Raw genomic sequence first — 123141 nt, 5'->3', positions numbered from 1 at the left:
GACAGCCATGTACAACTTACAATTATTCCATTCCATACACCAAATATAGTTGACCTATTGCAAATGGTAATTGAAAAACAGACCAAAACACAAAAACTTAACATTGACCAATGAACCATGAAAATGAGGTCAAGGTCAGATAATACCTGCTAGACATACATGTACACCTTACAATCATTCCAAACACCAAACATAGTTGACCTATTGCTTATACATGTAGTACTTGAAAAACAGATCAAAACACAAAAATGTAACATTGACTAATAAACCATGAAAATGAGGTCAAGGTAAGATGATACCTACTAGGCAGACCTATACACCCTCAATCATTCCAAACACCAAATATAGTTGACCGTTTTGCTAATACAACTTGTAAAACAGACCAAAACACAAAAACTTAATATTGACCACTGAACAATGAAAATAAGGCCATGGTCAGGTAAAACCTGCCAGGCTGACATGTACCCCTTACAATCATTCCATATACCACATATAGCTGACCTAATGCTTATAGTATCTGAGAAACGGACCTAATCACGTAACTTTAACCTTGATCACTGATCCATGAAATAAGGTCTAGATCAGGTGAACCCTGTCTGACAGACATGCAGACGTTACAAGGAACCAATATACCATATATAGTTATCCTATTATTCATAATATAAAGTGAGAAATTCACATGACAAAAAGAAAAAATCAAGTCGCTGAACCATGAAAATGAGGTCACGGGCAATGGACATATGACAGACGGAAACTTCGTAACATGTGGTATCTGCATACAAGGTATGAAGCACTAGGTCTTCTACCTTCCGATTCAGAAGTTCTGAAATATAAAGCTTTTTCCACCGGATAGTAATCCCTATGCCTCGCATACTGTGGCAAAAATAACATTTAAAAATTAGATTAAAAACACTTATTGCAGGTAGTACAGGAGTTGCATTAGGTCCTCTTGTGCTTAAAACAAAACCCCCATGGATATTTTGAATAAGTTTGCCAGTATGATAAACCATCTCAAAAGAACTTTCCAGATTATCAAAACTTTCCTCAAGCTAAAATGTTCAGTTTTGGTGTACAAAACTGTTTTGAATGAAACTATTACAACTTATAAGGGTATACACATATTCCATATACATAATTTGTCTTTTGTCCCAAGTTTTCATTTCTTAACTGGATTTCTATGACTACTGGATACAATGAAATATGTTTTGAAAAAATATAAAGAAAACTTGAGAAAAGTATAATCTCAATATTGTTAAAACAAGATCTGTTCTGTGACATCCAAAATAACAGCAGGATAAATTCACTTAGATTTGAATTATACAGTAGTATCCTAGTTCATTAATCCAAGTCTTAAACAAGCCAAAGCTACTGAAAGGACAATCTAATTAAAATAAAGATCTCTGACTTCGTTATACCATGGAAGTAAAATCAATATAATACTTCCATCTATATTTTAATTATATTGCCGAATGGATTCACTATTAGGCATACAAGTACTTAGAAATAACTTTTGCTGTCTGAAACCAATTGACAAATTTTTACTAAACTGTTACTTGGTCTGAATGAGCCTTACAGTATTTACTTGATTGAAAAACACACAAACTTGTTGATAAGTTTGTGTTTTTTGTTTACGCCAATCAATCAACATGGCTAAAAAAAAATATGGGGAAATGCAAGTTATTGTCAAATGTCTTGAAACCATAATAGATAAAAATCTGACAAGGATGAACATGAACAAAATATCAAGATCTGTCTTTTCCCGTATTCCTAAAAAAATCAGATGGCTTATGACTTCTTAGAGGAGTTATCGCCCTTAGATGACGGAACAAATTTAGGTATCTTTTTTTTTTGGCGTTCTTTGCGATAAGATTGAAAACTATAAAAAGTAAACAGATCAGCAAATTAAGACCTACAAATAACATAACCGATCTAATAAAAAGTTTTGCCATTTTTTGCATTTGAGAATTTTTTTCATTAAAATTGTATTTGAGAGAAACTGCAAACTGAACAAAGAGGATCCGCAAACTAAGATCTACAAATAAATCAATTGAACCTAAATTTCAAATGAACTCATTATAGGAGTAATTGCCCTTCAGAAAGATTTTACCTCTGTGAGCATCATACTACTGAAAAATATCACAAAACCTTAAGTCACAAAACCTATGGTTTCACAGCTATGACCGTACAGATCTTTAAGATCACCGAAGCTTAGTTGAGAAGATCTATGAAGTTTCTCCAGCGTCCACATGCACATTTGTAGGGACGTCTGCTGCAGCGACATATTTAATGTGCATCTAATTGATCGTCATGAAGAACACTTGATAAATATTTCGCGGTTCCGTGGCTTCAGTTATGTTTTTAAGCTTCATTAATAATATAAAGTTTAACGTCCGAGTTCATGTCTCATTTACTAAGTTACCTTCATTCACATAATGGATGTTAGAATGCATCAAGGGATGTCGAGGATAATAAAAAAAAAAGTAGGTCACTCTGTTCTATATTTTACGCTTCACTTGTTTGTATGTTTTACGTCAAGATTTCTGATACAACTATAAACGTTGATCCAACAATGTATCAAAGGAAGCCTGTATCAGTAGTCTCCCACATAAAAAATATATCACTCTACCCTTATTTTAAACTACATTGATATATTAAAGTTTGATGTTAAATTTCAAATCTCGGATACTAAATGACATCAACGCAATAAGCTTGAACACCTCTTGGTGTTCATCAAGAAATCATCCTCTAAGAAAAGTATGCATCTCAATAACATATGGTTTTAAAATCAACTTTGTAGGACAGGGAGTCTAAAAATCAAGTTATTGAACTTTTGATATTTACGTGTACTCTCTATATAAATGCATTTGTATTCCTATTAATAGGATATTTAATTTGTGTAACTCGGAAAATCACATGTATAAGTTTTTCGATATCCATACACAGTTCCATATGTTTTAGTCGCATACACATTTGAGATATCTATATAAAGGTGAACATTTCATTTTTGTTGCATTTAAGGAGCTTTGCTGCTTTAACCGTTATGGTTCAAGTCTGTTACTATACTGTTATAGAAGTCTCAGTTAAAGCTCAATGAATTGGTTTGAGAAAAACAATACAGATCTATGTATGTTTTTAAGTGGGAAAACAATGTGGCTTAGACCTTCTTGGTTCGCGTGCCCCGTATATTCTTGTCTCTAAACGTTTATTTTTGAGTGTATCAATATATATTTCAATCTATACCTTCATGCGCAAGTGTTTGGACGAAGAATAAAGGAGGAAGATAGAAAGAAGGTTATAACAACAAAAATATGTGTAAAAACAAAAGGGTACACAACACCAAAAACAATCTGTTTTGATAAGACTGCCATTGCCTACAGAACTCAATTAAGTTATCGTTGCACCTGTTATATGGAGGTATGATATCTGGCAATGGAAGAACTTCGACGGTCTGGGCCATTGACAACATGGACAATAGAGTGATAATGTGTTAACCTTTTGTACATTAAACACATCATTTAAGTGGTAAACCTATACGGGTTAAAGGGTTGCGTAAACTGGGTACAATGCCTCACATTTAATAACAATTAAAGATACCATCTGTAACCCAACAATAGACAAAGTATCAAATTATTAACCGTAACTTTGTTTAACTGATAGTCACTAATTGATTAGTTCAATGTTTGGTGTTTGAAAATTTTGACAAATGTTCAGTTGTTTCAGTTCCAAGGTAAGAAATTTACTTAACTGTCCTCAAAAAATTAACATTTGCTTAGTTTGGACATCTTTCTTAATCTGAAACAACATTTTTGTGAGATATTCCGGTATAAACAAGTCAGACGTTTAGATTATACGATTTGGCTGCTTATACACGCACTATATTGTTTACATTTAAGGATAAAGTGCAATTCAGCAATATGCCAGAATAGATAATTATACTCTGTAGGAATATTGTTATTTGCCAGCTCCCAGGACCTCTTACAAAGATTTCGGTGACTACCGTCTTCAAACAGATCTATATATAGGTGTGCATTTAGTGATCGTTTTGATTACAGCTATAAAAGGTATATTCCGTATATTGTTACTAAATTGCTTACATTACATCATGCAAAGCAGCTAAAATGAGAGAGATTAGAACTTCCCAGTACTTGAGAGAGAATAGAAACAAGGTATCAAAGATAATATGTATTTGAGAACTAGCAGTAGGGCATGGATATATCCCATTGTCTTATTTCACTTTTCACCTTTTATCCTTGCATGATTGTGTCTTGTGCAGCTTTATGGTATTCCATCATTCATCTGCATATTCTTTTCGCTCATGCTGCCTATAGCCAAAGGCACCAAAAACTATATATACTGTTACAACAATGAAAGAGACACCTATTTCATTCCTAAACAGAAAATTTCCGCAAATCTTTGACATTATTAAACATTTATATGGAATTGAAAATATGTATACTTTACCAAACTCGAATCATTATTTACTGAAATGTCTAGCTTTATATATTCTGATGTTTACAGGCAATAGAAGTTACAGATTCAATATCAAGTCGTGTAACATTGGGGGACAATCCCATCTACATAGAAAGTGTATCAGATGAAAGCGTAGACGATGTAACATCACTGTTGTCCGAATGTCTGTTGAAGAGGAAATATAAAAGGTAAATATAAACAAACCCGAATATAAATGATAAGCATTTTTATAGAAAACGTTGATATGTATACTTTTTAAAACTTTATCACAGACGCTTGGGAGCACGGATTCCATTATCTATATTACAGATTTGTCAATAAAGTTGTATTATTTCAGTCCATTTTACTTTATCTAATGTGTTTTTTGCTATTACTAACACACTTTTATTTAAAGCAAACCAATTCTAATAGTGATTAAGACACACAAATGACATAAACATGACAAATAAATGTGAACAGTAAATTGGTATTTCTAGTATCCTAGCTCTTCAGGTCTGGTTTTATAAAGGATGAAACTGTTATAATTTCAATTGGTGTTGGCGGATTCAGAAGCCTAGGCTTGTTAAGTTTTAAACGTTTGTAAACTTATTAAAACTATTTTCTACAATATTGAAATTTAATAATATTCTTGGTCACGGTTATATCACAACAAAGAAAGAAATGACATGCATCATCAATTTAATTTTTACATCTAATTCAGATTCGTTCTTAGAAAAATGTTTCTCTTTCCCTATTTCAATAGATATATGGTCACTGATTCTGTATTTTATAAGCAATCTTTGAATCACAAAATTTGAAAGATTAAGATAATACTGAATTTTAGATTGATCTGTTTTTATTGATTTGTATAATATTTCTGTTATTTTCCTGTAGATTTTTTTTGTCAATCTTATTACACATCTTTTTAGAATAGTTATCAGTTACTTTTTTTAGTATTTTTAATTATTTAACATTATAACAAGGGTCAATACCTATATCTAAAAGACAAATGCGTTGGATAAATAAAAAAAAAGCGTACGGATGCCTTCTTGATCTTATATCTTACAAAAGGTGAAGGCAATTTCTTTATATATAAATGGTTAATATTTTCAAAATGTTACCTAGCAAGATATTTCATAGTTTTCATCGCAATATATTTTGATATTACATTGGGAGCAGCCGGTTTAAATGTCCTGACCCTCCGATCCCCCATTCTTATTTTCATACTGAAAGTAGAGTGTATGTCCATAGCGCATGAAAACAGAGTCTTTATCGTTTCTAATTGATTCTGAAGGACATATTGGAAAATACAATTATACTTGGTTGCACCTAAATCGGAAACAAATACCAAAACGCCCTTAGTGATGATTATTTGGGTTAACTTGAGATATCTCAAATTTATAATACAACTAACGCATAGTGAAAAGCAATCATTTGTTCATAAATACAAAATTACACTTAATTAAAACTAGGGAAACTGAAATCATGAAGTTACTAATGATATGTGCGTTATTCATTTTGTTCATTTTTAGTCTTATATAAGAAACCCTCTTTAAAGTACAGCATAAGCCAAACTGGTAGCAAATTGTTCTAAAAAAAAATCATTTAAAAATGCAAGAACGAATCAGAATAAGACCCATGCGGAGAGCTCGCTTATCTAACCATTGTAGACACATTACACATTTCTTATTGTCTGGACGTTTAAAATTTATTTATGTTTGGTCTACATTCTATAGAAAACAGACATAATTTATTATTCAAAGGTGTCGTTTAAATTTTCAATATCGTAAAATTGTCATTCGTTTAAAAAGAGAGCTTGATATCATATGAAATGAATTGCATTTACAACTTTTGTATATGAATTAAGTCATTTGTGAAGTACATGCGCAAACAAACAACAAAATCGATCAACATTTTAAATCAAACATTTTTTGGCCAGCAACGCTTGAGTGACAGGTGGATTATTTCTATGCTGGAAACTTCATGTAAAATACCAATGAATTAAATTAAAGGATTTATGTTGTACCCCAAGGTAAATCTTATAAGTATACTTATTCTACAGTTAAATTTGAAAATAAATATACTATAACTCAACGGATCGTAGTTATTTAGTCGAACCACTTTGGTAAGTTCAGAATGTTTGTAAGAATATTGAGTAGACGGATTTTTGGGTCAGGTGAGTTTTATTTTTTAATGCAAATGCAGATATCTGGAAAATACGTTTTACCATGATGTTATTGTGTACATCGTGCTCAGCAACACGTTATCATGGAAACATTACAAGGGATAATATATTTATGTTTATAAGTTTTTAAGATTAAATTAAATCTTGCGTATTTACTTGAGTAGTTAGAGTTAGAACTAGATAATACTAATGATTTTATATACAAAACTTGAACGAACTTTGCTTGTGAAAGAAAATAATCGCTTGTTTTCTCTCGAAGTTCGCATTCGAGAATAATTAGATAACTCAAAAGAAGCCTTATATACGTTGTTTTATATTGAAAGATTTTTTATATACATGTATTGAATTTAATCCGTGCTTATATAGATTAGACAGTAGCTAGTTGTTTCGTAGGAGTCCTCTAAATATTTATGTTGCCAGGAAATTCAAACATTACTAATGAAAATGACAGTAAAACACAAGTAAATTACAATATTATTTACAAACAAATCAATGTAGTTCTGACGGATATTTAATGTCTATGAAAGTTTTTATCAGCTCATCTAACTGAAAATTATTGAAAACTGTTGAACCTTTATAATCATGCCAAAGAATTAGGGGGAAATCAATAAGTAATCGATAAGAAACAAACACGTAAAGCGCATTTACAAAATTAAAAGTTCAATACTCCTAGTTCTTTATCGGATTAATTGATTGTGAAAAAAACAAATTGAAGGATCTACAGCTTTTCAATACAAATCTGTAATCTCGAAATATACTTTGGACAATCTGTGGTCTCGTCAGCATAATTAAAACATATTCTCTCCGTGATAAAAAGAAGGTAGTTATATTTTTATTGCTATGTTAAAAAAAACGAAAAAAAAAACATGGAAAGAGTTTATAAGACAAAGTCATATATGTTCAAACATTTAAACTTTACACTTGAAGTAATTAGAATGTCTCTGGGAATGGTATATTCAATATAGCATGTCCCAGAATGACTGTAATAAGTCAGGAGGTATTTATTTTATTATTTTTGGTGGGGTTTGAATGTTAGATTCTTACTTCAAAGCAAACATTCGTTAAATATCGTCAAATATCGTTTAGAACGAAAGAAAAGACAAATTTTACATTTAATTCTCATTAATATATAATGGCCAGAGATAATTCTTACAACAGTATAGCCATTTTAGTTGAATAAGAAGAATTGTGGATTTTCTTCACAAATATAATGGCTAGAGATAATTCTTATAACATTTTAGTTGTATTAGAAAGGTGGATTTTTCTTTCGTCCAGAGAAAGAGGAAAATATTTTTGACGTTATTTTCAAAAGTTTTTTTTTCAGAACATCTACAATGTCATCTCAACGATCGTCAGTGCGTCCTCCAAAGCCTAAAATGCCATGGGGAACAATTCTTAAGCCAGAATTTGGCATGGGACACCAGAAAATGACAGACTATGAAATAGAACAAACTGTTGACAGACTTTATAAAATAAAAGAATACAAGGAAAGATACTATGAACGAACAGGAAAAAAGATGTCTGATGATGAAATATCAGAAATGGTTTGTATAAAGCACTTGTTAAAATCCATAGTATATATGTCTTTCTAATGACCAAGTGACACTACAAGCTCCTTATCAGTCCAGTTAGTCCACTCTTTATTCCCCATATGTATATATATATATATATCTTGGGCAAAATCAGTTAGTTTTGGTTCTTTTAGATTGCTGAATGAAATATTTTCATAATGAGGCGCAGATTTTGTAAAAAAATATTGTATTTAAGGATATCCTGAAATATTTCAGGACCTCCATAATACGATTCAGTATATCCATTATTCATTGAGGACCAACCAACATATTTCAGGACCTCCACCATTCGATATCAGGATATGATTATCTTCAAATCAACTTCATAATATCCTAAAATCGATATCAGGCTATCCTTAAATCGAATTATGGAGGTCCTGAAATATTTCAGGATCTCCATAAATACCATGATTTTTACTAAATCCGCGCCTCAAAGTTTCAAGCAACTTTTTTTGTTTGTACAGCGGACCCTATGAAACTTTATCTATTTTCATGGTTCATCTAGTTTTAGCGTTTTGAACATAGGTATCTGGTATGATTATTGACATGTTTATAATTATTAGTCCTTCAATAATATTCATACGCACGAAATACATTATAACGAGTCTATGCATTGTTAATTGTTTCTTTCGGACTTTTTGTAATTTGAATACTGTACGTTAGTATGTTATAAATTAAATATGAGAATTTGGGTCAAATCGGGGGACATGAATTTGACAGCGGTGTAAAATAGTATTTTTTTTCAGGACTTCTATACGGAACAAATAATTAGTTCAGAAATAAGCCTTCCGTGAACATTGATTGATTGATATAATTGTTCTATGCTTAACACACAAGGTCAAATATTTCATGCATATTCTGGACGAGAGCAATAAATCCTTGAGTTAGGATCTATAAAGTTGAGGCAAATGGTACAGCAGGTCTCTGAGAAAATTTGGTCAAAGTGGGGTGAACTGAATAGTGAATTCATACACCACCAGAAAAGAGGATACGTTGATTCCCATGGAAAGAAACAATTGCATGTGGTTGGCTACGGACCATTCTCAGAGTTGTTTATATGGTTTTAAAACAAGCAGAGGGCATTGCACTCTCCCTACACGAGAGATCAGGTATACTGAGTGTACCAACTAAGACTGGACATGGCTGCGAATTTATTCATCTTGCAAAACTCGAAAATCGATTACTACCGCACAGGAGAATTATGGAGACCGTATTTCGTTGTCCCAGTCAACACTTGAGTTCATAAAAAAAATCCAAAGTAGTTATAAATGTTCATATCTTTATGAACATCAGGTAAAAATATTATTTATTGCAAAAACCTCTTCTCTAATAAATCATTGAGTTCTCATCTTTCATGTGAGTTGTAATTTTAGAACAACAAGGATTTATAACAAAGTAACTTACAAATCTGTTCTTATCTTTTTCAGCTAGGAAGAATGACGAAAGTAAACAAAGAGAAAATAGTTGACAGTGACCGACGTGTTCATTCATCAATATATAAAGATATGGGAATTGTTTCCTCATATGCTTGGAAAGGATATAATTGATAACTGCCAGATTTAGTATTCAACAATCGTGATCTTCCCATATAATTATCTTAAAATGATTGAAATTCATCAACTGAAAAGACAGAAAAAAAAGATTCAATGCAAAGGACATTATATCAGTGAAACATTTTTATTTATTTTGATCAATATATGATTGATAAAATAAATAATTCCAAATGTACACATTAAAATTAAAAGTAATCACAGAATCTAATAAAAATGTTACATCAGCTTTTATCAATATTTGCTGATTTTCTTTTCTATTAAAAACACACTGAATAATATTTATTTTCTCCATAGATGGCAAGGTGTGAAATTGGAAGTAAAGTGCTTAATTACAAAAATATCAACTTTTTGCTGGTTGATATTCAGGAATAGTTTTAAAATATATCATGTTAGAACATTGCACAAGTGTTTGGTACAGCAACAAGTGATGGTGACACACTTATTACTTGGGGTGGTATTTATTATGAAGTTATCAGACATGATGTTTTGTGGTTACTGGTCCTTTTTTTTATTTCAACAATATTCTTCTAAGTATTTTCAAATACCATTAATGTGATTTAAAAAAAGTTTCCTTGGAATTATTACCCACATTTATAATGCATTCTATTAAATGATCGATTTCAGACAACAGCATGATATAAACAATATAGCACATTGGTACCATGGTATTATTAGCATGACCAGGCCCTAAGGAGAACAAAGAAGAAAAGAGACAACCTTATAAAATATCTACTCATCTTCTGAAAGAAGAGCTCAAAACAGAAAAAAAACTCATTTTGTTTTAGTCTTTAGGATCATAAAAGTGCAAAAATATGTCAATTGGTACAAAAAAATGACATAATTATGCATCTTCTTATTTTACAACTATAATAAACATAAACAAAATATTACAGTAACAAAAAATTCAGAGGCAGATTTAGGTGGGGGTTGGTGAGCAGCCCCCCTAATGGAGCTACGTAGACCTTTTACAAGTCCCACCCCTAATGTTGCCTTGTTGGTGGGCCACCCCTTCTTCAAAATCCTGGATCCACATCTGAAATTGTCTGTTATACACCCAGCACTATTTAATAAGTAAGTCACTTGAAACACAGTGTAATAAAACTTAGGGCAGGATACATATAAAAATCGATGAGAAAATTTGAGCTGGGCTTTTGGAGCCAGACGAGCTGAAAGGAGTATACTATGCATAAAGTCTGGGAGAGCATGATTTATTCATTAGTTGTAATTGGCTTTGAACTATCTTTCAGAAACTGCGAGTACTCTTATTTTGGTGCTTTGTGTCTATTGTTTTTATGTTAGTTGTCTTCGTACCAATCTTTTGAGTAAAGCCAATTGCTACAGATTTTTACAGTTTGTTCTTATGTGTGCTGTTACACCACTGTCCCAGGTTAGGGGGAGGGTTGAGTGCTCACAAACATGTTTAACCCCTCCACATTCTTTATGTGCCTGTCCCAAGTCAGGAGCCTGTAGTTCAGTGGTTTGTCTTATTTGTTTGGTTTTAAATTAGGCCATTAGTTTTCTTGTCTAATAGTCTCACATTTTTCATGTCAGAGCCTTTTATAGCCAACCATACGGTATGGGTTTTTCTCATTGTTAAAGGCCCTACAATTGCTTACATCCACTTCATTTGAACTCTGTTGAATAGTTGTCTCATTGGCTATCATACCACATCTCCTTATTTTCATATATAATTTTGTCATGAAGAAATTTACTAATCCCAGTTACTATAACATTATAAAAGAAGTGATATATGGTGGATGATCTTGAGACAATCAAATGAAATTTTATTGCTGTTCTTCATCTAGACAGCTGTTGATGGGTCTTCAATAATGAACTTTGTAACTTTGAGATGAAGAACAGCAATAAAAGAGCTGTTCCTTTGATATTTGTGTGTTTTTTGCTGTACATGTACTGATTTGTCATGGATTGATACCCCATATCCTTTGTTTTTTCTATTTTACCTTATATTAGTCCTGCAGTTAACTTGTATTAACAAGGGTGCAGATGTTAAAATATCTGCTTAACAGATTATGACTGAATTTTATATTAAGGGCATATGACACAGAAGAGATCTGACTTTGTTTGTTTGATACATTTGCCATATTGAACAAACTTGAAAAAAAAAACCCAATAAGCCTTTACAAGTGAAGTGGATAAAAGTGATGAAATATCATTTGTACATAATGTTAGGTTTCTGAAGATGGACCTAAAAGCAAAGTAATTACATACAAACAGACAGAAAAATGTTTATCTTTGAAATAGTCACATTTGTAGTGGACATTCAGCAAACAAGTTTAACCCCACCACATTGTGTATGTGCCTGTCCCAAGTAATGAGCCTGTAATTCAGTGGTTGTCGTTAGTGCTGTATATATTTTTTTTTTTTCGTTTCTTTTTTTGTACATAAATAAGGCTGTTACTTTTCTCGTTTGAATTGTTTTACATTAGTAATTCCTAGGTCTTTTATAGCTTACTATGAGATAGGAGTTTTGCTCATTGTTGAAGGTTGTATGGTGACCTATAGTTGTTATCTACTTCTTCATTTGGTCTGGTCGAGAGTTGTCTCATTGGCATTTATACAACATCTTCTAATTTTTATATTCAACCATGTAACTGTCAGAGATAAAAATGTATAGGAAAGTCCAGACAGGCACACAAGGCAGACAGACATGTCAGTGTCATTCTCAATGCTGTAATATATTTACAGCTATGTTATGTTCAAATGGCGGAGTAGTTTGGAGGCAATAAAACAATATTTTTGAAAAATTTATGAGAGATGATGGTAATATTTAATACAGTCATGGCAAAGTGAGTAAATAAATGAATAAACATTAACGACCTATGCTGTAAAAGTATATAAAAATACAATAAACTATCACATTTCTCCTCCTTGTGTACAACATCTATATTGACAACTACAGTGCTAAAGTTTAATTGTTGCAGCATCATAACGATTGCAGATAAATGTCAATGTCATTTTTCACTTGGGTAAATATTTCTTCTTTACTCATTCCTTCTTTAATAAAATCTGAAATAGATATAATAATGTTTTCAGCAACAAAGTGACATAGTGCTATTATATACATTTTTAATGCATAATTTTAGAATGGGTATCAAAATTTGCTGTTTTGATCTGAAAAAAATTAATGAAAGTTAGTACACTTTGAGTCAAAAATCATTTTGAAAGCTTTATATTATGCTTACATCACTAGTTTCAAATGATTTTAACCAATATTTTGAGCCCAAAGTTAAAATGACAGATTGGACTATATGTAATTAATAGACTACTTAGATATAAGGGGAGAATACTCTAATGATACTAAGGGTTCGATAACATTTAAATCTGCTTTATCTCCCTTTGAATCAAGTTTGAAATAAAAACAACCTGGATTTATTATATAATTTCTATCATTGATCATTTATAAACTTGTAAAGGCACACAGTACAGCTGAATCATATCATTTTGATAGAAACAAGACTGATATATCATAATCATGATAAATTATTCTACAAAAGTTTATAGTTAACCAAACAAAGGATAAACAAGTTGGTCCAGACAAACAGACTGATTGCTACAGTTTGGGGATGTATAACTATATTAAACTCACTAATATCAACTCTTTCAGTTATTTCACCGTAATTCTGTATATGATGAGGCCAAACAACTTTGTCAAAATAACCTGGAACATCTGGAGGGTTATAATATCTTGTTCTGCAACAAGAAAAAATGTGTTTTCTCCCAAATACAGACTACTTGTGCTCGATTTTCATAAGAACATACACACAAAAGTATATGATGCAAGTGCAAAACTTAATCAGGGTGCAAGGAAGTGTGTCAACTGATTTTTACCGTAAAATTGGTCGTCCAATCCTTCCCTTAAATTACCCTTCATAGTAAAAAGTGGACCACTAGTACTGACAAGAACATTCATAATATAAAATGTTTGCGCCAATAGACTCAGTAATACCAGAAAAATATGTCATAATTTGTCAAATATTTTTACATATCATCTATAGCTACTGATGAACAGACCAGATCCCAAAAGTAAAACTTGATGTATAGAGCTTGAAAATTAGGCCACACCATATACAAGAGGGACATATACTCTTTAAAATAAATTTGCATTAACCTGAACACATGAATTTAAAATAGTGATCAAGACAATATGTTGACCTTCAGATATAAATCAGTTTTTTGCTTGAATTGATTTTTGGGTTGTAGTCACATTAATGTATACCCAACATCTCAGAATGATATATACTAGTTGCTGCAAAAAATCTAGTTACCAATATTGTTGACCTCAAATTCAGAGTTATACTATTACAGAATATTTAATCTGCTTGATAGATTAATATACGTGATCTGAAATCACTGATGGAAAGATTGGAAGAATTGTGTGTATAATTCTAATCATATTTAACTCTTCCATATAAGTGGTGGTGGACAAGAACAACTTGCTACAGCACTATTGCATTTTTGTTAGTTACATTACTGCAGATTTTTTAGAACGATAAGCAATTGTTCAGTGGATAAAATAGCTTAATAGAGGTCATTGTGGGTGGGTTGATATTTGCATAATTACTTCTTTTAAATAGCAACTTAAGCACCAGTCTTTGTAAGAATTAGGTTATTAAGAAGAATATCAAAACATGGCCATAAAAAACCCACCGACCTAACCATCTTATTTTGAAGTTACCCTCATCCTGACTTACAAATGGTAGTCTTTTCGTTTCTGCATGTCTAGTAATTAGAGAAAGTTCTAGATAATTTTTGGTTCGAATGATAGCAAATTACAGAGTTAGCTGCCCTTAACTGTTAATTTCTAATGCATTTCATCCAAATTATATTTTGATTTACCAGAACAGGAAAAGGAAACAAATGTTATATTCATGGACCATTATACATTTTGAACATAAATTAATGTAACTTGAGCAGGTTTTTATCTGTCATGTTTTCACCACTGCCTGATTCTTAGGCAGAGTGGCACTTAATATTTATATTTTTTGAAACAGAAGAAATTACTGAATAAAAATTATTATCATTGTAGTTTCTTAGTAAACCTGGGACAAATGGATAAAGAGACTTGAAACTAACTGCTTTTTATATTTCCCAAAATTTACCTGTAAACATGGTAAATGGTTGTTTTTTTTTCTTGGGGAGGGGGGGGGGTGTGCTATTTCTATGTTTAAACATGTATACTTATGTTCTCACTCCTAAGGATAGTCTTTGGCATATTGAATTTATTGATTTTGATCAATAATATATGATACTAAAGATGCATGGTTGAGGGGTGGCAAAAGGTAATTTGCACATTAATATACTTATATATAGTTTTTATTATAGTGTCCAAAGAAGAAGAATTTTAATTTTTGAGGCAAATTCTTTTAATATTTTAATTTTGGAAGGTTCACTAATTTTCAAAATCTTATTACATAATGGAAAGAAACAGGAATGTTCGGTGGATTTTTACTGAATTTGATTTCATGTTTACCAGAAGCAGGTTTTTCAAGAAGAAAAATTTAAGACATTTATCTTATTTTTGTAAAAATGAGGGTAAATATTTCATTGAAAAAATACATTTCCTGTACAAGAATATACATATACCTTCACATTTATGTATAAATGTATCAATTCCACATGAAGACAGAGACCACCTAATAACACTGACCTATATAGATCAAACATCTATCTGAAACTAATGAGGTCAACATTGTTTTTATTGGCTTGCCATGTTATGTATAAACTCGACAGTTATGTAATTTGGTCAATTATGATTGGCATTGAAGAGGAGGGGTCTATATAAAATTCCAATCATTGCCCCACCTTTGTCAATCATACTGATATTGTATTAATACTCTTACTTAATTAGAAAGACAAGACTAGCCAGTAATTTGAAAAAAGTAATGACTATTACTCTTGAATAAATGCCCTAAATTTTAAGATGTTAGCAAATGTTTTACAGTTCATTTGTGCATATGTACACAGACATGAGAACAATTGAGAACTATATGCCAGTGTGTTTAGATTTAGTTACTGATTTATTAGCTAATCTGTCTACTTTCTGTTTGGAAGTGCCTTAGGAAAGAATTGGATCAATAGTTCCAATCTTTCCAAAAATGAGATCAGTGTCTTCGGACAATGCTTTTAACGTCTATTTTTCATACAAATTTTGGTTAAACCTGGGGAATGGGGGATATCATAAAAGACTTATTTTCGAAGCTAGCATTGTATCTGCCAGCAATGTAAAATCTAATTCTATGCTTGGGGAAAAAGTACAATATTTTGTACAAAGCAATTCTTTTTTTACTTAAAACATTGCAATCCTGCTTTAACTACAAAATACTACTTACAATCTTCTTTGTCGACATGTTTCTTCTGATGTAACAAGAAAATATCTTTTATCAAACAATTCATTTAATGGCCTAAAATAAAAGAAATATATAAATAATAAACCTTATAATGACTACTGTGCTGGACAATATTATGTTTAACCATTTTCTAGTGATGAACAAAGATTTTTCAGCAGAAATGATCAAATGTTATTATATCAGCACAGATGTTGCAATTTCATATTAAATAACTATCAACAATTTGTACATTTTCCCATCGATTCTTTTTTTTTTTTCAAAAGTAATTATTGCATTTATTATGGTTGTTTTTTCATTATTCAAAGAATTCAGACACAAAAAAATTGTGTAAAGTTCGTAAACATAATATGAACAACCATATCTGGTACATATACTCCCTTTGATTCTACTAATATTTTTTTTAGATCACAGTCAGGACACGATACTCGAAAATATCAGGAAATGAAATATAACTTTGCAGCAATGTCACAATTTATCTGTGTCAATTTATCAATAAAATGCATGCATTGTCTTTCATACAACTGTAAGACTTATCTAAAATTATAAATATTTGAGAAAAAAAGATGAACTGTGCTTTAAGGTAGATTGTCTTAATTAAAATCCATAGAATTTTTTAATAATTTGTCAAAATGTAGTTTATGTCATGCTTTTTTCAAGAAATATAATAAAAAGTATGGATCACCAGGCTTTTTATCACGCTACAGGTTGTGCAAAATTGTCAGATTTTGTATAGATCATGCATGGAAAACCCAATTTTGTGTGATAAAAAGAAAACTACACCATAGAATTTGAAGATAAATAAATGTGGATAGTGTCCACATGTGGACACAGATGATGCCCCCGCTTGTATATCATATAGTTATAAAGGGACATAACTGAAGAACAGTAAAAGTGAGGCTACCCAAATTTGAACTTGATCTGAGTTTTGTGTGTAAGTCTCATAACATTTGGTTGAGGCTAACTTAAGTAGAGAACAGAAACTAAAAATTCAGCAATTTTTCTATTTATAAAGGGGCATAACTCAATAATGGTTAAAGTGACACTACCCAAATTCAAATTGATCTGTGTTTTATCAGTGGAAGTCAAAATTAAACATTGCATTGTATAAAGCATTCATTGTAGTTGATTCAACTTTAATCATGGACAAAGGAAGTTAACTCCAATTTTAAAAATAACTTGATATTTAGAAGAAAATAAAAATTTTGCAATTTTTTCCATTTATAAAGGGGCATAACTCTAGAACAGTTAAAGTGATGCCACCAAAATTCATACTTGATCTGTGTTTTGTGGTAATAAGCATTGTGTATAAGTTTCATAACATTTGATTGAGGCAAACTTAAGTTAAAGGATGGAAACTAAAAATTTTGCAATTTTCCATTTATAAAGGGGCATAACTCTAGAACAGTTAAAGTGACGCCACCAAAATTCAAACTTGATCTGTGTTTTGTGGTAATAAGCATTGTGTATAAGTTTCATAACATTTAGTTGAGGCAAACTCAAGTTAGAGAACGGAAACCAATTTTGGGACGTACGGACGGACGTACAGACGGACAAGGGTAAAACTTAATGCCCCCACCGCTACGGCGGGGGCATAAATATGAGAAGATAGCTCTAATAATATTCTTTCAGATAAGAAAAAGAAATCAAAGCCTTAAAGGCTGTAAAAGCAATTGCTGCCATGTTAATGTTTTGGGGACTTTTTCATCCACATATATATAAGAATTAAACCTGACAGGAGTGTTGTCTAGTGAGAAGTAAGAAGGTTTTAACTTTATATCAATAAAAGACTTTAGCAGAAAGTCATTTTTGATATGTTTTATATTTCACAAGGAGACAACACGTTTACCAGGCGAAAATTGGGGTCAAATTTACATGTGCTGAAACATATAACTCAAAAAGAAATTATCCCCTGGTAGTGTTTGTAACTGGACAATAATTTCCTTTATTGATTTAATTTTAACAATTATCATAATTAATTTAAATTTAACCATTCAATTAAAACATTTCAACTTTCCAGACGCAAATGTTGAAAAACGCGAAAGAAATAAAATATCTTACAAGAGATAAACATGTAAAAAATAAATATATATTTCAGCTTACTAAAAATATTTTCATAATGTTACTTTGTCTTCATTTCTTAAAACTAAGTCCCAAGCATTATTGCTCAGTTGATATGTGTCATCCTCATGCGGTACGAGATAACTATAATTCTCATGCAATCCCGAAAAGGGGGTCATCACAGACAAACATGACATTAAATCGTCATTATACGAACAAGAACAAACAGCTCTTCGTTGCTTTGATATTTATCAATTTTCAGGAAACATTGCGAAAAATTATCTTCAATATTTCGAAAACATGTGAAATAAAATTGCAAACACGGTGGACAGTCGAGTGTCAACACACGTAGTAGACTCGTCCACTGGAAAGAAGAGGATAATGGTTTCATCATTTGTCATGCATACCCAGTTTTGATTATGATATCCAAAAGGACGTACTTTTTTTCAATCTATGAAACTAGAAAATTCCAAATTGTTCTGGACTTGGCATCTATCACGTTTTGACGGGTCCATTTCATTAGTAAGGTGATCGATAAATCTTACGGAGTTATGACAAAAAAGGAAAACGAACTTATTGTTATGTGTTTTTAACAAGGGTGTCGTTCCACTAAATTTTGCGCAAACAAATCAACAAAATAGGTCAGTTAAGTTTGTCTATTTTTAGATTACAGGTAATCATTTGACACTACGTATAACCTGTGTAGTGATTTTGATTTTACGATAAATTTATGAATGAACTATAATTTTATGAATGAACAAGAGCACCTGGCCTCTTTCTTAGAGAAACACCAATTAAACATATAAAACCATTTTAATAAGAGATAATTCAGTAAAATTTTCAATACTAAATCAACAACTGAAATGATTCGATATTTTGTTGAAACATCGTACGAAAGGAGAACGGAATCGCAGGTATAAAAATGCACTTTTTTTCACTCGACCTTCTATGTTTTTTGATAGTCAAACGGTTGTCCCCCTAAATACAAAAATACATCTACAAGAACATATGCTGAAACCTCTTAAATCCACTAACGTTTTTCAAAAGTTTCAAGCTATGTATTGCATTAGAAAACATGCATAGGTGTTTAAGAATGACAGATCAGGAGCCTGTTTAACAAAATACTATGGCTTGAAATGGGCGGAGTCTCTGATTTGCGTCACAAAGATGGCCATACGCGATGGCATAAAAGCAATTGCTTTAAAAATGGGGTCACCGGACTCGTTTTTTTGCTACATAATAAAATAGGTAAATTCACAACACATTCTATTATAAAAGTTACTTTATCTGAGTTATGTCCCCTTATATCTGAGTTATCTACCCTTATGTGGAAAAGTGGGAAAAAGTAATTCAAACAAAAATATTCTGTTTTTTGTAAAATACAGCCCTAAATATGATAAAACACATAATTTTCTAAATCAACATGACAAGTCTTACACATGAATTACAAACTACTCTTGAAATTTGCACATTTCATTCAAGATCTAGACCGATTGCAATCTGCTATTTCAAAATCCAAGATGGAGGAAGACATCCCAGCTACCTTAACAGCAATGTAGACAGTTTATCAATCTTAACTTCATCAAATAATAAAGATAAAAAAAATTTTAACTTCATCAAATATATTTACCCATAATTAAATATAGTGAAACCTTCTACCAGTAATATAGATGTTTTATCTTGAACTTCTTTCATCCATTTTTCTTTCCATTTTTTTACATCTTTGACCATAGAATCCATGTCTAATGAAGAAAACACTGAAATAAAAAAAACATGCATTCAATTTCTTTTATAATTAGTTATGTCAGTGGTTACTTTTACCTGGTACATATGAGTACTTTACCCTTAAGTTAAGAAATGGTTTGGGGTTTGTTTTATGTAAAAGATTTTGAGATGACTATTCCCAAAAGCAGTACTATCCAGAATGTTTTAAAGGACTTTAAAAGCAGAATATTTTGAGGTAGATTTATACTGAAGTTAAACCAAAGGAAAATAAAATAAAATCCAATTTAAGCTGCTAACATATTATTTACAAGGATGCCATGTAAAGTTTTTCTTTGCTTTCAAGATAGAGAAGTATTAGTAAAACTTCAACATCTTTGGTTAGTTCATACACTGTGAAAGGGAACTTTACATGGATTTTTGTGTCATTTGATTGCTGTCACATTGTTGCATACCCCCCCCCCCCCCCCTGTCTCCTCTTATTCATATTATCTAAATATCAGTGTAAGCTTTCAACTGTGGTATCAATTATTATGAATACAGATTACTTACCTTCCCAATTATGGTGTTGGACTTCTGGTACCCAAGTTAAACGTTCATCACCAGGAGGCTAAAAAACAAAGAAACTGACCATCTTGAATGTTTCACCATGGGAAAACAATTTCAATAAAACATTACAGATTTAAAATTTTGTTTTGTTGTCCTTTTGGTCCCCTAAATCATTAAATTCTTATATATCATGTCGCTATCTGTTAATGATTCTTCGACAGTACATTTATTTTTTTAGTTAGTTTTTCCTGCAATTCACATGCATACCCATTTTCATTCTCAATTTTATTAATAATTGTCATTCTCTCTGGACCATAATGCAAAGTATTTTTTATAAAATTATTGTGTCTGACTGAGAAAGCCATGCCTAAGAGAAATACCAACCCAACAGTCTATCTGTTTCTCTTAAAATATCCCTCAGACTCCATCTATAGAATTTACTTACAGGTAAATGTTTAACAAGGGGAACTGCGAGCTTTTACTCACAAATGATACCCCTGTTATAAATTAATAAGTATTCCATGAACATCAGTTGATGAGCAATGGATGTGAAAACTCATCACAAGGTAAACATGCAAACACGAAGCATTGATTCAAAGTTTCAGAAAGTTCTAAATTGTAGTTCCTGGGATAAGTATGACAAAAATTTCATGGGATAGATGGACTGACAGATGTAAACCAGTATTCCAACCATCCTTCATGGATATAATAAATATATGTTATATTCTCAGGGTACATGTCACATAGGCATTAATATTATGATTCTTACATGGAAATAGCTGTCTTGACATATATGAGATGAACCTGGCAGTGATTTCTGTAAACAGGATGTTAATGAAGTTTTTCCACTGTTAGATGGTCTGAAACATACCACAAAATGAATATCAGATTTCAAACGAAAAATGAATTTCACCTTAAAGGGATACTCATAACGAAAATGTTTAAAAATAGCAATACAAAGTTATAGAGTATTTAAATAAATTTAATAAAATCTGCAAGTATACAATAAGTATATATCATGAATACTGTTACACTATTATTCCACAATTTGCTTAATTATCTGAAAACTCAATAATGATTAGCTGAATGCAGCCCATTTTACATGAATATAAAAAAAATAATACCCAAACAGATGATTAAAAGACTTTTGATTTTACTGTGTCTATATTGGGCATGCATTTTTTTGAATATATATAATCAAAGCATCTTCGGTGCTGCAATTCAGCCATTTTTTAGCTATGGCAGGTAGATAGACATTTTTTCTGATCTCTTTTTTAATAAAAAGAAAGAAAAAAAACCAAGGGACAATCTAATATCATAAAAAAAAACACAAGGATTGAATGTAGCACTTCATCATTTTCATTATTATTTCACTAAAAAATTACCAGTGTTATTTTTCTTTTTTTAAACAAAGGTATGCAATTTTTCTACCTGATCTTATGATTATTTATTGATTTTTAATAAAATTTATGACACTGAAGATAAATGGTTTTATATTTCTATAATCTTACTCAAAAAATTGTTTTCAATTGCCCAAAGATCATACAAATTGTTTTGTTATTTCAATTTTTAGAAGGTATTCTGACTTCTAATATCTTCTTTTTATTCAATCAAAATAATGTTTGCATGATTGGAAATAGAAATCTTCAAAGAAAGGTGTAGTATATTTTTATTGAAGATTGACTTAATAATTTCAGAAAAGAGGCATTGAAAATGCACTTTGTCAACAACACAAACTGTTATAACAGAGATATGTCTTGCCTATTTGTTATTTTGATAATGCAAATGTTGAAATTAAAATAGCAATACTTTAACATGTAAGTTATGCAAATATTCAAAGTCAATGAACCATGACTGAAGGTACAGGGCTAAACAATCTCCATGGAAATGAGATGTGCCAATGCTAATACAACTGCATACCAAATACCATTGACTTTTCATAAGTCGTTCCCATTAAACAAACATTAACTTGTAAACTATGTAAAAGTCAATGAACCATAATTAGGGGGTGGGGTTATATAATCTCCATGGAAATGAAACTTGCAAATGCCATTACATTTGCATACAAAATATCATTGACTTAACATTAGTGGTTCATCTTAAACGGACCTAATCACAAACTAATACATATGTAAACTAAGCAAAAGTTTCAAAGTCAATAGACCATGACTGAGGGGGTGGGGCCAAATATTCTCCATGGAAATAAGATGTGCTAATGCTTATACAACTGCATACCAATTAACATTGGCCTACCACTAACGGCCACCCTTAAACTGACCTAATCACAAACTAATACATGAAAACTAAGCAAAAGTTTCAAAGTCAATAAACCATGACTGAGGAGGCGGGCCTAATAATCTCCATGGAAATGAGATATGCCAATGCTTATACAACTGCATACCAAATATCATTGATCTACCACTAGTGGTTCCCCATAAACTGACCTAATCACAAACTAATACATGTAAACTAAGCAAAGTTTAGAAGTCAATAGACCATGACTGAGGGGGCAGGGCCAAATAATCTGCATGGTAATGAGATGTGCCAATGCTAATACAACTGCATACCAAATATCATTGACCTACCACTAGTGGTTCACCATAAACTAGACCTAATCACAAACTAATATATTGTTGATGCCGCCGACGCCTGAAACAGCATACCTTTTGTTTGCTTTTTGACTCTGTCAAGGCGAGACAAAAAATTAAATAACTAATTTTTATTTAAATTGGTGTTCATTCTTCATTGAGAAAATAATTTCCTGTATTCAAATATACATGTGCATATACCTTACATTGTTTAATAGCAATATAATGCATGGAGAATAACCAAATAAATTTTATTGCAGAAAATCTCCGGGTTAGAGTTTTGCAATTTTGTTTATTGTTTCAAGCTAATTAGTGATAATTGTAACTTAAAATAACCTAAATTATTGACTAATATCAGATGATCATAACACTGATTTTACAAGTAAAATAGACCCTGCTTGCATTTTTTCATACATATTTTGTTTTTTGATTTTCTTTGCAAAAAATGCATCTTTTTTATCATTAATGATTCATCTCTGACAGATAATTTACTGAATAATTTTATGTCGTGTAGATCAAAAGTGGTTATAGGTGTACTATTGAGGTCAATATTATACACCTTCGCCTCGAGCAATGGTTGGTATCTCAGGGACAACAAAATTGCTATTACCCTTATAACCAGTCATTAAGCGTTTTATTATACCGAGTAAAACAACTTTCTAAAAAGGTCTACATACACCACCTGGAGAAAAAAAAAACAAAATAGTCACACAAACAGTCAGCAGATGAACCATCAGGTTTTTTTGTCCGTGTGGTATTTGTGAATATTTTATTCACTGTAATCAAGACCAGGAATCCTTATGTAAAAATTCCCGTGCATGAAATAAACGCTTGCTAAAATATATTACCGTACACCAAAGTAATCACAGATTGTGAAGAGGACGACAGACCCATACCATACATTTGTTATGTTTTAGTTCTTCAAATATGTAACGTAGATTTCTTTTTCTTTTTAACTGCTCTGGTAAGTAAAATAATAATTTGAGATTACGACGACAGACACATACAGATTATACTGTTTACGATATTTCAGAGCTTAATGTGCCAAGTGCACAAATCAAAGCAAAATAGTCAATGACATCATTGTTGTCCAATGAAAAATTAGTAAGAAAAAGTCCGGGAAATATGTTGATAAAACTATTGACCAGAGTAATAGTCTTTGAAACTATTGACTGGCAAATAGTCTGTGGAATGAAATAGCACAAATATTTTATTCTTTTCTATAAAGAAAAAACATACTGAGGTATAATAATATTGTGTATTCAATTATGTAATACAAGAGATATCAACTGTGGCATTAGGGTGGAGGGGATTCCAATTAAGACCTTTGAGTGAAATTATTTGTAAACAATGACAGTTGTCAATCTTATTTGCCTAAGAAAAGAATTGGAATAATAGTATTTTAAAAAAGTGTGGGAATCAACTTTGATATCAATACACATCTTGTACCACATGTTATTCAATTACTTACACAAGTCTTTGATCCTGATAAAATACTTTCATAATTCTCATCAACTACTCAAATTTGATATATTACTTTTTCTCATTACTTAATAAATAGTAATCTATTAAAAATTTTGATTTACAAAGGAACTACATGCAAGTGTATAACTAAAATAAAGGAGCTATTTGACCAATCTTCTCTTCATTTAAGGGCAAATAACATGTCAAAAGTTGGCAATAGTTAATTAAAATGGTGTATAAAGTTTCTGCAAGTCATAAAAACACATAAGTAGTTTCATCTTCTGACATCAGACTCGGACTTCTCTTGAACTGAATTTTAATGTGCGTATTGTTATGCGTTTACTTTTCTACATTGGCTAGAGGTATAGGGGGAGGGTTGAGATCTCATAAACATGTTTAACCCCGCCGCATTTTTGCGCCTGTCCCAAGTCAGGAGCCTCTAGCCTTTGTCAGTCTTGTATTATTTTTAATTTTAGTTTCTTGTGTACAATTTGGAGTTTAGTATGGCGTTCATTATCACTGAACTAGTATATATATTTGTTTAGGGGCCAGCTGAAGGACGCCTCCGGGTGCGGGAATTTCTCGCTGCATTGAAAACCTGTTGGTGACCTTCTGCTGTTGTCTGTTCTATGGTCGGGTTGTTGTCTCTTTGACACATTCCCCATTTCCATTCTCAATTTTATCATGATATGCCTTCAACTTCTAATTCTGCACCAGCTCCAAATCCAGAGTGATCACATAGATCCAGCATGGCTGAATCAATAAAATGCTTCGCTGAGCGCAGCCTGATACGACCGCATTGGTCGAACCCTGAACAGTTGGGGCAAATTTGGACACAATATTCAAGCTTGATACTATCTGAATTTGGATTCTGATCAAATTTTTTACATAATATAGGTTTCTGACACAAAATAAATGTGGTCAAAGATCTTACAAATCTAATGCGCAATACTGTGCAATTGAAGATTTCTTCTTGAAACTTTTCAAAAATTTGAAATTTTGAAAATTTTGAAAAAAAAATATGAACCCTTTTAAAAAAAATTGGAAACCCCCCTTCCCTCCAAACTTTTTGAATCCCCCTTTTAGCATTAACCATCAAACTCAATTGCAGTCTTTCCTTTGTAGTATGGAACCTTGTAGTACAATTTTAGAGAGATCCATACACTTAATCACAAGTTACTGTCTGGAAACTAGAAAAATGCTTTTTTTTAACCATAAAAGCCCATTTAAATACATCATAAAAGTATTAACATAGAAAATGACATCATAGTCATAGCTAAATTTTAAAAACCTTCATCAGCAACTTTTAATAGTAATATCTAAAAATAAAATTCCTTCATCAGCATTTAAATGTAACTTCTAAAAATAAATTGACAGCTAGGACTTTGCAACCATAAAAACCCATTTAAATACATCATAATCATGCCTAAAATTAAAACACTTTCATCAGAAACATTAAAAAGTAATATCTAAAAATAAAATTCCTTCACATACATAATCATGGCTAAAATAAAATAATTTTTAAAATAGAAAATGACATCATAGTCACGGCTAAAATTAATAAATGTGGATAGTGTCCACATGTGGACACAGATGATACCCCCGCTTGCATATCATGTAGTTATAAAGGGACATAACTAAAGAACGGTAAAAGTGACACTACCCAAATTTGAACTTGATCTGAGTTTTGTGGTAATAAGCATTGTGTGTAAGTCTCATAACATTTAGTTGAGGCTAACTTAAGTAGAGAACAGAAACTAAAAATTCAGCAATTTTTTCTATTTGTAAACACGCATAACTCTAGAATGGTTGTGTATAAGTTTTATAACATTTGGTTGAGACAAACTAAAGTTAGAGAACGGAAACGAAAAATTCAGCAATTTTTATGTTTATAAATTGACATAACTCATGAATGCCACCAAATTTCGTACTTAATCTGTATTATGTAGTAATAAGCATTGTGTATAAGTTTCATAACATTTGGTTGAGGCAAACTAAAGTTAGAAAACGGAAACAAAAAATTTGTACTTGATCTTAGTTTTGTGGTAATGAATATTGTGTATAGGTTTCATAATGTTTGGTTGGGGCAAAATTAAGTTACAGAATGGAAACTAAAAATGTTGCTATCTTTCATTTTATAAAGGGGCATAACTCAATAATGGTTAAAGTGACACTACCCAAATTCAACTTGATCTGTGTTTTATCAGTGGAAGTCAAAATTAAACATTGCATTGTATAAAGCATTGATTGTTGTTGATTCAACTTTAATCATGGACAAAGGAAGATAACTCCAATTTTGAAAATTATTGATATTTAGAAGAAAATGAAAATTTTGCAATTTTTCCATTTATAAAGGGGCATAACTCTAGAACCATTAAAGTGACGCCACCAATATTCAAACTTGATCTGTGTTTTGTGGTAATAAGCATTGTGTATAAGTTTCATAACATTTGGTTGAGGCAAACTTAAGTTAGAGAATGGAAACTAAACATTTTGCAATTTTTCCATTTATAAAGGGGCATAACTCTAGAGCGGTTAAAGTGACGCCACCAAAATTCAAACTTGATCTGTGTTTTGTGGTAATAAGCATTGTGTATAAGTTTCATAACATTTGGTTGAGGCAAACTCAAGTTAGAGAACGGAAACCAATTTTGGGATGCATGGATGGCCGTACGTACAGCGGACAAGGGTAAAACGTAATGCCCCCAACGCTACGACGGGTGCATAAAAATCCTTCATCAGCAACTTTTAATAGTAATATCTAAAATTAAATTCCTTCATCAGCATTTAAATGTAACTTCTTAAAATAAATTGACAGCTAGGACTTTGCAACCATAAAAACCCATTTAAATACATCATAAAAGTATTAAAATAGAAAATGACATCATAATCATGCCTAAAATTAAAAAGCCTCCATCAGCAACATTAAATAGTTATATCTAAAAATAAAATTCCTTCACATACATAATCATGGCTATAATTAAATTACCTTTATTAAACATTTTTAAAATAGTAACTTCTAAAAATAAATTGACAGCTAATCACCTAAAGATTATACATTTCTTTATAAATAATTTACAAGCAGTGTAAGGGAGGTAATTTGACAATATGTGTTTGAATTACCTCCCTTACACTGCTTTAAAATTATGTTTTGTACTTAAGTAATTGTCCATTAACCTGGAAACCCTTGTTTTTCCCCTTTTTTGCCCCTATGTCCTAAACAGTTTGAGCCATAACCTCCAAAGCAAATTTTTACCATCCCTTTGTGATATGGTAACTTGTGGTATAATTGCAGAGAGATCCATACACCATTTCACAAGTTATTTACTGGAAACTAGAAAAATGCTTATTTGGGCCCCATTTTGGCCCCTAATTCCTAAACTGTTAGGACCATAACCCCCAAAATCAATCTCAACCTTCCTTTTGTGGTCATAAACCTTATGGTAAAATCTCATAGAATATAAAAAAGAAGATGTGGTATGATTGCCAATGAGACAACTCTCCACAAGAGTCCAAATGACACAGAAATTAACAACTATAGGTCACTGTACGGCCTTCAACAATGAGCAAAGCCCATACCGCACAGTCAGCTATAACAACTATAGGTCACTGTACGGCCTTCAACAATGAGCAAAGCCCATACCGCACAGTCAGCTATAAAAGACCCCAAAATGACAATGTAAAACATTTCAAACCAGAAAACTAACGGCCTATTTATGTACAAACAAGAGGCTGTCAGAGAGACAGCAAACTGGATTTTCCTGCAGAGGTTGAACCCTGAACAGTTTGGGCAAGTATGGACACTACATTTAAACTTAAAACAGCTCTGAATTTGGATTGTGATTGAATTTTTGACACATCATAGGTTTGTGACACAAAATGAATGTAATCAAAGAACTGATATATTTGAAATTGGACATTTAAATACCTATTATGGTCCAATATCCAAAATCTAAGTACATATATTAGAATCAGCATATCAAAGAACCCCAAGAATTCAATTTTTGATGAAATCAGACAAAAGTTTAATCTAGGACCCTTTGGACCTCAATGTGGACCAATTTGATAAAGGAGCCCACAATCCAAAATCTCTCAATACATGGTTAGATTCAGCATTTCAAAGAACCCCATAAATTCAATTTTTGTTGAATCAAACAAAGTTTAATTTTGGACCCTGATTTGGATCAACTTGAAAACTGGGCCTAAAAATCTAATATTTAAATAGAGTTTAGATTCAGCATTTGAAAGAACCCTATATATATATTTAATTTATGTTGAAATGAAACACAGGTTAATTTTATCAATAATATTTTCTGTGCAAATGGAAATAACTCAAACTGGATAAATAGTTCACTAAAATAAGATATGATGCAATTTTTCAAATTATAATCAATAATATAATAACAACAACCAGTGATGACTAAGTTCTCTAAAATTAGATATGATTTAACACATAAACATTGTTAGAATCAGCATATCAAAGAACCAAAGAATTCAATATTTGATGAAATTAAACAAAAGTTTAATTTAGGACCCTTTGGACCTCAATGTGGTATTATCTTATTAATAATGAAAAGCTCAACCGGTAACAAGTTCCTAAACAGGAGGGGGTGGGGTGACCCAAGGGGACTCACCTTATATTTCATTTGATTTGTTTTATTGTCCCATACAAGAATATATATGGTTTCGGGGTGGGGATCATGACCATTTACAAGTTTTCAAAAAGAATGGGGGTGGGGGTTACCCCAGGAGACTTTCCCTCAATTTCATTTGATTTGTTTTATTGTCCCATTCAAGAATATATATGGTTTAGGGGTGCAGATCTCGACCGTTTACCAGTTATCAAAAAGAAGGGGGGTGGGGTTACCCCCATGGACTTTCCCTATATTTCATTTGATTTGTTTTATTGTCCCATACAAGAATATATATGGATTAGGGGTGGGGATCGCGACCGTTTACAAGTTCTCAAACAGGAGGGGGTGGGGTGACCCAAGGGGACTCGCCTTTTATTTCATTTGATTTGTTTTATTGTCCCATACAAGAATATATATGGTTCTGGGGTGGGGATCTTGACTGTTTACAAGTTTTCAAAAAAAGGGGGGTGGGGGTGACCCCTCCTGGACTTCCCCTATATTTCATTTGATTTGTTTTATTGTCCCATACAAGAATATATATGGTTTAGGGGTAAGGATCTCGACCGTTTACAAGTTCTCAAACAGGAGGGGGGTAGGGGTGACCCAAGGGGACTCGCCTTATATTTCATTTGATTTGTTTTATTGTCCCATACAAGAAAATATATGGTTTAGGGGTGGGGATCTTGACCGTTAACAAGTTTTCAAAAAAAAAAGGGGGTGGGGGTTTCCCCAGGGGACTTCCCCTCAATTTCATTTGATTTGTTTTATTGTCCCATTCAAGAATATATATGATTTAGGGGTGAGGATCTCGATCGTTTACAAGTTATCAAAAAGAAGGGGGGTGGGGGTTATCCCCATGGACTTCTTCCATATTTCATTTGATTTGATTTATTGTTCCATACAAGAATATATATGGTTTCAGGGTGGGAATCTTGACCGTTTACAAGTTATCAAAACTAGAGGCTCTAAAGAGCCTGTGTCGCTCACCTTGGGCTATGTGCATATTAAACAAAGGACACAGATGGATTCATGACAAAATTGTGTTTTGGTGATGGTGATGTGTTTGTAGATCTTACTTTACTGAACATTCTTGCTGCTTACAATTATCTCTATCTATAATGAACTTGGCCCAGTAGTAACAGTGGAAAATATTTTGAAAAAATTTACAAAATTTATGAAAATTGTAAAAAATTGACTATAAAGGGCAATAACTCCTTAAGGGGTCAATTGACAATTTTGGTCATGTTGACTTATTTGTAGATCTTACTTTGCTGTACATTATTGCTGTTTACAGTTTATCTCTATCTATAATAATATTCAAGATAATAACCAAAAACGGCAAAATGTCCCAAAAATTACCAATTCAGGGGCAGCAACCCAACAACGGGTTGTCAGATTCATCTGAAAATTTCAGGGGAGATAGTTCTTGACCTGATAAACAATTATACCCCAAAGTCAGATTTGCTCTAAATGCTTTGGTTTCAGAGATATAAGCCAAAATCTACATTTTACCCCTATGTTCTATTTTTAGCCATGGCGGCCATCTTGGTTGGTTGGTCTGGTCACCGGACACATTTTTCAAACTAGATACCCCAATGATGATTGTGGCCAAGTTTGGTCAAATTTACGCCCAGTAGTTTCAGAGGAGAAAATTTTTGTAAAAGTTTACGTACGACGGACGCCAAGTGATGAGAAAAGCTCACTTGGCCCTTTGGGCCAGGTGAGCTAAAAAAGGGGGGTAGGGGTTACCCCAATGGACTTCCCCTATATTTCATTTGACTAGTTTTATTGTCCCATACAAGAATATATATGGTTTAGGGTAGGGGATCTTGACCGTTTACAAGTTCTTAAACAGAAAGAAGGTGGGGATGACCCCAGGGGACTTGACTTTTATTTCATTTGATTTGTTTTATTGTAACATACAAGAATATATATGGTTTCAGGGTGGGGATCTTGACTGTTTACAAGTTTTCCAAAAAAAAAGGGGTGGGGGTTACCACCGTGGACTTTCGTTAAATTTCATTTGATTTGTTTTATTGTCCCATACAAGAATATATATGGTTTAGGGGTGGGGATCTCAACCATTTACAAGTTTTAAAAAAGAAGGGGTTGGGATTTACCCTCAGTGGACTTCATCTATATTTCATTTGATTTGATATATTGTCCCATACAAGAATATATATGGTTTCTGGTTGGGAATCTTGACGTTTACAAGCTATCAAAAAGAAGGGGGTGGGGGTTACCCCAATGGACTTCCCCTATATAACATTTGAGTTGTTTTATTGTCCCATACAAGAATATACCGTATAGCGGGTTATTTTCGCGGGTGTAAAATTTCGCGATTTAGGGGCAACAAAGTATACGAAAAATTTTGGCGGATTCTTTAATCCTTATTAAATATTTTGGCGGATACTGAAATGGTTGCAGTTAAAAAGTTGTAGAAATTGACAAGAGATCGAGATAAGATAAATAATAGTTTATTTAAGTGTCACATATTGATCTATAATAAAAAAATATCTATTGTTATGGTTAAATGATTGTTTTACCTGCATCACGTCTTTATATTTATTGATTATATTTTGATACAGTTAATCAATAGAATACCAGTACTTAGATATTTGTCATAGGTGTACAAACCTCTGGTAAATGTTACGGTTGATTAGTTACGAAATTGACGGACCTTTGATGTACTAATTAGATCATAAAATGATCATGAGTGACTTGCGACTCTTATATAATTTGACAATAATTAATAAGGATAAAATACCTGACAGAGTACCTTACACTCTAATATTATTAATTATTTTATTATGCAACCAATTAACTAATTAACACCAGACAGCCTGGGAACAATGGCCTTTCGCATTTATGTTGGTTAAATTAACATAAACCATTATTGATTCGACGAACGGGAAAAATAGATAGTCTATAAAACGCTTTAGCTATTAGAAAGTACCGAACGTATGCATAAATTTTCGCGGAATTTAATTATGCGATTTCCCCTTACCCGCCAAAATAAGCGAAAATAAACACCCCTCGAAAATAACCCGCTATACGGTATATGGTTTAGGGGTGAGGGATCTTAACCGTTTACAAGTTCTTAAACAGGAAAAAGGTGGGGTGACCCCAGGGGACTCAACTTTTATTTCATTTGATTTGTTTTATTGTAATATACAAGAAGAAAAATGGTTTCAGGGTGGGGATCTTGACTGTTTACAAGTTTTCAAAAAGAAGGGGGTGGGGTTTACCCTTGTGGACTTCCCCTAAATTTTATTTGATTTGTTTTATTGTCAAATACAAGAATAAATATGGTTTAGGGGTGGGGGTTACCACAATGGACTTCCCCTATATTTCATTTGATTTCTTTTATTGTCCCATTCAAAAATATATATGGTTTAGGGGTGGGGATCTCGACCGTTTACAAGTTCTCAAACAGTCACGCTGGGGTGACCCCAGGGGACTCACCTTTTATTTCATTTGATTTGTAACATACAAGAAAATATATGGTTTCAGGGTGGGAAGCTTGCACATTTACAAGTTTTCAAAACAAATGGCTCTCAAGAGCCTGAATCGCTCACCTGTATTTCAGAGGAGAAGATTTTTAAATGTTGGCAAACTTGATGAACAAATTGTGTAAAATTGTCTTTAAAGGGCAATAACTCCTTAAGGGGTCAATTGACAATTTTGGTCATATTAACTTTTTTGTAGATCTTACTTTGCTGAACATTATTGCTGCTTACAGTTTATATATATCTATAATAATATTCTAAATAATAACAAAAAACTGCAAAATTTTGTTAAAACTACCAATTCGGTGGCAGCAACCCAACAATGGGTTGTTCGATTCGTCTGATAATTTCAGGGCCGATAGATCTTGACCAATTTAACAATTTTACCCCATGTCACATTTGCTCTAAAAGATTTAGTTTTTGAGATATAAGCCAAAAACTGCATTTGACCCTTATGTTCTATTTTTAGCCATGGCAGCCATGTTTGTCGATGGATACAAACTAAGATTTTTAAATGTTAGCAAACTTGATGAACAAATTGTGTAAAATTGTCTTTAAAGGGCAATAACTCCTTAAGGGGTCAATTGACAATTATGGTCATATTAACTTTTTTGTAGATCTTACTTTGCTGAACATTATTGCTGCTTACAGTTTATATATATCTATAATAATATTCAAAATAATAACAAAAAACTGCAAAATTTTGTTAAAACTACCAATTCGGTGGCAGCAACCCAACAATGGGTTGTTCGATTCATCTGAAAATTTCAGGGCCGATAGATCTTGACAAATTAAACAATTTTATCCCATGTCAGATTTGCTCTAAAAGATTTAGTTTTTGAGATATAAGGCAAAAACTGCATTTGACCCTTATGTTCTATTTTTAGCCATGGCAGCCATGTTTGTCGATGGATACAAACTTCGGATACAATTTATAAACTAGATACCCTAAGGAACATTTAGTTAAAGTTTGAAGGTATTTGGCCCAGTAGTTTCAGAGAAGATTTTTGAAATAGTTTACGACGACAGACGACAGACGACGACGGACGCCAAGTGATGGCATAAGCTCACATGGGGCCCTTTGGGCCCCGGTGAGCTAAAATAGGAGGGTAGCTGTGAACCCAAGGACTATCCCAATATTTCATTTGATTTGTTTTATTGTCCCATACAAGAATATATATGGTTTAGGAGTAGGGATCTCAACCGTTTACAAGATAAAAGCACATTATCAAATTGAAGGGGAGGGGTAAGAATATATATGATTAACAGACACTTAATTATCTACAAAATGTCTAATAATGAACAGTAAATTCCAAACTTCATTTATACAGTAATACTAGTAAGTTTCAAACTGTATATATACAGTCCTACAGATCTTATCAGAAAACAGAAAATTTTCAAATAAATCTGTCACTCCAATGATTATCATATGCTAAAATATTTCCAAGATCTAATTAATAATGAAAATAAATCATTATCATATGCTGAAATATTTATAATATCTAATTGAACAGAACTATGGTTGTTTAACATAGTACTCTAACATAATTAATAATGTAATAATCTTCAAAATGTCTAATGATATAGCTTATAATTATTACCACTTAGGAAATAGATAATTTTCAAATAAATCTGTCACTCCAATTTTTATTCTGAGATAAGACAAATCATAACATAATAACAACAGTAAAATACTTAAAAATTCTTCTTTTGGATATTAAAAATGGTGATAACTCACAAAGGAGATATACTAAAATCTTGAAAATTAATAGAGACCTTCATTAAGTCCCAGGAAACAACATATTTAAATTTGAAAAAAAATTGTTAAAGCGTTTTCATGTTATTGTGCTGACACTGTTTGGCAGCCGCCAAACCGCCCAGCCGCCCGCCGTATATCACCATTTTAATAACCGATATTTCCTTCGAAAATCCGGTTAAAAATGAACGAAAAACAAATAAGTAACACATAAACAAACGACAACCACTGAATTACAGGCTCCTGACTGGGGACAGGCACATACATACAGAATGTGGCCGGGTCAAACATGTTAGCATGATCCCATCCCTCCCCCTAACCTGGGACAGTGGTGTAACAGTACAAAATAAGAACGAACTATAAAAATTCGTAAGGGTTCCATGGAACCCAGTGTCTCGCTTACTTTTGCTGTTAATTGCAGGCTCAACAAAAATGAGGAAAAAAATCAATAAAAATATTCCTTTAGATACTATCTTTTGATTGTAAGAAGCTTCTGTCAAAGTTTGGTATAAGTCCAGGATAGTTTATGAATCTAATAAATGTTTTAAAAACTTTAACTGCAGACTGTGTTTAATGTTAACTGGAAGAAAAACTAAGTCCATTTATAAATAAAATACGGATAAACAGGTACAAAATTTGAACAAAATTTCCTTCTAGATACTAGCTTTTGATCATAAACAAGCTTCTGTTCAAGTTTGGTACAAATCCAGGATAGTTTAAGAAAGTTATTAAAATTTCAGAGTGAATGTATTGTTTCCTGGCAGAAAAACTAAGTCCATTTATAAGTAAAATACGGAAAAAATGAAATTTTTTTTTTAACAAATTTACTTCTGGATACTATCTTATGATCATAAACCAGCTTCTGTCCAAGTTTGGTACAAATCCAGGATAGTTTAAGAAATTTATTAAAATTTTAAAAACTTTAACCACAGAGTGAATGTAATGTTTCCTGGCAGAAAAACTAAGTCCATTTACAAGTAAAATACGGAAAAACAGGAATTGCATTTTTACAAAATTTACTTCTGGATACTATCTTATGATCATAAACAAGCTTCTGTCCAAGTTTGGTAGAAATCCAGGATAGTTTAAGAAAGTTATTAAAATTTCAAAAACTTAAAAAATAACCACAGAGTGAATATTAGTGGACGCCGCCGACACCGACAGAATGTAGGATCGCTATGTCTCATTTTTTCGACTAAAGTCGAAGGCTCGACAAAAATCAGTTGAAAGAGGCTTAACTCATCAGATGGATAAAAATACAAATACTACAAATACAAGTGGAAGAAATTTTCTTTTTAATTTCTTAAATCTGCTTGAGAAAAAAAACCTGAATTGATACCTATTTACTGGAACTTTTGTCTTCTTTCTGTTGATGCATACATTGTATTTTAGTTTAAAATTGTTTTTTTTAATTTTGACATTTTTATCAAAAGTGCCAAATACATGTACATTTGTGTATATATTGACCATGTCCAAAATATCTAGATTTATGATGCACATATTTTACAAATGCGATTTTCCATATATTATTTGAATTTTAACTGTCTCAGAATTCCAGAGATGTTGGAGTATATATATACATTACAGCAACCCAATAATACAATAAAACCAAACAATAACACTCAAAATATTGTAATCTCTAAACCATTTTGAATATTTTCTTTGTTACCGTCTTCAAAATTTACCAAAGCCCAATGGCTGAGGCCAGTGAAAATGTTGTTGGTTCAGGGAAATTTCCCTGAAAGAGGCCTCATAATATATATAAATTTAAATAACTTTTAAGAAAGACTGATTTTTCGGGCTTGTAAGTCAAAAAGGTTTTTGTGAAGTGAGTTTAAAAGGTTAATTTGTGTTGTTAGCTTACTTCCCTCATTATTTTTACCCAACAACTTGTATGTCATTTTTTTCATACACATTTTAAAATCTTAATCAAATCTTGTTCAACTTACCCTGAGATGCCAATAATAAAAACATTTTTCAGCTTCATTCCATTTTCAAGACCTGCAAAAAAAATCATGATACAATAAGTTTAATCTACATGTATAAAGTCTTGATCATGAGTGAAGTAAAAAAAAATACATGCTTACCTATCATCTATATACTTAGCATTACAGACACGTTATGTAATTAATTCCCAAAAGACACTACTTGCAGTAATTCTAATCATATCCATAATTGATCAATGGTCTTTTTATATCTGTATTGTCTAACTTAGTAAAACAGGTCCTTCTACAATGTACTTATCAGGCCTCTACAATAACTTTTTTTTCAACTTGTCCAATAGGACAAGTACATACCAAAACTTACTTGTCCGAATGGAATTGTAACTTAAAAAAAAAATTCTTAATATTACCCTTTTTTGCATTTTAAGATGATTCAATGAACAAAATGAATTAAAACAACAGAACAGAATTTGATTTATATCTCTTGATATCCTTTTCAAAAATATATGAGTCGAGAACAACTGAATCTAGTCATGTCACAGGATTTAGGTTCTAGTGTTCATTAATGCTGAAGTCTCATTAGACTCTGCACAAGAGGCACAGTCTGGTAGGCCTATCAGTCTAGTACACTCATTTGGTTTGTATCCTGGTCTTTTATATTGATAAAATATTGATTATTTGATTAATACCTTACTTCAATCAGCTTTGTTTTAATATATTAAAATGTTTTTTCAAACACAATCAAGTATTGTTTTGTCTTCATATGATCAAATATGATTTTATGAATTTTATGGTCAATAATTTCTTCATCTTTATTTTTAAAATATTTTTGTTGAATAAAATTTATCATACTTATTATAAAGCAATGGAATAAGGTAGGGAAATGAGGTACTGGTTTGTCTCACAGGGACTCAGTTAGCAGATTATTATTTTGTTTATCAATGTTTTTCAAATCTGTTTTTCGTATTTCCTATCTATTTGTATTAAAATTACTTTATTAACGTTTTAAATGTTGGCATCAATATTGCTTTGTTTTCTAGCAATTTGCAGTTAACTTTCCAAATTTTTCAGTATACGGATATGGATAGTAAACTGCACATTGCTAGAAAACAAAGAAATATTGATACCAATGTTAAACGTTAATAAAGAAAAAAAAGATTTGAAAAACATTGATAAACAATATTTAATCTGCAAACGGAGTCCCTGTGGTTTGTCTTGGTCCCGAAATGTCTCCTAGGGTGCCAAACTGTCTATTAAACATGGAGGGTTGTTTCCTTATGATCGGTAATACTGGTTTATAAAGTATCTGACAAAGAACCAGTTTTAGATTATGGATCGCAAGTAAACATGTCAAATTAACATTTTTTTTTATCTTCTTTTCATGTTTTTTGTTTATTACTTTGATCATCAAAGTTGGATTTAATTTATTTTCTACAGAATGATTTTACTTGTCACGTTGGACAAGCTTGATATGGCTTTTACTTGTCCAACCTTTTTTTCCTCTGGTACTGGACAATCGGACAAGCATTAATGTTGAGCCCTGCTTATCAGAGTTAACTTTAACCACAAAATAAGTATCTTTTGCATTAATGTCTGCATCCATTTGGTGCCTACATACATGTAGCTATTTTTGTAAGGCCATTAGGCATCAATCTATTATTTTATGTGTGTGTGTTTGGGGGGGGGGGGGGAGAGAAAGGGTATTACTTTTATTTTAATCAATCATTTTATACTAAACTTCTTGAAAATATAAATCAAAAGAGAAGAAAAAATATTATAGTTTGTTTCTATTGAAAATCAGCATATATATATATACAGTCAGGGGTAATACTTATACAAGTCATTTTTTAAATCTTGTAAATTTGTAAGATTTTTATCTTATTTTCCAGGTTTGAATAATCTCACCTTAATTTTCTCCAAAAATTTACTTATACAAGTAATTTTTTTTTACAAACCCTTGAATTCTCAAGTTTGGGGAGGTCAAAACATGCCTTTACAATACAGTTAGATATACATTTCTAGACATATACACATGTATGTTAAAATGTTTAGACACCAATCTCAAGTTGTTTTATGAATGAGAAACAACGGTTGACCCGATTTCAAGTGGCATAAACAATGTCATCAAACAATTGGTTCTTGGTGTGATGTAATATCATTCATGTAAGCATTGTGACATATGAAATTTACAGGAAAGTGCATGAATTCAAAAGTCATCTATAGGGCTTGATAAGGCCCAAGGACACAGTTATCGTCCTTTGGTTTTCGTTGTCTACGAATATAGTCCCTAGTATACAGTGTATAACTTGCATTTTTTTTTGATACACTTTCCCAATTTATTTCTTGATATTTTATGCATGAAATATTAAGTAAGGGGATGAAATTACATGTTAAAAAAATTTGGGTGCTGAATCTTTATGTTAAGTAGTGATTTGGTCCAGTTAAAAAAGGTCAAAAATTAGAATGTCTGAAGCTGTCAAACTGAATTTTAGCCCCCCTTAACACAGAATTGTCAATATTTTGAGTTAGAGCTGGTAGAAGTTTCTATAATTTTGATATTATTTGTATCAATAGTAGTACACTACACTGTAAAAATCTTTTTGAGATAGAGCAGGTGCGATTTTTTTAATTTGAATTTATTGTCTAAAAGAAATGCACTACGAAATAACTGTGTTCTCGGGCCATAAGCAGGTTGGGCTCAAGTCAGGAAAACTGGGGTATTCCTTGTTTTCAGGGAACACCCCAGTTTTCTGGTGTTAAAAAACCCCAGTAAACACGGACTTCTTTTTTCCTCGTCAATTTATGGTATGAAATCTACAAAAGCGCACCTTCTACATGTGATAACAATGTTATATGATAGCAAGTGTTTTTATAAGTTCAAAAATCAAGCTAATTTCAAGTCTTATTTGATGCTCAACTCACAACAAAACAATTCCTTTGTTCACCAATTCATACCTTGATCATCAATTATGAGAAGACAAAAAGATAAGTTAATCACTTAGGCATTTAAATTCAATGAATAGAAAATTTCAATAGAAGTGAACATAATTCAGTTATGATCAGTTACACCTGGAGCATGCAGCTTGATCAACTGATTCCTAAACAAAAGATTTGTATGTTTTTGAGTTCTAGAAAAAACAAGGCTTCACTTATTCATGTTTTGTTGTTCCTGAGATACTTCAAGTATTAACAAATACTACTGATACAGTTAAAACATGCGCTTTTGTAAATTTCATGCCATGAATTGAAATAGAAAAAGGAAGTCCCTGTAAACTGGGATGGTCCCTGAAAACAGGGAATACCCCACTTTTCCTGACTTGAGCCCAACCTGATAAGGGTTTCTCAACTTTCTGGCTGCTGCCAAAACCAATATTCATTCAGGACACAGAATCCCCAAAACACCTGTCTCATATCAAGAATTAGTATGAAGTGAATACCCTGACATTTGCTTCTTACTACAGGTAATTTCATCTGTTTCATCTGTTGTGTTTTCCACCCATTCAACATCAGTTGTCTCCCCTTCCTTGCACTGTACATTTTCTGTCTTCGTGTTTAATCTTTCAAGGAATGCATTTAACAATTGTTTATTAAGATGGTCAGTTTGAGTTATTTTGCGTTCAACTGCACAATTCTGCGAACTGTCGTTGTCATTTGAGGCCAAATTCTCATTTAATTCATTCTCATTTTCTATTTTCTTATTTTCATCGTCCATATTTAATTTTCTAGAATAAGTTTATATTGAACAAAACGAAACTTACAACAAGATATATATTTCTTATTTTCATTAAGTTTAAGCAGATCGTACAATATGAAATTTAGATACAGGTAAATTATTGATGTTGTAATTTTTTACTCACCTTAGAAATGATCAAAACGAAAGTTAAATGTTAAATTCTCTTTTTACAATGAAATTGCACAACAACTGTCAATAACCAAATTTTAAGGCCTGCTTTAGTTGAGCCAGATTCCTTGCACTTACAACTGATATAAACGTTTAAAACAAGGTACAACATCATAATTACATAACCAAAATTCATATTCATAATATTTACAGTATAATTAATCTTCAAATATATCTAACACAAGTGAACATGATACATATCTCATTATCTGTATATTTTGGGTATGATGAGACAACCGAAGACAACTTTCACATTTTCCTATATTCCCAATACCACAATGCTTATGTTCTTACTTCACAGTAAGAGTCGATTGTTCAACAATCTGATTAAAATATAGAATCTAATCATTATAGTTTCACTTTATTCAAAGATCTCACGCTTTCTGATGTTTCGACCTAGTTCAAATAATTATGACGTCTAGGAAGGCTATTTTAAATTTTTGCTGTCAATGTGGGATCAAAAAAAGTCAAAATCGAAAAATACACACAGCAGACGGCATGATTATCTGGACTAGTTTCGACCATGAATCTGTTGAGTTCTGCTGTATGTTTTTTCAGCCACACACTAGTTTGGACTTGGTCGTTTTGATCCAATAATTATTTTTGTTAATATCTGTTTCCAATCATTATATGAAATGAAAGGTAAGTATAATTATATATGAATAGACTTTTTTAATAAAGATAGACATGAAGCAGTGTTAGCAGAATGTTACAACAGGCAGAGCCAGGTAATACATTGCCAACCCTGCATATAGTTTTACCCATGCATCCTTCCTTCTATCCCCATAGGGTAAATGGTTTGTCCGGCTAACTCCTCCTGCAGTCAGTCATGGGTACTACTTGTACAAGTTATTTTTATTTCCTCGAAGAAGTAAATAATAATATACTTATATAAGTAAATTTGTTATATACATGATATATATTCATATTTTATTTTAAGGTTTAAATAATCTCCTCTTAAATATCTCAAAAAATTTACTTGTGTAAGTAATTTCCCTAAAATTCTCAAGATTTGGGATGTAAAAACATGCCTTAAACAATTTTTCTCTGGTTGGCTCATAATTTTTTATTAGAGTTCAACGTTTCATCTCATTAATTCAACAAAGAAACTAATTGCCCCTTGGAGGCTTGTAAATGAGCAGTGTTTTGAAGATAACAGACAAATGAGATTTTCATTGTCCATGAAATTACACTTAAATGATTAGTAAAGACATCTGCAAAGGATAGACAATTAAAAATTCTATTAGAGCAAAGAAGTCCTGAGAAATTCAAGAAAAGAAGATAAAAAGACTTTTTTACTTGTACAAGTAAAAATTACAAATTGTGACTTGGATGGAAAGTTGTCTCATTGGCACTCATACCACATCTTCTTATATCTATCTACTTGTATAAGTATCTTACACATTTACTTCTATAAGTATATTAATATTTACTGCTTCAAGTAAATAAAAATAACTTGTACAAGTAGTACCCCTGACTGGCAGTTAATACATTGTAAGCAAAAATGGCTAAATTTTATCATTGGTACAAGGACATCATTCGTAAATATAAATCAACATGCAGACATCTTATAAGTTCAGGTATTTCACATCCTATTTTATGGTAATATTCTATACAAAGCACAAAAATATCGTCATTCACCTCAAAAGCTAACCAAACCTTTAAACAGACTTATTCAGAAGGGATATAGTTACGATACTGTCAGGTCATTAAAGACAGCGTATTTTGGAATTAATATTGAATCACCCATAGGGTCTTTGCATCGGAAAAATAAACACATTTATTCTAAAACCAGTTGTTGGCATGGTACGGGTTATGTTCTTCTCATATATTTTATGACGGTATGATACTTAACCCCTAACAAGAGGGATTGTGCTTGATTTTCATATGATGAGGACATAATCTTTCAATCAGTTTAATTGAGGTCTGAAGCTGGCATGTCAGTAACTGCTAGTAGTCCTGTGTTAATTTATGTATCATTGTCATTTTGCTTAGTTTCTTCTGTTACCTATTATGACATTGGACTCAGACTTCTTTTAAACTGAGTTTTACTGTGCGTATTGCTGTGTGTTTGTTTATTCTACATTGGCTAGAGGTATATGGGGAGGGTTGAGATCTCACAAAACATGTTTAACCCTGCCGCATTTTTGCGCCTGTCTCAAGTCGGGAGCCTTTGGCCTTTGTTAGTCTTGTATGTTTTTTAAATTTTAGTTCTATTATATGTTTCGGAGTTAAGTGTGACGTCCATTTTCACTGAACTAGTACACATTTTTGTTTAGGGGCCAGCTGAAGCCTGCCTCCGAGTGCGGGATTTTCTCGCTGTGTTGAAGACCCATTGGTGGCCTTGGGCTGTTTTCTGCTCTTCAGTCGGGTTGTTGTCTCTTTGACATATTCCCCATTTCCATTCTCAATTTTATCTTAATGAAGGGTGTTAGTACATATATTCTAAAGGTGTGCATTTGATCAGGATTTTGATTTAATTTCCAAAAATGATGGGTTTTTGAATTTGAACTTTTGTCATTGTTTAGTAGTATAAAGAACATAAAGTACATGGTTTTTCTGGTTTAATCTTCCTATGGTATCAAGCTAGAACTTTAATATATTGTTGGGTGTTAGTACATATACACTAAAAGGTGTGCACACAGTCAGTTTTGGTGAAATTAGACCTACAGGGTACATGGTTTGTCCAGATTCAAGCTAGAATCTTTTTTATGGTAAAAAAACAAACACAACCATCTCAAGTTTTCTTTCAAAATACATGTAGTTGTTACTAAACCAGCTAGGGCATCATCTTTGTTTAGTTTAAAATTCTTTATTGTTGCTTGTTCCCTTTGTAAAAAAAAGAATGATTTAAAAGTACCTGATATGTGTTGCAAAAAATCAAGGGGCACATTTCAAACTGCTTTAATATAATACAGGTAACTGTTTGACTTGCTGTCAAGTGCATATATTAAATTACAAATAATATATATGGGAATGAATTTAGATATATGCAAGTTTTTATTTTCAGATATCTGTAAATATAAATAAATTTCTAGTTGAAAGAATGCCAAAGAAATTTAAAGGAGAAAACTCAAAGGCTGCTGTGGCAAAAGCAAGAAAGCAAGAACAGAGGGAAACTGATAATGCTAGAAAAGAAAAGGAAAAAGAAGACGAATATTGGAGAGATGATGATAAACATGTTGCCAAAAAGCAACAAAGAAAGGTGGGACTTTCACCTCATCTATTGAAATGATATAAAAATATGAATAAAACAAGGGAGGTAAAAATCAATGAGGCAGCAACAAAGAAAAGTGGGAATAACTTTTAATGTTAAAATGATATGAAAATATTGAGGGAGAAATAGAGTTAAAAAACAAGTGGCAACTACATTTGTAAGAATGATGGGAATCACTCTATCAGTTGAAAGGATACAAAAATATAAAAGAAAAAAAATGGAGGTAAAATAGCATTGAGGCAGCAAATCAATATCCAATGTCATAAAAATGAATAGTATGCATAAGTGATTACAGATATTGGAAAGCTAAAGGTCATTTTCTTTTGACAGTATTATGTTGTTAAGTAAAAGAAGCACCATGAATTAGATTTTCATTATGTCTGCATGATCGTGATTACACAAAAAAAATTTCTGATGGTTAAATCTATTTTTCTTATAGGAAGACAAAGAGAAGAAAAGAGTAGAACAATTGGAAAAGAAGAAAGAATTACAGAAACTTCATGATGAAGAAATGGAATCAATAAAAGTAAAAAAGCCAGCTACAGTAGACAAAATGACTAGAACACAGATTGCTGAAAATATAGAAAAAGAAAGAATAGCAACTGCAGGTAATGTTCATTCTATGGGATTGAATATGTAAATAATACTATATAAAAGGTACATATTCAAGGGGGTACAGAACACCTATGGGAGTTAACTCTTTTAAAATATCAGCCGAAGGTTTTAATCAATATTAGTAAAGAGAAATCAAGCTTCAAAATTAGTGTTTGTTAAACTGCTATATATCAAATGGAATTATTCCTGTAAATTGTGTGGTTCAAATTTCTAGAAATTTTGATATTTTTGGCAACAAGTCGAAGTAAATATTTAAAAAAAAAATATGAAAATCAAACGAGCCAAATCTATTTTAGTCAAAGTGTTAGGTACCCCCTTAAGGAGAAAAATGAATGATGAAATGAGTGGTTTTCAAATTATCTGTTGACAAGGATCTATTAGGATTTCCAGACTGAAACTTGCTTCCCAAATTCTGGGTCTGCAATATACATTTTATATAGACTGCACTTTGAATTCCCACAAATTATTTTACCAGTGGCTAATATTCTATGGAATCTACAAGTGTTAACTTGATAATATATTTTTGTCCCTTGCGCAAGGCGATGCTGTGGACATAGAAATACTGGTCAGACATCCGTCCATGTGTAAATGCTAATGGGAATGGCATTGTAAGTGCTCTCAAGTGTACATTTTTTCCCTGATTTTTATGAAATGTATATCAAAGGTCTATATCAGCAATGTCTAGGACATTAGCAATCTGATGTCTGCATTATTATCACAAAACACAGATCAAGTTTGAATTTTGGTGGCGTCAATATAACAGTTCTAGAGTAATGCCCCTTTACAAATTGAAAAGTTGCTGAATTTTTGTTTCCGTCCTCTAACTTTAGTTTGCCTCAACCAAATGTTATGAAACTTATACACAATGCTTATTACCACAAAATACAGATCAATTTGAATTTTGGTGGTGTCACTTTAACAGTTCAAGAGTAATGCCCGTTTACAAATGGAAAAATTGCTGAATTTTTTGTTTCCGTTCTCTAACTTAAGTTTGCCTCAACCAAATGTTATGAAACTTATACACAATGCTTATTACCACAAACTACAGATCAAGTTTGAATTTTGGTGGTGTCACTTTTACTGTTCTAGAGTTATGTCCCTTTATAACTTTATATAATATGCAAGCAGGTGCATCATCTGTGTCCCATGGACACATTCCCCATTTATTTATTCCAACATAGTCGGTAATAGTTTTGAATTGTCCCCTATTGATCTGATGATGCTACACTATGGAGTTCTCCCTGATCTGTTCTCCGATTGGATGAAAATGTCATCGTTGATGTTCAAACATACATTTGATTATTATTTTGTGATGTACAGCAGGTGACAGTTTTAGATATAGATATCTGAAATAAAAACTATCTTATAACAATGGTACATTTAATGTATTATTAATAAATAAATTTTAACTACAACAAAAAACATTTACTAGTGAAAAATTTCAATTTTCAATACAAACAATACAAGAATGCATTCATCCATGCTGTATTTTTCATGGGGTTTTAAAGAACATAAACATCCAGACTATTCAAAAAGATATAGGCATGCTAAATGAAAATAGACTCATCTATGGACGCAAAATCTCGCATCTTTGAGATGAAATGAAGGCACTGAAATGGTCATTATCTAATGCAAAATTATTTCCAAACTTGCATGTTTTCAATTCACTGCCATCATGTGCTTTAATTAATTAGTCCCCTACCGATGAAGTCGAAGGTGACTTTAGGTTAACACTCCATCCGTCTGTCTGTCTGTCTGTCTGTCCATCTGTCAGTCCGGCAAATCAGTTTTCCAGACATTTTTTCTTCGTGCTTGAAGATATTGATTTGATATTTGGTTTATTGATTTATCATGACAAGTTACAGGTCAAGTTCAATTTTCACGATTTTAGCTTTTCTCTTTGTTCAGTTAAAGCCCTTTCCCTAGAATTAAATTTTTGATGAAATACTTATTAATAAGTAGATTTCTGTACAAAGGCAAATAACTCATTTTTTAAAAGACAAAATGACATTTTGGATTTTTTTCCTTTTCTTTGGTAAATTGTTTGAAGAATTTAGTGGTAGGTTTGTTTGTCATTCTTGAAGATATTGATTTGATAATTATTATATAGTTTTATCATAACAAGTTACAGATCAAGTTGGAATTTTGTTCCAGTCTGATAATTTTGTGCGGAGTTATGATCTTTGGACATAGAAAATTCACTTAAATAATCAGTTTTCAACAGATTTTTTCATCATGCTTGAAGATTTTGACTTGATATTTTTATGTAGTTTACACCTTGACAAGTTATAGATCAAGTTAGAATTTTGTTCCATTACAATGAATTTGTAACCAGTAGGGGACTATGTATTGCCATGCAATACTCACAGAATGCTTGTCTTACATGTCAATTAAAACTGTACATGTACTGGTAAATCTTGGTTTTATATCAGGTTAGGTTTCCCTTCTCCCTTCAGCGTCCTTCTGTTATAGGCACCAAAAGGGTATGCGTCTTTAATTGTTAAATTTATGTTTGTATAGTTTTGACTGACATTTCTTCCCTGTTGAGTAAAATCGTTTTTATACGACCGCAAAAAAATTTTGCGGTCGTATATTTGTATGACGCTGGCATCGTTGTCATTGTCGTCCGAAGACACATTGGTTTTTGCACTCTAACTTTAGTTTAAGTGAATGGATCTCTATGAAATTTTACCATAAGGTTCAATACCACAAAAGGAAGGTTGGGATTGATTTTGGGGGTTATGGTACCAACAGTTAAGGAATAAGGTGCCAAAAAGGGGCCAAAAGTAAGCATTTTTGTAACTTCCGGACATAACTTGTGTGTTAGTGTATGGATCTCTCTGACATTGTACCACAAGGTTCCATATCACAAAGGGAATGCTGGGATTGATTTTGGGGGTAATTGCCTCAAAATTTTAGGAATAGCCAAAAAAGGGGCAAAAAACAAGCATTTTTCTAGTTTCATGACAATAACTTGTGTGTAAGTGTATGGATCTTTCTGAAATTGTACTACAAGGTTCCATATCACAAAGGAAAAGCTGAAATTGAGTTTGGGGGTAATTGCCCAAAACGTTTAGGAATTAGGGGCCAAAAAGGGGCCAAAAATAAGCATTTTTCTAGTTTCCAGACAATACATGTAACTTGTGTTTAAGTGTATGGATCTCTCTGAAATTGTACTGCAAGGTACCATACCACAAAGGGAAGGCTGGGATTGATTTTGGGGGTAATTGCCTCAAAATTTTAGGAATAAGGGGCCAAAAAGGGGAAAAAAACAAGCATTTTTCTAGTTTCAGGACAATAACTTGTGTGTAAGTGTATGGATCTTTATGAAATTTTACTATAAGGTTCCATATCACAAAGTGAAAGCTGGGTTTGAGTTTGGGGGTAATTGCCCTTTACCTTTAGGATTTTGGGGCCAAAAAGGGGCAAAAAAAACAAGCATTTTTATACGACCGCAAAAAAATTTTTGTGGTCGTATATTGGTATGACGTTGGTGTCGTCGTCGTCGTTGTCTGGCGTCGTCGTCGTCGTCCGAAGACGCATTAGTTTTCGCACTCTAACTTTAGTTTAAGTGAATGGATCTCTATGAAATTTTACCATAAGGTTCAATACCACAAAAGGAAGGTGGGGATTGATTTTGGGGGTTATGGTACCAACAGTTAAGGAATTAGGGGCCAAAAAGGGGCCAAAAATAAGCATTTTCTAGATTCCAGACAATAACTGTGGAACGGTGTATGGATCTCTCTGAAATTATACTACAAGTTTCCAAACCACAAAGGGATGGTTAGGATTTGCTTTGGGGGGTTATTGCTCAAACCGTTTAAGAATAAGGGGCAAAAAAGGAGGAAAAACAAGGTTGTCCTCATTAATGGACAAATACTTTAGTACAAAACATAATTTAAAGCAGTGTAAGGGAGATAAATCAAATACACCATTGAAATTATCTCCCTTACACTGCTTTTAAATTATGTATAAAGTAATGGTTAATGAACAATTAAGATAATTTAAAACAGTGTAAGGGAGGTAATCCAAATACAATGTTTTGGTAACTTCCCTTACACTGCTTTTAAATTATGTTTAAAGAAATGCATATTTATAAAGGACGACCAGTATGGCGCATTAGATTTGTAAAATCTTTGACCACATTTATTTATTTGTTATGCCGAATCTAACCGTGTATTTAGATTTTTAATTTTGGGTCCAGTTTTCAAATTGGTCTACATTAAGGTCCAAAGGGTCCAAAATTAAACTTTGTTTGATTTTAACAAAAATTGAATATATGGGGTTCTTTGATATGCTGAATCTAAACATGTATTTAGATTTTTGATTTTTGGCCCAGTTTTCAAGTTGGTCCAAATTGAGGTCCAGAATTAAACTTTGTTTGATTTCAACAAAAATTGAATATATGGGGTTCTTTGATATGTTGCATCTAACCATGTATTTAGATTTTTTATTTGTGGACCCCGCTATCAAATTGGTTCATGTTGAGGTCAAAAGGGTCCAAAATTAAACTTTGTTTGATTTCATCAAAAATTGAATTATTGGGGTTCTTTGATATGCCAAATCTAACCGTGTATTTAGATTTTTAATTTTGGGTCCCGTTTTTTAAATTGGTCTACATTAAGGTCCAAAGGGTCCAAAATTAAACTTAGTTTGATTTTAACAAACATTGAATTCTTGGGGTTCTTTGATATGCTGAATCTAAACATGTGTTTAGATTTTTGATTATGGGCCTAGTTTTCAAGTTGGTCCAAGTTGGGGTCCAAAATTAAACTTTGTTTGATTTCAACAAAAATTGAATATATGGGGTTCTTTGATATGCTGAATCTAAACATGTATTTAGATTTTAGATTTTTGGCCCAGTTTTCAAGTTGGTCCAAATTGGGGTCCAAAATTAAACTTTGTTTGATTTCAACAAAAATTGAATATATGGGGTTCTTTGATATGCTGAATCTTACCATGTATTTAGATTTTTTATTTGTGGGCCTGCTATCAAATTGGTTCATATTGAGGTCAAAAGGGTCCAAAATTAAACTTTGTTTGATTTCATCAAAAATTGAATTATTGGGGTTCTTTGATATGCCAAATCTAACCGTGTATTTAGATTTTTAATTTTGGGTCCCGTTTTTATACGAATGCAAAAAAATTTTTGTGGTCGTATATTGGTATGACGTTGGCATCGTCATCGTCGTCGTCGTCTGGCGTCGTCCAAAGACACATTGGTTTTCGCACTCTAACTTTAGTTTAAGTGAATTGATCTCTATGAAATTTTACCACAAGGTTCAATACCACAAAAGGAAGGTTGGGATTGATTTTGGGGGTTATGGTACCAACAGTAAAGGAATTAGGGGCCAAAAAGGGGCCAAAAATAAGCATTTTTGTAACTTCCAGACATAACTTGTGTGTTAGTGTATGGATCTCTCTGACATTGTACCACAAGGTTCCATATCACAAAAGGAATGCTGGGATTGATTTTGGGGGTAATTGCCTCAAAAATTTAGGAATTAGGGGCCAAAAAAGGGGCAAAAAACAAGCATTTTTCTAGTTTCATGACAATAACTTGTGTGTAAGTGTATGGATCTTTCTGAAATTGTACTACAAGGTTCCATATCACAAAGGGAAAGCTGGAATTGAGTTTGGGGGTAATTGCCGAAACGTTTAGGAATTGGGGGCCAAAAAGGGGCCAAAAATAAGCATTTTTCTAGTTTCCAGACAATAACTTGTGTTCAAGTGTATGGATCTCTCTGAAATTGTACTACAAGGTACCATACCACAAAGGGAAGGCTGGGATTGATGATGAGGGTAATTGCCTCAATATTTTAGGAATTAGGGGCAAAAAAGGGGCAAAAAACAAGCATTTTTCTAGTTTCAGGACAATAACTTGTGTGTAAGTGTATGGATCTTTCTGAAATTGTACTACAAGGTTCCATATCTCAAAAGGAAAGCTGGGTTTGAGTTTGGGGGTAATTGCCCTAAACGTTTAGGAATTTGGGGCCAAAAAGGGGCCAAAAAACACATTTTTCTAGTTTCCAGACAATAACTTGTGTTCAAGTGTATGGATCTCTCTGAAATTGTACTGCAAGGTACCATACCACAAAGGGAAGGCTGGGATTGAGTTTGGGGGTGATGAATCATAAGGGGGTTCAAAAAATTTGGGGGGGAATTTTTTTTATTTCCTTTTATTTTTTCTTTTTTTCCTTTTTTTTCTTTTAAAATTTTCCATTTTAAGTTGGTTATTTCTGATTTATATTTAAAAGCAAATAATAATGATATGGTAGGAGATACACACCAAACAGGAAGTGTAAATTATTATATAATAAGTATTGTGCAATAGCAAGAAATTTTCAATTGCACAGTATTGCACAATAACAAGAAATCTTCAATTGCACAGTATTGCACAATAGCAAGAAATCTTCAATTGCACAGTATTGCGCAATAGCAAGAAATATCCAATAGCACAATATTGCGCAATAGCAAGAAATTGTCAATTGTACAGTATTGCGCAATAGCAAGAAATATTTAATTGCACAGTATTGTGCAAAAGAAGATACTTCGTATAAATTGCTTATTTCTTGACCAATTTCAATGGGGTTTTATTCATGAATTCTTGGGGTTCTTTAATATGCTGAATCTAACCGTGTATTTAGTTTTTATACGACCGCAAAAAAATTTTTGTGGTCGTATATTGGTATGACGTTGGCGTCGTCGTCGGCGTCGTCCGGCGTCGTCGTCCGAAGACGCATTAGTTTTCGCACTCTAACTTTAGTTTAAGTGTATCGATCTTTTTGAAATTTGACCATAAGGTTAAATACCACAAAAGGAAGGTTGGGATTGATTTTGGGGGTTATGGTACCAACAGTTAAGGGATTAGGGGCCAAAAAGGGGCCAAAAATAAGCATTTTCTAGTTTCCAGACAATAACTGTGGAACGGTGTATGGATCTCTCTGAAATTATACTACAAGTTTCCATACCACAAAGGGATGGTTAGGATTTGCTTTGGGGGGTTATGGCTCAAACCGTTTAGGAATTAGGGGCAAAAAAGGGGGAAAAACAAGGTTGTCTTGGTTAATGGACAAATACTTTAGTACAAAACATAATTTAAAGCAGTGTAAGGGAGATAAATCAAATACATCATTGAAATTATCTCCCTTACACTGCTTTTAAATTATGTATAAAGTAATGGTTAATGAACAATAAAGATAATTTAAAACAGTGTAAGGGAGGTAATCCAAATACAACGTTTTGGTTACTTCCCTTACACTGCTTTTAAATTATGTATAAAGAAATGCATATTTATAAAGGAAGACCAGTAAAAATATCTGCAAATGTTGCATCTTTTTTTTTTACCAAAAAATCCATATGAAAGATTTGACACTACATTTTTATACGACCGCAAAAATTAAAAATTTTTTGGTCGTATATTGGTATGACGTTGGCGTCGTCGTCGTCGTCGTCGTCGTCGTCGTCGTCGTCGTCGTCGTCGTCGTCGTCCGGCGTCGTCCGGCGTCGTCCGAAGACACATTGGTTTTCGCACTCTAACTTTAGTTTAAGTGAATGGATCTCCATGAAATTCCACCATAAGGTTCAATACCACAAAAGGAAGGTTGGGATTGATTTTGGGGGTTATGGTACCAACAGTTAAGGAATTAGGGGCCAAAAAGGGGCCAAAAATAAGCATTTTTGTAACTTTCAGACAATAACTTGTGTGTAAGTGTATGGATCTCTCTGACATTGTACCACAAGGTTCCATATCACAAAGGGAAGGCTGTAATTGATTTTGGGGGTAATTGCCTCAAAATTTTAGGAATTAGGGGCCCAAAAAGGGGCAAAAAACAAGCATTTTTCTAGTTTCATGACAATAACTTGTGTGTAAGTGTTTGGATATTTCTGAAATTGTACTACAAGGTTCCATATCACAAAGGGAAAGCTGGAATTGAGTTTGGGGGTAATTGCCCGAAACGTTTAGGAATTGGGGGCCAAAAAGGGGCCAAAAATAAGCATTTTTCTAGTTTCCAGACAATAACTTGTGTTCAAGTGTATGGATCTCTCTGAAATTGTACTGCAAGGTACCATACCACAAAGGGAAGGCTGGGATTGAGTTTGGGGGTGATGAATCATAAGGGGGTTCAAAAAATTTGGGGGGGGGATTTTTTTTTTTTTTTTTTTTCTTTTTTTCCTTTTTTTTTTCTTTTAAAATTTTCCATTTTAAGTTGGTTATTTCTGATTTATATTTAAAAGCAAATAATAATGATATGGTAGGAGATACACACCAAACAGGATGTGTAAATTATTATATAATAAGTATTGTGCAATGGCAAGAAATTTTCAATTGCACAGTATTGCACAATAGCAAGAAATCTTCAATTTAACAGTATTGCGCAATAGCAAGAAATATCCAATAGCACAATATTGCGCAATAGCAAGAAATTGTCAATTGTACAGTATTGCGCAATAGCAAGAAATATTCAATTGCACAGTATTGTGCAAAAGAAGATACTTCGTATAAATTGCTTATTTCTTGATCAATTTCAATGGGGTTTTATTCTTGAATTCTTGGGGTTCTTTAATATGCTGAATCTAACAGTGTATTAAGTTTTTGGATTTTGGGCCCCGTTTTTGAATTGGTCCACATTGAGGTCCAAAGGGTCCAAAATTAAACTTTGTTTGATTTCATCAAAAATTGAATTATTGGGGTTCTCTGATATGCCGAATCTAACCATGTATTTAGATTTTTAATTTTGGGTCCCGTTTTTTAAATTTGTCTACATTAAGGTCCAAAGGGTCCAAAATTAAACTTAGTTTGATTTTAACAAAAATTGAATTCTTAGGGTTCTTTGATATGCTGAATCTAACCATGTATTTAGATTTTTGATTTATATGGGCCCAGTTTTCAAGTTGGTCCAAGTTGGGGTCCAAAATTAAACTTTGTTTGATTTCAACAAAAATTGAATATATGGGGTTCTTTGATATGCTGAATCTAAACATGTATTTAGATTTTAGATTTTTGGCCCAGTTTTCAAGATGGTCCAAATTGGGGTCCAAAATTAAACTTTGTTTGATTTCAACAAAAATTGAATATATGGGGTTCTTTGATATGCTGAATCTTACCATGTATTTAGATTTTTTATTTGTGGGCCCGCTATCAAATTGGTTCATATTGAGGTCAAAAGGGTCCAAAATTAAACTTTGTTTGATTTCATCAAAAATTGAATTATTGGGGTTCTTTGATATGCCAAATCTAACTGTGTTTTTAGATTTTTAATTTAGGGTCCCGTTTTTTAAATTTGTCTACATTAAGGTCCAAAGGGTCCAAAATTAAACTTAGTTTGATTTTAACAAAAATTGAATTCTTCGGGTACTTTGATATGCTGAATCTAAACATGTGTTTAGATTTTTGATTATGGGACCAGTTTTCAAGTTTGTCCAAGTTGGGGTCCAAAATTAAACTTTGTTTGATTTCAACAAAAATTGAATATATGGGGTTCTTTGATATGCTGAATCTAACCATGTATTTTGATTTTGGACAGTGGACCATAATAGGTAAATTAAAAAAATTGAAGTTCTTAGACCACATTCTGTGTCAGAAACCTATGCTGTGTCAAATATTTAATCACAATCCAAATTCAGAGCTGTATCAAGCTTGAATGTTGTGTTCATACTTGCCCCAACTGTTCAGGGTTCGACCTCTGCGGTCGTATCAAGCTGCGCCCAGCGAAGCATTTTATTAATTCTATTATAAAATAGATTAAGTTAGCACTATGGTAAATTTAAATGGGTAATTATGGTTGCCAACTCCATTGGAAATTTGAATTGAGATTATGACCATATCTTGAGGGAAAGAATTTTTTTGGGGAAAAAAAAGGGGAGGGGGATAAAAAGAAATTGTGGGGGGTCAATTTTTTCTCATTTCAGATTTCAGAAATTAAAAAGAATTATTCTTCAAATATTTTTTTTTTTTCAAATTTCAAATATTGAAAAATTTCAAGAAGTAATCTTTAATTGCACAGTATGGCGCATTAGATTTGTAAAATCTTTGATCACATTTATTTATTTGTTATGCCGAATCTAACAGTGTATTTAGATTTTTAATTTTGGGTCCAGTTTTCAAATTGGTCTACATTAAGGTCCAAAGGGTCCAAAATTAAACTTTGTTTGATTTTAGCAAAAATTGAATATATGAGGTTCTTTGATATGCTGAATCTAAACATGTATTTAGATTTTTGATTTTTGGCCCAGTTTTCAAGTTGGTCCAAATTGGGGTCCAAAATTAAACTTTGTTTGATTTCAACAAAAATTGAATATATGGGGTTCTTTGATATGCTGAATCTAACCATGTATTTAGATTTTTTATTTGTGGACCCCGTTATCAAATTGGTTCATATTGAGGTCAAAAGGGTCCAAAATTAAACTTTGTTTGATTTCATCTAAAATTGAATTATTGGGGTTCTTTGAAAATTCCAAATCTAACCGTGTATTTAGATTTTTAATTTTGGGTCCTGTTTTTTAAATTGGTCTACATTAAGGTCCAAAGGGTCCAAAATTAAACTTAGTTTGATTTTAACAAAAATTGAATTCTTGGGGTTCTTTGATATGCTGAATCTAAACATGTGTTTAGATTTTTGATTATGGGCCCAGTTTTCAAGTTGGTCCAAGATAGGGTCCAGTATTTAAACTTTGTTTGATTTCAACAAAAATTGAATATATGGGGTTCTTTGATATGCTGAATCTAAACATGTATTTATATTTTTGATTATGGGCCCAGTTTTCAAGTTGGTCCAAATTGGGGTCCAAAATTAAACTTTGTTTGATTTCAACAAAAATTGAATATATGAGGTTCTTTGATATGCTGAATCTAACCATGTATTTAGATTTTTTATTTGTGGGCCCCGCTATCAAATTGGTTCATATTGAGGTCAAAAGGGTCCAAAATTAAACTTTGTTTGATTTCATCAAAAATTGAATTATTGGGGTTCTTCGATATGCCAAATCTAACTGTGTTTTTAGATTTTTAATTTGGGTCCCGTTTTTTAAATTGGTCTTCATTGAGGTCTAAAGGGTCCAAAATTAAACTTAGTTTGATTTTAAGAAAAATTGAATTCTTGGGGTTCTTTGATATGCTGAATCTAAACATGTGTTTAGATTTTTGATTATGGTCCCAGTTTTCAAGTTGGTCCAAGTTGGGGTCCAAAATTAAACTTTATTTGATTTTAACAAAAATTGAATATATGGGGTTCTTTGATATGCTGAATCTAACCATGTATTTTGATTTTGGTCATTGGACCATAATAGGTAAATTAAAAAGAATCAAGTTCTTAGACCACATTCTTTCTGTGTCAGAAACCTATGCTGTGTCAAATATTTAATAACAATCCAAATTCAGAGCTGTATCAAGCTTGAATGTTGTGTCCATACTTGCCCCAACTGTTCAGGGTTCGACCTCTGCGGTCGTATCAAGCTGCGCCCCAGCGAAGCATTTTATTGATTATGGCCCCAGTTTTCAAGTTGGTCCAAGTTGGGGTCCAAAATTAAACTTTGTTTGATTTCAACAAAAATTGAATATATGGGGTTCTTTGATATGCTGAATCTAAACATGTATTTAGATTTTAGATTTTTGGCCCAGTTTTAAAGTTTGTACAAATTGGGGTCCAAAATTAAACTTCGTTTGATTTCAACAAAAATTGAATATATGGGGTTCTTTGATATGCTGAATCTTACCATGTATTTAGATTTTTTATTTGTGGGCCCGCTATCAAATTGGTTCATATTGAGGTCAAAAGGGTCCAAAATTAAACTTTGTTTGATTTCATCAAAAATTGAATTATTGGGGTTCTTTGATATGCCAAATCTAACCGTGTATATAGATTTTTAATTTTGGGTCCCGTTTTTTAAATTGGTCTACATTAAGGTCCAAAGGGTCCAAAATTAAACTTAGTTTGATTTTAACAAAAATCGAATTTAAGGGGTTCTTTGATATGCTGAATCTAAACATGTGTTTAGATTTTTGATTATGGGACCAGTTTTCAAGTTGTTCAAAGTTGGGGTCCAAAATTAAACTTTGTTTGATTTCAACAAAAATTGAATATATGGGGTTCTTTGATATGCTGAATCTAAACATGTATTTAGATTTTAGATTTTTGGCCCAGTTTTCAAGTTGGTCCAAATTGGGGTCCAAAATTAAACTTTGTTTGATTTCAACAAAAATTGAATATATGGGGTTTCTTTGATATGCTGAATCTTACCATGTATTTAGATTTTTTATTTGTGGGCCTGCTATGAAATTGGTTCATATTGAGGTCAAAAGGGTCCAAAATTAAACTTTGTTTGATTTCATCAAAAATTGAATCATTGGGGTTCTTTGATATGCCAAATCTAACCATGTTTTTAGATTTTTAATTTTGGGTCCCGTTTTTTAAATTGGTCTACATAAAGGTCCAAAGGGTCCAAAATTAAACTTAGTTTGATTTTAACAAAAATTGAATTCTTGGGGTACCTTGATATGCTGAATCTAAACATGTGTTTAGATTTTTGATTATGGGACCAGTTTTCAAGATTGTCCAAGTTGGGGTCCAAAATTAAACTTTGTTTATTTTCAACAAAAATTGAATATATGGGGTTCTTTGATATGCTGAATCTAACCATGTATTTTGATTTTGGACATTGGACCATAATAGGTAAATTAAAAAAATTGAAGTTCTTAGACCACATTCTTTCTGTGTCAGAAACCTATGCTGTGTCAAATATTTAATCACAATCCAAATTCAGAGCTGTATCAAGCTTGAATGTTGTGTCCATACTTGCCCCAACTGTTCAGGGTTGGACCTCTGCGGTCGTATCAAGCTGCGCCCAGCGAAGCGTTTTATTGGATTTTGGGCCCCGTTTTTAAATTGGTCCACATTGAGGTCCAAAGGGTCCAAAATTAAACTTTGTTTGATTTCATCTAAAATTGAATTATTGGGGTTCTTTGATATGCCGAATCTAACCGTGTATTTAGATTCTTAATTTTTGGTTCCGTTTTCAAATTGGTCTACATTAAGGTCCAAAGGGTCCAAAATTAAACTTAGTTTGATTTTAACAAAAATTGAATTCTTAGGGTTCTTTGATATGCTGAATCAAAACATGTATTTAGATTTTTGATTATGGGCCCAGTTTTCAAGTTGGTCCAAATCGGGGTCCAAAATTAAACTTTGTTTGATTTCAACAAAAATTGAATATATGGGGTTCTTTGATATGCTGAATCTAACCATGTATTTAGATTTTTGATTTTTGGGCCCCGTTATCAACTTTGTCCACATTGAGGTCAAAAGGGTCCAAAATTAAACTTTGTTTGATTTCATCAAAAATTGAATTCTTGGGGTTCTTTGATATGCTGCATCTAACCATGTATTTAGGTTTTGGATATTGGACCATAATAGGTGAATGTCCAATTTAAAATTTTTAAGTTCTTAGATCACATTCATTCTGTGTTAGAAACCTATGCTGTGTCAAATATTTAATCACAATCCAAATGCAAAGCTGTATCAAGCTTGAATGTTGTGTCCATACTTGCCCCAACTGTTCAGGGTTCGACCTCTGCGGTCGTATCAAGCTGCGCCCTGCGGAGCATTTTATTTGAATTGGTCTACATTAAGGTCCAAAGGGTCCAAAATTAAACTTAGTTTGATTTTAACAAAAATTGAATTTTTGGGGTTCTTTGATATGCTGAATCTAAACATGTGTTTAGATTTTTGATTATGGGACCAGTTTTCAAGTTGGTCCAAGTTGGGGTCCAAAATTAAATTTGTTTGATTTCAACAAAAATTGAATATATGGGGTTCTTTGATATGCTGAATCTAAACATGTATTTAGATTTTAGATTTTTGGCCCAGTTTTCAAGTTGGTCCAAATTGGGGTCCAAAATTAAACTTTGTTTGATTTCAACAAAAATTGAATATATGGGGTTCTTTGATATGCTGAATCTTACCATGTATTTAGATTTTTTATTTGTGGGCCCGCTATCAAATTGGTTTATATTGAGGTCAAAAGGGTCCAAAATTAAACTTTGTTTGATTTCATAAAAAATTGAATTATTGGGGTTCTGTGATATGCCAAATCTAACCGTGTTTTTAGATTTTTTGTTTTGGGTCCCGTTTTTTTTAATTGGTCTACATTAAGGTCCAAAGGGTCCAAAATTAAACTTAGTTTGATTTTAACAAAAATTGAATTCTTGGGGTACTTTGATATGCTGAATCTAAACATGTGTTTAGATTTTTGATTATGGGACCAGTTTTCAAGTTTGTCCAAGTTGGGGTCCAAAATTAAACTTTGTTTGATTTCAACAAAAATTGAATATATGGGGTTCTTTGATATGCTGAATCTAACCATGTATTTTGATTTTGGACATTGGACCATAATAGGTAAATTAAAAAAATTGAAATTCTTAGACCACATTCTTTCTGTGTCAGAAACCTATGCTGTGTCAAATATTTAATCACAATCCAAATTCAGAGCTGTATCAAGCTTGAATGTTGTTTCCATACTTGCCCCAACTGTTCAGGGTTCGACCTCTGCGGTCGTATAAAGCTGCGCCCAGCGAAGCATTTTATTCTAGTTTCCAGACAATAACTTGTGTTCAAGTGTATGGATCTCTCTGAAATTGTACTGCAAGGTACCATACCATAAAGGGAAGGCTGGGATTGAGTTTGGGGGTGCTGAATCATAAGGGGGTTCAAAAAAAATTGGGGAGGGGGGATTTTATTTTCCTTTTTTTCCTTTTTTTTTCTTTAAAATTTTCCATTTTAAATTGGTTATTTCTGATTTATATATAAAAGCAAATAATAATGATATGGTTTGAATAGGTAAATTTAAAATTTTTAAGTTCTTAGACCACATTCATTCTGTGTCAGAAACCTATGCTGTGTCAAATATTTAATCACAATCCAAATTCAGTGCTGTATCAAGCTTGAATGTTGTGTCCATACTTGCCCCAACTGTTCAGGGTTTGACCTCTGTGGTCGTATCAAACTGCGCCCAGCGGAGCACTTTATTTATTATGTGTTCCATTGTATATATTTCTTGGTTTTAGCAAGCATTGTTTTAAATTAGTTCTCATGTAATCTAGACAATATATTGTTGTTTTAGCTGCAGCAGAGAAAGAAAAAGAAGAAACACATTTGGATAAACCATTGGAGGAAAATCTAAACAAACTACAGTTAGAGGGTGAAGCAAGAAGTGTTGAAGCTGCTTTATCAGTTTTAAGGTGTGTAGTATTATATGGAAATTCTTTAATTTTGTGTTTATCAGATCATAGGCTTCATTATTTTATAAATTATATTTTCCATTAAATACCATACAAAACGTGAATTGTACACTTTTTCACTGGACATAATTCAAATTACCAGGTAGAGTGTAATATAATACTACAAGCAAGAAATTAGAGACAATGTCATTTCCCAGCTGTTTGTTTACATTGCCTGCCATATTTTTATTTACAAAGTAGCTGTCAACCTAGTTTGTTTCTTTTCAAATTTTCAAATTACAATAATTATTTAATTAATCAATATTATGCAATTTTATTGAGGATTTCATATCTATGAATATATAATAAATTAGTGTAACATAAGTACAATATCGTCTTTTTATACGATCGCAAACATTTTTTTTGGATCGTATAATGGTATGATGTCGTCGTCGTCGTCCGAAGACACATTGGTTTCCGGACAATTACTTAAGTTTAAGTGAATGGATCTCTATGAAATTTTTAAAGAAGGTTCAATACCATAAAAGGAAGGTTGGGATTGATTTTTGGGATGATGGTCACAACCGTTTAGGAATTAGGGGCCCCAAAGGGGCCCAAAACAAGCATTTTTCTAGTTTCAGGATAATAACTTGTGTATAAGTATTTCGATTGCTCTGAAATTGTACGACAATGTTTAATACCACAAGTAGAAGGTTGGGATTTATTTTAGGGGTTATGGGGCCAACAGTTTAGGAATTAAGAGCCAAAAACAAGCATTTTTCTAGTTTCCAGACAATTACTTGTGTGTAATTGTATGGATCTCTCTGACATTGTACCACAAGGTTCCATATCACAAAGGGAAAGTATAGGATTGAGTTTGGGGTTAATTGCCTAATTATGTAGGAATACGGGGCCAAAAAAGGGCCAAAAACAAGCATTTTTATAGTTTCCAGACAATAACTTGTGTTTAAGTGTATGGAAATCTCTGAAATTGTACTACAACTTCAACTTCAGTCTGGTTCCATACTACAAAGGAAAGGCTGGGATCGAGTTTTGGGGTTATTGCTCCAAGGGGGGTTTCAAAAAGTTTTGGGGATTTTTTTTTCCAATCTTTTTAAAGGATTCATTATTTTTTTTCAAAATTTTCAAATTTTGAATTTTTGAAAAGTTTCAAGAAGAAATCTTCAATTGCACAGTATTACGCAATAGATTTGTAGGATCTTTGACCACATTTATTTTGTGTCAGAAATCTATATTATGTCAAAAATTTGATCACAATCCAAATTCAGACAGTATCAAGCTTGAATATTGTGTCCAAATTTGTACCAACTGTTCAGGGTTCAACCTCTGCGGTCGTATCAGGCTGCACTCAGCGAAGCATTTTATTGTTAGTAGAACTTAGAAGATCTTTATGAAATCTGACAAAAAAATCAGAATGTTAGAATACTCAATATCTTTATACTTGAATGAAGTTATACATTTTCATTTTCTTTTTCATATAAACATGAAGAAATATATCTTTCCTGTCATGCTCAATGCTCATTGAAACATTGGCAGGCATTATATTTGTTGATATCATTATACTGAATGTAAGCAGTCCTTTTGATTTGATGAGGCAAACATGTTCTAGAAAACCAACTGTTTCATGATTAAAAAATATACAAAAACATGTAGACTTATTTTTAAAGATAAGTTCGGGAGTCATAGGCTTATCATAGTGAGAACCCTGCTTTAAAGTCCGATTTGATCTCTGGCATCGTTCAATTGGAAGTATAATAAAGGTCATTTATTTAACCTTTTCAAGTTCTTGTGAAAAAAGAAACTAGTTTTGTTTTAAAAGTAAAACAGTCTGCCTCTTAGGATAAGTAAATTTTCACAGTTTTATTAAATGATGCGTTTTGGACTGCATTGCAACATAATAGCACATTTATTGACAGTTGTTTGGTAGTGATATGATTGTTGTTTTCAGTGAAAAAGAAGCTGCAGTTGATCACCATCCAGAAAAGAGAATGAAAGCTGCCTATAAAAAATATGAAGACACTAACCTACCTATATTAAAACAGGAGAACCCAAGTATGAAATTATCACAATTAAAACATATGTTGTGGAAAGATTGGATGAAGTCACCTGATAACCCACTCAACCAATCAGCAGAATCTTAGCGCTACATAATGGAAGAAAAGAATTTGCTACAAGGAACCACCATAATGTTATACATGAAACTATCCACCCAGAGATGAAATAACAGACGGAATAGGACATGTAATCAAAAGATTTATGTGTTGCAAATGTCTGGAACACTATTGTCATGGCTTTACTGTTGATTAATTATGATATCTCTTGCAAATAATGTCACTGTATGTGTAAAAAGTCTTGTCCTGTCAAACTGATGATATTTAATTGTTATTCATGATGCAATGAGAGTATACAATAATCTTAAACATTAGTCATATTTGGTAGTGTTTAAGGCAAATTATGTGAATTTAAGTCTGGATCATAAATTTTATTATTGTATATGGATCTTGCTTCTACATAGTTGAGATACAAATCTCAAAAGTACATGTATGATATCATATATCCAAGGTTTGTTACATTAAAATATTTTCTTCTTTGAGTGATGAAGGTAACATAACTACCTTCTGCTCCTAGAATAAGATGCATATTGGTGAGATGTCTTCCATGCAAGATAAAATATCAAATAAAAATACATTATGTAATTTGTGAAATGGTGATTTAGATTTTATTTGTGAAATTGAAGTGTTCTATACATTTTTACTCTTTAACCTTTGTTTAGAACTAATATTCCATGTTTATATGTTTAATTATGATTTTATATACAAGTTTTTTTTAAGCTTTTCTATTTGAGAACATTGATAGTAAGCCATACAAAATGATAATCAGTTCTGCTCATTGTTGAAGGCTGCACAGTGACCTATAGTTGCTTACATGTATATCAATTGGTGGATAGTTGTCTCGTTGGCAATCATACAATATATGTTATCATGTTTTTATACGACCGCAAAAAAATTTTTGTGGTCGTATATTGGTATGACGTTGGCGTCGTCGTCGTCGTCGTCTGGCGTCGTCCTGCGTCGTCCGAAGACACATTGGTTTTCGCACTCTAACTTTAGTTTAAGTGAATGGATCTCTATGAAATTTTACCACAAGGTTCAATACCACAAAAGGAAGGTTGGGATTGATTTTGGGGGTTATGGTACCAACAGTAAAGGAATTAGGGGCCAAAAATAAGCATTTTTGTAACTTCCAGACATAACTTGTGTGTTAGTGTATGGATCTCTTTGACATTGTACCACAAGGTTCCATATCACAAAAGGAATGCTGGGATTGATTTTGGGGGTAATTGCCTCAAAATTTTAGGAATTAGGGGCCAAAAAAGGGGCAAAAAACAAGCATTTTTCTAGTTTCATGACAATAACTTGTGTGTAAGTGTATGGATCTTTCTGAAATTGTACTACAAGGTTCCATATCACAAAGGGAAAGCTGGAATTGAGTTTGGGGGTAATTGCCGAAACGTTTAGGAATTGGGGGCCAAAAAGGGGCCAAAAATAAGCATTTTTCTAGTTTCCAGATAATAACTTGTGTTCAAGTGTATGGATCTCTCTGAAATTGTACTGCAAGGCACCATACCACAAAGGGAAGGCTGGGATTGATTTTGGGGGTAATTGCCTCAAAATTTTAGGAATTAGGGGCCAAAAACGGGGCAAAAAACAAGCATTTTTCTAGTTTCATGACAATAACTTGTGTGTAAGTGTATGGATCTTTCTGAAATTGTACTACAAGGTTCCATATCACAAAGGGAAAGCTGGAATTGAGTTTGGGGGTAATTGCCGAAACGTTTAGGAATTGGGGGCCAAAAAGGGGCCAAAAATAAGCATTTTTCTAGTTTCCAGATAATAACTTGTGTTCAAGTGTATTGATCTCTCTGAAATTGTACTGCAAGGCACCATACCACAAAGGGAAGGCTGGGATTGATGATGGGGGTAATTGCCTCAATATTTTAGGAATTGGGGGCCAAAAAGGGGCCAAAAATAAGCATTTTTCTAGTTTCCAGATAATAACTTGTGTTCAAGTGTATGGATCTCTCTGAAATTGTACCGCAAGGCACCATACCACAAAGGGAAGGCTGGGATTGATGATGGGGGTAATTGCCTCAATATTTTAGGAATTAGGGGCCAAAAAGGGGCAAAAAACAAGCATTTTTCTAGTTTCAGGACAATAACTTGTGTGTAAGTGTATGGATCTTTCTGAAATTGTACTACAAGGTTCCATATCACAAAGGGAAAGCTGGGTTTGAGTTTGGGGGTAATTGCCCTAAACGTTTAGGAATATGGGGCCAAAAAGGGGCCAAAAAACACATTTTTCTAGTTTCCAGACAATAACTTGTGTTCAAGTGTATGGATCTCTCTGAAATTGTACCATACCACAAAGGGAAGGCTGGGATTGAGTTTGGGGGTGATGAATCATAAGGGGGTTTAAAAAATTTGGGGGGGGGGGGGGGGGTTTCCTTTTTTTTCTTTTTTTCCTTTTTTTTTTCTTTTAAAATTTTCCATTTTAAGTTGGTTATTTCTGATTTATATTTAAAAACAAATAATAATGATATGGTAGGAGATACACACCAAACAGGATGTGTAAATAATTATATAATAAGTATTGTGCAATAGCAAGAAATTTTCAATTGCACAGTATTGCACAATAGCAAGAAATCTTCAATTGCACAGTATTGCGCAATAGCAAGAAATCTTCAATTGCACAGTATTGCGCAATAGCAAGAAATATCCAATAGCACAATATTGGGCAATAGCAAGAAATTGTCAATTGTACAGTAATGCGCAATAGCAAGAAATATTTAATTGCACAGTATTGTGCAAAAGAAGATACTTCGTATAAATTGCTTATTTCTTGACCAATTTCAATGGGGTTTTATTCTTTTTTAAATTGGTCCACATTGAGGTCCAAAGGGTCCAAAATAAAACTTTGTTTGATTTCATCAAAAATTGAACTGTTGGGGTTCTTTGATATGCCGAATCTAACCGTGTATTTAGATTCTTAATTTTTGGTTCCGTTTTCAAATTGGTCTACATTAAGGTCCAAAGGGTCCAAAATTAAACTTAGTTTGATTTTAACAAAAATTGAATTCTTAGGGTTCTTTGATATGCTGAATCTAAACATGTATTTAGATTTTTGATTATGGGCCCAGTTTTCAAGTTGGTCCAAATCGGGGTCCAAAATTAAACTTTGTTTGATTTCAACAAAAATTGAATATATGGGGTTCTTTGATATGCTGAATCTAACCATGTATTTAGATTTTTGATTTTTGGGCCCCGTCATCAACTTTGTCCACATTGAGGTCAAAAGGGTCCAAAATTAAACTTTGTTTGATTTCATCAAAAATTGAATTCTTTGGGATCTTTGCTATGCTGAATCTAACCATGTATTTAGATTTTGGATATTGGACCATAATAGGTGAATGTCCAATTTAAAATTTTTAAGTTCTTAGACCACATTCATTCTGTGTCAGAAACCTATGCTGTGTCAAATATTTAATCACAATCCAAATGCAAAGCTGTATCAAGCTTGAATGTTGTGTCCATACTTGCCCCAACTGTTCAGGGTTCGACCTCTGCGGTCGTATCAAGCTGCGCCCTGCGGAGCATTTTATTCAAAAGTAAATTAATATCCGATTTTAAGTTGTGTCTTGAATTATGCATTTTGAATCTTTATATAGTTTACATTAATAACTTAAGATAGAAATTAAGCTACACATTTTTATGCCACCGCCGTAGCGGAGGGGGCATTAAGTTTTACCCTTGTCCTTACGTCCATACGTCCGTACGTCCCAAAGTTGGTTTCCGTTCTCTAACTTTAGTTTGCCTCAACCAAATGTTATGAAACTTATACACTATGCTTATTACCACAGAACACAGATCAAGTTTGAAATTGGGTGCTGTCACAATAATGGTTCTTGAGTTATGCCCCTTTATAAACATAAAGATTGATTAATTTTTTCGTTTCTGTTCTCTAACTTTAGTTTGCCTCAACTAATTGTTATGAAACTTATACACAATGCTTATTACCACTTAATACAGATCAAGTTCGAAATTGGGTGGCATCACTCTTACCTTTCTTTAGTTATGCCCCTTTATAAACATAAAAATTGCTGAATATTTTGTTTCCGTTCTCTAACTTTAGTTTGCCTAAACCAAATGTTATGAAACTTATACACAATGCTTATTACCACATAATACAGATCAATATTGAAATTGGGTGGCATCACGATAACGGTTTTTGAGTTATGCCCCTTTATAAACATAAAGATTGTTGAGTTTTTCGTTTCCGTTCTCTAACTTTAGTTTGCCTCAACTAAATGTTATGAAACTTATACATAATGCTTATTGCCACATAATACAGATCAAGTTCGAAATTGGGTGGTATCACTTTTATCGTTCTTGAGTAATGCCCCTTTATAAACATAAAAATTGTTGAATTTTTTGTTTCCTTTCTTCAACTTTAGTTTGCCTCAACCAAATGTTATGAAACTTTTACACAATGCTTATTACCACATAATACAGATCAAGTTTGAAATTGGTTGGTGTCACTTTTACTGTTCTTGAGTTATGCTCCTTTATAAACATAAAAATTGCTGAATTTTTCGTTTCCGTTCTCTAACTTTAGTTTGCCTCTTACAAATGTTATGAAACTTATACACAATGCTTATTACCACAAAACTCAGATCAAGTACAAATTGGGTAGCGTCACCTGTACCGTTCTGCAGTTATGTCCCATATGTTTATATGATATGCGAGAGAGGGCATTATCTGTGTCCCATGGACACATTCCACATTTAATTGCTCTTGATGAAGACACAACTACTGCCTTTTTTTGTAAATTGATTTTTTCCCATTTGATGAAAACTCAGCAGAAAGTCCTGGCTAATATTATTTTGAACTTTAATTTGTTGAACACTTTACAAAGGACATGTAACTATATGCATTGATGGACAAAGAATAGATCTTATTGTTATAAAAGTTATGGTTGCCTTGTTATCATAAATAAAAACAAAATCACACATGCAAATATACTGCTATCAAATATATGTCATATTTATCACATATTAATACATAGTAGCTCATTTCGATGAAGAAATATTCAAGTTGTGACAAACTTGATCAGTGTGAAGTATGATATTAAGTTTACTATTTAAACAAAAGTGCTATTGTTGTGTATACCTGTTAAGATAATGTATGACTGAATAAATTACAATTGTCTACTGTGTTTGTAGTTAATAAAATCATTTATTATGCCCCCGCCGTAGCGGTGGGGGCATTAAGTTTTACCCTTGTCCATCTGTTCGTACGTACGTACGTACGTACGTCCGTACGTCCCAAAATTGGTTTCTGTTCTCTAACTTGAGTTTGCCTCAACCAAATGTTATGAAACTTATACACAATGTTTATTATCACAAAACACAGATCAAGTTTGATATTTGGTGGCGTTACTTTAACCGTTCTAGAGTTATGCCCCTTTATAAATGGAAAAACTGCAACATTTTTAGTTTCCGTTCTCTAACTTAAGTTTGCCTCAACCAAATGTTATGAAACTTATACTCTATGCTTATTATCACAAAACACAGATCAAGTTTGAATTTTGGTGTCGTCACTTTAACCGTTCTAGAGTTATGCCCCTTTATAAATGGAAAAATTGCAAAATTTTTATTTTTCTTCTAAATATTAAGTAATTATTAAAATTGGAGTTATCTTCCTTTGTCCATGATTATAGTTGATTCAGCTACAATCAATGCTTTATACAATGCAATGTTTAATTTTGACTTCCACTGATAAAACACAGTTCAAGTTGAATTTGGGTAGTATCACTTTAACCATTATTGAGTTATGCCCCTTTATAAATCGAAAGATTGCAAAATTTTGAGTTTCCATTCTGTAACTTAAGTTTGCCCCAACCAAACATTATGAAACCTATACACAATATTCATTACCACAAAACTAAGATCAAGTACAAATTTTTTGTTTCTGTTTTCTAACTTTAGTTTGCCTCAACCAAATGTTATGAAACTTATACACAATGCTTATTACTACATAATACAGATTAAGTACGAAATTTGGTGGCGACACTTTTACCATTCTTGAGTTATGTCCCTTCATAAACATAAAAATTGCTGAATTTTTTAGTTTGTCTCAACCAAATGTTATAAAACTTATAGACAACCGTTCTAGAGTAATGCGTGTTTACAAATAGAAAAATTGCTGAATTTTTAGTTTCTGTTCTCTACTTAAGTTAGCCTCAACCAAATGTTATGAGACTTACACACAATGCTTATTACCACAAAACTCAGATCAAGTTCAAATTTGGGTAGCGTCACTTTTACCGTTCTTCAGTTATGTCCCTTTATAAATATATGATATGCAAGTGGGGGCATCATCTGTGTCCACATGTGGACACTATCCACATTTATTTTTTAAAATACATTATAATATATAATCTGCCATTTCTGCAAACTCATTTGGTCCAGACCCTATATGAGATATTGCTACCAATTTGCATCTGTTGCACGTCCATCAGTATGAGGTTCTGTATGAGTCTGTTAAACTTGCACATATTTTTCATGTTTATTATTGCCTCTTAAACTCCTTGGCAAACTGAGTTGGTTCCAAACTAAAAGACAAATTGAAAGAGTTGGTATTACTTTGTTTCATTAAAAAGAATGGCGAACGTAGATACAAGTATCTTGTCTTGGGGAGGGATAAATCCTACTTTGTAAAGAATCACTCTGATTCAAACAAAAAAAAACTCTGAAACTGACATTATCAAGATGCTTGATTTCTTGATTGACAACATATTTGTTACGTTTGGAGGACGTGTTTTTCAACAGACTGTCGGAATTCCAATGGGAACCAATTGTGCCCCTCTTCTTGCCAACTTGTTTCTTTATTATTATGAGGCTGACTTCATACAGGAACTTCTTAGGAAGAAAGACAAGAAGTTAGCAATATCCTTTAACTTTACGTTCCGCTATATAGATGATGTTCTCTCACTAAATTATACAAAATTTGGTGACTATGTTGAACGAATCTATCCCATCAAACTAGAGATAAAGGATACTACAGATACAGTTAAGTCTGCCTCATATCTTGACTTACATCTAGAAATTGACAATGAGGGTCGGTTGAAAACAAAACTTTACGACAAAAGAGATGATTTCAGCTTCCCAATTGTGAACTTTCCATTTCTATGTAGCAACATTCCAGCAGCGCCTGCATACAGAGTATATACCTCCCAATTGATACGATATTCCCGGGCTTGTATTTCCTATCATGATTTCCTTGATAGAGGATTGCTGCTCACAAGGAAGCTATTAAACCAAGAGTTCCAAATGGTGAAGTTGAAATCATCCCTTCATAAATTTTACGGACTCCATCACGAGTTGGTTGACCGTTATGGAATAACCGTTTCACAGATGATATGGGATATGTTCCTTATGTCGTAACTACTATACCCTTCCCTTTTCACGAATGTGACCTACCGAATTAGACTATTTACCGGATTTGTAATAACATAAGCAACACGACGGGTGCCACATGTGGAGCAGGATCTGCTTACCCTTCCGGAGCACCTGAGATCACCCCCAGTTTTTGGTGGGGTTCGTGTTGCTTAGTCTAGTTTTCTATGTTGTGTCATCTGTACTATTATTTGTCTGTTTGTCTTTTTATTTTTTGCAATGGATTGTCAGTTTGTTTTCGATCTGTGAGTTTGATTGTCCCTCTGGTATCTTCGTCCCTCTTTTGGACTCAGAAGAACATATTATATCTGCAGAAGAAAATGATCATCTTGTATTCTTAAATGACCACCTGACTAGGTTGAATTAAACTTGACTGGAATAATGTGTGAAAAGTACTTATTGAAAGTTTCTCTTTTTCATTCCAGCTTGTTAAGGGTACATGGCTTGCAGAAGCAATTCTGGATTTGTAAATTTTCCATTAGAAAAAAAAACACAAATAGTTATTGAATAATTTCTGTAATATGCTAATTTCTACCAAATAAAGGGGTATAAAAAGGTTTAATACGATCTTCCAACCCAGATATTCTCCAGGGTAGGGTATATTGTATACTTGTATCTTTAAATGCATTATATACCTTAAACATATTGATTTGCTTGCAGAATATGATAATAGAACCATTAGGCAGTAATGCATAAACTAGGTAAAACTGGTCCATTTTAGCATCTAGTTTACCATCTTGATCCTTGAAAAACTGGATGCCTTCTGAACTATAAGAAGACACTTCTCCCTCTTTGCTATTTTAAAATATTCATTTAGGTCATATTTTTAATTAAATGGGCATTAGCTACTAGATATGAAAAACATAAAATATGATTATTTTTGTTCAATCATTAATGAAAGTGAAATAGTGAAATAATAATTCGCTTCTAACAGCCAGTTTGGTTCAGTTTTGTCAAATTAAGCAAAGAAACATCGCTAATGAATTATTCACTTGCAAGTAAATAATTCAACCTCATTGAATCCGTATTCATGTGAACTTTAATTGATCCCTATAGCTAGAGATGGAATACGCATGAAATAGGCGTGTTCAGTTATTAAATGGAAAAGATTGTAAACATTGAAAGTGAAAAGGGTAAACCATTTGGTTGACTGGTTTGATCTAGAAAAACTCATTTTTATACAGATAAACACGATGATTAACATATTGTTTTAACCTATAGTATGAAATCAAACAGACCTAGAAAAATCCAATTGCACGAGTTCGCAATCTATATGTTTATGTTTAGTTCGGTTATATGACCGTCGGCAGTCTTCCGAGGTCACCTCGATAGTTAATAAGATGGCGTCTAGACTAAAATACACACGAAATGCTGATTTATACTATCGAGTCTATGCATCGTCAATTGTTTATTTTAGACTTTTTATAATTTGGATATGCGTTTTAGTATGTTATAAGTCGAATATAATTAAGAATTTGAATCAAATCGGTGAACATTAATTTGACAGCTAATGCCCTTTTAAGAGATACGATTACTTAAAACAACACCAACAATGGGATTTTAAGTAGGGAGTAATCTGTGCTTATTACACTCCAAACAATAAAGTTACAGAATTACGTTTTTGACCTTTTAATTAATTTCTCATCACTTTGTGTCTTCATATGATATTACTTTCATTTTTCCCTGGTTTCTCTTCAAATTTGAAAGTTTCCACTCATCAAATTGCAGATGAGTTCCATAATCAGAAAAGTCTGCAGAGCGCATGTAACAATATTCCTAATTAATTCTTGTCGCTGGGATGGCACCTTTATTTTTGTCTCGGCTGTGAAAATAGCAGACAAAGGATGCTAATCCGACCAGTGCGTTATTTTTGATTCAGCCATGCTGGATCTATGCGATCACTCTGGTTTTGGAGATGGTGCAGAATACTAAGTTGAAGACATATCATGAAACTAATTATGTGTTTTTATGACTTGCAGAAACTTTCTACACCATTTGTAATCATCAACTGCCAACTTTTGACATGTTATTAGCCCTTAAATTAAGAAAAGAGTGATCGAACAACCCTTTTATTTTAGATATTCACTTGCAAATATTTCCTTTGTAAATTAAAATTTATAATGATTTACTATTTATGAATTAATTTGAAAAAGTATTTGTACATCAATTGAATCAGTTGATTATAATTTTGAAAGTATTATATTAGTATCTTATGCTTGTGTAAATTATTGTTCAGTGAAAAGTAGGTCAACATGTGTATTGATATATCTAAGTAGATTCCCACATTTTTATACGACCGCAAAAATTAAAAATTTTTTTGGTCGTATATTGGTATGACGTTGGCGTCGTCGTCGTCGTCGTCGTCGTCGTCTGGCGTCGTCCGGCGTCGTCCGAAGACACATTGGTTTTCGCACTCTAACTTTAGTTTAAGTGAATGGATCTCTATGAAATTTTACCACAAGGTTCAATACCACAAAAGGAAGGTTGGGATTGATTTTGGGGGTTATGGTACCAACAGTAAAGGAATTAGGGGCCAAAAATAAGCATTTTTGTAACTTCCAGACATAACTTGTGTGTTAGTGTATGGATATCTCTGACATTGTACCACAAGGTTCCATATCAAAAAAAGGAATGCTGGGATTGATTTTGGGGGTAATTGTCTCAAAATTTTAGGACTTAGGGGCCAAAAAAGGGGCAAAAAACAAGCATTTTTCTAGTTTCATGACAATAACTTGTGTGGAAGTGTTTGGATATTTCTGAAATTGTACTACAAGGTTCCATATCACAAAGGGATAGCTGGAATTGAGTTTGGGGGTAATTGCCCTAAACGTTTAGGAATTGGGGGCCAAAAAGGGGCCAAAAAACACATTTTTCTAGTTTCCAGACAATAACTTGTGTTCAAGTGTATGGATCTCTCTGAAATTGTACTGCAAGGTACCATACCACAAAGGGAAGGCTGGGATTGAGTTTGGGGGTGATGAATCATAAGGGGGTTCAAAAAATTTGGGGGGGGGGATTATTTTTTCTTTTCTTTTTTTTTTCTTTTTTTCCTTTTTTTTTTCTTTTAAAATTTTCCATTTTAAGTTGGTTATTTCTGATTTATATTAAAAGCAAATAATAATGATATGGTAGGAGATACGCACCAAACAGGATGTGTAAGTTATTATATAATAAGTATTGTGCAATAGCAAGAAATTTTCAATTGAACAGTATTGCGCAATAGCAAGAAATCTTCAATTGCACAGTATTGCGCAATAGCAAGAAATATCCAATAGCACAATATTGGGCAATAGCAAGAAATTGTCAATTGTACAGTATTGCGCAATAGCAAGAAATATTCAATTGCACAGTATTGTGCAAAAGAAGATACTTCGTATAATTTGCTTATAACTTGATCAATTTCAATGGGGTTTTATTCTTGAATTCTTGGGGTTCTTTAATATGCTGAATCTAACCGTGTATTAAGTTTTTGGATTTTGGGCCCCGTTTTTAAATTGGTCCACATTGAGGTCCAAAGGGTCCAAAATTTAACTTTGTTTGATTTCGTCAAAAATTGAATTATTGGGGTTCTTTGATATGCCGAATCTAACCGTGTATTTAGATTCTTAATTTTTGGTTCCGTTTTCAAATTGGTCTACATTAAGGTCCAAAGGGTCCAAAATTAAACTTAGTTTGATTTTAACAAAAATTGAATTCTTAGGGTTCTTTGATATGCTGAATCTAAACATGTATTTATATTTTTGATTATGGGCCCAGTTTTCAAATTGGTCCAAATCGGGGTCCAAAATTAAACTTTGTTTGATTTCAACAAAAATTGAATATATGGGGTTCTTTGATATGCTGAATCTAACCATGTATTTAGATTTTTGATTTTTGGGCCCCGTTATCAACTTTGTCCACATTGAGGTCAAAAGGGTCCAAAATTAAACTTTGTTTGATTTCATCAAAAATTGAATTCTTTGGGTTCTTTGATATGCTGAATCTAACCATGTATTTAGATTTTGGATATTGGACCATAATAGGTGAATGTCCAATTTAAAATTTTTAAGTTCTTAGACCACATTCATTCTGTGTCAGAAACCTATGCTGTGTCAAATATTTAATCACAATCCAAATTCAGAGCTGTATCAAGCTTGAATGTTGTGTCCATACTTGCCCCAACTGTTCAGGGTTCGACCTCTGCGGTCGTATCAAGCTGCGCCCTGCGGAGCATTTAATTTTGAAATGGTATGACTCCAATTCTTTCCATAGGCAAGTAATTAAGAGTCAGTATGATTATCAACTGTCAAGATTTTCAAATAATTACAATCAAAGGTGTAAGTATTAATTGGAAACAATCCCAGGCTTATTAAATTGACCACAGTTAATATCATATGACCTGTTACATAATTGAATAGACACAATTTATTACACACCTAACTGAATACACACATTCTTGACCTCAATATTAAACCTACAAATGTATTATTTATTTTAATCTACACTATACAAAAATATTCTGTTAATTTTGCTAGTTAGCTGAATTATTAATCAGATGTGTTTTTTTTTCAAAGAAAAGACAATAAATTAAAGAAAAAAAAGAAGAAAAAATGCAAGCAAATTTTATTTCACTTGTAAAATCAGTGTCATTATCATCTGACTTAAGTCAATAATCAAGTTCTAAATAATTAGTTACAATTATCATGATTATCAGAAATTTTGATGAAATAATATACAAAATTGCATAACTCTTACATGAGCATTTTCTGCAATAAAATATATTTGTTTGTTCTACATTTATATCACATTATATTGCTATTTAACAGTAATTGGAGATATCTCAGCATTAGGTATTTGTACATTTAAATTTGAATACAGGAAAAGTATTTTTTCTGAATGAAGAATGAACACCAATTTAGATAAAAAATAATTTTTGTTCTTGAGAAAGAGCATTTGTAAGGCCTGTTTCTGGAAATTATTAAGCCAGTTATAATTAATGGCATATAAAAAAATATATTACTTATTTGACGATTTCCCTTTCCATTCTTGTAAAAAAAATTCTGTCAGAGTCTAAAATTGAAATATCAATATATATATCAATATTTGTATCAATATTGCGAAATTCCATACCTTTGGACAATAACATAGAAATTTTACAGTAAGATTGGAAATGAAAAGAGAAAAAAATATTGAAAAACGTATGGTCAGAAAGAATACCAGACTAGCTATAAACATGGCTGGATCACAACATCAACGATGCTTTGATTTTTGTATAGAGCTTTATATTTTAGACATAGAGGACCTGATTACTCATATTTTGTATATAGATGCCTTATATTACGAATTCTCCGTCTGTCAGATGTCATTTATCCTTGATCTCAATTTCGATGGTTTAGTGAATGCTTAAAACTGTATATTGTTTTTCTCTCCTGAATTTTACAGGGTGTTTATTTTTATCAGATCATCTGAAGGCTTTCATCCATCAAATCCTGCTTCAAATATTAGAACAATTGAGGTTGGGGACTATCTTATCGAGAGGGTGACTTGCCAGGTTTAATCCACCGTTTTCTACATAAGGAAATGCCTGTACCAAGTCAGGAATATGACAGTTTTCCATTTGTTAAGGGATTTTCCTTTTTTGAATTTTCATTGGAGTTCGGTATTTTTGTTATTTTACTTTTTGCCAAAACATATCACTATTTATTCATACTGCTTGAATAGTGCCTTCATTTACCCAATATGACATTCCTTTCAAATTAATTTAAGATTTCCACTCATCTTAACCTGGCATGAGTTTGATTTTCAATAAAAAGATAAATCCCAAAATAGGGAGCGATTGTTTTTTTTGGTGGACACTTAACACATATAGCATGCAAACTGTTGCCTTTGTTGTCCACTGGATACTGCCTAATCTTATATAGAACCTGATTCAAACTATGGTGAATTTCATTTTTTATTTTTATTTATTTATTTAAAGTATAACTCTAACTGTATTAAAATTTGATCAATTTTAAAATAGGCAAGACACATATTTTTTTCTAGTTTCTACGGTATTTATATACATCACATGTATGAGCTTTTAGATGTGTGATGAAATAACTTGCAGGAAGAGACACTTTTATATGCTGTATATAAACAATGTGTTTTTAGAATGAACATGATGTTTATACATGTATATAGTTGGTAATGGACTATTTTTAACTTTATGGTGGATGGAAAGTTATTTATATCCTATACTTTTAGTGAGAAATCACTGATCTCCTATAAAGGAGGTGAAGACAAGATACAGATACAGATACAGATACAGATACAGAATAGTACATACAGTATATAGTACACTTTCTTAATAAAGTACATATTAAGTAAAATACAAAGTCAAGGGTGAACAAAATGAAAACAACACTGTTAAAACCTTTTGCGTCCATAACGCACCTCTGGACCCACATGCACCAGAAACGCCAAAAGCCAAGAACGTGATAGCTGGATGTCACGTCAAGAGTCATATGACCAAAAGGAACATAATAGCACAAACAAAAAATAAAGGAAAAACTGTAAAGGAAATTAAAAGATATACAACTTTAGCACTTAGAATCTATAACTCGAGTTATCTTGTAGTATTTGTGAATTAGACACTGAATATTTATCTATTAGGTCTTGGTACTTTCAGATGAACTTTTTGAGAAAAGGACAATAAGCGATACGTAAACGTTATTTGGTTTATATGGAATGATTGTTAGGTATACATGTCCGTCTGGCAGGATTCATATGACCTTGACCTAGTTTTTATCGATCAGTGGTTAATGTTAAGTTATCGTGTATGTGGCGACGACGGCGCTACATGTATCCTTAACACGTATTCTCTGTTCAGCTTCATTTCAAAATAACGACCTATTTATATCAAATATTATACAGGTCAAATTGTGTATGTGGTGCTCCACGTAAGATTGCATTTCTGGTCTTCTTTGATTGCAATAAATGCATCGATATTGCTCAGAGGGTAGCAAAAATGTAGCATACAAAGAAAACTGAAATGTTTTATTATATAAAAAAAAAAATCTAAAAGATTCCTCATAGTAGACTTTAATCAAAATCTTTCCAAAAAAATTAAAATAAGATTTGAATGTAGTGTATAGTGAAACTGGTATTTATGATGAGTTTATTTGGAAGTATTTGAACGATAGATTGTTCCAATTATTCATGATCCAAAACGAAAACTCTGAAATATGTTTGCTTTGTCAATGACAAAACAATAAAACTCTGGGTTACGAGCCTGATTAAATATGTAATGTCCTCAGGGAAAATTGAAACTTAATTCCTGATGGGAAAATTGAAACTGAATTCACGAACTTTCTTTATTAGATGTAAACATCGAAGTGACAAAAAAGGTAGGATCTATTAATTTCCCGAAATGATTTGCATTCCAATACGTAATACACACATATTGTATTGAAACACGGGAACAAATAAATGATTGCAGTAATATTTTGTTATCATCTCTTCATGCATTATCCAAAAATGCGGGTAATGTATTTGTTATCCCACAAAGGGACAATCTATTAATCTATTCCAATAACAAAACATCATAAACTGTAACATTTAAATTCGCAGTATAGTTTGTAGCAGTCCTTCCGCTAGGTATGAACAACTTCAGCTGTCTATATTTCAGTTATCCGCGTGTCTTTAATTAGGCTGAAGATGGTTCTGAGCATTGCAGACCGATACTCGTGAATTTGATCAATAGCCAAAACTTTCACGGTAATGCATTACCTGCATGGTATTATTATTAAACCATTAGCTAGAAAGTTCACCTGTAACATGTTACAAAATTTCTGCAAGTATTTTCCCGTTTGTTTATTCATCATGCCAACAAGGTGGTATAAAAATATTTGTTTGAATACCTCGAAACGCAAACGCTATAATGTTTTATTGCTAATATCTTTTCCAAGCACATGCAACATAATTTTCAAAAATGCTCTGCGCCTTAAACAATGAAAATGATTCAACTTTGTAACAGTTTCTTCATCAACATGATCAAGTTCAATGAATCCAAATCTGAAAATGTCTTCTCTATTTGGTATGAAGTAAACAGGCAGTGATTGTGACACAATGCGGTCATCGAAGTGATGCAAGATTTTGACAGCTATATCTATTGTATACTGTTTTTCTGTCGACAGATCTATGTCTGTTTGAAGCAAACCCTCTTTCTTACAGTCACTTAGAATGTGAAAGAAACAGTTTTTAAGCATATAACTTGTTATTGAATCTTCTGCTTCGAACAGAGGAAAATGATCTGAGATAGGATCAGGATCCATCAGAGGACACACGGATTTGTGACGTAATAATTTGCATAATCGGTAACTTTCCCGGACGTATCCCGGCAAAGACTTCATTAAACAGATTTCAGCTGGAGAACACGAAATTCTCATTAGTGTATCATCCTGAAAGTAAGGACTCTGTAGTAACAGTAAACAACCCTCATTCCGGATTTGCTCTGTCACCATATCTAGCTTTGTGAAATCTGTATCGGATGGCCACCACCCAAATTGTCTTACGGCTGGTACAATATCAAGACTTATTTCTTCATCTTTGTACATCTGTCCAAACCATTTTAGTTTTAGTGTGAACACAGGTCTGTCATACTCTTGTAAATGCATTACGTCTCCATCGAAGAATATATTTGGAATATCCCATGTATTTTTATCTAATACAATTCTTTTCAGAAGTTTGGAGAATATCAATCGTACCTCTGACGCATTACATTTCTTGTTACTGTCAAAGAACGTATGGTAGTTTTCTGGAATGGTGTTGACGGCCTTCAGTTCAGAAAATCCCTTTCTTTTTGGAACTTCAAACATTTCGCATAATTCTGAAAAATTCTGAAGACAAAAAACAAAGTCAAATTCTGTTGGATCGCCAATTTTTGTTCCCTCAGCAGAACTACCCGTTCGAAAAAGTGTGCAGCGGAATCTTGGGTCAAGTGTACCCATTGAATCACATATTTTTTCAGCTAATTTGACAATAGTCTGTTTTATTTGTTCACTTTCTTTCTCATCCCAGGATCCTCCAAGGCCAGGTAAGTTTAAAATTTCGTATATATCTTCTATCTTTCCCGGTTGGTATACAATATTAGATAGATCTCCGCTTTTGTAAATATCTGTAAAATGAACAATGTCGGTTTTCTTCAAAACTTTCTTCCGCATACGTTTTTCCTGTAACACAGTTACAGTTTGAGATGGTAAACGTAACTGTAAAATACTTTCAGGTGTATTCCCTTCATTATCCTTGGCACCAAGTGTCTCACCATTCCTAATAATTTCATCAAAGATATCTTTTTTACGGAGAATTGCTGCATAATGCAAAGGTGTGGATCCAAATATGTCTGGTTTTTGTAACACAGCTGGTTTCATTTTTGAGATGTAAAATTTGAATAGATAGTTATAATTTGGCATGGATAAAATTGAATGCAATAATGATCGACCACATCTGTCATTGATATTTAGGCTGGCACCATTTTCTAAAAGCATTCTGATTATTTCTATATCATTTGCAAGAAATAATGGTGTTCTACCAAAAATGTCTGGCTTGTTCACTTCACTTCCGGCATTTATTAAGGTTTTCATAATTTGCCTTTCGTTGTCATTTTGTTGTTCAACAATACTTTTCTCGAACTCGCCTAAATACATGCCTTCTAGAAGTCTGCTTGGAACAAACTGTTTTGCTGTTATTTTGTATAGTGGTGTTATTTGCAAATTGTCGGCAATATTAACATCACAGCCCAATTGTGTGATCTGCTTAACAGCTTTCCAGCTTGGATCCATGGAAGATAGATACTCCAATAATGGAGTATTTCCGTATATATTTTGCTCATTAAGTAATAACGCTATTTCATTGGTTGAGGGTTCTGATAAATATTGTTGCAAAACATCTTCTATTTCTTCTTCACAGTCAGCACTCGTCAATAGTTCATGAAGGAAATTGTTATTATCATTATCAAATCGAGCTTCCGCCATGATGCTTTACACAAATTCTAAAAAATAAATATACAATCTATAAGTAAAACCTTTTTGAAAGAGTTGTATAACTATATATAGTTTGTTCTTTCATTGATTACCTTTTTTTTTATTATTATCATGGCGAAATTTGTATTATAATCATGGCAAAACAATTCACTTGCACAGTAATAAGAAGCAAAAAAAGTTTAGCGATGTTCAAAACTCGTAAATCCATTTTAAAGATACAAACCAAGTGAAAACGACATGGTTAACGTAATCTGATATGCATGCATATATCATCCAAACTCGTCCAAAAATGTCAAAATTTGGAAATAAAGTAGTTTTGTCCTACCTTATGTTGATAAGCTTGACAATGTCAGTGACGGCTCTTTATTTTTTCGTCTATTTACTAATTTGTTGTTGATATCAACCAATTATTGTATTTTGTCTGTATTTTTTTGCCATAAACATTTATTGTTAATGTGCTAGTACTAATAAAGTTATCTTGTTACCAATGGGTCTTCTCCGTTCTTCGTGGACTAGAGAACCTTCGAATTTTGTATATATTTTGTGAACTGTCGATTATTTAAGGTTGTAAGTTCGAATTTCGTTGTCTATTTTCATGACATTATATTTTTATGCTAATGTCTCATTTAGGTTTACACCACATCTCCTTCTAAAGTTTTAAGCACTATTGTATAAATTCAAGCCACACAAATATTTGAATCAGTCTCTACAATCTACCGTAGAACAAGGGGTATACAAAAGAAAAGCGAAAGATACCAACGCGACATAAATAAAGGAATAAATAGATATTTCTCATTATAGGTGAACGAAGGAAGTAACCCAATAGTTAAACATCAGTTTGTTGAAATACTTCCGTTCCTGTTTAATTAACAAATTCCAATGCATGAATGCCCTTAAATGTTCATGACAAATATTCAAAAACATTATTGAGTACATACCATAAACCTCTCAAGAGCAACCTTGTTTCCAATTACATTTTCGTTGGGACAGTTAGAGTCACTACGATACCCCTATTATTTACTTTCTAACTTTCTAGCAGGAAGTAAATATTCACAGTGAATACACAATTACGTCACTTTAAGTTATTAATACTAAGATGATTAACGGTACTATTTAAAAATCCCCGTTAAAGATACAGGTATGAAATAACTAGCATTGGGAGATACAATAGGGTTTTAGTGTGTTCATTTAAACCGACATAAGCTTCGTGCTGTTCGGTCTTGATTTGTTTTTCTTGTTTGAGGTAACGGAATGAGAAGATATCAATAGGACAATCAAAAACCAGGATTCGAAGAAAAATAGACCATGGCCAAAAAGAAAAACGACGAAAGACAAACAAGTAAAAAAAAAATAACTAAAAAAGTATTAACAAAAATATCGAACTCTAAAGTAAATTCGAAAAGTGGAATTCCCTAAAAACTGACAAAATCAAACGTTAGCACTTTATTAACCAACTGAACGAATGGAAAACAACTGTCATATTCCTGACTTTGTACAGGGAATTTCCAAAGAAAATGGATAGTTAAACCTGTTTTTATAGCTAGCTAAACCTCCCACTTGTATGATATTCCTTTCTATTGACAAAATTGGGTGAGCAACCAAAACAGACACATATGGTGAACGATTAGGGTCAAAAGTATTTAAATAGTATAATTGCATTTAAGAATATGCAAATGCTATATTTACTGTAGCAAATGCAATAATTATTACTGCAAATGGTATATATATTGTAGCAAATGCGACATTTATTACTGCAAATGCAACAATTGTAATACCTGCATGTAGCATTTGCTATACTCCAACGTATCTAATGGGTCAAAAGTAAATTATAGCAAATGCAACACATTGAAGCGTTTGCAGCATTTTAATTTTTGTTGAAGCAAATACAAGTTTGAACACGCTAGCATAGAAGGGTAAAAAAGAAAACAATAGCTTTTGCATCAAATACGAAAAAGGGGAGGAGCTAATCCACAATGAATACTAATTAGAATTTAAAAAAGAACTGTGTCATGCATTACACGTCAATCATATTGGATTGTAGAATGAAAGTTACTGTCAACTTTAAGGTTAAACATTCAAAGAATCTCGTACATGTACAGAGATGTATACCTTTTTCTTCTTTTCTATATTTTATCTTTGAACTAACCATGCTAACAAATTTTGTCTTTAGGAAATTGTGAATAAAGTAATTGGGCTGGGGACGTTTAAATGTTGGTTTAAAATTAAAATAATGATCTTCTTATTACCATTTTTTTTTGTATTTTCAAAAGTATGCCTTTTTTCTCTTACTTGAAATATGGAAATATGCAAATTTAAGTGGAATGGATATTCCATTGGTAATCTAATGAACATAAAGAAGGAAGTAATTTTACCAAAGTAGCTATCAATCGGGTCTGTTTTCCCCTATAACATGTTCGCCCATATGATATTAAAGTTCTTTCTCCTTAGCGTTTCATTAAAATAAGTTAAAAGTTTTATACATACATGTTCTATTTCGTAAATGCAAGCGATGATAAAAAGTAAAATTATGGCAGAAAATTCAAGAAAATTTAATACTGAATTTTAGATCTAAATATTATTTTTAAACACTTACATCGATGTGCGAGACCAAAAACTACCATGTAATAAATGTCTTCCCTCAGAATTTCAGTAATTATAATTATGTTGACATCGTTGTATGTGACCGATAACTACAAGGTCATAGACATTATTCAATCATCTGAATATTAAAATTCTAAATGTTATTGTCATTCGAATCATCTTTAATATTTGTGAGCAAATAAACAAAACATAGTATAACAAATATTTAGTAATATGAATAAGAAGAAATAGCATGTATTCAATACAATATAGCATTTGCAATAATTTTGTGCTTTTGCAAGATAACATTACTTTCGACCCTCATGATACGCCTTAGACACAATAGGTTAATGTGTAAATAATTGGGATCCAGCAGCCAAAACTGTGAAAATATACATCTCTGACAAACAACACAACTAACTAACAAATATGTGCATAAATACCGAGTCACGTCAAGAGACAAACGATTACTTTTCCTTTTAAATTGTGTAGGTGTGAAAACAACTAGTATTTCTCATGTTTTAACCAATTATATACAAAAGAAAGTTCATGGTTTTACTTTCAACATTTTTCGCTGGACATTTGAAAGAAGAAATAGAAATAGTTCCGTGTTTGACATTCAATTTCTCTTTCATACTCGATACTTGCCCTTTCCGTGATTACAATAAAAAATTCCTGTTCAAGAGATTAAGCTAATAAAATCATTATTTGCTCACTTCGGTAAACACACTGAGTAAAATTTATTTTGATTCATAGTCACGAAAATTTCGATATAAAAACGCTTCTTTGTGAGTTTAAAATAAGAAGATGTGGTATGATCGCCAAGGATTGATGTTTGCTTTACCCCGCATCAGCGCAAAAGGCTATATAGCGCGCGGCTAGATTGCTAATGAGACAACTCTCCACAAGAGACCAAAATGACGAAAAGTAAGCAAATATAGGTCACCATACGACCTTAAACAATGAGCAAAAACCATACTGCATATTAGATATGTAAGACAAATATAAAAATACTGATGTCCAACAGAGTAATACTTTACGACGATCTGATGGATAGTATTTTGTAAATTTTATTATACTTTTTGATTTTCGAATTCAAGGAGCAAACAAGTGTCCTTGCCATACCTTCTTCTTTAAAGATGTCAATCCTTGCTTAATATGAATATATTTTGTTGATTTTTTTTCTTCTTGACGAATTTTATATACATGCAACGCCTGCAGTTCTCGTCGTTTTCTTTATTTAGATGGAAATGAAAATTTTTATGTAACCCTGTATTAATTGTTACTGTAAATTGCATTTATTATTGCGATTTATTTAAAAATGGACAAGAACGCGAGTTTAATTATTGCGATTTCAGAACAATCTATATACAGATCTATGTTTTAGTTATCTTAATTATCTTAATTATCTTATTATTGCGATAATCACCTAGTCGCATTTTTCGCATTTATAAAAGCCTCGCAATAATTTCTGAATTTACAGTATTTGTTTTCATATACAAGAACGTTTTCCTGCGAACTTAAAATAAAAAGTGTCAACAGAGAGCGTACTAAACATTGAAAAGTTCCATATGCAAGGGCAATAATTTTTGTAAAACTCTTGATTTACCACTATTTTTTTCATCGAACTTTTCAAAGACTCTCATGGTTTGACATTCTTTTTTTTGTTGTCTTTGTACATTTAAAAGACAAATAAGCAGTATCCATATGACTTGGCCGTTCTTTTATTGCCCAAACTTGATTTTAAATGCTATTCTATCCTGTATTGTCTCGATCCATTATTGATGTAAAATCGGGGTTATATAGTACTTGATATATAAATGTATTGATAACATTCTGTCTAATCTTGAGGACCCATTTTATTCTCTAGTTTGAATCGTTGTGTTGCTGTCACGTATAACCCATATCCTATTTTCCGAATTTATTACTTTCCGCTATTGATAAAGGGGTTTAAGGTATAACTGATTCGGTGGTATCAAGGTAAGTCATCTCTTCGAAAGTCTTACGGTCTTAATTGGCTATGCATATGTTCCACTCGTCGTTGCCACAATCCGTTCCTTCTATCAATTTTCATAAAGTGGCTCCGGAAACGACTTACGATCGCCTTTTTACTTGTCTTGATCACCACGACGGCTGCAACTTTCAGAGCAGGAACATTGTTCCCTTCCGGAGCACTATAGCTAACTCTTTGGTTTTTATTAAAGGATTTGTGTTGCTCAATCTGTAGTTTTCTGTGTAATGTTTTGCAGATATAGAAATAAGGAGATGTAGTATGATAAAATATACGGGCTCCTGACCGGACAGGTACATAAAGCGGAATAAAGCATTTTTTTTACGCTCAACTCCCTCCCCTACCCCAAAAGGTGCTGTAACAGCAAAATATAAGAACAAACTTCAAATTATTTTATATTTGTTGGAAAGGACTTGAATCGTCAGATAAAAACTAATAGAAAACAAGAACACAATGTATTGATCTAAGAGAACAAGCAGTTACTGAAAGTTAGAACAAAACCCTATTTCAACAGGCAAAGGAAAATGTTGTCCCAGACAAAAAATATCAATCAATACACCTCCGACGGGTTTAGTGTAAAACATCATAAACAGTCCAAGAAAAGCATGACCTTTTGCAATGCCAAAATATAAGTAGCGACAGCCTGAAGAACCATAATATAAGTGTTCATAAATGTATATCATAACATGTTTAGTGATGTATTAAATCATTAAAAATAAAATCAATGTTCAAAGATCTTAATGCAATGTTGAATTTATACCCTTTAAAAATAAGTTTAATCAAAGGATCAATAAGTTTAGATAAATCGTTTCTGAATTTACGAGCTCTATAAACCGCATATCACCGTAAAAATCAGGATGTGATATCCCGTTAATAACATGGTTTCTACAGGTACAGCCAAACTTCCAATCCTGTAAATGTTGTAAGTAATTTATGGTAACAACTATTTGTATTCTCTGTTTTTCCTCTTTTTGTTCGTGGTTATGCCTGTCATTCGACTTATGAGGTTTTATTAACCTCTTGGTATCTTCTTATCTTCATTTCATTTTAATACACACATTTAAAATTGTTGTATATTTATTTCAATTCGGAGGTCAATTAAAACATCTATTTAACACCAAATGATAATTATATGTAATTTTCTGTCAAGATCAACCATGTATCTCTAGATCATTCAGAGTAAGATCAAAAGTTCATTAACTGACAGTTTCAAAATTGTCTTCTTGAGGCAAAATGAAATCTTTCATTAAACCGAATCTTAAAAGATGGAACATTCAGTTTTCGGATGTAGTGGTCGGATCACGTTAGTTGTGATGATGTTGATATGTATTATGAACCTCCAAATCTAATTTCTAAAACTTGTTTTGTACATGGTATTCGAATTTTAAAAAAGACCTAAAGTAATACAACTGTAACCCAAGTTTCTTACAAATGAAGAGAAGAGTTAGGGACACATAGCACTAAAGGGAACCAAGACTTGATAAGTCATCAGAACTTTTAATAGCAGGACGATATTGAACCGTCTTACCAAATTTAAAGCTGCAAAATTTCGAAGCAGACGACATGTTTAGTTTTTGTTATTAGTTTGTTTTTGATTAAGTTTTGAATTGTCAGTTGTCTTTCTTGATCATTTTATATATATAACAAACATATTGGTACCTCTTTTAACCTTTTTGGTACCCCTCTAAAAAAGATTAATATAACATAGGTTTTAATGAAAACTGCCTTGTACCGGATTCGACCTTTTGGTGAAAACATAGCTATGCATTTGATAATGACAGCATGTCACACGAAGATTACGCCAAGAACTGGATAATTTTTCCGCTTTCCCCAGGCAAAACGACTCATTAATATCGTTTTAATGTTTTTGAAACAGATGGGATAATTTTTCTTACAAAAAAATAAACTATATAAACAATTATCATTTATTATAAAGTTATGAAATCAAATTAGTATTCAAAATTCGGATACATCAAAATACAAATCATTTGAAAAACATTTTTCCAACGCACAGATATACTTCAAAAATGAAATTTAACATCATGTTTTTTATGGTTGTGATTATTTCATTCAGAGAATGCCATTCTTGGTGCAGAGCGGAGCCAGTTTCAGGTAGTAAAGGTTTTTTTTATATACGCATGTGTTGTCGAATATTAACTGAGACAAGTGTATCTATATCAATCTCATCTTATTTATTTTAAATGTGAGGAGTTACTGAATCTGGTAATATGAAACATGTCACCGTTAGTTAATGAAAATGTTATAAACTTCTCTATTAAAACTTTAAAATCAAAACTTTGTTATTCATTTTTTTTTTGTGTATATGTTTTACATAAAATATAATTTCTTTAATTTTGATTTTATAACATTGAAAATTTATTATTTTTCTAGTATTGTAAATTTGCCAAAAGAAAACTACCTCAGTAATCGTCTGATTATAAAACTGATATGTTCCCACCCCAAGGGTGACTTGGGAATAAAAGTATGGTCACGTGTGGTCTTCTTCCATCCGGCAGCTTTGGAAAAGTGGGGCGTCCGTTTAGTTATGTGGGCTGTATAAAGACGTAGCCGCTATTACAGGACCTACTTATTGTAATTTTTGTTAGATTTTAGTTACATTAATTATATGGAAAATTGCATTGTTCGCACTCTCATGTGTTTAATTCTTGCCAGATTTTTATCAAACTTATATCATAGGTTTATATTAGCAATGTCTTGCACGAGTTCTAAAATCAGTGCCGATCAATTATTTTTAAAAGAGTTATGTCCCTTGGAAACATTAAATATATGGAAAATTGCATTGTTAGAGCTCTCATTTGTACAATTCTTGCCAGAATTTTATGAAACTTGTATCATAGATTTATATTAGCAATGTCTTTGACAAGTTTGAAAATCAGTGACAATCAATAATTTCTAAAGAGTTATGCCCCTTGGAAATATTAATTATATGAAAAATTGACTTATGAGCGCTCTAATGTGTACAATTCTTGCCAGATGTTCATGATATTTATATCATAGGTTAATATCATCAATGTCTTTGACGAATTCAAAAATCAATGCTGATCAATTATTCTTTAAAGAGTTATGTCCCTTGGAAATATTGATTATATGGAACATTGCATTGTCAGTGTTCTCATGTGTACAATTATTGCCAGAATTTTATGAAACTTATATCTGAGATTTATATCAGGATTGCCTTTGACACTTTCGAAAATAAGTGCCGATCAAATATTTTTAACGAGTTATGCGCCTTGGAAATATTAATTATAATGGAAATCATATTGCATTTCCTCTAAAGCCTTCATTTCTCTAAGATATAAATAAAAAGTTTTAAAGAACAACAAAAAAAGTGCTTTTTTTAGTTCTTGCCCTTGTACATTGGATAGATAAAATATTTGCAACGCGGGGGACATTGGTTTTTTATTAAAAATACGTATGAGGTTTATTTATGTATATACATGAAGCAATACAGTGATGCTGTTTGATACTATATTTAACTTTTGAGCTAATTATCTGAAATATGACAGAATGTCTTTTTTAATTTAGTCTTATACAAGATACATGGTATTTCATTCAAAAATTAACGGTCCCCGAAGAATGAAAAGATAGGAACAAATAAGATTTGTAATAAATGTAAGATACAAAATGTATATGGAAACTTTAGTTAAACCTTTCTTCTATTTCAAACCTATTTATACACATTTAGAATTACAAAACCAAGCTATAAAAGACCCGACATGACAAATGCAAAACAATTCAAAGGAGAAAACAAACGGCCTGATTTATCTATAAAACAATAAACGAAAAACAAATATGATATACAGCAACAAAAGACAAAAAATGAAATCCTGGTTCCTGGCTTTGGACAGACACATACAGAATATGGTGGGGTTAAACACTTTTTTAGTGCGCCCACTCCTCATCACAAGACAGTAGTTTAACAATACAACATAAGAGCAAACTATTAAAATCAATCGAAAAAGTCGTATCTCATCAGATCGATACAAAGCACAAAAAACAACTAGCAAAAACACTAAAAACACAAAGCACAGATTTAAGAGTACTCGCTAGTTCAAAGCCAATAACGAATAATAAAAAAATCATGTATCTAAGACTAAAATATCAATCAGTAGATCCCCAATGGATTTAGTATAAAGACTTCATAAACAGTCAAAGAAAAACACGATCTAGTGCAATGTATCACTTCCGTATGCTTTATAACAATAAAACGAAGCAAATTTTAAGGATGTTTGCTCCTCTTGTCAGATATTCGGAATCCTCTGGTATTATCCATGGAGTGCCAATGAAAAATTTTGCCCACCAATCTCTACTTTTTTTTCATAATTTTATTACATATAGTTTGAAAAGCCATATTTGAAAATCTTATAAAATCCTTGTTATGTTTTCATAGTTTTTTAAAAGAAAAAAGATGTCAATGCTAAATGTATGAAAAACCTCGGACGCGGACCCTTTTTTTCCTTCTTTTTTTAGTTCCGTTATTTATATACTATCAATTTATAACAGTCTTTTCAAAATTTTGATATTTTTAAACAGACGATCCGCGAGCGAACATCCTAAAATAGTGTCTTGAGGTGTGTTGACACGATTTTTAGGTCTTTTGACGTGTTATATTTGTCTCAAGATTCCTAGAGACACTGATGATAATTTGCAATGTATACATTAAAAGAAATTATCGGAAGATACCAAAGGGAGAAACAAAACTCTAAAGTGTAGATATAGCAACACAATCATGACAAAAAAATGAAAAACGGCGAAAAAAGTGCAACCGTCTACGAAACACTACAAAAAAATCTTCAGACTAAGCAGCACGAACCCTCCGGAAGGGTAGGCAGATCCTGCTCAACATGTCGGATACCCAGCGTTTCAAATCAATAATTATTTTTTTTATATACAACTAGTATTCATATACAGCCTGTGATCAACGTCATTTCAAAGAATATACCTATATGGAAAGTAAAAAAATGTAAAAAGATATATGTATGTATATAACATTCTAGAATAGGCAATGAAATAACAAGCGTGGGGCCAGAATATAAGATTGTTCAGGATGGTTTTACTCAACGAGCAGTTTTGAAGTCGGATAACAATAAAGAATGCTCTTCGGTTACTGCAGTTGGCAGGTAAACCAGTTGGACACTGATTCGGTAGAAGTGTTGTGGCATTTTGGAATTAAAGCCATATTCAAGAAAGTATGACACTTTTAACATGATAAAATATATATTGTATCGTTTTGTTGGAATCTATATTTTGACCATTACACGTTAGTTACAATGGTACCGGTATTACCTTTTCAGCAAGTCATGCCCTATGTGTTGACGTCAGTATTATCGAAATGTCATCAAGGAAATCGTATGTTGTTGAAGACATCAACAAGACTTGTTTGATATTCCAATTAGATTGATATCAGTTGAGGCCATTGAAAAGTTAATGTTTGTTGAACTATTTACCTGGGGTCTCACAGTTTCTTTTATCTTTCAGTAATAAATTAGCCATATTATCACATTTTTGTTTTTATTGTTTATAAGTGAAAGCAGTCCGAACACAAAGCTGTTTCTCTCTCAATATACACATGTTAGTCAAAACGCTTTTTGGGGGTTCGTCAAATAAGTAACGAAGCCTTGAAGACCAAACGTTAAAATTGATTCGAGTACTCTAAGATCGTAGTGCAAATAATTATGACGTCTTTAATTGTTTTTGCTGTGACGCCTTCCTACGACGTAATAATTACGACATCTTGACAGATTTTTGTTTTGAGGTATCTATGATGAGTTAATTTTCAATAACTTGGTCGATGACACTGCTGTTGGAGTTTTCCTCCACGAGGACATCACCAGGCTAGTTTTTCACAAAAAATCGTACGATTTACGTTTACGATTAAATTACGTTAAGAGTGAGATTTTAGCTACGAATGTTTCATAAAGGTGATCGTAAACGTAACGTAAACTTACGATTACAAAGAAAAAAGGGTGCTTTCTTTGACACCCGCGTTAATGTCTAAAAAAAGAATTATACTTTCAAAACCAGGAAGAAAATTTATATCAGATTATTTTCAGCTAAGCTCAGGACATTTGTATATTTCTCGTGATATACTAATATAAGTGAGAGAAAAAAATGCTTACCGAAAATCAGACCAAAATTGCTTGTATGCCGAAAATACAATGTGCATTAAAATACATAATTAATCGATGAATATCTGTGAAAGGAGTCATAATAAACTCCTACAACTGTTCCAAATGAAATATTTAGGGTAAAAACCGTCTGTTTTTTTAATTTGGAGCGAACGACGTAAAAATTCTGCGAACCTGTACTTTTAATGACGTCATAAATAAAACTCTACGGAAACGCATTGTCAGCGTCATAAACAATGTGATATACGGTCATTGACTGTATATCACAAATGATTATACGGTCAATGCAATTTGACTGCGCAAATAGTACAGCTGCAGTATATATATGCTTAATATACAGCTTTAATTTATTTCTTTGACAGATTCAACCGCGTCACCAGGACATTTACACATCTATATACTCTTTAAGTGTTACACAAAATTAAGTGCATACTTTTTGGCAAATGTTTTTATATGTTTATTTTGAGATATTTGGAATCAAAACAGATAGTAGTAGATGCATGCTGTAAATATACTGAACTCGGAAGAAAATGTCAAAGATAGAAAAAAATCTCCATACTATCAACAAACAAAACTATAAACAAATAACTAATATTCAAGAAAATTTTGAAACGTAATAGGGGCCTCGGTGGACAAGTTGTCTAAAAAGCTCAACTACAGCAATCACTAGCCTGTTAACACTGAGGTTGTGAGTTCGAACCCTCTCATGGCAGGTCGTTCGCCGTACTCTGACGTTAATTGAATTGGATTCGCCACCATATAACACATAGTTATAAAAGTGGTGTTAAACATCAGAAATCAACCAATCAATGTAACGTAATGAACATCAGGAGTATTTTGTGGAATAAAATATTCCCTAGCTGGCGAAATAGCTCATCATAGTATTTGTTTCATAAGCTGAAATACATCCACGCCATATATATTCTAGATGGAATCCGTCAAATGTTTTTTCGTACATGAGGTGTATACTTTTGTACTTTTACATTTATGTCATAACACTCGCCGTATGTGAACTATACGGAAGCCGGTACGTGTCATGGGGATTTTTTTTTAACTCATTATAACAACTTAGCTTACTCGTTATAACGACTAAGCTAACTCGTTATCATGACTTAGTTTGGTTAACTCGTTATAACGACTTAGCTAACTCGAATGGACAAGTGGTGATACAGGCCGTGTTTTAATTGGGCCCGTTGTCACTTTCATTTAATTTGTTAAATTGTAACCTTCGAAAAATCCTGACATTTTTGTATTTATTTTATATACCAGTATTTTGTTCGTAGCAACATGTATAAAATGTGCTTAATAAACAGCTTTAATTTATTTATATGACAGACAGGACATTTACACATCTATATGCTCTTTAAGTGTTGCAGAAATTAAGGGTATACTTTTTGGCAAATGTTTTTATATTTTAATTTTGAGATTTTTGGAATCATAACAGACACTAGTAGATTCATGCTATACATATACTAAATTAGAAGGGAAATGTCAAATATAGGAAAAAATGTCAATACTATCAACAAACTAAAGTACAGACACATAATTATATTCAAGAGAATTTTGTAACGTTATAGGGGCCTCGATGGACGAAGTTGTCTAAGTAGTTCAACTACAGCGATCACTAGCATGTTAACGATGAGGTTGAGTTAGAACCGGATCGTGGCAGGGGCGTTCGCCATACTCTGACCTTAATTGACTTGTATTCGCCACGATATAGTACAGAGTAATACAAGTGGATTTAAACATCAGCAATCAATCAATCAAGAGTCTTTTGTTGAATACAATATATCCTTTACTTTTATGGAGAAATAGCACATCACCGTGTATGTGTTTCATAAGTTTATAGATCTACGCCATATCTATTCTTTGAATAATATTTACACATTTTGTCTCTTGCTATAGGTGGAGTCCGTAAAATGCTTTTTTATGCATGAGGTGTATACTTTTGTACTTTTACAATTATGTCATAACAATTGCTGTATGTGAACTACTATACGTTCTCCCTTTCAATTCCAATGAATTGACTGGTATAGACAAAAATTATAGTGCCTGATCTTCTCTCGTCATGAAGTGGTCGTCAGTTCGGATGTGCTGGATGTATTAATACACAGCCACCTCCGCTCGGAATAGAAATGTAAATCCGATGCCCCGTGTATGCGAATTCCACACTCTCTGCACGTTGAATAATCTTTGTAATATCGTCATCATGGGTCTGTTGGTGGTCTGGTGCAAGGCAAAGCCTTTATACTTGCCGACGTACCTTACAGAATCAACATATTTTGTTTTCGTCTACATGAAATATTGCAACTGTATGGTCAACATGGAACGATCTGCCGTCTGTCTGTCCGTCCGTCCGTCATCAATCATACAGTATTTCCTGTCAAGTAACATAGCTAATATATTGATGCAATTTATATAATTATTTGTTGATTTCTTTGTTTGTAATTTGTTGATGTTCCTATTACTGTGTTCTTTTATGCATAAAATCACTATGATCGACGATTATAGGAACCGTCTTAAAATTATAATGAAATTATATATATCGAATATTTTTTTGACAAATACAAACATATGTATAGGAACACTTAAAAGGATACATCGAGGGAACAGAAAAGTATTTCGAGGGAAAATAATATATCCAAAACTTTGAATTTTTCGAAATACTGAGGATTTTCCATCCCAGGAATAGATCAACTAAGCTGTTTTTGGCAAAACCTTTCGGAACTTTGGGTCTTCAATGCTACTCAACTTCGTACTTTATTTTGGCCTTTTTTAAACTTTTTTGATTTGAGCGTCACCAATGAATCATTTGTAGACGAAACTCGCGTCTTGCGTACACAATTTTAATCCTGGTATCTCTGATGAGTTTATTTCCTACGACGTAATAATTATGACGTCCTGCAAAAAAGTGGAATTTCATTATATTTTTGTGATACCTTTTCTGAAACCATTCATCTTTCAAGAGATCAAATAAAAAAATATATGAATTTCATCTCATTTTTCAACTTTTAGTCATGATATTTTGACCCCTCAACCATGCAAAATTGATTAAGCCTCTCGTCTAATAGGTCAACGTTATAATTTATAATAGCCATTAAACTACTTAAACTAGTTATAATGCTGCAATAAGGAGGATGAATGCAAAATAATAGTTGGAAAAGATTGTATAATGCTTTTACATAGCCATGGTATTTTGATCGCCTACCTTGGAAAATGTAACCCCCTCCCCTAGGAGGTCAAAATATGTATTTTATAATAGAGTTTACACTATTTCAATCGTTGTAATAATAAGTATAATGAATACAAAACAAAATTTTGAAAAATTTATAATCCCTTTTCTCTTTTTGAATGAAGAAAACCCACGAGATTGAAAAGATTTCAAAACACTTTTTCTAAGCCATGGTATTTTGACCCCCCTAACATGGAAAATTGAACCCTTTTGAATAGTTACAACGGTGACGTATATACCTTAGGCATAATGACATCGGAACAAGTGGCCAACACCGCCTCGTCCAGGGTAGATCAAACAATGTTGCATACAGATACTCCTTCTTCTAAATAGCAGTATAAGGCTGGCATTTCCTACAATTCGGCACTGTTGCTTCAGTTTCTATAGAGGGGTTTATGATTAATCTTGGGGTTAGCCTAACCAGTTACTAGATAGGGCATAAAGTATATGGTTTAAGGTCAAGGATCAGTGTATGACCAGTACATAATTTTTTTTTTAATTTAGTTCTCGATTAGATATTGAAAATATACATCGAAAAATGTAAAAAAGAAGTATAAATTTTCTATTGTATAAATAACAGAATTTGTAGATGTACATAGACTATAGGAGTACATATGTGATCGCCTGACATGAGTAGCCTGACTCAACTTAATAAAGTCGGCAACTGTTCTTAAGCCGAAAGAATTTTTAAAGTGATCTAAAGTGAAAAAATGCATATTTTTCGTCGCTTTTTAAAATACATTATATACATTAATAGACCTATTTCACAAATTCATAATTGACTGTATTTCTAGATGTATAAATATAAAAGAATAACTGTTAGTTTAAATGTGCATTTCATATACATAGTGCATCTTTTTCATTCCCAATCCCAGTTACAGAGTTGAAAAGGTTATACTTTGGTCACAAAGGGTTACACTTAAAATTAAAATCATACATTGGTTATTGTTGTTACTTTTCTCATAAGTGGCATCATTTCATTCCTAAGTCCAGTTACAGCATTACAATGAACCTTTTTTTTTATGAAACACAGGAACCAACGACACAACTGAAGAACCATAAGTGTTCATAAATAGATATCATAAGATGTTTAGTAATGTATTAACTCATTTAAAATAAAATCAACGTTCAACGATCTTAAAACAATGTTAAATTGACACCCTCAAAGAATAAATTTATTCAGAGGATCAATAAATTTCTATGAATCGTTTCTGTATTTACGAGCTGTATAAACCACATCACCGTAAAAATTAGGATGTGATATCCTGTTATTAATATCTTTTCCTAACTCATTCGGTATTCAGCAGCTTGCAGCTGCTACTCCGACTTTATAAAACGTCACCAGAGTCTGAGCAGAAAGTTGATGAACCAGAGTTATGTCAAACAACGTCTCGTCCTTTTTCTAAAAAAGTTCATCGGAAGATACCAAGACCTTGTTGATAAATATTCCGTATCACATTCACAAATAATACACGATGGGCGTGAAGTATCGATTCTAGGTACTGACATTGTTTATCATCTTAATTACGTGTGATAGTATTCTTTTATTTGTCTTTGTAAATTATTTACTTTACTAGTTAGTCCTTTTTGGTAATATCCTCTTGGCGTGGCTCGGTACTTATACATCCTGTCATTGTGTTATTGTGCTATCGTCATTTTTTTTATTCTTGTCTTTCATCTTTGCTTATGTGCATTGTCTATATGCCATTTTGTTTTTCTTGGTTGACATATTTATTTGTTTTTATAGTGATAAAGCTTATAACACAATGTTTGGCAGCTGTACCCCTATTTTTGACATGTTTACCTATTATGTCTGTTTGTCTTGTTCACACATTGTTGTCAAAATGGAATTTTATGCGGCTATAAAACCAGGTTTATTCCATCATTTTCTACATAAGGAAATGCCTGTACCAAGTCATGAATATGACAGTTGTTTTCCATTCGTTTGATGTGTTTGAGCTTTTAATTTTGCCATTTGATAAGGGACTTTTCGATTTGAATTTTCCTTGGAGTTTGGTATTTTTGTTATTTCACTTTTTTTTCGAACAGCCAAACTTTCAAACCAAATATTTGTATCTATATTTCTTTTAGTATAGGTTTTTTTTTTTTCTTTTTCTTTCTAAAATCTTATTTATTGCACTATTGCTGTTATAATGAATACCATGTCTACAGCATTTGACAGGCCACCCCTGTAGGTTTAGATTTACTGAACAAACAGGGAGATTGTTCAGTAAATAATAATAAATTGTTAGATTTATATTCTATGTCATGAATATGACAGTTGTTTTCCATTCGTTTGATGTGTTTGAGCTTTTAATTTTGCCATTTGATAAGGGACTTTTCGATTTGAATTTTCCTTGGAGTTTGCTACAGAAATTATTTAAGATGCAAAGTTCCGAAGCAGACGACATCTTTAGTTTTTGCTATTAGTTGTCTTATGTATAATTTATTGGCCCAGTTTTGATAAAGTTGTCTTTCTTGACAATTAAATGATTTGAATATTTTATAACAAACATATTGGGTACCTCTTTAAACATTTAGGGTACCGGCCTTCTAAAAGGAAAAATATAACATAGGTTTTTAATGAAAACTGTCTACTCCCGGGATTCGAAGTTTTGGTAAAAACATACATTTTTTTTATATAGATTATACCGTTGGTTTTCCCGTTTGAATGGTTTTACACTAGTAATTTTTGGGGCCCTTTATAGCTTGCTGTACTTTGACCTATAATGGTTTACTTTTATAAATTTTGACTTGGATGGAGAGTTGTCTCATTGGCACTCATACCACATTTTCTTAATAGAATAAAAAAAAAAAATCATTTTCTTATATCTATGTATCTATATGCATTTGATAAATACAGCGTGTCACACGACGATTAGACCAATAACTGGATCGTATTTCCGCATTCCCAAGGTAACACCATTTTAATTTTTTAGAAACAGATGGGATATTTTGTACAAAAAATAAACAATATTAACGTTTATCATTTATTATAATGTTATGACGAATTGTGCAAATAAGTATACAAAATTCGGATACTTCAAAATACCAATCATTTGAAAAATATTCCAGTCCAGAGATATACTACTAGTTCAAAAATGAAACATATCACCATGTTCGTTTTGGTTGTGATTATTTCATTTAGAGAATGCCATTCTTGGTGCAGAGCGGAGCTGGTTTCAGGTAGTTAAGTTTTTTTTTTATATGCGCATGTATTGTCTAATATTAACTGAGACAAGTGTAAAAATAATCAATCTCGTCTTATTTATCATAAATTTGCGGAATTTCTGAATCCAGTAATATGAAACGTGTCACCGTTAGTTAATGAAAATGTAATTAGACTTCTCAATTAAAACTTTAAAATCATAACTTTGTAATTCTTGTGTGTTTGTGTTTTTAAGTTAAAATCTAATTTTTCTAATGTTAGATTTTATAACATTAAAGATTTATTATTTTTCTAGTATTTTAAATTTGCCAAAAAGAAACTAACCCTGTAATGTAGTGTTCGTCTAATAATTAAACTGATTTAGGGTTACTACATGATAGATTAAAGAACTTGATCGCAGAATAAGTATTAAAATCAAACTAACGTTAGGTCACATACGCAGAAAAATGAAAAATATAGATATATTGCCAAAGCCATTATGAATTTTTAACACCAAAAGGGTGACTGAGTAAGAGAAGTATGGTTACGTGTGGTCTTCTTGCGTTCGGCAGTAAAAGCCTTGGAAAAGTGAGGCGTCCGTTTGATTAACTGGGCTGTATAAATACGTATCCGCTATTACAGGACTTACCTATTGTAATTTTTGTTAGCTTATTCTCGTGGTGAACATGCATGAAATATTTGCCACTTTCGTAAAGCAAACAAACAATCAATAAATCAATCAAAATTTTCAGTTGACTTTTGTCTGTGGAAGTCTTATATGTGGAAGTTTTTTATACCACCTCCAGGTCACAATGTACTTTACGGTATGGATTTTTCTCATTGTTGAAGGCCGTACGGTTGCCTTTAACGGTTACATCCACATCATTTGAACTTTGGTGGATAGTTGTCTCATTGGCAATTATACCACATCTCCTTATTTTTATATTAGTCAAACGGGATGCTTAATATTATAACTCATTCAAATTGGGCAATGTTTGCATTTACCCATGCATTAGCGTACTTATAACAGTGTGTATTGTTATTGTTTCCTCAAATGATATCCAGGCATTGTATTCTGAAAGAAATACCAGCATTTAACCAAAAAAGTCAAATGACAGCCTACACAATGACTTAGAATAATAAAAAAAAAAACTGGTAGTCTCTTATTCGAAATTATCTAACACCGTTAATGCATTTATCTCGTTTATCTTATTGCCTAAAAGTTAATTTTTAGTTTAAAAGCACATAAAATAGAAGAAAAAGTTTGTTCGAATAACCTCAAAATCATCATTCGTCATTAAGCAAGCCTAAGATTTTTCTTAAAATTTATATGTAATTGCTAGATAAATTTCCATTATTTGCATATAACATAATTGCCATTCTTTTTACGCATTAATAATTCTTTTGTTGTATTTGAGAGAAAAACGTCGAAAAATGTTTCGTCGATTTGGAGATATTTTCGCCCAGATAACTCTTATTTGCAATGATATAAACACTTACATCGAATTCAATAACATAATGATTATTTACATCAATAAAAACATACATCACAAAGTCTTAATGAAATCTCTATTGAAATCTTTGACATCGCCTATTAACTGGTGCCTACTGCAGTAGATAGCTAAGAAAAGGTGAGATTTGACAAGGTTTTGTTGGCTGTTATAAGAAGCGAGTACAAATACAGATACAATTCAAAGGTTATTACACATATTGTGTGTGTATGCTTAAATATAGTGCATCTACAAAAATATCACATTTTTAATATAGAATTAAAATTAATATAACTTAATTTAAAGGGGCACTAGCTGTCAAATTCATGTTCACCGATTAGACTCAAATTCTCATATTTGATTTATAACAATGTAAAACATTTATCCAAACTATTAAAAGTCTAAAATAAACAGTTAACAGGACATGGGCATGATAACACGTAGCTTCGTTTCGTGTGTATTTTAGTCTAGACGCCATATAATTAACTATCGAGTTGACCTCCAAAGTCATCCGATGACCATATAAGCGATGTAAACATAAATAAAGATATAAATAGATTAAGCGAATTCGTGCTATTGGATTTTTCTAGGTCTGTTTAATTTCATATTATAGATTAAAAATATATGTTTATCATCGTTTTTACCTGTATAAGAATGATTTTTGTGGATCGGATCAGTCAATCAAATGATTTACCTTTGTTTCACTTTCAATGTTAACATTCTTTTCCTTTTAATAACTTTACACATACAATTCACGTGTTTACCATCTCTAGCTAAGGGGTTAAATTGAAGTTCACATGAATACGGATTCAATGAGGTCGAATTATTCACTTGCAAGTGAATAGTTCATCATCAATGTTTCTTAGCTTATTTTGACAAAATTGAACCATACTGGCGGCTAAAAGCGAATAATTATTTCACTATTTCACTTTTATTAATGATTGAACAAAAAATATCATATATTAGATTTTTTATATATCTCGTAGCTAGTGCCCCTTTAACAGAGGTTTGTTGTTCTTTCAAGAAAATTCCCTTGGATGTAGCTATGAAGGTAACTTCATACGAAAAGGACGGAGCAGAACCTTTTACCAGCCAAAGTGCGTAAAGTGTAGCTGTTCTAAAACCGTGCTTTCATGCTGTTCGTAAGTCTTTAGACTCATCGACTCTTTTAACAACAAATCTGGCGATTAAAATTGATTGCAAGTCATGACTTACGAGTATTTTCGCTCATTCGATTTTTGTGTGTGAAAAGGGTCACAGGATGACTATATGTATATCAAATATTGGATACAAGTTGAATGCTATTTCCAAAAATTAATTGATTTGTAATATGTGTAAAATATATGAAAACTTTATTTATAACTTTCTTCTAAATCAAACCCAGACCAATTGATTTTGAGATATTTAAAAACAATAAAATTTTATAGATATGAAAACTTAATATAAATATAAGAAGATGTGGTTGATTGCAAATGAAACAACAAGAGATGTAAAAGTAAGCAACTATATGTCACCGTTCAGATTTCAACAATGAGCAAAACCAATACCACATAACAAGCTATAAAAGGTCCCGAAATGACAAATGTAAAACAATTCAGACGAGAAAACTAACGGCCTGATTTATATATGAGATAATTAACGGAAAACAAATATGATATACAGATACAAACGCAAACCATTGAATTACTAGCTCCTGACTTGGGACAGTCAGATACAGAATATGGCGGATTCACACATGTTTGGGGCGCCCAACCCTACCATAACCTTGGACAGTGATACTACAGCAAAACACAACATCAGTCTGTACAAAACAATAACAGAAAAACAAATATGATTTACAGCAACAAACGACAACCCCTGATTTGTGGCCGGGTTGATCATTTTGGAGGGCACTCAACCCTCCCCTTACCTGGGACATTGGTGTAACAAAACAATGTAAAAATAAGGAGATGTGGTATGAACGAGGAACAAATTATACAAATCAGTTGAAATGGGCGCTAAACTCATCATATCGATACAAGGCACAAAAACAACTATAACAAAACACTGAAGACACAAAGTACAGAGATGAGAGTACCCGCGGTTACTAAAAGCTAGTTCAAAGCAAATAAAACAAAAAACCACGTATCTAACAAATTAAAAAAAATTATCAGTACACATTCAATAGATTTAATATAAAGACTTCATTAACAGTCAAAGAAAAACATGATCTTGTGCAATGCCAAACTGTATTTATCGACGGGATGTAGGATAAGATTATTTTCATTAATTTTGACGAGCTATCTGTTGCTTTTCAGTTATTTTTAATTTTGCTACACTCTGTAACACTTCGAAGGAGTTTGTTTTGTTCCTTAGGGGACGACCATTTTGTACACATCTATTTCCTGCATTTTGTGTTGCAGAATGTTCATTTTCATCCGGTCTTTTATTTATTTTCAGTTCTTACCCTAGAAAATGAAATAGTCGTTCCCTTACTATCTTTTTTTGTGTTTATCTTTTCTGAATGCTTTATATAACAATGATACAAGACGAATTCTCATTAGGGTCTTCAGGGGTGTGGAAACAATTTCGGATCTTTTGACGTATGATATTTGTTTCAAGATTTCTAAACAGATGATAATTTGCAATGTATGCATAAAATAGGCGGAAGATACCAAAGGTAGAATTAAACTCTAAAGTGAAGAGAGACAAAATAAATCATGGCAAAAATTGAAAAACGACGAAAAAAACAAGCAGAAGTCTACAAAACACTATTTAAAAAATTTAAGATTAAGCAAAACGAACCCTCCAGAAGGATTAGCAGATTCTGCTCAACATCGCATTAAACCAATAATCATATTTTCAATACAACTTGTATTCACAGACAGCCAATGATCATCGTTTATTTAGATAATAGGCCTATATGGAAAGTCAACAAAATGTAAAAAGAAATGTGTATGTATATATCATTGTAGAATAGGCATTGAAATAACAAGCGTGGGGCCAGAATGTAAAATTGTCCAGGTGGGTTGTACTCAACGAGCAGTTTTGAAGTCGGATAGCAATAAAGAATGCTCTTCGTTTACTGCAGTTGGCAAGTAAACCAGTGGGACCCTGATTCGTTATTGGTGGAAGCGTTGTGGTGTTTAGAATTAATTAAAGCCATATTCCAGACCGTATGACACTTTTAACATGATAACATTATATATAAGTATATATTAAAGAAGAAATTGTACTGTGTTGTTGGAATCAAATATGGCCATAGCAAGTTAGTTACAACGGTACCGCTATATATTTGTAAGAATGAAATGTATGTCCAGCCTCCAATATGTGTCACTTTCCTCGGAGCTGTGCCTTGTTATAAATTGTGTCAATGACGTCAAAAATATATGTTCATTCTTTTTTCAAATCTGTGTCCTCTTTTACACGGGAGCTTTCAGTTTCTCGCAATAAAAAAGTTGTAAGAACTTTTCAACTCTCAGTCAGCAATAAGCCTTATTATCCAATTTTTATTTTTACTATTTCTAAAAAAAAAAAAAATTATTAGTGAAAGCAGTTCGAATACATATCTTTTTCTCTCAATATACACACGTTAGTCAAAACGCTTCTTGGGGGTTCGTAAAATAAGTATAACAAAGCCTTGAAGGTCAAACGGTTATATTGATTCGCGTACATTAAGATCGTAGTTTAAATAATTGAAAAGCTATTTCAGCTTTTATTTGTGACGCCTTCCTAAGATGTAATAATTATTACTTCGTAAAAGGCCGTAAAATGAACCAGGGTTATGTCAATGAACGTTTCGTCCTTTTTCTAAAAAAGTTCATCGGAAGATACCAAGACCTTGTTGATAAATATTCCGTATCAACTTCACAAATAATACACGATGGTCTTGATGTATAGATACTTGGTACTGACGTTGTTTATCATCTTAATTACGTGTTATAGTGTTCTTTTATTTGTCTTTGTAAATTATTAACGTTTCCTGTTTGGTTTATTTTTGGTAATATTCTTTAGACGTGGATCGGTACTTGTACATCCCGCCATTGTGTTGTTGTGTAGTTGTCATTTTTTGTATTCTTGTGTTTCAATGTAGCGTATATGCTTTGTCTTTATGCCATTTTTTTTCTTTGTTGACATATTTGTTTGTTTCTATAGTGATTGAGATTATAAAACAATGTTGACTGCTGTACCCCTATTTTTGACATTTTTACCTATTATGTCTGTTTGTTTTGTTCACACATTGTTGTCAATATAATGAAATTTTATGCGACTGTCATACAAGTTAGAGGTTTAGCTAGCTATAAAACCAGGTTTAATCCACCATTTTCTAGGAATATGACAGTTGTTTTCCATTCGTTTGATGTTCTTGAGCTTTTGATTTTGCCAATTGTTAAGGGACTTTCCGTTTTGAATTTTCCTTGGAGTTCGGTATTTTTATTGTTTTCCTTTTTAAAATATGTTGCTGTGACGCCTTCCTGCGTCTTTGTGATACCTTTTCTGACATTTATCTTTCAAGAGATTAAATAAAAAATATATGCATTTCACCTTATTTTACACTTTTTCTGAGTCATGATATTTTGACCTCTCTCTTTAGTCATCCAAAATTGAACCCTCCCCCTTTAAAAGATCAGTCACAAGTCAGGAGCCAGTGATTCAATGGTCGGTGTTAATTGCTGTATATCATATTTGATTTCCTTTTATTGTTTTATATATAAATCAGGTCATAAGATCAGAATTTAAATTTATAACAGCATTTACACTACTTTAATGAGTTCCAATGCTGCAATAAGTATCTTGAATGAAAAATTAAAGTTGGAAAAGATTTCAGAACACTTTTTCTTAGCCATAGTATTATGAACCCCCCACCCACTACCATGGAAAACTTTACCCCTACCCTAAGGATCAAATTTTTAGTTTATTTAATATTATCATTTACACTACATTTACTAGTTATACTGCAGCAATAAGTATCTTGAATGAAAAACATTAGTTTGAAAAATAGTTAAAACCTTTTTCTCATCCATGGTATTTTGACACTCAAAAAATGGAAAATTTAACCCTCCCTTATATGTCAAAATTTTTATTTACATCACTGTGATTAGTTACAACGGTGACGTATATACCTTAGGCATAATGACAGCGGAATAAGTGGTCAACACCGCCTTGTCCAAGGATGATCAAACAATGAGGCATACATATACTCCTTCTTCTGAAAGACAGCAGAACAAGTGGTCAACACCGCCTCGTCTAAGGAAGATCAAACAATGAGTCATACATATACTCCTTCTTCTTAATGACAGCAGAACAAGTGGTCAACACCGTCTCGTCCAAGAAAGATCAAACAATGAGTCATATATATACTCCTTCTTCTTAATGATAGAAGAACAAGTGGTGAACACCGCCTCGTCCAAGGAAGATCAAACAATGAGTCACACATATGCTCCTTCTTCTTAAGGACAGCAGAACAAGTAGTCAACACCACCTCGTCCAAGGAAGATCAAACAATGAGTCATACAAATACTTCTTCTTCCTTAGGACAGCAGAACTAGTAACCAATACCGCCTCGTCCAAGGAAGATCAAACAATGAATCATACATATACTCCTTCTTCTTTAGGACAGCAGAACAAATGGTAAACACCGCCTCGTCCAAGGAAGATCAAACAATGAGTCATACATATACTCCTTCTTCTTTAGGACAGCAGAACAAGAAGTCAACACCGCCTCGTCAAAGGAAGATCAAACAATGAGTCATACAGATACTCCTTCTTTTAAGGACAGCAGAACAAGTATTCAGCACCGCCTCGTCCAAGGAAGATCAAACAATGAGTCATACAGACACTCCTTCTTCTTTAGGACAGCACACAAGTGGTCAACACCACCTCGTGAAAGGATGGATCAAACAATGAGTCATACATATACTCCTTCTTCTTTAGGACAGCAGAACAAGTGGCCAATACCGCCTCGTCCAAGGAAGATCAAACAATGAATCATACAGATACTCCTTCTTCTTTAGGACAGCAGAACAAGGGGCCAACACCGCCACGTCCAAGGAAGATCAAACAATGAGTCATATAGATACTCCTTCTTCTTTAGGACAGCAGAACAGGTGGCCAACACCGCCTCGTCCAAGGAAGACCAAACAATGAGTCAAACAGATATTCCTTCTTCTTTAGAACAACAGAACAATGGTCAACACCGCTTCGTCCAAGTGAGATCAAACAATGAGTCATACAATACTCCCTCTTCTCAAGGACAGCAGAACCAGTGGTCAACACCTCCTCGTCCAAGAATGATCAAACAATGAGGCATACAGATACTCCCTCTTCTTTAGGACAGCAGAACAAGTGGTCAACACCACCTCGTGCAAGGATGGATCAAACAATGAGTCATACATATACTCCTTCTTCTTTAGGGCAGCAGAACAAATGGCCAATACCTCCTCGTCCAAAGAAGATCAAACAATGAATCATACAGATACTCCTTCTTCTTTAGGACAGCAGAACAAGGGGCCAACACCGCCACGTCCAAGGAAGATCAAACAATGAGTCAAAAAGATACTCCTTCTTCTTTAGAACAACAAAACAAGTGGTCAACACCGCTTCGTCCAAGTGAGATCAAACAATGAGTCATACAGATACTCCCTCTTCTCAAGGACAGCAGAACCAGTGGTCAACACCTCCTCGTCCAAGAATGATCAAACAATGAGGCATACAGATACTCCCTCTTCTTTAGAACAACAGAACAAGTGGTCAACACCGCTTCGTCCAAGTGAGATCAAACAATGAGTCATTCATATACTCCTTCTTCTTAATGACAGCAGAACAAGTGGCCAACACCGCTTCGTCCAAGGAAGATCAAACAATGAGTCATACAGATACTCCCTCTTCTCAAGGACAGCAGAACCAGTGGTCAACACATCCTCGTCCAAGAATGATCAAACAATGACACATACTGATACTCCTTCTTCTTTAGGACAGCAGAACAAGTGGTCAACATCGCCTCGTCTAAGGAAGATCAAACAATGCGTCATACAGATACTCCCTTTTCCTAGAACAGCAGAACAAATGGTAAACACCGCCTCGTCCAAGGAAGACAAAACCATGAGTCATACATATACTCCCTTTTTCGAAGGACAGCAGAACAAATGGTCAACATCATCTCGTCCACGGATGATCAAACAATGAGGCAAACAGATACTCCATATTCTTAATGACAGCAGAACAGGTGGCCAACAACGCCTCGTCCAAGGAAGATCAAACAATGAATCATACATATACTCCTTCTTCTTTAGGAAAGCAGAAAAAATGTTAAACACCGCCTCGTCCAAGGAAGATCAAACAATGAGTCATACATATACTCATTCTTTTTAATGACAGCAAAACAAGTGGTCAACACCGTCTCGTCCAAGGAAGATCAAACAATGAGTCATATATATACTCCTTCTTCTTAATGACAGAAGAACAAGTGGTCAACACCGCTTCGTCCAAGGAAGATCAAACAATGAGTCATACAGATACTCCTTCTTCTTTAGGACAGCAAAACAAGTGGTCAACACCACCTCGTGCAAGGATGGATCTAACAATGAGTAATACATATACTCCCTCTTCTTTAGGACAGCAAAACAAGTGGTCAACACCGCCTCGTCCAAGGAAGATCAAACAATGAGTCATACAGATACTCCTTCTTCTTAAGGACAGCAGCACAAATGGTAAACACCGCCTCGTCCAAGGAAGACTAAACCATGAGTCATACATATACTCCCTTATTCTAAGGACAGCAGAACAAATGGTCAACACCACCTCGTCCAAGGATGATTAAACAAGGAGGCATAAAGATACTTCTTCTTCTTAATGACAGCAGAACAGGTGGCCAACACCGCCTCGTCTAAGGAAGATCAAACAATGAGTTATACATATGCTCCCTCTTCTTAAGGACAGCAGAACAAGTGATAATCACCGCCTCATCCAAGGAAGATCAAACAATGAGGCATACATATACTTCTTCTTAATGACAGTCCAAGGCTGGAATCTCCTACCAGTCGGTATTTGGAAGTTTATGATTAATCTTGGATTTTTATTTACATCACTGTGATTAGTTACAACGGTGACGTATATACCTTAGGCATAATGACAGCGGAATAAGTGGTCAACACTGCCTTGTCCAAGGATGATCAAACAATGAGGCATACATATACTCCTTCTTCTGAAAGACAGCAGAACAAGTGGTCAACACCGCCTCGTCTAAGGAAGATCAAACAATGAGTCATACATATACTCCTTCTTCTTAATGACAGCAGAACAAGTGGTCAACACCGTCTCGTCCAAGAAAGATCAAACAATGAGTCATATATATACTCCTTCTTCTTAATGATAGAAGAACAAGTGGTGAACACCGCCTCGTCCAAGGAAGATCAAACAATGAGTCACACATATGCTCCTTCTTCTTAAGGACAGCAGAACAAGTAGTCAACACCACCTCGTCCAAGGAAGATCAAACAATGAGTCATACAAATACTTCTTCTTCCTTAGGACAGCAGAACTAGTAACCAATACCGCCTCGTCCAAGGAAGATCAAACAATGAATCATACATATACTCCTTCTTCTTTAGGACAGCAGAACAAATGGTAAACACCGCCTCGTCCAAGGAAGATCAAACAATGAGTCATACATATACTCCTTCTTCTTTAGGACAGCAGAACAAGAAGTCAACACCGCCTCGTCAAAGGAAGATCAAACAATGAGTCATACAGATACTCCTTCTTCTTAAGGACAGCAGAACAAGTGGTCAACACCACCTCGTGAAAGGATGGATCAAACAATGAGTCATACATATACTCCTTCTTCTTAATGACAGCAGAACAAATGGTAAACACCGCCTCGTCCAAGGAAGACCAAACCATGAGTCATACATATACTCCATTATTCTAAGGACAGCAGAACAAATGGTCAACACCACCTCGTCCAAGGATGATTAAACAAGGAGGCATAAAGATACTCCTTCTTCTTAATGACAGCAGAACAGGTGGCCAACACCGCCTCGTCTAAGGAAGATCAAACAATGAGTTATAAATATACTCCCTCTTAAGGACAGCAGAACAAGTGATAATCACCGCCTCATCCAAGGAAGATCAAACAATGAGGCATACATATACTTCTTCTTAATGACAGTCCAAGGCTGGAATCTCCTACCAGTCGGTATTGGGAAGTTTATGATTAATCTTGGATTTTTATTTACATCACTGTGATTAGTTACAACGGTGACGTATATACCTTAGGCATAATGACAGCGGAATAAGTGGTCAACACCGCCTTGTCCAAGGATGATCAAACAATGAGGCATACATATACTCCTTCTTCTGAAAGACAGCAGAACAAGTGGTCAACACCGCCTCGTCTAAGGAAGATCAAACAATGAGTCATACATATACTCCTTCTTCTTAATGACAGCAGAACAAGTGGTCAACACCGTCTCGTCCAAGAAAAATCAAACAATGAGTCATATATATACTCCTTCTTCTTAATGATAGAAGAACAAGTGGTGAACACCGCCTCGTCCAAGGAAGATCAAACAATGAGTCACACATATGCTCCTTCTTCTTAAGGACAGCAGAACAAGTAGTCAACACCACCTCGTCCAAGGAAGATCAAACAATGAGTCATACAGATACTTCTTCTTCCTTAGGACAGCAGAACTAGTAACCAATACCGCCTCGTCCAAGGAAGATCAAACAATGAATCATACATATACTCCTTCTTCTTTAGGACAGCAGAACAAATGGTAAACACCGCCTCGTCCAAGGAAGATCAAACAATGAGGCAAACAGATACTCCTTCTTCCTAATGATAGCAGAACAAGTGGTCAACACCGCCTCGTCCAAGGATGATCAAACAATGAGGCATACATATACTTCTTCTTAATGACAGTCCAAGGCTGGAATCTCCTACCAGTCGGTATTGGGAAGTTTATGATTAATCTTGGAGTTAGCCCGACCAATTACTAGACAAGGACCAAATGTATATAGTTTGAATTATATGAATAACAAAATGTTTATTTTAGTTGTACATAGACTAGGGGACTACATCTGTGTACGCCTGAGTAGCCCGACTTAAACTTAATACAGTCGGCAACGACTCCTGTTTTAGCCGACAGAAGTTTTAAAGTTTAACTTTGGTAACAAAGGGTTACACTTAAAATTACAATCTAGCAAATGATGGTTTACATTGGTTGCTGTTGTTACAGTTTTCATAAGTGGCATCATTCCATTCCTTAGTCCAGTAACACGGTTACAATGAAAAAGACAATTATGGAAGATAGCAACCAACGACAACCACTGAATTATACGGGTTCCTGACCATACACTAAGAATGTAGCGGGATTAAACATTTTTATGATGGTTTAACTATTACCCTTCCTGAAAAGGTGCTGCAACAGCACAAAACATAAGAACAAACTACGAGATCTGTTGGAAAGGACTCGATTCATCAGATCGGTACAATGACAAAATCAACTCGCAGAAGCTAGTTCAAAACCCAAATTCAAATAATAATAAAAAAAATCCCAGACTAACATCACTTAATAAACCTCCGACGGGTTTAGTAAAGAAACTTCATAAGCAGCCTGAGTAAAGCATGACATTGTGCAATGAAAAAATATAAGTATCGACAGCCTGAAGAACCATAAGTGTTCATAAACGGATATTATAACATTTTTAGTGATGTATTAATCAGAAATAAAATCAACTTCAAAGCTCTTAATACAATGTCAAATTCAAGAAAAAGTTTTTTCAAAGGATTAATAAGTTTACATGGATCGTTTCTAAATCTACGAGCTCTATTAGCTGCATCACCATAAAAATCAGGATGTTATATCCCGTTGTTGATATCGTTTTGACAAGGACAGCCAAACTGTCAAACCAAATATTTGTATTTATAAAAAAAATTACCTAAGGGTTTAAGTAAATTGTCGTATATATTTGTATTGTCTGTCTTGTCCTCATTTTTGTTAGTTGTGTTGCCTGTAATTCGACTTATGAATTATGAATTTTATTAAACTCTTATATCTTCTTATCTTTATTGATTTAGTTATCCTTTTTTTCCTTTTAATACACACTTTTAAAACTGTTGTATATTCATTTCAATTCGGACGTCAACCAAAAACAGCTATATAACACAATAGATATAGGAAGATGTGGTATGAGTGCCAATGAGACAACTCTCCATCCAAGTTACAATTTATAAAGTAAACCATTAAAGGTCAAGGTACGGCCTTCAACACGGAGCATTGGCTCACACCGAACAGCAAGCTATAAAGGGCCCCTAAAATGACTAGTGTAAAACCATTCAAATAGTAAAACCAACGGTCTTATCTATATAAAAACAAGAAACGAGAAACACTTATGAACCACATCAACAAACGACAACCACTGAACGTCAGGTTCCTGACTTAGGACAGGTGCAAACAAATGCAGCGGGTTTAAACGTTTTAAAAGGTGCCAACCTTCAGCCTACCTGAAACAATAGTGTAAGATCACAACATAGAAAGACACAACATAGAAAAACATATGATAATTTATGTTATTTTCTGTCCAGATCAACCAATTATCTCTTGATTATTCAGAGTGAGATGAAAAGCTCACCGACTGACAATTTCACAATTGTCTGCTTGAAGCTAAACGACATCTTCCATTAGATTTAATCTTAAAAGAGGGAACATTCAAATTCGGACGCAGTGGTCGGATCAGGTTATATTTAAGGATATTCGCTACTCTTGTTTTTTTACTTTTTGTCAGATATTCGGAATCCTCTAGATTGATCCATATAGTTCCAATAAAATCTTGCCCGCTAACCCCTACTTTTGTTTTTCTTATTGTATAACATATAGTTTTAACATAAAACAAAAAGATGATTTGGTATCATTGCCATTGAGACAACTTTCCACCAGAAACCAAATGACATAGAAGATAACAACTATAGGTCACCATACGGCCTTCAAAAATGATCAAAACCCATACCGCATAGTCAGCCATAAAAGGACCCGTATGACAAACGTAAAACAATTCAAACGAGAAAATTTACGGCCTGATTTATGTAAAAAAAAAACAATGAACGTAATACAAATATGATATACAGCAACAAACGACAACCACTGAATTACAGGCTCCTGACTTGGGACAGGTACATACAGAATGTGGGGGAGTAGTTTAACATGTTAGCAGGTGCCCCCCTAACCTGGGACAGTGATGTAACAGTACAACATATGAACAAACTATAAAAATCAGTTGAACAGGGCTTAACTCATCAGATCGATACAAAGCAGAAAAACAAGTAACAAAAACACAGACCGGACGTGGCATGGTATTTATAAATCTCTACAACAACAAAGACACAAAGCACAGATCTGAAAGTATTCGCAATTACTGACAGCTAATTCAAAGCAAATAACAACTTATAAAAACTAAAGTATAAATTAATACATATCCAACACCCAATGGATTTAGTGTAAAGACGTCATTAACAGTCAGGGAAAAAACATGACTTTGGAAAAGCCTGTTTTGAAAATCTTTTAAAAATTCTTGTTATTTATTCATAATTTTTGAAAGAAAAAAGGTGCCAATGTTAAATGTCTTTAAAATCTGAAGAGAATCAATTCCCGACAAATTTTCAATTGCTTATATCTCAAAAACAAGGACACGAACTTTTCATTTTTTCTGCTTTTTAAGTTCCGTTATTTACAAACCATCAATTTATAACAGTCTTTTAAAAAGATTGTTATTTTGAAACAGAGAAGCGGACATCTTAATTGTGATGATGTTGCCATGCATTATGAATCTGCAAATCTAATTTTCAAAAGGTATAGTGCACATGGTTATAGTGAATTCCCGTTTGAATGGTTTTACACTAGTCATTTTTGGGGTCCTTTATAGCTTGCTGTTCGGTGTGAGCCAAGGCTCCGTGTTGAAGACCGTACTTTGACCTATAATGGTTTACTTTTACAAATTGTGACTTGGATGGAGAGTTGTCTCATTGGCACTCATACCACATCTTCTTATATTTATGGTATTTAAATTGAAAAAAACCTAAAGAATTAAAACTGTTCAGGTGTACATAGCACTAAAGTTAGCCAATAATTGGTAAGTCAACAGAACGTTTAATAGCAAGACAAAAAGTTGTCTTTCTTGACAAGTATTCGTTTGGAATATTGTATAACAAACATATTGTACCACTCTAAAAAGATTTATATAATACATTTTTTTTTAATAAAAACTGTCTCCTCCCTGATTCGATTTTTTGATCAAATCATATCTATGTATTTGATAATGATATTACGTCACACGAAGGTAAGGCCAAGAACTGGATCATATTTCCGCTTTCCAAAGGTAAATTAAATACTTATATCATTTTAATGTTTTTGAAACATATTAGATATTTTTTTTACAAAAAATAAGCAAAATTAACGTTTATCATTCATTATAATGTTATGAAGAATTGTACAAATAAATAAACAAAATACAATAAATCTATAGATATTGATGTTCAACAGAGTAATGTCTTATGAATATCTGATGGATATTATCTAGAAAATTCATTATGATTTTTTATTTTCGAATTCAATGGGCCAAACAAGTGTCCTTGTCATACTTTTTCCTTAAACGATTTTAATCTTTGCTGCCTATGAGTATAGGTTATTGGTTTTTTTAGCTTCATTCATATTCTAAATTGGCATCTTCATGTAACGTATGGTGTCAGTAGAGAAATTTAGATTGGTACGTTAGGAATGTGTTTGCCTAGCAATATTCTAAACGAATGTTACAAACTATAACTATAACCAACTGTTCTCGTCGATTTCTATATTTAGATACAAATGATATTTTTGTTATTTTTTTTCATATGTAAGAATGTTTACCTGCGAACTTGAAAATGAAAAGCGTCATTGCAGTTAGCGTGCTAAACATCATTTAAAAGGGTTCCATTTGCAAGGACGATAATTTTTTGTATAACTCTGGATTTACCGCTTTTTTCATCAAATTTGTCAAAGACTCTCAGGGTTTGTCATTCATTTTTGTCGTAATTGTACATTTAAAAGACAAATAAGCACTAGCCATATGACGTGACCGTTCTTTTTATTGCACAGACTTTATTTTGAATGTCAATGTGACCGGTGTGGTCTCGATCCATTATTGATAATAAATCGGGGCTATGCAGTGCTTGACATATAAATGTATTGATAAGACACTCTCTTGTCTAATCTTGAGCACCCATGTTGATCTCTAGATTGATCTGTTGTTGCTGTCATGTACTCAATATCCCATTTTCAGTATTTATATGGTAATGTGGGTTTCTTTATTACTTTTCGCTTTTGATAACGGGTTGTAAGGTATAACTGATTTGGTGGTATAAAGGTAAGTCATCTCTTCGAAGGTCTTACGCTTTAATTGAATAGGCATATGCTCCACTCGTCATTGCCACAATTCGTTCCCTCTTTCCATTTTCATTACGTGTCTCCGGAAGCGATTTACAACTGGTATTTTACTTGTCTGGAGCAACACAACAGCTGCAACTTACAGACAGGAACATCATTCCCTTCCGGAGTTTTAAATCTAACTATTTATTATTTTCATTATAGGATTTGTGTTGTTCAATCTTTAGTTTTCTGTGTAATGTTTTGTAAATAGGATAATAAGGAGATGCAGTTTAATTGCCAATGGTACAATCTGATTAAAGTCCGATGTTGTGTTACGCTACGTTGCCTGTCGGTGGAGAGTATCGTACCGAAAACTGTCAACTGATTTTAATTATATTGCTTATGGTACAAATACCCGAATGGCATCAAAGGACGGGGATGTAAATAACTACAGGTCACCGTACGGTCTTCAAGAACGCAAAGTACTTATGGAAGACAGCAACCAACGACAACCACTGAATTATACGGGTCTGACTGAATAGATACATAAAGAATGTAGCGGTATTAAACCTCTTGTTGAGCGCTCAACTCCCTCACCTACATGAAAAGGTGCTGTAACAGCAAAACCTAATTTCAACTAATAAAAAGAAAATTTTCACAGACTAAGATTCTTAAGATTGAAAATAGAAAAATTAAGGGGTACATAGCATTAAAGGGAGTCAAAACTTGGTAAGTCAACAGAACTTTTAATAGCTTGACAATATCACACCGCCTTTTAAGTTCAAAGTTTCGAAGCAGACGACATCTTTAGTGTTTGTTTTAGTTATCGTTTATGTAATGTATTTGCTCAGTGTTTGGTAAAGCTGTCTTTGTTGACAGGTATATGATTGGAATATTACATAACAAACATATTGGGTACCTCTTAAAACCTTTTGGGTACCCCTATAAAAAGACTAATATAGCATGAGTTTTTAATGAAAACTGTCTACTCCCGGATTTGACCTTTTGGTGAAAACATACCTATGCATTTTATAAAGACAGCATGTCACACGAAGATTATGCCAATAACTGGATCGTATTACCGCATTCCCAAGGTACAATGACATTAATTAATATCGTTTTAATGTTTTTGATACAGATGGAATAATTGTTTTACAAATAATGAACAATATAAACGTTTTATGATAATGCTATGACAAATTCTACTATTATACATTCAGATACATAAAAATACCAATCATTTGAATAATATTTTTTCCAGCACACAGATAAACTTCTAGTTAAGAAATGAAATATAACATCATGTTCTTTATGGTTGTGATTATTTCATTTAGAGAATGCCATTCTTGGTGCAGAGCGGAGCCAGTTTCAGGTAGTTAAGTTTGTTTTATATATATGCTTGCATTGTCGAATATTAACTGAGACAAGTGTAACAAAATCAATCGCATCTTATTTATCTTAAATGTAAGGAATTTCTGAATCCGGTAATATGAAACATGTCACCGTTAATTAATGAAAATGTAAATAATCTTCTCAATCAAAAGTTTTAAATCATAAGTTTGTTATTCTTTTTTGTTTTTTTGTCTTTGTTTTTTTAAAAATGTTTAAGGTTTGATTTTATTAAATTAAAACTTTCAATTATTTTTCTATTATAGTAAATTTACTATACATCAGAAAGTACCTCTGTAATGGAGTGTTCATCTGATTATAAAACTGGTTTAAGGTTGATACATGAAAGTTTGAAGATCTCGAACTCAAAATATGTACTTAAATCAAACTAACTTTAGGCCAAATACTCTGAAAAATGGAAAATATAAATATATTACCAAAGCTATTCTAAATTTTCGCATCCCATGGATGACTTGAGAATAGAAGAATGGTCACCTTTTGTCTTCTTCCGACAATCAGTAAAACTCTTACCAAAGTTGGGCGTCCTTTTGGCTCTGCTTGATGTATAGATACACAGCCTCGTGTAAAGAGAGGGCGGCAACGCTCCCTACTTGTTAAGAACCCTTGCAACAACTGTTTGATGGGTCCGTAGGTGGCCTGATGCAAGTCGAAATTTCTGACTCTTTCAAAAATACCATTATTTTCCAGGGGAAGTCCTATTTCCCGTCCTTTGTCCCGGACAACTCCTATTACAGGATCTATCTATTATATTTTTTTTGTTAGCATATTCATGTTGAACATGCATGAAATATTTTCCACTGGCCGTAAAGCAAACAATCAAGTAATCAATCTTAAATTTCTCAGTTAAATTTTGTATGTGGAAGTCTTGTTCCACTTCCTGGTCATGGTGTACTGAATCGGTCAATCCGGGCACTGTATGTAATTACCCATGCCTTAGCGTAACTGCTGAATTTAAATTCGAAATTATCTTTTACCAGTAATGCATGAAGCTCTTTTATTTTTCTGTCGAAATGTTCATTTTTAGTAATGATGCATATTAAAAGTATGACAAACATACTGAACTACAAAAAAAATCGAAGGTAACGTTGTTTAATTTGTCTTAAAGTCATAATTCGCCAATAAGCTATCCTAAGATTTTTCTTTTTTCTTGAAATTTGGATGTTGATGACGACAAAAACACCTACATTGAATTTAATAACATTATGCTTATTTATGACGATAAAACATACAAAATTGCAAGAAACCCTATATCAAAATCATTGACTTTGCCTATCTACTGATTTCTAGGTACTTTAAACAAAATCTCATTAAACGAGCTTAGAAAAGATGAGATTTGACAAGGTTTTGTCGCCTGTAAACAGCGAGGACAAATAAAGATAAAATTTAAGATTACGTATATTGTGTTTATACTAAAATTTAATGTTTATAATTAAATATAATGTAAATACATTACGAAAATATTTTACTTTCAATATTGAAAAGAAATTTATAGCAGGTCAAAATCGCCACGAGTCTCGGAACTTTTAGATGTCAATGGGGCAGTTAAGGTTCAACTTAATATTTGTTTTCAGCTCTCCCTGTTACATAAACGCTGGGTAAAGAGAACACTATGTGCGTCTTTGTTTCAATGAAAGCTAAACGTAATATCTATACTGGACATTATTAAGGAAAGATTATAGATGTATCACTAAAAATATAAAACCATACATATAAGTATATTCATAATACATGTTAATCAATTTCGTTTCGAGTTAAATAGAATTTACCTTGATTTAACGGAGGTTTGTTTTTCTTTCAAGAAAATTCCCTTGGGTGTAGCTATAAAGGTAACTTCATACGAAAAGGATGGACCAAAAGTTTTTACCAGCCTGATTGTGTTAAGTGCAGCTGTTCTAAAACAACGTTTTCATGTTGTTCGTAAGTCTTTAGACACTGAAACTCTTTTAACAAAAATATTCTGGCGATACAAATTCATCGAAAGTCATGACTTACGAGTATGTTCACTCATTCAATTTTTTTGTGTGAAAAGGGTCACAGGATGACATATCAAACAGTGGAATACGGATGATGACAGATTAAAAAAAATAGTATTATACAAGATAAATGATATTTCATTCAAAAATCAACAGCCCCGAAAAATGAAAAGATAGCAACAAATTTGATTTGTCATATATGTAAAATATTTGAAAAACTTTATTTATACCTTTCTTCTAAATCAATTCCAGACCACAATCGAATTTAATAGATTTGAAAACTAAATATAAAAATAAAGAAGATATGGTTGATTGCCAATGATACAATAAGCTTAAGAGACCAAATGACGTAGACGTTAACAACTATATGTAACCGTACAGCCTTCAACAATGAGCAAAACCCATACCACGTAGCAAGCTATAAAAGGTCCCAAAATGACAGATGTAAAACAATTCAGACGAGAAAATTAACGATTTGATTTATATATAAAACAATAAACGGATAAACAGCAACAAACGCTAGCCATTGAATTACTGGCTCCTGACTTTGGACAGTTCACTCAAACTTGGGACAGTGATGCAAAAAGTAAAATAATAAAAATACCGAACTCCAAGGAAAATTCAAAACGGGAAGTCCCTTTTCAAATGGCAAAATCAAAAGCTCAAACAGATCAAACGAATGAAAACAACTGTCATATTCCTGACTTGGTACAGGCATTTCTTTATGTACAAAATGGTGGATTAAACCTGGTATTATAGCTAGATAAAACTCTCACTTGTATGACAGTCGTATAAAATTCCATAATATTGACAACAATGTGTGAACAAAAAACAAACAGACAGAATAGGTAAAAATGTCAAAAATAGGGGGACAGCAGTCAATATTGTGTTATAATTTTAATAACTATAACAACAAACAAATATGTCAACAAAGAAAAACTAAATGGCATATAGACAAAGCACATAAGCAAAAATGAAAGACAGGGATACAAAAAAATGACCATAGCACAATAGCAACAGCAAAACACAAGAACAGCCTGTACAAAACAATAAAGGAAAAACAAATATAAATTACAGCAACAAACGACAACCACTGTCCCAAGTCAGGAACCTACAGAAAGTGGCGGGGTTAAACATTTTTCAGGGCACTCAAGCCTCCCTCGCATGGTACATTGGTGTAACAACACAACATAAAATCAAATCAGTTAAAATTGGCGCTAAACTTGATACAGGGTACACTAACAAAACACTCAAGACACATAGTACAGATCTGATAGTACTTGCAGTTACTGAAACAGGGGAGAAAGATACCAAAGGGACATTCAAACTCATAAGTCGGAAATAAACTGACAACGCCATCTAAATAAAAAAGACCAACAGACAAACAATAGTACACAAAACACAACATAGAAAACTAAGGACTGAGCAACACGAACCCCACCAAAAACTGGGGGTGATCTCAGATGCTCCGGAAGGGTAAGCAGATCCTGCTCCACATTGGGCACCCGTCTTGTTGCTCATGTTAGTACAAACCCGGTAATAATTCTAATTGGGTAGGTCACATTCGGGAAAAGGGGACGGGATTGTAGTTACGACATTAGGAACATATCCACTATCATCTGTGAAAGCTAGTTCAAAGCAAATTAAAAAAAGCATGTATCTAAAAAACTAAGAAAATCAATCAGAAGACAGTCAATAAATTTAGTATAGAGATTTCATCAACAGTCAAAGAAAACATGATCTTGTGCAATGCCAAAATGTACGTATCGACAGAATGTAGGACAAGACTATTTTCATGAATTTTGGCGAACTATCTGTCGATTTTCAGTTATTTATAATTTTGCTACACCTGAATAGAACTGGTTATTCTCAAAACTCTGTAACACCTTGAAGAAGTCTATTCGACGACCATTTGATAGTCTGGGGGAGGCCAGGAGGATTTTTTGCGGATTAACTATACATTTTCATCTGTTGTCAAGCATGCTTAATTTTCTTCTGCGATGTGCCGCGCAAAAAATCATTTTCACTATTGTACACATATATTTCCTGCATTTTTTGTTGCAGAATATTCATTTTCATCCTGTCTTGTGTGAAGTTAGTCGCTTTAAGTTCTTACCTGGCCAGGTTACTCATTTTTAAATTCTCCTCCCCCAGAAAATCAAATGGTCGTCCATCTACTATTTTTTAAAAAAAAATCTTTTCAGTATGCTTTATATAACAATAATACAAGGCAAATGTACATTAGTGTCTTCAGGTGTATTGAGACAATTTTGGATCTTTTGACGTATGATATTTGTTTCAAGATTTCAACATAGATGATCATTTGCAATATATGTATTAATTAGGCGGAAGATACCAAAGGTAGATTTAAACTCTTATTTGAAGAGAGAATAACAAAATCATGGCAAAAACAAAAAAGATGAACAAACAAGCAGTAGTCTACAAAATAAAAATGAGAATGGAAATGGGGAATGTGTCAAAGATAAAACAACCCGACCAAAGATCATCGTGTATTTAAATAATAGGCCTATATGGAAAGTCAAAGAAATGTGAAAAGAAAATTGTATGAATATATCATTGTAGAATAGGCATAACAATAACAAGCGTGGGGCCAGAATGTAAAATTGTTCAGGAGGGTTGTACTCAACGAGCAGTTTTGAAGTCGGATAGCAATAAAGAATGTTCTACGGTCACTGCAGTTGGCAGGTAAACCAGTGGGACCCTGATTCGTTATTGGCGGAAGCGTTGTGGTATTTAGAATCAAAGCCATGTTCCAGACCGTATGACACTTTTAGCATGATAACAATATATATAAGCATATATTAAAGAAGAAATTACATTGTGTTGTTGGAATCAAATTTAGCCATAACAAGTTAGTTACGACCGTACCGGTATATGTTTGTAATAGTCAAATCTATGTTCCGCATCAAATATGTGTTATTTCCTCTAAACTGTGCCCTATTCTATATTGTGGCGTAGATGTGAAAAATATATGTCCATTCTTTTCTCAAAACTGTGTCCTCTTTTACACGGGAGCTTACAGTGTCTAGTAATAAAAAAGTTGTATAAGAATTTTTCATCTTTCAGTCAGAAATAAGCCTTATTATCCAATTTTTCTTTTTTCTTTTTGAAAATAAAAATAAATTTATCAGTGAATGCAGTTCAAATATAGTTTTTTCTTTCAATATACACGCGTTAGTCAAAACACTTTGTGAGGGTTTGTCGAATATGTATAACGAAGCCTGGAAAATCAAACGGTAAAATTGATTGAAGATCGTAGTTCAAATATTTACAAAACCTTGAAAGGCTATTTTAACTTTTATTTGTGACGCTTTCCTATGACGTAACAATTATTTTGTCTTAAAAGACCATTTTTCAAAATGTTTTGCTGTGACGCCTTCCTACGTCCAGCAAAAATGTAGAATTTTAATATATTTTTGTGATACCTTTTTTGAAAACCATTGACATTCATCTTTCAAGAGATTAAAAAAAATATATATTCATTTCACTTCATTTTACGATTTTTTGGAGTCATCATATTTTGACCTCCCTCTTTAATCATGCAAAATTGAACCCTCCACCTTTAAAAAATCAGTTCCAAGTCAGAAGCCAGTTATCAAATGGTTGGCGTTTGTTGCTGTATATCATATTTGGTTTCCGTATATTGTTTTATATATAAATCAGGTCGTTAGATTAAAATTTAAATTGATACATTGTAATAGCATTAATATGAAAATAAGGAGATGTGGTATGATTGCCAATGAGACAACTATCCACCAAAGTTCAAATGAAGTGGATGTAAGCAATTATAGGCAACCGTACGGCCTTCAACAATGAGAACAACCCATACCGTATGTTCGGCTATAAAAGGCCCGACATGAAAAATATGAAACAATTCAATTGAGAAAACTAACGATCTAATTTATAACAAAACAATTTACGAAAAACAAATATGACAGACATGAACCAACGACCACCACTTAACTACAGGCTCCTGACTTGCGACAGGCACATAAAAATGTAGCGGGGTTGAACATGTTTGTGAGCGCTGAACCCTCTCCTCACCTTGAACAGTGGTGTAACAGTACAACATAAGAACAAACTATAAAAATCAGTTGAAAAAGGCTTAACTCATCAGATGGATACAAATAGAAATACATCTTACAAAAACAGAGTGGACGTGGACGGGAACTTATATATCCCCAAAACAAAAATACACTAAGTACAGATCTGAAGTTATTCGCAGTTACTGACAGCTAGTTCAAAGCCAATAACAACTAATGAAAAAAATCATGCATCTAAGATTAAAATATCAATCAGTACACATCCAACATCCAATGGATTTAGTGTAAAGACGTCATTAACACTACTTTAGTTAGTTACAATTCTGCAATAAGTATCTTGAATGAAAAAATAAAAGATGGAAAAGATTTCACAACACTTTTTCTTAGCCATGATATTATGACCCCCCCTTTTTCCTACCATGGATAATTTTATCCCTATCCTAAGAGGTCAAAATTTCTTTTAATAACAGCATTCACACTATTTTAACTAGCTACAGTGCTGAAGAAGGTATCTTGAATGAAAACATTAGTTTCAAAAGATTTTAACAAATTTTCTTAGCCATTTTATTTTGACCTCCCTTAACATGGAAATTTATCCCTCTCCTTATAGGTCAAAATTTTTATTTACACCACTTTGATTAGTTACAACAGTGACGTATATACCTTGGGCAGCAGAACAAGTGGTCAAACCGCCTCGTCCTAGGAAGATCAAACAAGAGGCAAACAGATATTCCTTTTTAAGGACAGTCCAATGCTGGAATTTCATACCAGTCGGCACTGTTGCTTCAGTCAACATAGGGAAGTTTATGATTAATCATGGAGTTAACCCAACCAGTTACTAGACAGGGACCCACTGTATATAATTTTAATTGTAAGAATAGCAAAATGTTTTTTAAAGAAGATAGACTAGGGGACTACATCTGTGTACGCCTGATATGAGTAGCCTGACTTAAACTTAAAGCAGTCGCAATGACTCCTGTTTAAGCCGGAAGGAGTATTAAGGTGATCTAAAGTGAAAAAAATGCATATTTTTTGTCTCTTTTTAAATATATTCTATACATTTATAGGCCTATTTCACAAATTCTTGATTGACTGTATATCTGAAAGAATAAATGCTGTTACTGCATATATTTGTTCATATTCAGATGCAGTAAACTAGTTTTAAATGCATTCAAAATTCGGCAAAATCCGGACTAGAGCCCAATTTCTTACATTTTGTCTTGGTACAGACCGAAGTTAATGCAAGGAAGGAATTACAAAATATTAATTATAGAACCATACAAGGAATTGCCATCAAGCTTCAGATGATGTGTCATATATGTCAATAAATTTGTCCCAAACACAACTATTACACATCTGAATTTGTAACAACTGACCATATACTAGTGTTTACAAGAACAACAGTTAGTATTAATTAGATATAGGAAGATGTGGTATGAGTGCCAATGAGACAACTCTCCATCCAAGTAACAATTTATAAAAGTAAACCATTATAGGTCAAGGTACGGCCTTCAACACGGAGCATTGGCTCACACCGAACAGCAAGCTATAAAGGGCCCCAAAAATTACTAGTGTAAAACCATTCAAACGGGAAAACCAACGGTCTAATCTATATAAAAATCATAAACATGGAGCATCTTCTTCATTCCCAACCCCTACAGATTTAAAAAGGTTTTACTTTGGTAACAAAGGGTTACAATTAAAATTAAAATTAAATTCTGGGTTACATTGGTTGCTGTTTTTACGGTTTTCATAGGTGGCATCATTTCATTCCTTAGTCCAGTAACATGGTTTAAAAAAATCAATAAAATTGAGAATGGAAATGGGGAAACATGTTTTTGATGGCTTAACTATCCCCTTCCTGAATAGGTTGCAACAGCTAATTCAAAACCAAATTTCAAATAATAAAAAAAAATTACCAGACTAAAATATCACTTAATACACCTCCGATTGGTTTAGTGAAGAAACTTCATAAGCAGCCTGAGAAAAGCATGACCTTGTGCAATGCAAAAATATAACTATCGACAGCATGAAGAACCATATTAAGTGTTTATAAATAGATATTATAACATTTTTGTAGTTTGTTGAAATCAACTTTCAAACCAAATATTTGTATCTATAAAAAAAATTAGTAAATGTTTTAGGTAAATTGTGGTAACACATATTTGTATTGTCTGTCTTTTCTTCCTTTTTGTAAGTGGTGTTGCCTGTCATTCGACTTATGAATTTAATTAAACTCTTGGTATCTTCTTATCTTTATTGATTGATTTATTTATCCTTTATTTCATTTTAATACACACCTTTTAAAACTGTTCTATATCTATTTCAATTCGAACGTCACCCAAAACAGCATATGTTAATTATATGTAATTTTCTGTCCAGATCAACCAATTATCTCTTGATTATTCAGAGTAAGATCAAAAGCTCACCAACTGACAGTTTCAAATTGTGTACTTAAAGAAAAAAAACATCTCCCGTTAGATTGAATCTTAAAAGATTGAACATTCAAATACACACTTTTAAAACTGTTCTATATCTATTTCAATTCGAACGTCACCCAAAACAGGATATGTTAATTATATGTAATTTTCTGTCCAGATCAACCAATTATCTCTTGATTATTCAGAGTAAGATCAAAAGCTCACCAACTGACAGTTTCAAAATTGTGTACTTGAAGAAAAAAAACATCTCCCGTTAAATTGAATCTTAAAAGATTGAACATTCAAATTTCGGATGCAGTGGTCGGATCAGGTTACGAATGTTTGCTACTCTTTTTTACTTTTTGTCATATATTCGGAATCCTCTTGTTTTATCCATGTAGTGCCAATAAAATTGTGCCCGCTACCCTACTTTTCTTTTCCTTATTGTAGAACATATATTTAAATGGCATTTTTTTACAATCTAATAAAACTCTTGTGATTTTTTCATAGTTTTTGAAAGAAAAAAGGTGTCAATGTTAAATGTCTGTAAAATCTAAATTTTTGGTGAAAACATATCTATATATTTGATAATGATAGCATATTGCACGAAGATAAGGCCAAGAGCTTGATCATATTTCCGCTTTCCAAAGGCAAATTAGTTATTATTATCGTTTTAATGATTTTGAAACAGATTGGACATTCATTTCAAAAAATAAAAAAAATTCATGTTTATCATTTATTATAATGTTTTGACGAGTTGTAAAAATAAGTATACAAAATTCGGACATTTCAAAATGCCTATCATTTGAACAATATTTTTCAAGCACACATATATTATCTAGTTTAACAATGAATTCTAACATCATGTCCGCCGAGGAAAATGTTGAAAGTAAAACAAAAAACTCACTTTTGTAGTTAATTGGTTAAAACATGAGACATACTAGTTGTTTTCACACCTACTCAATTTAGAAACTGTCTTTAAAAACAAACATTGATCGAATGTCTCTTGACGTGATTCGGTATTTATGCATCAAGCTATCGTTTTTTTTTTGTGTGGCTTTTTGAGGGGTTCAAAGGTGCGATTCGGACGTAAGAGGTTTTTACAGTGTTGTTTCCATTTTGGTAACCATTGTCTTTATATTTTACTTAATTTGTACTTTATCGAAAAAGTGTATACTATATACTGTATGTACTACCAACTACAAAAACGTTTTTGTTGGCATCTTCATCAGATTTACTATCAACTACAATAACTTTTGTTGGCGTATTTGTTAGATTTATTTGTATGTTTGTTTTAAATTTTTAGTCAGTTGTGTTGATTATCTGTGATGTATAATAATACAGTTTTGGCTGCTGGATCCCAATTATTGTCAAATCAACCTATTATGTCTGTTTGGGTTGCTCACTACAGTTTGTCAATATAACGGAACTATAAACACATGTCATAGACGTGG

The 123141-nt window shown here is 32.8% G+C and overlaps 4 protein-coding genes and 3 long non-coding RNA genes across 11 annotated transcripts; 5 read left to right on the top strand and 2 right to left on the bottom strand.

The window, feature by feature from the left end:
- Positions 1 to 3657: 3657 nt before the first annotated feature.
- Positions 3658 to 9995, top strand: LOC127736026 (uncharacterized). Of its 2 annotated transcripts, none has more exons than XM_052246522.1 (4): positions 3658 to 3727; positions 4519 to 4658; positions 7959 to 8178; positions 9633 to 9995. In XM_052246522.1, exons 1-4 carry the CDS (start codon positions 3704 to 3706, stop codon positions 9750 to 9752), a joined length of 504 nt encoding a protein of 167 aa, XP_052102482.1. In that variant the 5' UTR covers positions 3658 to 3703; the 3' UTR covers positions 9753 to 9995. The 2 variants fall into 2 exon arrangements, with proteins under 2 accessions (XP_052102482.1, XP_052102481.1); XM_052246521.1 differs by lacking the exon at positions 3658 to 3727 and adding an exon at positions 4104 to 4166.
- Positions 9996 to 12532: 2537 nt separating this feature from the next.
- Positions 12533 to 40086, bottom strand: LOC127736024 (nicotinamide riboside kinase 1-like). Of its 2 annotated transcripts, none has more exons than XM_052246517.1 (8): positions 39806 to 40086; positions 36356 to 36407; positions 21225 to 21315; positions 20459 to 20516; positions 19815 to 19941; positions 16109 to 16180; positions 13366 to 13469; positions 12533 to 12785 (listed from the first exon to the last, which is right to left on the bottom strand). In XM_052246517.1, exons 1-8 carry the CDS (start codon positions 40059 to 40061, stop codon positions 12703 to 12705), a joined length of 843 nt encoding a protein of 280 aa, XP_052102477.1. In that variant the 5' UTR covers positions 40062 to 40086; the 3' UTR covers positions 12533 to 12702. The 2 variants fall into 2 exon arrangements, with proteins under 2 accessions (XP_052102477.1, XP_052102478.1); XM_052246518.1 differs by having other exon boundaries at positions 39787 to 40018.
- Positions 40087 to 40235: 149 nt separating this feature from the next.
- On the top strand, positions 40236 to 62305 carry LOC127736019 (coiled-coil domain-containing protein 124-A-like). Of its 2 annotated transcripts, none has more exons than XM_052246510.1 (5): positions 40236 to 40353; positions 43261 to 43455; positions 43907 to 44075; positions 59200 to 59317; positions 61266 to 62305. In XM_052246510.1, exons 2-5 carry the CDS (start codon positions 43297 to 43299, stop codon positions 61456 to 61458), a joined length of 639 nt encoding a protein of 212 aa, XP_052102470.1. In that variant the 5' UTR covers positions 40236 to 40353; positions 43261 to 43296; the 3' UTR covers positions 61459 to 62305. The 2 variants fall into 2 exon arrangements, with proteins under 2 accessions (XP_052102470.1, XP_052102471.1); XM_052246511.1 differs by having other exon boundaries at positions 40245 to 40353; positions 43289 to 43455.
- Positions 51460 to 57849, top strand: LOC127736020 (uncharacterized). The gene is made up of 3 exons (XR_007998694.1): positions 51460 to 53622; positions 55372 to 55987; positions 57711 to 57849. It is a non-coding gene; the product is annotated as an uncharacterized LOC127736020 (long non-coding RNA).
- Positions 62306 to 75830: 13525 nt separating the features above from the next.
- LOC127736018 (uncharacterized) lies at positions 75831 to 79890 on the bottom strand. Its single transcript, XM_052246509.1, has 2 exons — positions 79768 to 79890; positions 75831 to 78837 (listed from the first exon to the last, which is right to left on the bottom strand). The coding sequence occupies exon 2, from the start codon at positions 78818 to 78820 to the stop codon at positions 76724 to 76726; it is 2097 nt and encodes a 698-aa protein (XP_052102469.1). The 5' UTR covers positions 78821 to 78837; positions 79768 to 79890; the 3' UTR covers positions 75831 to 76723.
- Positions 79891 to 85424: 5534 nt separating this feature from the next.
- LOC127736015 (uncharacterized) lies at positions 85425 to 118043 on the top strand. Of its 2 annotated transcripts, none has more exons than XR_007998691.1 (3): positions 85425 to 85532; positions 115030 to 115147; positions 117787 to 118043. It is a non-coding gene; the product is annotated as an uncharacterized LOC127736015 (long non-coding RNA). The 2 variants fall into 2 exon arrangements; XR_007998690.1 differs by lacking the exon at positions 85425 to 85532 and adding an exon at positions 113044 to 113192.
- Positions 95840 to 100643, top strand: LOC127736016 (uncharacterized). Its single transcript, XR_007998692.1, has 3 exons — positions 95840 to 95987; positions 98464 to 98581; positions 100394 to 100643. It is a non-coding gene; the product is annotated as an uncharacterized LOC127736016 (long non-coding RNA).
- Positions 118044 to 123141: the final 5098 nt, after the last annotated feature.

Source organism: Mytilus californianus, unplaced genomic scaffold (assembly GCF_021869535.1).
Source record: "Mytilus californianus isolate M0D057914Y unplaced genomic scaffold, xbMytCali1.0.p SCAF_3, whole genome shotgun sequence".
NCBI lineage: Eukaryota > Metazoa > Mollusca > Bivalvia > Mytilida > Mytilidae > Mytilus > Mytilus californianus.
This window is presented reverse-complemented; position numbering and strand designations above follow the sequence as displayed.

Excerpts from the sequence above, each read along its gene's own strand:
- LOC127736024 (XM_052246517.1), bottom strand. The coding sequence starts at position 40,061 with ATGGACGATGAAAATAAGAAAATAGAAAATGAGAATGAATTAAATGAG. Across the intron at positions 36,408-39,805 it reads AACAGATGAAATTACCTGTA|GTCTTGAAAATGGAATGAAG; the intron begins GTAAGAAGCAAA and ends TTTTTTTTGCAG. Across the intron at positions 16,181-19,814 it reads TTCACTATATTTAATTATGG|GCCATTAAATGAATTGTTTG; the intron begins GTAAATATATTT and ends CTTTTATTTTAG.
- LOC127736026 (XM_052246521.1), top strand. The coding sequence starts at position 4,119 with ATGAGAGAGATTAGAACTTCCCAGTACTTGAGAGAGAATAGAAACAAG. Across the intron at positions 4,167-4,518 it reads TGAGAGAGAATAGAAACAAG|GCAATAGAAGTTACAGATTC; the intron begins GTATCAAAGATA and ends TGATGTTTACAG. Across the intron at positions 4,659-7,958 it reads TTGAAGAGGAAATATAAAAG|AACATCTACAATGTCATCTC; the intron begins GTAAATATAAAC and ends TTTTTTTTTCAG.
- LOC127736018 (XM_052246509.1), bottom strand. The coding sequence starts at position 78,820 with ATGGCGGAAGCTCGATTTGATAATGATAATAACAATTTCCTTCATGAA.
- LOC127736019 (XM_052246510.1), top strand. The coding sequence starts at position 43,297 with ATGCCAAAGAAATTTAAAGGAGAAAACTCAAAGGCTGCTGTGGCAAAA. Across the intron at positions 43,456-43,906 it reads CCAAAAAGCAACAAAGAAAG|GAAGACAAAGAGAAGAAAAG; the intron begins GTGGGACTTTCA and ends TTTTTCTTATAG. Across the intron at positions 44,076-59,199 it reads AGAAAGAATAGCAACTGCAG|CTGCAGCAGAGAAAGAAAAA; the intron begins GTAATGTTCATT and ends TTGTTGTTTTAG.